General features: G+C 40.1%; 2 protein-coding genes across 13 annotated transcripts; one reads left to right on the top strand and one right to left on the bottom strand.

Moving 5' to 3' along the window:
• Positions 1-17,325: 17,325 nt before the first annotated feature.
• Sgce (sarcoglycan epsilon) lies at positions 17,326-89,841 on the bottom strand. 12 transcript variants are annotated; one of them, XM_076913058.1, is made up of 14 exons: positions 89,638-89,815; positions 77,179-77,253; positions 72,712-72,819; positions 62,328-62,450; positions 60,844-61,001; positions 54,534-54,606; positions 50,091-50,289; positions 36,615-36,777; positions 33,767-33,978; positions 32,800-32,826; positions 31,905-32,093; positions 20,649-20,692; positions 19,752-19,822; positions 17,326-17,617 (listed from the first exon to the last, which is right to left on the bottom strand). In XM_076913058.1, exons 1-13 carry the CDS (start codon positions 89,744-89,746, stop codon positions 19,788-19,790), a joined length of 1,515 nt encoding a protein of 504 aa, XP_076769173.1. In that variant the 5' UTR covers positions 89,747-89,815; the 3' UTR covers positions 17,326-17,617; positions 19,752-19,787. The 12 variants fall into 12 exon arrangements, with proteins under 12 accessions (XP_076769173.1, XP_034375288.1, XP_076769172.1 ...); XM_034519397.2 differs by having other exon boundaries at positions 19,752-19,786; XM_076913057.1 differs by lacking the exon at positions 32,800-32,826 and having other exon boundaries at positions 19,752-19,786; positions 89,638-89,816.
• A 251-nt stretch (positions 89,842-90,092) lies between these two features.
• Peg10 (paternally expressed 10) lies at positions 90,093-101,263 on the top strand. The gene is given in 3 exon segments (XM_034519749.2): positions 90,093-90,237; positions 96,915-98,808; positions 98,811-101,263. Coding segments are annotated over 2 exon segments (4,104 nt in total). The 5' UTR covers positions 90,093-90,237; positions 96,915-97,007; the 3' UTR covers positions 101,114-101,263.
• Positions 101,264-101,946: the final 683 nt, after the last annotated feature.

Here is a 101,946-nt window from a genome sequence, read left to right as displayed (position 1 = left end):
AATGAAGATACCACAAAACGACACTTTGGGGCACTGGAGGATGGCTAAACTAATATCCGACATTACCCCAAATATAAGAATTGTTTGTAACTTACCATCACAGCCAGTGGAAAGGATTAGTCTATCTTCCACTCACACTTACCTCGATGGTAGTTCTTGTCACCTGGGCAAAGGATCCAATTGAGGGGAACCCAGAATCCAAGTAAGTTCTACTCTTACTACTCACAGGACAAGCACTGAGTGGATCTGTGAAGCTGGTAAACTCACACTAGCCAGAACCTTATTTATCTAATCCCTAGGAGGCCCTCCTCCTCCTCCACAGCTATAGCCATATAGCTTGGATCTCTAGGTATCAATGTCAAATATTCTTCAAATACCTCGTTATTTCCTCTTTCACTGAAACAATGGCATGAGTGTTTAACGTCCATAGAACTGTATGGGGAAAAGACTGAAGATATTTTTACAGTCGGTGGGCTCCTGCTCTGAACAATTCCAGGTCTGGAAATTTAACAAGACATTATGACATTCCACTAAACTAATGTGCTTAATCTCTGTTCCTTCAATTCTGGTTTCTTATTCTAAACGCTAACTTAACTGGCATGGTAGTTTCTAGTCTGTTCTTTCATCTAGAAACATTGTATCTTCTCCCGTTCCTTCTCACCAACACCCATAACTGTCCTTAAGACTTTGATGATTACAGTACCTTCTGGAACTTCTGGGACATCATCTGGTATCTATTTTGAAGGCCAATAAGCATCCTTGTTAATCCCTGGACTAGCTCTTTCTATGACCCTAACTTACATTTCAGGGTCTCAGATATTCTTTATGGGTCCTGACTTAGTGTCACAGACCTACCTTGACTGAGTACTTAAAGATCTCTAGAGCTAGCATTCAAGTCACTAAGTCCTGAAATTACTGCTCTACTATGTTACTTTTGCATCATGGGATATGAGGTCCTCTCGGAAAGTTCCTAAATTGTCACTGCAGCTTTAAAGCCCAGTCTATGGCTATTAACTGCCCTGAATTTCTCCACATCATCTACAGAACTCTCTTCACTGTCCTTATTCTTCTTGAAACTTTCAAACGTCCCAATTACCACACTTCTAAGGGCTCTTTTCTCCTCTAGGACATTTGATCAAATCAACCTCAGTGAAAGCTTTGGTAATTATATCATCATCTTATGCTAAGTAGCCATGATCCATGTTCTACTTAATAATGGCTCTTCATTGCCAATTGAGCAGAGAGTACTCTGGCCTCTTAAAGCAACTCTGATTTTACCATCTATATTCTCAGACTGCTCCGGCCGCCAACTCTGCACCCAGAAAGCAGAAAGAATTAGATGTCCAAGAGATTGCTATGGGAAATACTTGTGAAGGAGAAGGGAGAAATGACATAGCAGGGGTCAATGGAGGAAGCCCCTATGCAGGTCTGACACTTACAAACAGAACAGTGTGTGTGCCAGGATCCTTAAGAAGACATGTCACAGTAGTGTCAAGAAATCATGGTAAGGGTGCTGGGGACCCTAGAACTAAGACTGTCCATCAGAAATGCCAAGTACTGAACAACAGCTAGGGGGTAGGTTAATGCCCTTGTTGTGTCTGGTCATGCCTGAGATGAGTAGCCGCAGCCAGTCAGAACTTCTAATAACACCAGGGCTGATCCCAAGGCTTAAAGTGGGGGGGTCATCCTCACAGCGCATTTACACTCAGCATCTCTGAGCAGTGCACTTCCATGTCAATCACAATAATCTACCTTGGCCCAGTACTGGAAGATCTCTGGAGCAAATATACAAGTCACTAAATCCCAAAAACAAAATAAAATAAAATAAAAATGATAAGGGATAGTCTATAAGTTAATAATAATGATAAACAAGAGCTTACAATTAAATTCTCATGCCCCATCCAGAAACCAAAAGAAAAACCAGGATAGCCATATATGTGTGAGAATTAATAATACAGGGAGCACAGTATTTTAATAAGCAAAGAATGGAGGGAGACAAATATAATTTAATTTTAATCTCCGATGCAGAAAGAATGGCTTAGCCGAACAAACAAAAGAAAATAAAATTCACACAATCATAATATTCACAAAAGGAAACTGTTTCTCTTAGTCAAAAAAAAAAAAAATGCTCCAAACAAAATTAAAAAGCAAATTAAAAAAATAATAAAAAAGTGCTTACTTTTAATATCCTTACATAAGGATTTTTAATTTTTTTTAAACAAGGCATTCTCTAACTTGTGGCTGCTGCTTGCTAGTTTGTACTGCACCACACAACAGTTCATTTCAGCACGCTGGTTTCCGTTTCATAACTAGCTAGCTCGGAGGCTACAGTGAAGCAACTCTGATCAAAGCTAGTCATTCTACAAATTGTCTACTGATACTTCATGTTTATTTCGGTGATTTTTTTTCTTTGGAAATGTGATACTGAGGGCTCTCCATTACACCCTCTGTGTTATATGGGACCCTACAATGTAGATATGAATGTACGGGGCCCCATCTGTCCATGACTGAGAGCAAATTTTAGAGCTTTCCTGTAGAAACTGTCTACCAGCCCTTAGTGCTTCCTGAAGCTCATCACGGTGTGTTAGTAAGATGGCCGTTCTGGTGAGGATTTTTAGCATGCAGACAAAAGCTTTCTGCCACCCTGTGTCCCCTTCCAGTTCATGCCTACATCTGCAAAGTCAGTAAACCAAACAAGAAAGCCGTATGGCTGAAACTGGCCAGAGGAGAGGTTTGCACTTTCACCTGTATTCTGACCACTTCCTTTTGAGCCATATTACTTGTCTTAATTTACTTTTTTCTGTCACTCAATAATGTCATGATTTATTTTTCTCTTCTATGTTGTAACCATCTAGTTTTTAATTCTTTTCTACTGCTTTGAGTCTTCCATACATTGCTACGACCAGGCCCCAGGGCTGCCTTTCTCCCTTTCTTCACAGTTCTAATGGTATCCGAGCAGGGCTGTGAAGAAGAGCGGACATTTTAGAAGGACAGAAACTTAAATTGCAATGATCCCACCATGAAGTGAGTGCATGCTTCATTTATGGGAAGAATCTAGCCTTAAAAATATCAGTGGAGAGATCAGTCTGTCACTCGGTGAGATCACAAAGAAGGTTCCAGAGGACTGGCATTCCTCCTGGAGTCTCCAGGGTTCTGGTTATCTTTAAATGCCAGAGGAGACAGAAAGTCTGCAGAGATGGGAATGCATGCGGGAGCCAGCACCTGCCACTAACCCTGTCTTCCAAGAACAAGATACTTTGTTGTGTAATTACCAGCACCTGCCACTGACTTCTTCCAAGGACAAAATATTTTGTTACATATTTATTTTTATATGGGAATAGACTTTGATAGTTCAAAATGTAAAAAGTACTAAGGAGAAGTAGCACAAAGTATCAAATTTTCGAGGTCTGCCCAGTTCTTGTGGTTTCTACCCTTCAACTCCAGGTAGCCCGTCTCTTAACCGTGTTCTCGAAAATTTGTTTTGTAGACAGCAAAGAAAATCCCTATTTGTTCCTTTCTAACATAAAACATATCAGAGTTTTGAGCTTTTTCTCGCCTAAAAATATTCCTTAGTGTCTTTCTCTGTCAAGGTGCTACCTTTCCATATAAAAGAGAGAGAAAGTGACCAAGAAAGAGAGAGAGAACATGTGTGAGTGTGTGTACATATGAGAGTGCGTGTGAGAGCAAGTACATATGAATGTGCGTGTGCGTGTGTGTCTGTGTGTCTGTGTGTCTGTGTGTCTGTGTGTCTGTGTGTTTGAAAGGATAACTTTCAGGTGCTATTTGCCTTGGTTTTTCGAGAAGGGATCTCTCCAAGCCTGGAACTTTGCCTCTTAGGTTAGACCTGCTGGCCAGTCATCTAGAGATCGGCCTGTCTGTCCCTATTCATGTGTCACTATGCAACTGTGTTGGTTCTCGGGCCTGAGCTCAAGTCTTCACAATTGAGAAGCAGATACTTCATTATCACTCGGGGAAGCCCCTGGCCCTCTGTATCGTTTTGGTTAAGCATTGCATAGTGTAGATGAAAGTCATTGGCATGAGTAGCATGTCACCATAATCTTTACTTATTGATACTGTTAACTCCGTCTAAATAATACTAAAAATGCTACAGCACAAATATCTTTGCTTGTATGTCATTTCCACTAGTAAGAGTGCCTGTGTGAGAGGCATTATCAGATGCGGGATTACTGAGCCGTACGGAATGTGTGCACTTTGAATTTTATTCAGGGAGACTGCCGTCCTTGGGGACCTTAGGAATGTACACCTCCAATAGCGATGCCTCATTGGTCTCTCCCAACACTGTAGCCCTCTCTCAACACTCTGCAGTATCACTGCATACTCTGTCTCAAAAGGCATTCATGTTTCTCTCCATGTGCACAATTTGGTGTGATTGCTTGCCCTCTCGCTTAGTCTATGAGGCTGCTTTAATAAAAAGGCTAACAGCAGAGTGGCCAAGAAGCAAGAAATTCATTCTTCTCACATTTGAAGTCTTAGATCGAGACATTGACAGACCCTGTCTACAAGGCCCTCATGCCAGTTTCAGAGACAGCAGTCTTCTTTCCGTATCCCCATGTGGTGGAGGGGGTAAGGCATGTACATTTCTGAAGCCTCTCTTGTAACACTGCTGAAACCATGCATGAGGGATTCATCTGCACGCCCTCATTACTCCACCAAGTCCCCACCTTCTTATGCCATGCTTGGCCATGTACATTTCAGTATATAACTATGTGTGGGTTGTATAGGCATCTAGACTTCAGTACATGCTTATCCATTGTTTTCTTCTCCTTCTTAGGAACTGTTAATAATTCTTTATATAATTGAGAGATTAGCTCACTGCCAATGATGTAAAATATAAATACTTTTTCTCAGTCTGCCTTTTGTTTATTGTTTTGTTCTATGAGAAAAGATTTTTTTTTCAAAGAATAGGTTGTGTCAATCTGCCATCTTATGACTTTTGCATTTGAATACTTTTTGAATAAATAGGATTCCTCATTCTTCTTTAACAAAGGAAGGTAGTAAAGGAAAGCTGGCAGTGGTTTAGACCTGAGTAGTGCATGCTAGAATCCAATTTGGTTTTGTTTCAGATGACCACTCTGTTGCCAGAACTAATTTTTAAGTAGTCCATCCTTTCTATAAGTGACTTCCTGTTAATTAAAACATGTACCCAGACCACTAGGTATATATGAAACAATATTTTCATATTGTATCACCAACACTTATGCAGCAATTTCCCACAGTGTTAATTGTAGAGAATTCCAGTTTATCTCACAATATATTATAAAAATGTATTGATTACTGGTGAAAGAATCCTTCTCTATTTTCCTTTTATTTTTATATGAGAAGCCTATTAACATTTTTTAAAGATTTATTTTGTTGCCGGCCAGTGGTGGCGCACGCCTTTAATCCCAGCACCTGGGAGGCAGAGGCAGGTGGATTTCTGAGTTCGAGGCCAGCCTGGTCTATAGAGTGAGTTCCAGGACAGCCAGGGCTATACAGAGAAACCCTATCTCAAAAAAAAAAAAAAAAAAAAAAAAAAAAAAAAAAAAGATTTATTTTGTTTATATGAGTACATTATAGCTGTCTTCAGACACACCTGCAGAGAGCATCTGATCCCATTACAGATGGTTGTGAGCCACCATGTGGTTTTTGGGAATTGAACTGAGGACCTCTGGAAGAGCAGTCAGTGCTCTTAACCTGGGTCAGCTCTCCAGCCTACATACGAACAACTTTCATGCTTATTGTTTCCAGTTAAATTCAAAGTTAGCTTGTTTGCTTCCAAAATTATCCTAGTCATATATATGCAAATACATGTAAATCAAAGCAGCTTTACTGACCATAGGATACATGGTATCCTTTGGTTCTTAAGTTCAGAGATGATAGACTTTTTTTTTTTTTTTTTACTTACGCATGTCTTTTTGTAATAATCATAGTGGCATTATGAAATTTCCACTTACTTCCCCAGACCAATTCATTACTAGATGTTTTAGTTGCCGCTGTTTGGTTATTGTTTAGACTTGGTTTTGGCTGCCATTTTAAGTGAGAACGTTTCCCTTGTATATTGTAGCTAGTAATTTTATATATGTAGTGTTCTCTTTATATTAAATCTCTTCCATTGTACTAGACAGTTTTTCTAAAAAGTGACTTTTTATTTTACTCTTTAGTAATTGTTTATTTGACTCTCTTGGGTGCTTATATTTTTCCTCATCATATTGATAGTTCAGCCTACTCCTGCTTTTATTTTATGCTTCTGATGACTCTGCATTATCAGATTTTCATGTTACTTTTGTTGTCTTGTTGGGGGCTCATGTGTAAAGCTCCTTGAGTTAGAACATCTCCGCTCTTCCTTCTCACAGTGTGGATCCTGCCAAGCAAACATCCATCTGGCTTCCGCTTCAGAGTACTGGGTTACATTTGTTGAAATGAGAGTTGAGATTGTTGCGACTTTCCAGGGACAACAGAGATGACCATTTCATTTTAAACTATTGGTTAATTAATATATCAAACAAAGGGGAGATAGGACCTGTAGAGGTCGTATCCAGTGGATAGGCCCCCAGTTGAGTGATGAGGCCACACACCCACCTGAAAAATATTAATCCAGAATTCCTCCTGTCAAAAGGAAACGCGGAGACAAAGAGTGGAGCAGCAACTGAAGGAAAGGCCATCCGGAGACTGCCCCACCTACGGATCCATCCCATCTGCAGACACCAAACCCAGATACTATTGGTGATGCCAAGAAGTGCTGGCTGACAGGAGCCCAGTACAGCTGTCCCCTGAGAGGATCTGCCAGAGCGGGACCAATGCAGATGAGAATGTACACAGCAAACCATTGGACTGAGCAGAGGGACCTCAATGGGGAAATTAGGGCAAGGATTGTAGGAACTAAAGGGGTTTGCAATTTCATAGGAAGAACAACAAATCAACCAACCAGACTCCCCAAAGCTCCCACGGACTAAATCACCAACCAAAGAATACACAGGGGTATCCATGGCTCCAGCTGAATATGTGGCAGAGGATTGCCTTATCTGGCATCACTGGGAGGGGAGCCCCTTAGTCCTGTGGAGGCTTGACCCGGAATAGGGGAACTCTAGGCCGCTGAGGCAGGAGTGGGTGGGCGAGTGGGGGAGCACCCTTACAGAGGCAGGGGTGAGAGAGTAGGGGATAGGGGGCTTGTGGAGGGGAAACTGGGAAGGGAAAAAAACATTTATTTATTTATTTATTTATTTATTTATTTATGGTTTTTCGAGACAAGGTTTCTCTGGGAAAAAAAACATTTGAAGGGTAAATAAAATAACCAACAAAAAGTGGAAAAAATATAAATTAAAAAATATATATCGAACCATAGGATTTACAGCACTGAACTGGATCTGTACCTTTTGTCCAGATTTCTGGTTTTTTCTATCTCCGTCGGAGAGAGGTCTGTTCAGCTTACTCATCTTGCTGGTGACGTGATTGGGCCCTCCTGCAGCTGCTGACGACCCGGAGCAGCTCTTTGTACAGAGTGCACGTCCCTTATCAGATGAAGGGGCAGCAGACATTTTCCCCGTTCTTCAGAATTTCTGTTCACTTCCTTGATGGTGGTTTTTGATATGTGAACCTTAACAGAGTCAATGTCTTCCATATTTATGAACTTATGGTTTTTAAGTTGATGCTTTGAGACCGTTTGAATTATTATTTTAATATAATTGTATTAGTGGATATGAGACTGGAGTCACAAAGTCATTTTCACTCAGCTGTTCCATGTCCTTTGGCCGGATTCATCCCTGACTCTTTCCTTGCTTCCTTCTTCCCTCCCAGTATCCCCCCCCCAGACTCATCCAGCTTCATGTCCTAAATGCATATATGACTTAAAGTATATGTATAAAATCTAGAATCTACCATAAGAACATGTAGTATTTCTCTTCTTGTTCTGCTTAATATGATGATCTCCATCTACCTCCATGTTTTTGCCAGTGTCATAATTTTATTCTTTATGACTAAGAAGAAAACTCCTTCACGTGCTCGGATCACATTTTCTTGATTCATTCATCGGTGATTTTTTTTTTTTTTCAAATGTGGTACAAAGCATGATCCCATTCTTTCTTCTCACTCCTCTTTTTCAATTCAGATTAATGCCGTACCCTCACAGATGATAGACAAGCACTCTACCATAGAACTAAATTCCCAGCTCTCCTACTTTTTTTTTTTTAATTAAGTCTTGCTTAATTAGCCAGATGTCCTCTCCGTGCCTTAGACGTCCAGGTGCCTAGCACAGCATCTGTGATTGCACCACTGTAGCCTCTAACCACATTTGTTTGCATGTGGCTAGCTTATCTTCTCAACATCAGTTGATAGGGGCTTTCTTTCACCACCAAATGACTTCGGGACTCTTTCAAAAAAACAGATGATAAGAGAGTGAGGGCCTGGTGCAGAGGGAAAGGAGAGATAATGTGTTTGTTTGTTGAGGGGTTTGGTCAAGGTACACTATACAAACTTAGCAAGTATCATAATGAAGCCCATTGTTATTTTATATACAAAATATACAGGACTAAGAAAATCAGTTGCTTACCTACAGTGCATTTAAATATGAGTTTTGAACTTTACATATATCTGGATCATTTTAAAACATCAACCTTCCAGAACTAGGGACACACTACAGCTTAGTTGGTATATTGTGTGCCTAGCACACACAAAGCCCCCAGTTCAATTCCAAGCACCACATAAACCAGGCGTGGTGGCACACAATTGTGATCCTAACACTGGGGAAAGAAGACAGGGGATCAGAAGATGAAGGTCATGTCACGTTTGGCTACCTAGCAAGCTTAAGACCCGCCCGTGGTACAGAAGATTGCTTTTAAAAAGCAAATCAAACTGCTAAGTTCTGTTCTTGGCTGTCATTCTTTAACCCAGTTACCCCGAGCGTCATTTCTGGTAAAGCAGATGTCACTTCTGCCGTTTGCTAGTTTTTCAGACCCCTGTTTCCTCATTCTTGCCTTTTGTGTTTTTTTTTTTTTTTTCAGTGAACAGTTTAAGTTACTTCCTTTTTTGTACATTCTACACACACACCACGCACACATGCACAGACTGCACAGAGACACAAACACACACACAACACATGCAACATAGACACACAAACACACATATACAACACACACACACACACAGACTCACAAAAACCACACACATGCAGACACTCCTCCCTCCTTTCTGTGTGCTTTTCTCTGTGCTGTGGGTTGAACCCAGGGCTTCCCAGGTGTCTCGGAGCAATCTCCCAGCAGCACCCAGGCCTCTAAATTCACAATGATACCAACTGACAAATGTCCCTGCTTTTTTTTTGTCTTATTGATGTCATTGCTTAAATTTTTATACACTATGAACACATAGGACATACTCTGAGGTGTGTCTGTGAGGGAACAGACCAGAGAGTTTTAACAGAGGAGGTAACACCCATCTTGAATGTGGTTCACTTCAGGCCTAGACGAACTGATTGGGGAACCAGCAGTTACCTCTTTTCCTGACTGTGGCTGGAAAAGACTAGCCACCTTGTACCCCTGTCACCAACACCTCCCCACCATGATAAACCTTATCCTCAAACCACGAGCCAGAATTACCTGCCTTCTCTAAAGGGCTTTTGTCAGATATTTTCTCAGCGCAATGAGTAAGGTCACTGATACAGTTCTCAATAGTATGGATTAGTAATTTATCTTTTAACTCATTTATCTTTAAATCTTTGACTACAAATCAAAACTACAAAGCACTGGATTTCATATTTACCCATCACAAAAGAAGTGGCTTTTCTATTAACCTAGGTACTCACCCTCGTTGAAGACAATGCATCTCGGGGATTCAGGTTCCAGTTGTCTATCTCTTGGCAGTCAGGTCTAATGATATTTAAAATCCCTCAGCTTTATTTTTCTGGGAATTTCTTAATTTCTCTGTGTTGTCTAATGAATAGTTTTCTTAGACACAGACCTTTGAATAGGCAGCTTTTTTTTTTTTTCCTTCAAGGATAGTTATGAAGAAAGTGAGAGGGAAGGCTTCCATTTCTTGGATCTGAGGTGACAACTCAAAAGTGGACAGATTATTTGGCTACTTTTATGTTGGCCTGCCTGTATGTTCTTGGTTCTTGGTGCTTGCTTTCTAACAGAAACGTCTTCGCTACAAACCTTTTCCCTCTCTGTGCATTTGGTGTAGGGTATGAGAGAAGGTAGAATATTCAAAGATTTAGATATCTCTTGAAAAGGAGACAACCAAGGGGACCCATCTGAACTTAGTGTAGAATATGAGATTTTGTAGTTGAAGATTGTTTGCTATGTTTGTGAAAGAATTTGGGGGCCTTTAACAGGACCTTTGTGTATTTTCAAGAACTAAATATATGAGATCAATGCACTGACCAGTAAAGTGACTGACTATATCAATAGCATCATTAAATAGCATCCCTATAAATATAGGAATGTCCTATAAATATAGTCTGTCCTATAGTTTCATATGCTTTGGCCACTCTAATTTAGGCCTAAGCTAATTAACTTACTTGGCCAGATATTAGCAAATGTGTCACAAGGAGTGACTTGAGACATATCCACATTGAGCATTTTAGTAACTCCCATCTCTGCCATACCATGAGACCACATACTACCAGCCTAATCCAGACAAGAAAGAAATTAGGCATAGCCAGGATTTATGATGAGTCTGTTCTACATGTGCCAATGCATTTAGTGGTCATACAAACGAGGAAGAAGAGGAAGCCCAGCTGATATCAGAAGCATCTTCTAATAAAAGTGATGACTCACAGAGACCTTCAAAAAGTTACTTAAATCAACTAAGATTCAGAACGGCTTTTTTCACATCCCCAATGATAGCAGCAGATAACTGTGTACCCATGAAGAAAGAAGCTACGTCCCCTGCTTCGTTTTCAATTTTAAGTATTCAGAATTGCTCACAAAGTAGACTTGAGAAGCTTGTGAGTCATTCTGATGTAATGAGTGGACAATGATTGATTTTATTTCTCACTAGGAAAGCTCTTAAGGGTCTAATCCATGACTCTCATCTATCAAGATGAAGCACTAGTGTGAATTGTTATGTCTCGGTAGGTGTTGCATGCACAATAAGCAGACCCTTCTCTCTTATCAGTCTGTAAGTTCTTGGTCTCAGCATTCAAATATCTGAACACAAAAAAGAAGGCGTAGGTGTCAGTGAACATAGCGGGAGATTATCAGAGGTCAGCTGGGTTATTACTCATGTTTATTTTTCCAATGTGTTTATTGCTCTGGAGATCTGCTTAAGACAGGCTGTGTTACACATTCACCTGGAGAAGACCCCCGGACTTCCCTATCTATATCCATGGTAGAACCTTTGAACACTGTTTGACCTAGGCAACCTGATGGCTAGCTAATATTTGACCATCTGCAGCTCATGAGGTTTGTTTCAGAAGACAGACCAAAAAGAAAAATATTTGACAGGTGGCCTTAAAAATTCCCAAGATAGCACATTTACCCTGTTCTTTCTGACAAGAAATAAAAATGCTCAAAAAAAAAATAAAATCTTGCATTTATCCTTTATGTCTTCACCAACACAGTAAAAGAACCAAAAACATACTCACAAGCTAAGGCCATGGTTTTGGAAGTTCTTTTGAGTCCTCTGTTCCCTAATTCATATGATATAATTCATCAGAAAATTCTAGTAGTTCTATGTTCAAACTATTTTTCAATGACAAGCATGTCTGTTCCTTCAGCATCCTCAGCACAATAACAATTGATCCTCTGCCTCTGCACTCACTAACTTCTTGTCCTTTCACCCAGCCTTTCATTTTTGGTCACGATGTTCTTTTTACTACTTTTTAAAAATAACTTGGCATATGCATGTGGGCCACAGCGTGCATGAGGGATGTCAGAGGGCAACTTTTCAGTAAATGGTTCTCTCCTTCTACTCTGTGCAGTGCCAGAAACTACATTCAGGTCTTCAGGCTCAAGAGCAGGCGCCTTCACTTGCTGAGCCATGTTGCTGGGCCCCAGCAGGGTTATTTTTTAAGAAGTTAACACATTATCTGTTTAGTCATCAAAACCAGGATTTAGTATTGATTGAATTCTATTATCTGATAGGTAGGCCTTATTTTTAGTTTATAAATTGTCCCAATAAAGTACTTCTGATTCCGAATTCAGTTGGAGATCACAATCCTAACGATCATGTCTCCATTGTCTTCAGTAATCTGGAATTCCTGTCTTGGCAGCTATGAACTCAGAAGTTGAGGAGGGCAAGACTGGTTTTCATGTAGCATGCCTCTAAGTTTAATATTATCATATTCCCTCTAGCTTAGTCTCAGGCAGGCATTTTGTCATACAAACCACAGTACCTTCACTGTACAGAAGCCTGTAAAACACCTATTTTTAACCCACTGCTCAACGTCAGCATGAATTATAGTAGACATGATACATTTGCTTCTTGATGGGGCATGTTGAAAATGGTGGTACACATTCATAATAGCCAAAAGAAGAAAGCAAGCCACATAGTTACACTTAAAAAGAAGAAGAAAAAGAAAGGAAAAGGAAGAAAGACTGACTCAGAACCAGTATCAACAATGGATATAATTTTTACCAACCCATCTCTGTGTTATTTACAGTATAAAATGGTATTATTTGAGGGTTCAGAAATGGGTTAATTTTCTCCAGTGATTAAAGAATTAAAAGGCAGAAAAATTTTTAATGTCCAGCAGAGCATAAGTTTATTCAGAGAGGAAACAAAAATCAAGTTTAAAAGACAGGCCCTAGGGCAGGGAAGCTGTAAATCTCCGAAGCTGCTGGAGGAGGCCAGAGAGGAGTAGGAAACAGGTCTTGCTGTTTGAGGGAAGGGAACATGGCGGTCAGCCACATGGGGGACAAAGAGCCACACAGTGGCTTTAGAGGAAGGTTACACACCCGTCTCCCCACCGCCAAATACTTAGGTTCTGGCCATCATCAGAAAAAAATAGACCACATAGGAGAAGAAAGAGGCCAAGCCAGGGCTCTGGAAAGTGGACAGACCCAGCCAAACCACATGAAAGAGGCTCAGGACTGTGCTAGGGGTGGAAACTCAGGCTAGAAAACGTATATTACCTCATCAAACTTTAAGTATTTAAATTGAAAACATCTTATATTTTTAAAATTCTTCAAATTTAAAAGAATTTAAAATGATCCCTGTAATGATTAAAAGGACCTTTATCCCACCCTATTTCCTCAACATGACTTAAGGACAGTCAGCTTTTCTATGGGGTGATGCTCAGGTGACTGTGACAGACGGGCCCTACCTACTGTGTCAGCTTTTTAGTGTTTGGATGGCTTGGAATGTTAAGTCTCTCCCCCACCCTGAACAGAGATTTCATCCTCTTGACAAGAAACAGTTGGTTTTCCTTTAACTGGCCTTTCCTGGCAGTTGTTCCCTTTTGGAAAACATTCACCAGGCACGTGCATCCTATTCTCTTGGAAAAGTAGAGTGCCACTCTTTGGACAACACCTGGGAATGGTCACACAGAGAACAGGGTGTCCCTAGGCTCCCACTGCGTCAATGACCTCCTTGGCCATCAGGCCCCATTCTCAGCTCAACTCTTCATCTCTGCTCTGAACTCTACATTCAAATACCCACTTGCCTGCTGTTCTTGGTTTTCCAAAAAGACCCTTAGGTCCACAATGCATAAGACAGAATGTACATAGCCCTGCTTACTGCACTGTGCCGTTTGTCAGAACTGCTCCATTCTGGTTCCATACCGCATTTTGCAAACTACGAGTGTACCAGCGCTGCTGCTCTTTATTTCCTAAGTAGCTCTTGAGTCCCCCACCACTCTCGGACATAGCTGAAGCTATTATTTCTCCAATTGTATGTCTAATAGACCTAAATGTTCTATTCACGCCCACTCTGCCCACTGCTCCCCATACTATTGTTAGATTACTTGGATAGGGATGCAAAATATGACATCAACACCTTTTAAAACCCTTCAGGCTTTATTTTTCTGCCCTTAACTTCATGCAAAAACTCAATCCTAGAGACCTGATTGGTCTCCCCCACACCTCACCGCCATCCCTTACTTGTTCTTCATCACTAGCAACACTGGAGTCTCTGACGGAGCCCAATGCCCACTGGAATGTCTTCTGCTACACAAGCACAGATTAGATACAGTCATCTGCATACTTCGGGCCCCTTTTACCTCTCTTCATCATGAGGTTCTGAAAGCCTTTTCATGTCACCATGAACTTCATGGAAGCCGGTCCTTCCTTGCAGAGCAGATGAGGAACTCCTGAGACAAGCGTGTTCCATAGAACCAATGACTTTCCCACAGACGGGTCACCATGACTGCACTTTGGCCTTTATGTGTATGGCAATTCAATTAGCACCTGCCTTTCCTACTAGACTGTACAGCAGCACGAGTAGTGTTGGGTCACCACTGTATTTCTAGATCATTGACTGACTCCAATTAACTTAGTGGCCATTAAAGAATAATAACAAGCAAATGGTAAGCATGTTCTAGAGAAGTATTCACATGCATACCCATCTTAGGACTTTTTTTTTTTTAAAATGTCATCCATCCTCTCCACTGGGATGGTCAAACATGCAAAGTGTTAGTTTAAGTAATGGGGTGGGCATCCCTGGGGTCACAGGGCTTCTCCTTGCTTTAGCTGTACTTGAAGGTGCTGGCTTAAATAGTTTCTAATTTTCTAAGTATTCTCTTAGCTCCAAAGTGAGCCTTAATACATTTGCCCAGATTTCTTCATTATCATCAGGGCAGACTTAAGGATGTGAAATGTGTGTGTGTGTGTATTTTATATTATTTTTTAAATTTTTATTTAATCACTTTACATCTGGATTACTGCCCCCCTCCCAGTCATTCCCCCCTCAATCCCTCCTCACCCCCCCCCCGTCTCCTATGAGTGGGTGGGGGCCTCTTGGGTTTCCCCCATCTTGGCAAGATGTGAAGCTTTTAATGAGCATTCTAACAGCTGTTTTGAAGCTTCTAGTTGTCTTAGTACATGTGGTTCCTCTAACCACTGTTAATAATCCCTTGTGGTTCACTGTCAAATCCCATGGCCAGTGTCCATAAAGAGGTGATCAGAAACAAAATCAGAGATTTGGTGGGAGCCAGTGTTAGGAGAGTCAGTGTGTTCAAGGGTCATACCCCTTTGGTCAATTTTAAAGAACTGTAGACATGGGATCTGTGGAATGATGGATGGCAAATCTCACAACCACAGGGACATCACTGAACCAAAAGCCTTCCTCAAAAGGAATTCATCTCTTATATGATGACTATACTTGGGAGGAAAGAGGATACATACTGTTTTTGGATATCTGGGCTTTAAATCCAAGTTTAATTAAATCTCCATCAATGTAGAACACCAGTTTTAAGTCAAGGCTTTATTGTAACCAACTAAAAAAGTATTTTAAGTTCATTTTTGGGGACTCCAAACCCATCATTCAGTCATTTTCTCAGAACGAGGATGCCTAGAGATCTTCAATTTATGGAAGAATACTCAAAACAAGGGTCATTAGGGTATTAGCAACCAAAGGGAAACTTCTGGACTTTACCTCTCAGAGTTTTACATCAAAGGGAAGATTGCTTTTGTAGGTGGATTTTTAGAGATTAAGGTTGTCAACAATATGTAAGGCTCTGGACAATGGTCAGTGCAAAGGTCAATGTTACCTCCAGCTGCATTTTCCAAACCCCTCCATAATTCTTTACAAATGACAAATTTTACTATCTCCTGTTCCACAGTTCTTAGTTAATTATACCTTATCCTATTCTTGCTCACTTAGTGAGCAAAACACTTGGATCTCACCAATAGGACTAGCAGTTTAAGCCTGTCTCTATACCACAACCCAACCTCCAGAGTCTGAACAGTCATTCTCTCCGTAGGACTCGAGCCCAACATAATATATTTAAAATTGCCAGCTGGTCACTCTCGAGGAACAGCGAGTGTCACTGCTCTGGTTGTCTTAGAAGAAAAAGAGATCTATCTTTAAGAAATAAAGTACCTTAGTATACTACTGCATGCCTGCTATCCTAGACCTTGACAGGCTGAGGTAGGAGGATTGTGAGATCCAGGCCAGCTACACAGGAAGATGTTGTATCCAATTTAAAGAAAAAGAACCAGGAACCAGCACACACTTATACAGAAAGTCCTAGGAAATCCTGATGAGAACAGGGAGGTGTTTCAATGGCATGATGGGGCATTTCCTCTACATGGAAGATAATGTGTTATGTACAATAAAGAGAAGACTACTTTGGATTTTGAAATATCATTTATATATTTCTTTTGTGTGACATCTGACTAACTACCAGGTTAGAGCAGAAAGTTGCCCAGAATAGAGAAACAAAATGTTTTCCAACTTGTCAATCCATAGGTAAAGCTGTAAGCTTCTGTGACTACAGCCATATTGGTCCTTGACCCCTAGCTTCTCGGTTTAGCACCCTAAAAAGATAGACCTCAAAATCTCAGAGGACTGTAATTGACTTATGTCACATGATACATGGCTTCAGGGGAACAAAATACTATGAATTGGTTGGATCAAACTTTCATTCCAGGTTAATCCCTGGAAACAAGGAAGATTCAATGTGGGATATGTGTCATTTAGAAGTGTTTGCGCCAATGAGCAGGCATATTTTTTTTTAAAGGCAGTTAAATCTGGTCATCAGACTGAACACTACATGTCGATTAAACAGCTAACCTTAAAAGCTATAGCAACTGCCTTAATACCTAAAAATGCAGGATCTGGAAGTGAATGGTCCAAAGTAACAAGGAATTATTTGGAAAATATTACATGAGCTTACCTCATCTTTATCTGACTTAGCTCACTTGATAATGTTAATTTTCTAAAGGTCTTCTGTAAGAACGCCTTCTTTAAAAGGGCCACTAGCAGGTATCCATGATGGCCCAACAGTGTTGGAGTCATGAGGCAGAAGGAACATTGGATGAGGAAGACACCAAGTCTGGAACATGAATTTCCCCATGGTGGACACTGCAGAACTCATCTACAGCCCTGTTAGTAAATGTTCTCTCTGTGTGGAACAGACCCTGGCTTGCAAACATCCAATTATAAAGCCAAGTATACACCCTGGGCTGCCCTACATAAACTGGGTATGTTCTATTCTCCATCAAAAACCCACTATGCTCACTCTAAAGCACTCTATAAAATACAATGAAACAAGAGGCTCTACAGTCTGCAGGAGTTAAAGCATTATTTAAATGGGTTGCTCACTTGGAACACAATTCATAAGAAGCACTTAATAAAAAATCCTGTTGAATGACCCCGCTCCTAGTGACCATTTAATAGATTTCTACCACATAGGAGGCAACTGAATACATTTCTGAAGAAACTTTTACCACACACTAGGGTTCATTAATATTTATTTTAAAGTTTACTTTTTATTGTAACAAATATAAAGTCATTGATGTCTTATAAATTTTCAAAAATGCTTGAAGTACAAAAAAAAAATCCATTAGTAAATGAGAGATACAGTGTAGCATTTGGCGTGTACTTAACACAGTGGACATGCACAATGGATGTCAGGAAAGCTCATGCGTTGCTGGAAGTGAAAGGGAGGGAGACATGACTGCTTTGCTGCTGATGATTATAAACTCATGGCTTCGGTCAGTTTTCTTTCTTCAGGGATACCATTTACCTATAACCGGGATGACAATGTGAGCGTGAGTTAGGCAGGATATGGCACGTTTACACTTATTACAAGACAGCCTCTCTTTTCAAAATGTGCACAATGTTTATATTATATTATTACTAAATTTTCTGGTTAACATACAAAATGGTGGATGGCGTCATGTCTCCACACATGTGTATCTTGGACCTTGCTCATATTTGTACTTTATCACCTTTATTTTAATTCTCCTTTCCCTCAGTTTGGTCCTCTTCATACCACCCAACCCCTGCCTTGACCCAAACAGACTCACTTCTGCTTTATGTTGTATATAGGACACATACATATATGTATCATATCATATGTATCATATACCATATGTATCATAAAGGACACACACACATATGTTATACACACATGAAATCTAGATTGCAAGGAGAACTTTTCTATCATCTTAAGTTAAAAATAATTATGCTGCATTATTTTTCTGTTTGGTTTTAAAAAGAAGAAAGGAAGGAAGAGATTAATTCTAAATTAGTACTTTTCCTGAACCAGGCTGTAATGTTTTATTTTCTCAAAAAGCCTGAAAACTTCTCTCACAATAAACAAGCAGAACGAGGTTGGCTGCGGGATATGTAACTGTACCTTTCAACGGAGGCTTCAAAACTGACACATGGGTTGGAAGGACAGAGAGAATGAGAGAACCTGAAAGAGCACCAAGCCTTGGACCTAGTCCAGAAGGGAGTGCCATTGTCCGCCCTTAACTGCTCTGTTATCCCACTCAGTGCTCAGGCCCAGCAACGCAGCATCACCAGCAAGTTCAGTTGCTAAACTTTTGATGGGAATTTAAAAGACAACCGCTAACTGCATGAAACAGGCTGCAAATCAACTTTCACCCAATAAAGTCCATATAGGCAGCTACGAATAAAATGATTTTTTTCCCCTGAAAGATGAACTGTGGGTCCCCATCGCCCTTATAAAGAAAAAGCCCATCACTGCTGTTTCACAATAATCATGCACAGATCAGCCCCTTCACACTGAGCTGAGAGGAACAGGGAGACAAGCAGGGCAGCTCAGAGGTACTCTCGAAAATACCCAGTGGGCCCCAGATCTAGGCAACAGAATAAACTGGAAGCCTGGAAAAACATCGTAATGTAAACGAATAGAAGGAGAATAAAGGCTATAACTGTCCCTTAGTTCCCTCCCCAGGAGGCCTTACAACCACTTAGTTTTGAATGTTTGTGAGGCAGAAAGAACAATCTCTCATAGTTAACACAGAAGGCTATCTATGGGAGGTCTCTCTCCCTTTAGCACTCAGACCCCTGAGAGGCTTACTGAGAAAACAGTAACAGCAAAACAGCCGATAGGAGATAGCACCCTCTGGCACAGAACATGAGTCGACGTGCAGAAAATATAAGAAATCAAGAAAGTAGTAGATCAATCCTAACCAGAAAGATGAAATCTTTCAACTGAAATGCTTGCACCCCAAAAATCTTTTTAGAAAAATACCGGAAAAAATGAGGTCAAGAGGTCAAAAGACCTCCAAGGGAAAGCCCTTTAAATCAGGTGTACTCAGCTCTGTGTGTTCCTTCCATCAGGGAAAGCTGCCCCGTATTGAGCACAGCATCCCAACATAACAAACCAGTACCATCATTTACTGATAACTCCCAAAGAGCACCCAGTCAAGATGTCTATTCTCCTAGTAGGCAAACAGTTAAAAATCTAGATTTTTCACAAGTCTCAAAAACTATTTACAATTTTCCTAGAAATTCTGTGACTTCGACTCATTGCATGTCTCAAGCGAGCAAGAGTCAGAAAGCTGACATCTCAGGAGAGACAGGCCTCCGCGGTTAGAGAGAAAGGTGCTATAATATTTTTGTTACAGTTCTGTCCCTTTAACTTTTTTCTCTCTAAAAAGACAGGCATGGAATTAGAGATAAGAATTTGAAAGTTTTCCTCTCTCAGTGACAGGATATTTATAACTAAGTTTGTTTCTTCATCAGTCTCCTGGATGTTTACAGAAGCACACCACCCATCAATATATTGAATGGTCTAGTTGAATCACATTAGCATTTAATTAAACGAAGCAATCAAAACCCTAGGAACAATTCTGATAAACATCATCTTATAATTAAAATCTGATGAAAAACTTTATTATACTTGCCTCAAATCTTTGAAAAGTTGTCAAACGAAAATCTCCTTAAATTCCCGAAAGCAGTAACAGAGGAGATAATTCTGAATGAAAACATCAATACATTTCTACATGTGGCTGGCATTTTTTGGAGACTCACTTAATGGCTTTTCCCACCACAAAGCCACTATTCATACTTAGAATTCCACACTCAACTTACATTTTTAGAACTTCTCTTGCTTTCCAAAAGAAGAACAAAGGCATTACTGGTTGCCTGGCAATTAGAACTAGGAACCAACCACTAATTAGTAGACAATCGTGAATAAGTTAAGAATGAATGAAATAATTGGCTGTGGAAAAGTTTTAGGGACACTTGAAAGAAATGAACTTAAAGAAAGCAAGTCTTGGGGTAACAGAACAGCCCGGGGAGATTTGTCCACCATCTTGTCTTCGCTGATCATATTCTAATGGCCTTTTAAAGCAGCTTTAAAACCAGGCCAACCATTTCTCATTGATCGCCCTGAAGGCTCAGCGATTAGTCACAATGGTTGCCCTTTGTGAGAGTCAGTTTCAACCTGCTCACTTACTGAGACAAATCCCGGATCCATCCAAGCTAAAAATCTTTTATACCAAAGGGAATAATAGGGAGTTCCTTTGTAGAAAGGGAGTTGAATTCAGTCGTTCTTAATTAGACAAGACCTCCACGGATGCTGCTGCTTGAAGATCATTTACCCTTTGTTTGTCGTTCTGATGCCAATTTATGCAATAGTCTGAGCCATTATTCCTAGCTTCTCAGTCTAATTAAGGAACGATACAACTGTTTTGCCTTCCATGATGAAGACAAAGGTGTCATCAATTAGAGAGTGCTATGATAATCTTTTACTATATTAGCTTCATCCATAAACATTGAATTAGCATCTTAGTACTCACCTGTAGTCTGCTGTTGAGGAATCTGAGTCTGGTGTGGCAAGTTCCTAGAAATGATTAACATTATTGAGTAAAAATGTGTTTGCACACTGGTAAACAGAGACCACGACACGACACATTAAGATGGAAAGGGCCCGGAGAGGTACCACTCAGACAATGGGCTCAACTTCTGCTCTCCTCTCTGGAGTTCATACATGAGGAAATGGAAGACAAATAGTAATCTCTGATCATGTCCACTCTCACTGCAAGCCAGAACCAAACTCCCTCATGACTCTTAAGACATAAGTCTTATTAGTTTTTTTATTTTCTTATACGTGGAAATAGCCTTAGAGTTTGAGAATCACACAGCTAATAACAGTGGATAAAGATATAAACACAGTGATGCCAGCAATTAAATTATTGAGTACAATTTCAAACTAGGTCTAGATCATAAAACAGGTTTGTATCTATGCATACACATATGTGTCTACGTGTGTACACTCATCATCATGCCATATCATCATCACTGGCACGCTGTAACAGCTTTGAAGGCATATCACCACCTTTATTCAGTAAACATGCTATCTTCATGCCAAGAAAGGCCATTTCCCTTCCTGGACTAGTAATAATTTCGAGTCCCCCTTGATCTTTCTCTTTCTGTTCCCAAAGTCAATCACTGGGATCTTGGAACATTTCTCAGCTGTCATTAAATCTGTTCCCTTCCTCCACACCTTCATGGCTCCCTTGGAGCCTCTGACAGGTCTGACGTATTTCTTCATCTACATTCTTCATCCCTTGCATCCCACTATGTTCACTGCTGACAGATGACCTCCCAAGACACGGATCTGTAACACACATCTCAATATTTCTTTATATCTGTCAGCAAATTCAATTTCTGGCTTCTTTAGTATGTCTTAAGCAGTTAGAAAACTATCTGTACTCTGACACACACAGAGACACACAGAGACACACAGAGACACACACACACACAGACACACGAGAGAGGAGAGAGAGAGAGGGAGGGAGGGAGGGAGGGAGGGGGAGGGAAGAAGAGGGAGGGAGGGAGAGAGAAGGAGAGAGAAGGAGAGAGAAGGAGAGAGACGGAGAGAGAAGGAGAGAGAGAGAGAGAGAGAGAGAGAGAGAGAGAGAGAGAGAGAGAGAGAGAGATCTGCCCCTTATTTGAAACAAAACCTGTTGGGGTGGGGGGCAGAACGTGATGAGCTTGCAGTTGTCTTTTCTACAGGTGATACACATTACTTACAAAAAATGTGTCTGTGTGTGTATTTGTGGCCCTGTGTGCCATCGCATGGGTGTGGTCAGAAGTCAACCTGCAGATGCCAGTTTCTCCTTCCACCATGTGGGTCATAAGGACTGAACAAAGGTTATTTATGCTTGGCAGACGGTACTTTTAGCTACTAAATCATCTCATTGGCCCTTTAAAAAAAAAAAAAAAAAAACATAGAATAGGCCGGGCGGTGGTGGCGCACGCTGGTGGTGGCGCACGCCTTTAATCCCAACACTTGGGAGGCAGAGGCAGGCGGATTTCTGAGTTCGAGGCCAGCCTGGTCTACAGAGTGAGTTCCAGGACAGCCAGGACTACACAGAGAAACCTTGTCTCAAAAAACCAAAAAAAAAAAAAAAAAAAAAACCAAAAAAACAAAAACAAAAAAACAAAAAACCCAAAAAAACCCAAAACCATAGAATAGATACATATTACTCTTAGGAGTGAGTAAAAGATTTCATATGAATGTATTGAATGTTGACATATTTTAATTTAAAAAAAAAAGCACCTTAGGAACCATGTCTTTGGGGTCTGGGGAGATGGCTCAATGGATTAGTCACTTGCTGGACAAATATGATATCAGAATTCAGATTCCCAGGACCCACATAAATGCCAGGTAGGTGTGGTCTGTCCATAACTCCAGCTCTAGGGAGACAGAGACAAGGGGCTCCCCCTGGATAGCTAGAGGTAATTAGTTTAGGGGCCAGTTCCTTCTGGTTTTGACTGAAACTCTGCCTCCCTGAACAAGGTAGAGAGTTTCCAAGAAAATTCCTCATATTACCCTTGAGTCTGCCACATACACACATGCATTCTTCATGTACCCACATAAGGGTCATGCACTTACATATGGGAACATGCATGTTCATGTACCACACACAGATATGGTGCAGAAAATAAAAATAAACAGGACTGCTTCTACACGTTTTTCACTCTCTAAGCACCTCCAAATTAGGTGATAATTAGGCCATTTAGTATGCATTCAGACGTGCCGACTGCCATTATATTTTTCTGCATATGGTATTTTGTTGCTCCAAATTGCTTTATTAGTAAGAGCCATCCTAGTTTGATAATGACTCTAAAAAACATGAAATAATTTTTGAATAAATATATGCAGAAATGAGATACTTATAAAGACACAGGTAACAGGCATATGTTTATTAACGTGTAGATGTGTAAATTCTATATCAAATTTTTATATTGTTATTAGTTTATGAAAACATACAGTTTAGATTGTAGGCAGAATAAAGCCCAGAGTCAACCTTTTTAATGCAGTAAGGAGTGTCCACATGCTTTGTTTCTCTAGTACTGCAATTCCTTAGCTGAAATCATACAGAAAACTCTGATGTACCAAAAATGAGCAAAGGAGCTGGGAATCTTGTCTCCTCTGATTTCTTTGCCTCACCTGAAGTCCTCAAACATGTCTAGGACCCCTCCAAGACACAGAGTTTGAAAACCCCTCACTTAAATCACTCCCAGAAGGCAAAATTCTTATGTCCAAATACCGGGGCTGGGGCGATGGCTCAGTGAGTCAAGTATTTGTCATGGAAGTATGCAGACCAGAGTTCAGATCTGCTGAACCTACGTAATATGCTGGCTGGGTATGTCAGTTATTACTCAGGGCTTGGAGACAGGGGCTGGAGACTAAGAATGTGTGAAGAAAATTGGCCTACCTCACACTAAGCACCAGGTTCCAAGGAACACCCTGCCTCAACCTAAGATAGAGAGCAATCAAAAAAGATGTTTCATGCCAGGCGTGCATCTGAACACACATATTCATATGCACTCTCCCCCCACACAAACACACACAGGTATGCACACACCATACACAATAAAGAAAAGAAAAATTACATAATGATAGAAGTAGAAAATAGCACCTGCTATCTGAATACTGTTTAAAGCCTCCAGTGGTTTTGCTTGTTTGTTTGTTTGTTTGTTTGTTTTGAACAGGTTCTTGCTTACTACGTAGATCAGGCTAGCCCCCAACTCATAGAGATCTACCTGCCTCAGCTGAGTGCTGGGATTAAAGAATTATGCCTAGCCTAAACTCATAATCTCTTCTAAATGCCTTCAAGTGATTAAACAAACATAAGTCCCACTTAAAATATTGTTAAGGAAATAACAAAATCCATTCTCACCCAGGTTAAGGAAATTATTTAATAATTTACGTTACATCCTGTTTTACTACTAGGTTTTAGCTTATGTGGCTTAGGGGATGCTTCTTTTGGTTGGTTTGTTTGTTTCAAAGTTTACAGACTGTTGGTTTTCTTCATGAAGGTAAAATAATTGATTTAGAAGCCATAAAGAAACCAGCTGTGCATTTAACAATGGAAAAGCCCAAGACCTTTATTACACAAGTCCAAATGCAATTAAATGTGGCCCGGGGAGGAGGGTGGGAAGGAGCCTCCTTTCAGCTCCTCAGGCGTAACTGACAGAGTTCCAGTCCCGCACTGAAACCTACTCTAACACTTTCCCTACATTATGTCACACACACTTCCTCCTTCTCCATTAGCTCCAGGCACACAGAAACCTAAATACCAAATACTTCACCCAACACACGTCAACAAAATTTGCAAGGAAAAGAGGGGAAAAGTCAGAATTGAAGTGTTCTGTTCTGGTACAGGAAGTGCTTAGTTTAAAAAACACCAATTTTTCAAAAGCTGTACCTAAACTCAAAAATCAATGTTTGGATAAGGCCTTTGGAACCCCCCACCCTTGCTGGGCCCCACAGCACATTCTTCAATAAAATATTCTTTAAAAATCAGTGGTCAAAGTCAATCCATGCCTGTCATTTCCTGGAACTCTTCTTTGGCTACATTGTCAAAGTCACAATGGTCTTGGATGGGTGATGAGCAGTTGTTGGTTGAAGAACAGATACACTTACAAGACATCTGGACAATGAGAAAGCCATTTGTACACTTGAGTTATTCTGGGGATTTTAAAATGACCCACACTGCATCTGGCTAAGTCTAAATGATGTTGATGCTCCCTTAAGTCTGCAAATGAAACATTAGATGAGTTCTATTAAAAGGGCTCACACGTTCAAATAGGTTAAATGACAACAAAAAGTTGAGCTACTTGTGAGTACATATCTGTGTGAACAAGTGGGAAAGCTTAAGTAGGGGGATTGTGGGTTCGAGGCCAGTCTGGGATATTCAGCAATTTCCAGTCCACCTGGTCTATATGAGGTCGTGTGTACCACCTACAGTAGAGGTTCCCCTAAGAGTCCTGTTGCTGGCATACTGGATCCTATGCCTCCAACACACAATCCTGAGGATGTGATGAGGAGGGAGCAGTGGAGGACATGGGAGCCTGTCCAATGTTTGAAGAAAACGGGCCACTAAAAGCAACTGAGCAGGAGAGTGGGGCTGATTTCAAACAGGGGACCTATAATCCTTCAAAGAAAGGCCCTTTGTGAAGTCATAAGACTCTTTAGAGTAATTAAGTTATTAATGGACTTGTGGAAAGGTTATAATACGTAAACTGCTGCATCATATAGAAAGCCAAGAGAAACTGTAATTCTCTGAATTATTGGCATAAATTATTTCCCAATTTTATGGCTATTCATTACCTACACCTAAATAGAAACTTGTACAAATTAGTCGTTGCACAAGCGTCATTCTTTAAGAAAGCCAATTAGTAAATAAGTGATTTGGAGGAGTACACAATTACTTGTTATTTGTACAACTGTTTCAAGGTGACTTACGTTGTTGGCTCCCCTGTAGAGTAAGTCTATGAGTAAGGTGGAGGATTATCAACCGATTATTTTGCTACCTGCTTGAAGACTTAGAAAACAAAATGATTTGCATAAAGATAGCGAATCTAGGCAGAGCTGGGAGAGGGGGTTCAGAGAATCAGGATATTGGAAGAGGAGAGTAAGGGGGTGGTCCTACAGAGCCTGGCAACAGTGGGAAGGACTTAAAGGTGAAAAGGATCATTTTAAGTAAAATCAACACTATATTCTATATGATACGTAAAGGAGAAAGAAGAATTCCCCATCTGATTCTTTTATTTTCTTTAGTTTTCCCCATTTGCTTGTGTAAGGTCAGGACCAAATCCATCAGAGCTTTAACCTGATGCAGTAGAGACCTCCAGAGCCCAAATCCACCAAGGAACAGCTAGCCCATCACTCTTCGTCTATATTTACAAAACTAAAATGAAATAAAGTCCATGGCTCTGCAGTATCCTTGGCAGCTGGCAGTCCTTGTCAACAGGAACACCATCGTCTTGACCTACTGAAACCGTCATTTTCAACCAACAGTTACTTTCATTAAAACTTCTTTTTTTTAATATGTAGAATTTTACCTTGAACTTGGGTTTCATAATTACTGAAGAGAAGACACATGAAAAATAGTCAAATAAAAGCTAAAATTAGTTTACTAGCATTAATTATAGACTTAATTCCAATTTTAGTTGTTGATTTACAAAAAGATTTAGGCAAGGCCTACCTCCTGTTTGAGGGGCACTCAATTAATTATCCTGGATTAGACGGTAGGTTTAGTACGGTGAATATGGACAAGTTTTGCATGGCCAGTTAAAAATATTACAGGAAAATGTCTGAGGCATCTTTCCATGTTGTACATTACATAAAGGTCCTCCAGGAAGTTGCTTTCACCTAGGAAAACTCAGTGGCTCTGGAGCTTGTTACAAAAAGGAATAAGGAAGTACATCATCGCCGGGCGGTGGTGGCGCACGCCTTTAATCCCAGCACTTGGGAGGCAGAGGCAGGCGGATCCCTGAGTTCGAGGCCAGCCTGGTCTACAGAGTGAGTTCCAGGACAGCCAAGGCTATACAGAGAAACCCTGTCTCAAAAAACCAAAAAAAAAAAAAACCAAAAAAAAAAAAAAAAAACCAAAAAAAAAAAAAAAAAAGGAAGCACATCATCCCCCTGAAAAGTAATATAGCCCCTAAATACTTTAAAAGACATCGGTGTGGCCGGGCGGTGGTGGCCCACGCCTTTAATCCCAGCACTTGGGAAGCAGAGGCAGGCGGATTTCTGAGTTCAAGGCCAGCCTGGTCTACAGAGTGAGTTCCAGGACAGCCAGGACTACACAGAGAAACCCTGTCTCGAAGAAAAAAAAAAAAAAAAAAAAAGACATCGGTGTGTTTCTAGAAAATTCAGTATTGGGGATCCTCCAGTCAATACTTACTTCTCAAGGCATAAGACTATATATTGACTACATTTCCTAAGAAATTTGTATCCCTTTATTCATTTTAGTTTTTCAAGGTTCAACATTTTTCTCTCTTATTTGGCCACTGTTTTCAAGGCAGCACCAATGACTCACTTCCCTCATGGCTTTTCTTTCAAGCAGCTGAAGAATTTAATGAAATGTCCACATGACTAGCTACAGACTCACAAACAGCCCAAACTGTACAGATAACGTCCACCTGGCCTCCCACTTCGGGATCCCACCCAAGCCCCTTGGGGGACTGGAAAAAACAACTGCCTTTTAAAACACCAGGTGGGAGAAGGCAGGTGCCATCAGAACCGGCTGCACCTAGTCAGAAAGGCCTGGGGGGCTTTGCAATTCTCAGTCCTGAGACCTGCACTTTCACCTACCTCCAAAGCCCTGATTGAGGGCTGATCTCTGCATTGCAAAACCCCCACTGAGAGCCTGGGCTCCCCGTGGTTTGGAGATGACATTAGATTGTCTTTCAATTCAAGGACATAAAGTTCTGTGACTTCGAACTTAACTTTGTATAAAGAGTATACCTTCTAGAGTTTTGACTAAGCCTCTAGTTAAAAGCATCACCCCAATTTCCATGAGTCTTTAGGTCAAGGCGATTTATATTTAAAGATTACTTCAAAATGTGATTTCCAAAACTAAAATGTGTTAAAGAAGCCGCTGATGGGCGTGGGAAGAGTAACAATGAAATGAATTCAGTATGTATTCAGTGAGAGACACAAACAAGCAGGAAGGAAGTTGTGACCGGCCTAGGTAACAAAAGGCTAGGGACCACTCCCTGGACACTCGGCTATTCTTCACACTATCGAGGCAATCAATCAGACTCTGCTCAGTCTAAGAAACAGCCCAGAGCAGAGGAGGCCAAGGAAACATGGTGACCTTAGTACAGTGCCCTTAATAAAATGTTGGAAGAGAAAGGGGACCTGACAGGGAAACTCGTATCTACAAAATGTCCACGGTCTGGATAACAGCAAAGCACCATCATAAAGAACCTCACCATGGCCACATGTGAAGATGGTTCCTTGAGGTTTTAAGGAGAGAAACTGACTGACAGGAACTGCAGACTCTCCATTATCTTTGCACGTCTGTCCTTGCACCTCCAAGGTCATTCTAAGCAAAGATCAAATTTAATTGCTCTTCTATCTTTTCACCAGGTGACAGTATCGCCCTGTGTTTGTATTGTCTCTGCTGTTTGAATAGTAAAAGGAGCTATGTTCTACCTGCTCCCCCTTTCTGAGCATGTGACATGCCTCCCAGGCCTATCTGTGCTTCCCTTCCTGTTTTAATGTCCCATGCCTGAAACCTGGCTCAAAGGTCATATCTTTAAGGTCGATGGCCACACACTATCTATCCAAAGTAGCTATCAGAAAAGGTGACTACTCTAATCTCACGATGAAATCATAAATCTTTGTCTATTGTTGGTGTCTTATATTTATCACATACAAATGATCATGCTTATTCTCTATTTTTTTTAACTAGTTTATGGTGTTAGTCTGGAGCCCAGTGAAGTATTGTGCTGAGAGAGAGAGAGAGAGAGCGAGAGCGAGAGCGAGAGCGAGAGAGAGAGAGAGAGAGAGAGAGAGCAAGTGAGAGAGAGAGAAAGAGAGAGAGAGAGAGAGAGAGAGAGAGAGAGAGAGAGAGAGAGAGAGGAAATTTCTATGTCGAGATAACTGTGGCAGCCCCCTTAGTTACATATAGCAACTGTAAGCTTTCTATACTTCTCAAGTGGAGTGACTTGGTTAAAAGACCAAATATTTTTTTTTATTCAGCCTTGAAGGAAAGCTTTGATTGGCCCTGTCTTACTTAGAAGTTCATGTGTTTGGGCACATTGCTTTGGCTGAATATTTCTGTTATCAAATCTGAGGAAGAAATAAGAAATTCTGTAGCTGATCTAACTCTTTATGAAAGATGATTTAGTACACTTCTGTGTGAGGCTGAAACACTAGCCCTATCTCAAAGGCCTAACGAGGAAACACAAAGCAGTATTATCCAAGCGTACACCTGCCACAGGACCATAAGCTTGCTCAAATAAATTTCATTTTCACCTTGAAAATCTTGTTCCATCCAAATGACCAAAATATTTATGTGTCTGCTTGATACTAAAATAAAACTTAAAAAAAAACAATTGTTTTCAGTTAAAGTGTAAAAGTTGAAATTCTGTAATAAATAATGTGTTGATGAATCTGACACAATAAATTCCCTATTATCTGGCATAGTTAGAAAATAAGGTTAATCACATATTCTGGCTTATAGGGAGTTACCATAGAGACCATGCACATATTATCTATTTCTAAGAATAAAAGAAAGATAATATACACTCAACACCGAAACGACACCGAATGTAATTTAATTTTCCTCTGATGAGTCAGGCACACTTGATGATCCCACGGTGCCTCAGAACAATCACTGTGAACATCATCAATTATCTATGGACTCTATTTATTCAGAAGTGTTAGTTAATGGAGCTTTTCCATTAGCAGAAATAGGAATAATAGAAAGGTTTTTTACAGACTTCAAAACACATATATGTTGAAATTGTTGCAAGTTCAATGTAATAACCTATTGTATTTGCAAAGAGCTTATCTGCATAATGGTGGTCTTGATGGTCTCTGGAAAGGCCTGAGGAAGGTAGATACATAAACTAGACAGAAAATTTAGTTTTGTTTATATATCAGTGTAAAATCCTGGACCCAAGAAAATCAATATTTTTAAGGAGATAATTTTATTCTCAACATACATGACTAGAGAGGATGTCTTTTAAAGTGGCTGCAGCCTTTCAAGTCTCGTTTAGACTTTACTAACTTAGCCTCAATGCACTACACACATCCAAGATCCTCAACTCATCATAGTATCTACCACTGCATCCTAAAGTTCTAACACATCACGATGTCAGCAACAGAAACATTTCCAGACCTGTGGTCTCTGAAAAAATTAGCCATTCTCACCCTTATGCACGGATTCCAGACGAATCTCGTGACTTAGCTCAGAGGATAAAGACACTTGCCACAGAGGCTAATGACCTAAATTAGATTCCTAGGACCCACATGGCAGAACGAGAGAAACAACTTCTATAGTTTGTCCCTGACCACTTCGTAACCACTATAGCATGCAACCCTCCCAGGATAATAAATGCACAAAAATTGAAACAAACAAAATCTGATTTCCAAGTACACTTACTAACTTTAAGTTTTGAAGAGTATGAACACTTCTTTGGCTAGCTACACAACGTAGGAAACAGTACTTAAGAATCAAGTATGATTCTAAAATTTGGGTATGATCTTAAAAATGAATAGATGGATAAGCCGCATATTATTATAATATTCTTAAAACTACTGATGTTTCTTGGCAGTGCCTAATTCTAGTAAATGGGGTCTTAGATTAACCTATAACAATGGGCCACTAACCTTTATAAAGAAAATATATGTGTACATATGTTCTCTATGGTAAAATTAAATATTGTAAAACTTGCATTTGTACATGACTAGTATAATACGTATTTCCAAAACCCTGAATCCAAATTCATGCAAAGTATCAGCACCATTGAAGGACACATACACAGCCTTGACCTACATCATCTACCCCAAGTAGATGATGTAAGAAATGTAAGAAAACATTCACAGGTATGTTTTATTTTCAAAAGTGTTTTGAGTAAATGCATGGAGGCTGACTGTTTACACTGTTCTACGTAATTATTGCTTAATCTTATTTAACATATATTTTACATAATGATAAATAAGCACTCTGAACAGAAAAAATATGTTCAGCATGGTTGTCAGATAAAGGTATGTGTGTGTGTGTGTGTGTGTGTGTGTGTGTGTGTGTGTGTGTGTGTACCTGAAGGAATAAGGGACAGAAGAACAGAGATTTTTTTTTCCTGCATATCCATTCCATTTACTTTAAAATTAGGAAGAAGCAGAAAAATACAGTTGTGACTTCTGTTCTTAGTTTAACTCAATTTAGCCCATTTTAATAATACAAGATAAAGAAGAAAGAGAAAAAAAGAGCTATATTCTAAAGGAATGACAGTTTTGCTTACCACTTCATATATCAAAAATCTAGTTTCTAAGCATATACAATCCCTCATCATCTTTTCTCATACCTATTCAAGAAAGTCCCCTTCCTGGCTTCCTGACCATTGTCCCTAAGGCACAAAAAATTGACTACAATTAAATGTATGTTCATTTGGACATGGTGGCACATGACTGTGTTTCCAGCACTTGGAGGCTGAAGTAGAACCAGAAGCTGAAGGCCAGCCTGGGCTACATGAAACCCTGCCTTAAAAGAACAAAACCAAACAAAAATAATTGTAGTATGTTTCGAGCCCAAACAGGACTGCTTATTTTACATATAAACTGATCCTAGAGAGAGAAAGAAACGGGAACTTAAAAATCATTTATACAGAAGAAACAAAAGTTGTTTAGCTTATATAGGTCTGTGGTAGATTAAAAAAAAAAAAAAAAGTTAACTAAACCAAGCCCATCATCTCTTAAAAGCAATGAAATTGTCATATTTTAGCCTCTGCCTGTCTTTTCAGAATGATTCATCTTAGGACCAACATTTGGGTTGTTATCAGTGTCAACCTCTCACATATTGATGCTGATGTACTAAAGGAGAAAAAAAAAAAAAAAAAAAAAAAAAAACCAAAACCTTGAACTGATTCTATTACATTTCTGTCAAGCCAAGTGATGATATTTTGATACGGTGTTCTCCAATAACGAACAAACAAAACCAGTAACAGCTCAATGCTATGGTTAGGACAGATACTGGTAAAATCTCCATGCATGCTGACAATGGTGCTTCAACATGGATACTCACTGCTGTGTCTGCATCAACGGCATGTTGGTGCTGTCATAGTTGTCCGTGTGCATGGGAGGTATGATCTCCCCAGTCACAGGGTGGAACACGGGGAGTGTAGACAGGGGCCATGCAATCTCTCTGTTTTTGGACATGTCTCGAAGCTCCTTGGTAGATTTCTGAATAGAGCTGTGATGGACAAGTTGGATACTACATAAAGAAGAAATAAAACAACATGTATTTAAAATGATATACTAACCCTAATAAGTCACCTATTTGAAAAGGTCACTTTTTTTTTTCTTTAAAGATAAGACATTATTGCTTTATGGGGGTGTGTTCTATAATCTAGTCCAGAAAAAACATACATCTCATGTACCTTTATGTAAATCTCAAGCTAAAAACTCAGCTAGGAAGCACTATGTTAATATTAAAGTCTGTGTCATAAACCAATTACCTATTTATTTTCTGCGATTAAGAGAAAACTAAGATAGCTTTTTATAATTATTGCTTCTGGTGGGGACATTTATAAATACTCATGGAAGTTTGATTTTATGGTAGGTTATTACTGCAGATTCAGGAAAACATGTATGAAAGGCCTTGCCATCTGTCCTCTGGTTTATAGTAATGCAGATTGGGAGAGCACATACTATATATAAATGGCATGTTAATATTCTGAATCTGAAATGGTTTAGGTTTACTGTTTACCTAGATTGCCTTAGGTTTTGAGCCCTTTTTATTTTTTAGCATCTACCCAGCCTAAACATCTCTATTTAGAAAGCAGCTTTCGAGTTTGTGAAGTCAACTGTGAGCGATGGTGAAAGAAACAAGAGCATGAGACACATGTGCGCGGAACATGATGGGTAACCGAGAAGCGACACACAATGAGAAAGAAAATAACAGGAAAGAAGACACTTACTCTGGGGTTTGCATGTTTCTCTTTTCCCTAGAAACAAAACAAAATTTATGAATTAAATAATAGCATTGATATTCAGCACATTAAGACTCTATGCTCATGGGACCCTGTGGGATGTGGCAATGCTGACATTGGGACTCAAAGGCAACCAGGCAGCATTTGCCACCAGGGTTATATATTATTTGGATGAGGACACATATAGTAATGGAATACTGATGAGAAACACACAGAAAAATGGAAAAAAATGGAGATTAAGAATCAAGCTCTTGATTGAAATAAACTCTATGACATAATGAAATCAGGCTACATGAAGAATGGAGAATTTGTTACTTGCTGCTTTATGAGTTTTTTTTGAGCCTTTGCTTTGTTACTCTGACTTACAAGTAACCTCGGGAGATTATCTTAATTGACATAGATGTCCTGAAAGTACTAACTATTCATGAAGGGAAGACTCATTACTCAAATGATATCTTATTTTCATTAATTTACTCCTGGGTTTTTTTTTTTTTTTTAATATATTTTAAACATTTAGATTGTGTCACCCTGTTTGACAGCAGAATGACTTCAAGAAGAATTCTGACCCTGTTTTCATCACACTGACTAAGACAATTTATTTATTTAAATGCAATTACCATGTCAATAGACTCCTGTCTCTGCTCACACATGATGGCTTGCATAACCATGGTGTCTAGCCTCAATTATTCTTGGGACTGTTTTTCCATCATGAATTTATATCTAGCCTTAATCATTTCTGAATAAAGTAATTTTGGCCCCTAATTTGGTTTGCTAGACTCACAACTACTTTAATTCATTTTTAAAGGAATAAAGTATTGGTGTTTGATCTGAACAAAGTTTCAACTCATTTACAGGGTGTTTTATGAACTGGATGCAACTTTGTTTTTAATGGACGCGTCTATATCATTTTCTTAGCGGGCTTGCCAATTCTTTATTAGCGTTTGAAAGTACTCACACTCCTTCCCGTCGGCAGCACATGATATAAGCGAGTATTAGGAAAAGCACTAGTGCTACCGCTGAGGGCACGGCCAGGGTAACGAGGAAATCCGTGTAATAGTCTCGGCTTTTCAAAGAATCCGAAGGGGGCTTGTACTCCCCGCCATCCGGCAAAATGCCCTCGCCACGAACCACTTCCTGATAGGTGGACACTTGCTTTGTTTTATCAACCTGATATAAAAGGAGACAGTTGTACATCAAATTAATTGCTACCAACATTAGGACATTCTAAGATTTAGATATACCAAAACAGTCTTTGACAAATTACTTTCAAAAGCCGATTAGTTTTCCAATTACTTTATCATTCTGACTTGTTATTCTTTATTGGAGCTAGAGGCAAGTATGAATAAAAGTAGTAAATACTTTCTCTTGGCCTATGTTTCCTATCCTTCTTGCTTGCATAAGCACACACATACCCAAATGTATTCAAGATATGTATGTGTGTGTGTGTGTGTGTGTGTGTGTGTGTGTGCGCGCGCATGCGTGTGTGAGTTTACTTGCTAGTTGCAAAGCAGAAGTTGTTGATATCGGTATGTAAATTTCTTGTGAGCAGCATCTAGTGCAAAATGTTTAACAAACTGGCTGGTAAGCTAGTGTACAGGGATGGTTTGTAAGGTTAGTGGAATAGAAAAAGGGGAAATACAAAAAAGAAAAGACAATGTCCGACTCCATCTTTCTTCAAAGTGGCTGACGTTAATTTTAGGAAAAGGAGCAGAACACAGACCCACCCAATGGTGTAAGTGTACTACATTTTATTGTATTTTATGCACACTGTGTTTCCCTCACTCACCCTATATTTACCCATTGGCCTTCATTGTGCTACATTTAATTCTACTGAGGTTTTTTATTGAATGGCACCAAAAAGGTAGACATGTGAAATTTGTTTCATTTGATGATTTAAAAAAAAAATACTGAGGATTATTTTTGGCCTTATTCAACATTCTCTGCTGGAAAACTCCCCTTGCCCACTCTGCCATGCTAGCCACGCCTTACCCAGAGAAAAATCAGCCCTCTGCCTCCTTCGGAAGAATAGATAAATAACTTCCTACAGTTTTTTTTCTTCTTCTTTTTCTTTGTAGAATTAAGAAACTGGTTGTCTAACATAACCTTATGCTTTTTAAAATTTAAGTCCTGGTTGTTTTCACTTAAAAATATTTATTATGCTTGTTGTATGACTGCTATTTATCTTTTTTATTTTATTTTATTTTATTTTTAGGTAGAATGTAGCCTTGGAGGGCCTAGAAGTCCCTAGGTTGAACAGGCAGGCCTCAGGCTTTTAGAGTATGGGGGTTACAGGCGTGCACCACCACATCTAGCCCCAGACCAATGACTCTTATTTAAGCCTCCTTAAATATTAAAAAAAAAAAAAAAGAAAAAAAAACTATTTAAGAAATAGCCTTGTGAAATGATGTGGCATCTAAATAAATACTATACCTATAAAGCTAAAATGAAAATTCTCAAGGTTTTCAGTTCTAAAAGCCTTGCCATCTAAACTTTCAAACCCCAAACAAGTTTTAACTTTCAGAAGTTAGTGTGGCTAAACATAAATTCACATAACGGCAGGCACAGCCATGAGCAGAATGTTGCTGGCAAGCCCTGATGTCTCCTGGTTGCTGAGAGGAATGTGTGGCAATCATGATCGTAATTGCTCTCTCACAGCCTTAGCGACTAACACCATGACTGAAATATTGAGCTCTATAACATTACTATTTACTAGAGATTGGACATAAACCATATGTATATAATATAATATATATATATATATATATATATATATATATATATATATATATATTGATTTAAGAAGGCAGAGAAAGGGTATAATTTTCCTTAGGTGCAGGAGAAAAAGCATAGAGGACAAAAAGCTACAGGGCGTGCTAAGCATGGCAATGCTAGTTATGTGTTCTCCTGGCCACCACTAGGCCTGGAAAGCTGCCTGCAGTCGCCTCTCTAAGACATGAAGTGACAGTTTTTTTGTGTGTGTCAGTAACTTTGCTCAAACGTCAGTTTTAAACTTAGATCTAAATCATTTGCTATCAATCATAGAAAGTTGACAGAAGTTAAATCTAAAGGTCATTAAACCATTAAAGTCCATAAAAGCATTAAAGAATCCCAATAAAATCAAAACGCTGTGTAGAAAGACAAAGAAGGCATACACTAAAGAAAAACAGAAATATTATACGTCTCTTATAGGTATGTGTGTGTGTGAAACCACTTGCATTTTTTTTTTAGCATTCAAAATCAAGGCATGTTTGCCTGTTTGCAAAAGAATGAATGAAACAATTTTAAGGTGGTTTAAAAGAAACTTATAGAGTTGATAGATGTATTTTTAAGGCTTTAGGTAAAATATTCTCCCTTAGAGTAGTCCCATGTCTGCTGAGCTCTGTCATTTGAGTTTGCAGGGCACTGGGTCACAGCAGAACACAGCTCTATCTATACTGTCATTGTGCTACGTTCTTTCCCTCCAAAAGTGAGCTGGGGGCAGCACACTTAAGGAGACCTTCTGCACACACTACACTGGCTCCCTAATGTCTGCTGCATTAACACATCCTGGATGTCCAAAAGCTTCATCTGGACCACCCGCCAAGCTAATCCAGCCTCAGCAACTAATCAATGGTGGAGTACAGAGGTGGCAGAGACTCTTCCTTAAATGGATGTACCTTCATCTAATTTGCTAAATCCTTCAAATCAAAGTCCACACAGTTGACAAAGAAAACCTAGGACACATCATTACTAATTAAATTTGCAAAAGCAAAGTAAAAAAAAAAAAAAAAAAAAAAAAAAAAAAAAAAAAAAAAAAAACTCACCAGTGAAATCTTGCACCAGTCGATGTAAAACTGAGTTCGGAACTTTTTATCGCATGTGATCACAGGCTCCATTTCTTGACTGCATCTTAACTGATTCTGCGGATTTTCAACTTCTCGTAAACAAGAAGAAAATGCAACATCGGCACCAACCATGACATAAACACTGCAAATATATGAAACTCTCAAGTTATCCTTTAGGAAAATTGAAAACACTAGAAAAAGAAAAAAAACAAAACAAACAAAAAAAAAAAAAAAAACAAAAAAAACAAAAAAAACAACAATTTACCCCTGAAAGCAAGATTTATCCTTTTGAATTGAGGGATTAACTAGAATCATCTCTGAGATAGGAGACTAGGCTTTCAAAGCAGTGATTCATGTAGGGGCCTTCTGTTGTCCACTCTTGTATTCATCCAATATTTACTGAATACTTAGGTATACCAGGCACTCTTTCTATTCTATGTGAAGGTCTGGAAGTTATATTTCATGCTTTCATTGAATTCAAACTAGCTACATGCTATATGCCTGATCATTATATTTGGTAGACTACTTACATTAAGATTCTCTTTCAGATAAATCTGTTAAGAAAATAACCTTAACCTTAAAATAATAGTTGTAAGTAATGGCTCTTCATTTGATTTTTCTCATACTGCAGTTATTACATTACACCCTCTAGGAGCCAAGCTCTCTGTTGACTTCATTATTCCACTGGACATCTCTGTCAGGGTTCCGAGCTCACAGACCCCTTTGTGTTTGGTTTCATTTCAGCTCTCTTCTCTTCAGCTAAGAAGTTAATATAAGAGAAAATTATTGTTTGTTCACCAAGAATGAAGCAAAACATGTTTTCTTCAAGAGTACCCTGAGCACTGTGGGGAAAGAATTCTCCTGAGTTGAGAAACCAGATTTCACAATTGAACAGACCACAGTGGCAGCTGCCACTGAGGCAGTCTCAGGGAATCTCGATAAGATAGGCATCTCATCACCTTTCCAGAGAGAAGGAAAAAACAAAAAAAAGTTTCTAAATTACCATAATTTCTGTCCTTAAAAGATAAGGATTAGCTGTTTATCAAGTGTGGCCAGCCTACCAAGGATCCAGCTGTCTTTGAGAAATACTTCAGATGCCAATCCAGAGACTCACAAACGTTTAAGAAAAACAAAAGGCCGAAAAAGAAAAATTTCCAGTAAATGAAACAACTTTGGAGGAAGCTCAATAAAAGTTTGCAAATAGACTCAAAGCTACAACATAAAGCTAGTGTGTCCTGAAGTTAGACACAGAAGTCAATGAAATAGAGCCAAAAATCTAGAAGTCAACTCTAATATTTGTTAAGTGGATTACTGTCACAAAAGAGTCTAAAGGAAGATAAATAATATTTGCAATCAATAATCTTAGAACAATTAGTTATCCACATGAAAATGTAAAAAAAAAAAAAAAATTAAGTCCCACCACTACCATCTCAGGCCATAAATACAAAATCAGCATCAAAACTGATCAAAGATAGAATCTAGTTTGTACCTAGCTAACACAGTAGAATATCAGCAATCACCACCATAGCCTAATGAAGCAAATCAAACAACAAACTGAGTAAACTGTAAAAAGAACAATTTCAGCCCTCAAGACAAGTCTTAGAACAAATTAATGCCCCGGGAGTTAGGCAGACCAACGATGGAAAACGGAGAAGCAAAACCTCCTGAAAGAGATGTTTAAAAGCCACAGTCTCTGAGGGGACCCTTAAGATTCTGGAACAGAAAGCCTTAGCTACAGTTATGGTATTGTTGGAGGGTCAATATGGACAAGACCAAAAGTCACAAACTCTGGAGCAGTCTGGTTACTCAGGACCCTGAACTTAGTTCTCACTGGCAGACCTGGCTCAGCTTCTTTGGGAAAAAGCTTCTTTGGTGTTCTTGTTGTTGGCAGGAAAAGAGGGAAATAAACAATTCTGGTTTTAAAAGGGCCTACCTGCAGGAGAAACTAAGCAGGGGCTCAATGCTGGGATTAATGTAAGAGTCCAGCAGACCTGGGAGAGAGACAATGAAGTCCCTTAACTTAATTGTCAGCTGCTAATTACAACTGTCAATTGCCAACTGTCAATTACAGAGAAGCCAAGACTTCTCAGCCCCAAGGCACAGGCTCACTTAAAACTGAGATCTATACCCAGAGCTGGAGAAACTCCCCCAGTCCCACATTTAAACTGCTCAGCAGTTCCTTTTCCTCGGTGTCAGTCCAATAGAAAATAAATAAGTAAATAAATAAATAAACAAACAAAGGCAAACATCATAGCATGAAAAACACAGAACAGTCTCTGAACGAGACCCAGCAACACTTGTCCACATAACCGGAGTTCCAAAAACAATCTTTTATTTATTGGTTATTTTATTTATTTACACTTCAATGTAATTTACTTCAATTTATTTACATTGAAGTGTAAATAAATAAAATAACCAATAAATAAATAAATAAATAAATAAATAAAACCAATAAATGAATAAAATAACCCTTCCCAGTTTCCCCTCCACAAGCCCCCTATCACCTCCTCCCCCTCCCTCTATGAGGGTGCTCCCCCACCCACCCACCAACTCCTGCCTCAGTGGCCTAGCGTTCCCCTATTCTGGGTCATCGAGCCTCCACAGGACCAAGTGATGCTAGATAAGGCCACCCAAAAACAAGTCTTAAAGAACAATTTTAGAATATTTTTTTAGATAAATAAAAAGAATGGTGTAAGGTTTCAAAAGTTTAGGGAAACAGCCAAGGCAGTTCTTTGAGGAAAATTTATAGTGCTGATTTCATACATTAGAAAAAAGAAAGATTTAGAATCAATCACACAAACTTCCACTTCAGGAAGCAAACAAAACAAGGCAGCAACTTAACTCCAAAGTATATAAATAAAAAGCAACAATAAAAAATCAGGGGAAAAAAAGGGTTGGAAACAAGACAGAAGGGGAAAATGAAAGAAATGAAAAGATGATTCTTTGAATTTCTGATAAGACAAGTGGTCGTGGGGTTTACAAGTCCATAGTACAAGAAATAAATAATATGAATTATAAGAGATTTCATGGAGGAAATACCACAATCATCTCCATACCCCAAATTTGATTGTACAGATGAAATTAAACAATTACAAAGGAGACTCATCTCCCATACTAGTAAAACAAAGAGATAACCTGTGTAGACCTACAATCCAGAACGATAACTGGCCAGTAGTCAGCCCTCAGCAGAAAACAGCAGAATCACACACCGAGCTTCCTCACACATTTAATAAAATAAAGCTAGTTTGCTTCAATGGCATTCAGAATACAGAAGCCAAGAAAGCATTTTCTAGATGCTGCCTGCAATCTAACACTTCCCAGGCTGAGGCAGGGGAACCAGAACTGCACTCATTAGGTTGTGAGTTTTAGAGTGTATTAGAAATTCAAACAAAATGAAAAACAAACAACAAACTAAGAATCAGCAAATTGAATTAAAAAATGTTTAAAGAAAATTATAAAAGGTGACTATGTACAATCTATCCTAATTATGAAAAGAAATCTTAAAATAGCTATCACATTAGTGAATTACACAAGGAACGACACTATTCATTAAGAGCTATCATTTGACAAGATCAAACATTCACAAGCAATAAAATCACTCATAAATTAAAAGTGGAGGGAATATCCTAATCTCACTCTGAACCTTCTTTTAGAATCAAAATAGCTACTGTAAAACAGTAAAAAACAAAACCCAAAATAACCTCGGAAGTTTCCCATTTCAGCACTGTAGTGGAAAGTCCTGGTTAAGGAAGTCAGAGAGTAAAACGAATTTCTTTGCATGCTGAGATGAAAGAAATAAAAATATCTTTGTTCAAGAAGGATAAGATCCAAAATAGTGGACAAAACGCCTCTCAGAACCAATGATGCCTTATAGTAAGTTTACAGAATACAAAGGTTAATACACTAAAGACTGACATCAGACATAACAAAAATAAACTAAATAAAAAGTTTCAAAAATACATTCAAACCATATATGAGAAAAACAAAACCCAATGGAAGAAATAAGAAAACAAAACTAAAGGGGAGAAATGTCTTTATCAAGAAGACTCAGTGTTGTGAAAATGATGACTTTTTCCAAATTCATCCATAATCTCAATGAAATGCCAATCAAAGCCTGGCGATCTGTTCTGTGGGTCTTGACAAATGGTTCTTAAGCTCGGGAGAGAGACAAGAGACTCCGAATATCAAAGGCCATACTGAAACCGAAGCAAAGACAGAGAACTCAAACTATCCTACTTGCAACAAAGCTGTAGTAATGAAAGCAGTGTAAGAGCAGGTAGAGCCAGCCCTACATAAGCACCCTTAACTGATGCAACACAAGGACAAATAGACTAATGTAAATTAATCTTTTCAACAGATGGTGCCAGAACAAATGAGTTTTTAAAAAAAATCTAAAACTGAGCCATATGTACTTGTATTCCTCACAAGGGTGACCTTAGAAGGAGTGACAAAGCGAAGTACAAATCGCATGAAAGTAACACAGAGAAATATGAAATGATTCTCTGAAACAAAGCATTAAGGGAGTAGTTCATGAAATAAAAGGAATTGGTTTGGGGTTTTTTTTTTTTGTTGTTTTGTTTTTGTTTTTGTTTTTTAAAGAGGAGGAATTTAAATTTTCTCTCATACTAAACAAATTGTCAAGAAAAGTTTCCAGAGCCTGGGTGAAAATATTTGCAAACCCCCTACATCATAAAAAGCTGTTATCAAACATAAACCAATAATAAAACAAAACTGATTTAAAAGTGTCCCAGGGCTGGGGGAGATAGCTCATGGTGGACTGTTTGCCTGGCATGCCCAAGTGCTGGGTTCCATCTCTAACACCTCATAAACCTGGCTTGGCAACCAACATCTGTAAGCCCTGTATCCGGGAAGTGGGAACAATAGAATCAGGACTCCAAAGCCATTCCCAGCTAGTGAGTTCAAGCCCAGTTGGAGACTGTCTCAAAATAAGGAAGGAAGGATGGGTGGAAAGAAGGGAACAAAAAAACAAAAAATAATTATTTTAAAGACATACTTTTTTTTTAAAGGAGAAAAACCTTAACAGAGAACTGACCAAGATACAGAGAGCAAATAAAGATGAAAAGATGTCCTGCATCACATATTACTAGGGAAAAATTGACTAAAGCAGCAATGGGAGGTCATAATGAGTAAACACTGAAATATAAGCATCAGCCAGAACTCACATGACCAGCTGGAGTAACAAACTATGGTACAACCAATTTAAAAACAGTTTGAGGTTTCCTTACAGCATTAGGCATATTTTACCCTATGGCCCAGCTCCACATAAAACTTGCACATATGTGAAGAAAGAATACAGACTCTCTACAATTGCTAAGCACAATCTGTATGTCTTTCAGTGGGTGATAACCGTGACACATCCAGAAAATGAAATATTACTCATCACACGCATCGAAAGGAAGGGGCTATCAAGCAAAAGAAACCGACGTGCATGTTACTAAATGAAAGAATACAGAAAAGGTACAGGCGGTATTATTCCAACTGCATGAGTCGTAGGACAGGCAGAGAAAGCACACTCTGAGAGGGAAAAGAAATGGCTGCTGGGGCAGAGGCAAAGGAAAGATGGAGAGACAGAATGCAGATGATTTTCAGGACAGCGAGACTACTCTGTCTGATACACTATAATGCACACATTCCATGTGTATTTGTCCAAACCTATAACCCTCATGTAAACTATGGACTGTGACTGATGATGTCCTGTCCACTCTGGCAAAAGATAATGATAATCCGGGAACCGTAAATGTGTGGGAACAGGGGCATACACAGCATCTTTCTCTTTAATGTTATCAGGGAGTTAAAATTCCTCTAAAATCAGTTTATTTAAAAATGCATACTGTGACTTAAAGGCACCGAGTTCAAACTGTGAACTCTGAGAAGGAAAATAGGCATAAATCCTTGTGGCCTTGGGTTAGCGCATGGTTTCTTTAGCTTTGACATCAAAAGCTCCAGCAGTAACAGGAAGAAAAAAAAAACCAATTAGATAAGCTGAGCTTTATCAAAATTAAAACATTTCATGCTTCAAAGAGCAACAGCAAGAAAGCAAAGATAAGTTACAAAGGGGTTATTTACAAATCACGTATCTGCTAAGTGACTTGCATCTAGAATATGTAAAGGACTCTCACATCGTAAAAAGACAAACCAGCCAGGTTTAGAGAATGGTCAAGGATCTGCACAGATCTATCGCAGCAAAAAAAAAAAAAAAAAAAAAAAGCTGCAAAAGAATGTTTCGGTTGCATTGCAAGCAAAAAAGAGTATAGAAAGAGCCTCAGCACCCTTGGTCACTGGTGAGAGAGAAGTCAAATCCACAAGGAGATGCCACTTAATGATGGATGACGGGAATCAGAAAGGAAGCAGAAAGCTGGAGCTGGGGAGAATGTAGAAGAATCAAATCCCTCCTCAGCTACTGCTGGGAAGGCAGCTTAACAGTTCCTCAAGGGGTGACATACAGGGTCACCAGATGACTTGGAAATTCTATTCCCATGGCTATGCCTAGGAGAAATGAAAATAGATCTCTATGTAAAATGTATAGCTGATGTTCACAGAAGTAGTGTTTCTCATAGTAAAAAAGTGAAGATAACCCAAAGGCTTGTCAACAGACGAATAAACAAAAGACTATGGCCACAGAACACTGTATCATTCACGAATCTACTAAGACAAAATGAAGTATTCTTTCCTACAATGTAGATGCAACTTGAAACCATTATGTTAAATGGTGAAAAAGCCAGTTACAAGACGGACATACTGTACCGTTTCGTTTATGTGGAACTCCGGAAGAAAGATAAAGGTGAAAAAGCAGCCAAGCGAGCCAGAGTTTGCCAAGAAGTTAGGTCGCTGGTAGTAAGTGGCTACTGATGTGTACAGGGTCGGGGTGCAGAGCTAAGATGAGGAAATGATCATTCGTTCTGAAGGGGTGAAATGGGTCTTATAGGAATTCTACCTTAGTAATAGATGTTACTTGCTTAGTTTTTTGAGACAGGATTGCATTCTTACAATCTGGACTGGCTATAAACTCACTGTGTGGCTCAAATTCACAGCGATCCTCAAGCCCCAACCACCCAAATGTCAAGATCAAGGATGGAAACCACTGGTGTTCAGTGCCGCTGCTATATTTTAAGGCAAAAGAAGCAAAACCGTAATGTGAAAATTCAAAACTGTGTCAATGTAAGCATGACATCCTGGCCACATCTGAAATGACAACTGTTCCAGAACTCACTGCCCTCGCTCCCTCTTTGTTTTTTGACATTAGGTCTTAAGTTTCATGTCAGGGGCGATTTAAACAGCAACAGCTACATACCTTAGGGAAAATAAAGAGTAAGTAAAGCAGGAAGCTAAAGATCAAAGGAAAAAGTTCAGAACAGAAGAAGATGTAAGAAATCACGGGGAAAGTTAAGAGCTCCATATGTATTCTGTTTTTAAAAGTCACCGCTTTTCAGTGTCACAAACCAATTTCCATCTCCTTACTAACTGCCTGCCCAACACCATACATTTTTTTCTTGATAACTGCAAAATATTTTCATAAACAGAGGCAAATGAATGTGTTTCTCACGACTGCTAAGAGCCTTCTTGCTCAAACATGACAGTGATTTGCATTTATAATTAGTAAGTTTTTAGAATAATTCAGCTAAAGTTAATATAAATAAGCATAAGAAGTTTCGGTACTTTGAAATGTGTTTTTCTCTTAAATTATAAAAGCAATATAGGAAACTTGGAGTATAAAAACAGAATTCATTTATATTACCAAGATAACCATTTTCATTTTCCAATGCACCTTGCAGAATATTTTTCAAATGCATATGTTTTAACGTAATTGCAATCATCTCTAAAATTTAATTTTGTATGCCGCTTCTCCACTTAATGCGTCATAAGCATTTTCTACATTGTACTCTTTGTAATTATGGTTTTATGGCAATATAATTTTTTAAGTGCACATGATTTATTCAGCAATTATTTCAGTGTTGGACATGCAGTTGCTTCTAATTTTTTGATGTTATAAATAAAATCGTAAAGCCTATCTCTGTGCATATTCCTTACTGTTGCTGTCTAAAAAGGGCTGCCTAGAAGTGGAAACATTTTTATGGCCGTTACCACCGTGCCAAGTTACTTTCATCCCTATGAGGACGAGCCATAAACTCCTCAAGCTTGATATGTTCCAAGCTGAGCTCATCTTCACCCCACCCCACCTCCACCTGTTGTGCCTTCTACCTCCTTCTCCTAGTGATTGGCAACCCCAGATGCTCAAGCCTTGAACTCTGGCGCCATCATATTTGCCTCTCCTCCTCCTCTCACAGCTCAATCCATCATCAGTTGCTGACAGTTGCCCTGAAATAACTTGCAAACACAAGTGTCACTCGGTCCCATCTCACGGCCACCACTTGAGTTTGAGTCACCAACACCCGACCCCATGAAGGGTACAAGGCAATAGTCTTGTAATTGTTCTTAAACCTAGTCTCTGCCACTGTCCCCTGGAAGCCTACTTGCTGAATAAGTAAATGAGCAGATGGACCCATGAACAGCATTCACCAGTTAAAAGCACAGACCACAAATGTCATGCTGAAGAGCAGAAGAAGACAGTGGCCCTGCCTCAAAGGTCAACAGGTGTGTCTGTTGCTTCTTTTGTAGCGTAAGCAACTCTGGACACATTGGCTCTTCCTAGTATATAATTTTGTATGAGAGCATAGCTAATAATATCAACTCAATGTTGTATATAAAAAGTCTACGTCTCTCATGATACTTTCTTTTTAGATATCTTGTGAACGTACAATTAAAATGAAATTCTTATCAAGCAAAATGAAGACAGTTGTTATCTTGAACCAAACATCATGTTTTCAAATGTGCCTAAAAAGTTAAGACAGGTACATATTATCAACACCAAAGCTCTGGATAAGTGGTTCTCAGTGTTCCGAATGCTATGACCCTTTAATACAGTTCCTCGTGTTGTGGGGACCCCCAACCATAAGATTATTTCATTGCTTCTTCATAACTGTAATTTTGCTACCATTATGTAACATAAATATTTGAGATGCAGGATATCTGATGTGTGACCTCCAAAGGGGTCGCAACCTACAGGTTGAGAACCACTGCTCTACAGGCCTATAAAGTGTAGTGCTTCAACATGCCAGGAGCTCCTGGACACTGAAGACAACTCTTTGTGTCCAATTTTTTTCTTTAAGATAGGATATATTTGTTGAAGGCATCCAAATATTTAATGTAAGGAATCGGCAAACAGGAAAACAACTGTATTCAACACTGTTCTTCACAGCAACAGCAAGACAGTGATTACAATGAATATATGTTCTCTCCAACCGTCCTACTCGTGGGATGCATTTGACTCTTGATCTTATGCCCAGAAGAGATGCAAACCAACTTAAGCATATATCCTGCATGCTACATGTCTCCAAGGAATATGAGATCCTGGGAGATGCAGCAGCATCTCCTGTCTTGTTCCGTACCCCACTTCTTCCCTCTGTAAACAACTGTAATTAATTTAAAAATAAGATGTAAAATTAAAGATTTGTAAACCATTTATATGATGTATAACCAAATAACTAAGAAAAGCCCAGAAATTTAAAAAAAAAAAAAACACACAATGGGATTAATAATTCCATTTAACTCAGAGCTTTGAGTTTGCATTGAATTTCCTCATATCAATTAAACATAGAAAAAGACAAAAAACGTCAACAGTAAAAATCTATAACTTTCTTACTACTGAAAGGAGAAGTGTGGTTAGGTCTTAGACCCTGACAACAGGCTAGCTGTGAATCCTGTGAGAACTGTACAGAGTAAAGGAAGACCGAGGGAAGGAACAGCCATGCTGTACGGATCTCAGATGGCCCAGGATCCGCATATGGTGCTCCTGAACCACCTGAAGTCTGCACAGCTCTCTCTACTTCTACCTCTGCCTCGCTGCACTCCACACTACATGTGATAAGCCTAACACAGAAACTTTCCGTCAACCATTCTCTCCAGCGATCCCTTTGTTTCAGGACAATGCCCACGAAAACTTCCAGAGACTATGTATGGTTCAGCTCTTGGCAGTTTCTAGCGTAACTATCACAATGCTAGGGAAGCAGAGACACATGAAATCCTGGGTCTGCACGTCTGCACGCACACACGCATGGAGAAGGGAAAAGATGAGGGCAATTTCAGAGCTGAGCATCTTGGCCCAGCATCATGACTTTGCATCACCACCGTATGTAGCCGCACCGACTTATATCCTCTTCCTCAACTGCTCACCAAGGCTTCTGATATAGGCAGACCTCAGCCAGTTAGATAGAGTATTTTATGAAATGTCCAGAGGATAAATGAGGACAGCTTTTCTGCCACTGATTGAGGCTAGATCTGCACGCTTTGGTCACCAGAGGAAATAGGTTTGACAATCTCCTATAAAAAGCGAGCATCGTCTTTAATCCTCACACCCCATCATTCCCTTCATAGTCACCATTTACACCACATCACTCAGCCGCGGTTGGCAGTTACAATATGAAACTAGCATGAAATATGACCCTGCTCCTCTTTCCACCAGCTTTATCCCAGGCTAAATGTATCTAGGAGTCCTTAGCCCTTGGCTCTATGTCAGGAGCAGAAGCAGCACTGAGCCCATCCACAGTTTGCCTTGGGGTTACAAGTCTGGCAAGTGAAAATTAATCTTTTCAGAGGGCTCAGCCTTCCTTTGCAGAAGCTTACTCACTTTGAAGTAAATCTTTATAATTGTTTTCTGTTTGATTTAGAAGAAGTTTGAAAGCTGTCAGCAAGTTCTGTAGAGATGCGAGAATGCTCATCACGAAGGAGGAGCTGGGATGCTGCAGAGTGGCACTAATGGCACTTTGAGCTGTAGATGGGCATAAAGAGTCTTCTCTACTCTAAGCCACCTGTTGGCTATGTCACTACACATACCAAGCACAGAAAAATAGTATGTCATGAGTAGATTATGGCTGCCATGAGCAAAAAATAATAATATTTTCATAAAGATCTTTATTTTTCCTTTAAATCTTGAGGCACGATTTATGTTAAGTATTAGAAAAACACATTCATTAATTTCTTAATTACTATTACCGAAGCAGACACATTATTTTTTTTTTAAATAAGATTACGGAAAAGCAATATCTGAAATTTCTTGGCTAAATCAGTCCTTCTCTGTTTATATTTTCTATATTTCACTTTTGAGTATATTTAGAGCTCATAATTTTTTTAAATGTGAAAGCAAAAAGTATATTAAGTGAATTACATATACATACTATATATCATTTAAAAAGTATTAAGTGCATTGCGCATGCACAATATACATCATTTAAGAGAGTATTAAGTGAATTAAATATATACACCATACATCATTAAAAAAGAAAGAAAGCCATAGCACTGAGAAAAATGTGGGATTTACTTGTAATAAGGCAATGTGGGTAAAGAGATTTGGTTATCACAACTTCATATAACAAGTAAAGAAAATATACAAAACCATTCCTAGGGACACACTTTCCTTCTTCAATTATAACTCAAGTAGGACCTTATTAACCTGAGGCTTGCAAGGAGATACTGGTGGAACAGAGCTGACATTAGGTACAATTTATAGAAACACTATTTTAAAAAAACTTCTCCTATGCATACTTCGCAAAGGTTAAGGCTTAACATTAAATTAAAGCTCAGGGAAAGCGTCTCGAGTTGGGCAGGGATCTGAGACAAGAGTCTAAATAAATGCCATGGGGAGGGCTCTCTCAAATAGCTGACAGGGTAGACTGTCCTCAAGCAGGTGCTGCAGACAGCTAGCTAATGACTGAACTCTCAACAAGGACTTGGAGGGCCAAGATTCTGTTCTTAATTTAGAGTCACATGCTCAGGCCCAGCTCAAATACTCAGCATCCTTAGAGGGTAGCCAAGGCCAAAAAACTAGCTATCATGTACATTTTAAATGATACTTTACCAGTAATTCTCAGGCTGGGCATAGTTGAAAGGTTCTGCTTAGGGTTGGTCTTTGGGTTAGGGAGTTGCTTAATAGAACTTAGTTGAGCTCACATCTTAACATGAGGGCATGCTCTACTGGAGAAGGGACGAGCCCAGAAAAAGACACTGTTGCTCCCAAATGCTCTCTGGTCATTGTTTTAACGGTCATCTTGGAATGTGTTACGGGAACTGTTGAAAGGGGGTGTATATTGGGAGAGTGTTTTCAGGGGACCCTCCTGCTCACCCTGTTCCACGGTTATGCTTTTTAATTTACTCAGGGAGAAAAAGCTCCACATTGTAACTCCACGGTGAAAATTTCAGCTCTAGAGTTAGGTTTCATATAGAGAGCCAACCAGCACTTAGACAAGAGATAAGCCCACCACTTTCCTCAAAGCTCTCCCTACGTGTGCTTGGCTGACTTCAAAATCCATTGCTATACCATTCAAGATAAAACTTAATTCTGAAATGTTAAGTTGAACGTCACAGGCCACTGCCTTCCCCCACCCCTCCTTCGCCTACTCTCTCAGACTTTCATTTCTGTGTATTTGGGATCTTTTCTGATATTTCCAAACAAACTCTCCATTAAGCTGCCCTAAAATCTGATTCTTACGAATCCAGTTAGCCTGGCTAATTCTAGATATCACCTGTAAAGAAGTGTTAGCAGGATTATGGGAGAAGGGAGAGTTAGGAGGGGGTGGTATGTTGAGCAAACGGTGATTTATTCCACAGACTGCACGTTCACAGGATTGAGTGAGAAGCAATTCTCCATCAACCTACAGATAAGAAATTAGAGATGGAAGTTTGGTGCGATACTGATACCAGTGCTTTCAATTCGCCCAACAGGAGTGTTTGTGCTTACACAGGTCACACTCTGGCTGGGCTTGAGGGTGGACATATCCATTTCAAATGCACTGTCTCCTTTAACCACTTTCGGGAGCCTGAAAGAGAATGTCAGCTCTAATGGTTCAGAAAAGGAAGTTGAGGCAGAGAGGGGTTCCACCTTTGTGCAATGTCACCCAGCTTGTGAGTGACAAGGCCAAGCTTTTGGCTCCCGTGTCACAGGCATGGGTTTCAAATGCACTTCGGCCATCAGCCACGGACACATGGTGGAAAGAATGTGAAAGGCGAAGAAATAGTTTCCTAGAATAAAGCGCTGGCAGGCAGTGAGTCCTCCAGCTGATAACTGGGCATCAATTTCCTTTGAAATGCATGGCCCTAAATAATCAGCTTGTCTCCGAAGGTACAAAAGGCTTAGTGCTGTAATTTATGGTGTCGGTTCTGATCTACAATTAGATTCACAGGACCCTGGTACTGTGATTGAAGGAACCATTGATACTATCTCTTTGTCAATATGGAAAATTGCTTATAAGTTCATATCTCCATAATATCTATTTCTTATTAAAAAGAAAAATGCAATAGGCTATCTTCCATCTCTAATAAGTTTGATAAAGTCAACATACTTAAAAATCCACATTTAAGGCAATGAGATAAAGGTTGTCTTACCCCTCCTTCATGTCATTAATAGGAAGCGGCACCCTGCCACCCCTGTCTAGGGCAGACGTGATGTTTATAGCGTTGAGGCGTTCCGGCTGCCACACATTTTTTACAGCCCCAAGAAAGTCTCCAAGAACCTCACTGGCCAACATTTCTTCCACATTCATATTCTTGATGAAGAATTCTGCTTGATATGGCAACGGGAATTCTAGTGTTGATGGAAAGAGATACGCACATCTTTAATGAAGCAGTCTCTCTGAGATCTGTTGAGTGCTTTCACGGTCCCAGCAAGACAGAACAATACAGAACAACCAGATCTCCAGCCACATGGCTCCAGGTGCTTGGATTAAACAAACCGTGACCCAAGATCATCCTTAAAAAATTATGTCTGAGTGGGTTGCAGAGGTGCACCCGCTACTAATCCTAGTACTTAGGAAACAGAGGCAGAAAGAGCTCTATGAATTGGAAGCCAGCCTGGACTACATAATGAATTCCAGGAGCGATGGAAGTACATAGTGTGATCTATCTCTCTCTCTCTCTCTCTCTCTCTCTCTCTCTCTCTCTCTTTATTTTTTCTCTCTCTCTATATATGTATACACATATATGTATATATAGAGAGAAATATATATATACACATGCATATATATACACATGCATATATATATACACACACACATATATATATATATATATATATTCATATACTCAATAGGTACATGATCCCCTAAAAAACATGTCACCTATACCTACATTGCACAGGTATAATACGTAAGGTTGAGATAGTCCACATACGGGAGGATGTATACAGGCCATATGTAAAAACAAAGCCATTTCATCTAGGGGATTTGTGAGTTTTCAGATTTGAGTAGCCAAAGGGATTTAGGAGTCAATTCCTGGTGGATTTTCTTCCAACAAAATTCACTAAAATTTTCCTTAAAATTTTTTAAAATGTATTATTTTAAATAAACCTAATATAAAATTCAGTTTCTTGGGTATTAATCTTGAGTTACTAACAATTTTTGTTATGATTGTTCTTTTAAAATTAAAATGTTTTCTTCTTATACAATATTATTTCTGCAATAATGAGTTAATTTAGTGTCTATCTATGAAACAGAACAAATGAAGAAATTCATGTAGATTTTAACAGCAGGAAAGTCACCAGGGTCTTGTATTTCCCCTTATATTTTCAGTGGAAAATTATCTTTAGAGACAGTCAGAAACACATAGTAATTTGAATTTATTTCATTGAATTTTTCTCTAGGAAATCATGTCTATAACATGCCTATCAGACTACAAACATATGGCAAAAACCTATAAAATATTAAAATGTTATTTTAACATGAAAAGGTTGGTTATATCAATACTTCTGAGTTCTAAACAGACTTCATGTCTCTAATACTATGTCCATCCTCTAACTTATTTCAGCAAAACTCATGAATTTGTAAATTAATCTACTCTTAATAAGTGGAAGATAAAAATACATAAGCACCTGACATCTTGATGACCTCCCTTCTTTGATATTAATGGACACTAGATACCAGAGATTCAGTGAGGGAGCCAGATCTGGCTGCAGGGTTTTCTGAGGAGCCCAGTAGCAGGTGGTGACCACTGCTGAAGACACAGCTCTGTAAGGCCCTATTCAGAGAACCCCTTTCCTCCTCTCCAGCAGGCACGGATTTGGCTCAAGATTTTGTAAATTTATTTGATGCACAGCCCATCTGTAGGCTTCTAAAATACGGTCTCTTCATTCTCGTTCTTGCGGATAAATTTACAGTTTATACAAACGCATTTCCTTTCTACATACTATAGTACCTTAATGATCTGACACCTTTCCCACGCCTAGAAATAGTCACACAACTGAATCATGAAGAGCAAGACTTTCTCAGTGGTAAATGAAAAAATACTTACAAATCATAGAAAATATAGTTTTGGATATGTGACATGTATGTAATTATTTTTTTCCCTAAATGCTTTTACAATCGTTTCCATAAGAACACAGTACGCCTCCACCCCACCCAACCCATCTTATAGTCACTGCTGCCACTGAATACAATCATTCTGTGGTTCTCCAGTCAGCCACACTTTAGTGATTCCCTTTCTGCAATCTACTACAAGGCCTGTGGTTGCAACCGTATCCCTCTGGGACTCTAGGCTACGCGGCTTGCCTGCTATCTACTGGGCCAAGAACTATTGCCAGGTCTCTCCAGAATGAGTCACAGGAGCTTTCTAACTCTGGGGAAATCCCATGCTTGCTATATTTGGAACTCAAAGAGGCCAAGAGAACAGTAGGCCAACGGATTGGTGGCAGGCCTCTGAGGTGCTAAACCCAATTTAGGGATCACTTTCTGTACTCTCCTTGAGCACCATGCTATGTGAGGCTAGATGACTAATTTCCCATTAGGTCACTCAGAGTAGGAGAGAGCTGGCCTGGCCGAAGAGCTGGGCCGAGCATGAGTCCTCTGATTTACAACTTTGTTGTTCCTTTTTCTAAACCTTATCCGGGACCAATAGCACGAGTGAAGGCCATGTTCAAAGACGCTCATTCTCAAACGCATATGAATCTTGTCTAGACTGACAAGGACAGATGCATGACCTTTTTAGTTTTGTGGTTTTCATACTGTTTGGGGTCACTTAACCCTAGGTAGAAAAGAAGTAGAGCAGATCTGCCTAAAGGTCAAATAACTCTTCTCCTGCCCCCTCACGGACACAGCTTTGAACTCCTTTGTGCAGGTAACCAATCCCTAGTGCTTGTGGCCCTGCAGTTGTGTGGTACTCTTACATAGGAACTACATGAATAGGGATCTCTGTGTGACAGTAACACCTAGAATAGGTTCTGAACACTCACTTTCTACAGTCTCTGCTAGAGAGAGAAAAGTCCAACTGTAGACCAGGATCTCCTCCAGCCTGTCATAGCTGACAAAGACTTGCTCTCTTGAACCTATAACTATGAAGCTCAAGAGCCCAAAGCCACCACATTTTAAATATGTGACTCCAACCATGAACTCACAAATGGGGAGGAAAGGACCAATGACTCTGCTCACTTAGAGTTCTCAACTCTACAGGAACATCTTAAACCAGATAGAGCTATTCAATCCTAATTAAGTCAAGAACCAGTCTCCCTAAGCTATGGGTACCTAAAAAAGCACGTGGGGGGAGGCCCATAGAACCAGCCTAAGATATAAAGAGCACTTTACATTTTGACATGGTGTAGTTGTCTACAGTCGGTACTGTTAAAACACCTAGGAAAAGACCCTAGGAAAAGGAGGTTCAAGACTTCAAGCAGTCTCTTACCGCTACATATTGTCAAATTTCTACACATTGTCAAATGCTTTCTTTTATACAGTTGAAGGGCAACATTTAACCTAGATATACTGAGTTATGAGTTTCAAAATATTAGGTTCTAGCAAAATGCTTTTTTTTTTTTTTTTTTTTTTTTTTTTTTTTTTGCCTGTTTGTTTTCTACCAATAAACAGAAGCAGCAGGTCCTGATGAGAAGAATACACTCTTATTTCCTCTTTTTCAGGGGAAAAGATCTGTAACCATCCCCTTCCTGCCAAGGTCTTCACTGGCAAAAGTATAGAAAAAATTATTATCCCATGCTTTTTTAATGGTAGCTAAAATATTTTTTCTTTCTTAACATTTAAGCCTCAATAACTGGATCTCTATGAATTTGAGGCCAGCCTGGTCTACAAGAGTGAGTTCCAGAACAGCCAGAGAAATTCTGTCTTAAAAAAAAACATCAATAAAACAAAACAAAAAACAATTTAAGCCCTAAGTTTTGGATAGGGGGTAGTAATATTTTCTTCCTTCTCCCTCTCTAGTCCCTCTCCGACCCTCAAGTTGGTAGCCTCGCTAACATTTCATCTTCTATGACAAAATGGGGTAAAAATATTTGAGAATATAATTTTTAAGACTATTTCCTGCGTCCCTGACCTTCAAAATTCTCAAGAAATCATTTAGAGTGAGCATGTTCTTCTAAATTGTTGGTGGACTCTGACATTTACTGACCAAATAAACAAACTTAGCTAATTAGCAAATTGTGTATCTCAAATCCCCAATCATAATTGATCTTCACATGAAGCTAAACTACTACTTACAGCTACTGTAAAGTTAAATATAAACCTATCTAATAACTACCCTGCATTCTTAGACTTAACTCTCAGGCTTTAGACCAGGCTTAGGAGAAGCTCTCTTAGTATGACTTCACCCACTGATGCAGCAAGGCTTAAAGAAGTCAGCAGGGCATCTGGTGAAGAATACCCTGGTTTTCACCATGGCACACCACTTTTATAGAAAGCTCCAAGGGCGTTGATGTCTTTTCCAAAAAAAAAAAAAAAAAAAAAAAAAAAAAAAAAAAAAAAGTTTGTGGTACTTTACCAGCCATGATTCTACTGTATGTTTATAAGCACAATGAAACCCTTCTTACTTATAAGACCTATTTTCCATACTTACCTTCTGCTGACATTATATTAATTATCAGATTATGCCTTGCAGTCTCAAAGGTACGTCTATTGTAGGCAGTTATCTATTACAAAAGGAAAGGTATGTTTAGAGCGTGAAATGTTTAGTAAAATGCAACTCATTAAAGACAAAATAAAAATACATTATTGTCCTTTCTGTTTTTCTTACTTGTTGATACATCGAGAAAATTTCCTCTCCTGAGTAATAGGAACCCAAGACTTTTAGCAATATAATAGGAAAATAATTAATGAACCAGGTCTATTCAACATGCCAAAACAAAAGGTTAAATAAAGAAAAACTCTTTTGTAGAAAGCTGTTAGACACAGGGGGCAATGTAGACATGTCACCAGAAGATGGACAAAGTGACTTATTGGTGGTAGACGAAGATTAAAAACAACAACAATAACAACAACAAAACCTGAAACATGTCATGGTTGTCCTGGTAAATTTAAGAATCATCACCAAAAGTGTGCTTCAATCCAAGCAAACCTATCTTGTATTTAGTGCTAAACTGCACAACAACCAGTCAAAAGGTGTAAGCAGCCCCTTCATTATGTAAATAAATACATCTCGGGATAAGTAAAGCAGCAAGGATCATAGTCTATTAAATTCAGGGCACATGCTTGGAACCACCAATCGGTATTTTCATACGATCAGATGTTAGTACACATTTGCAAGGTCAGGGGCTTATATCCAAGTCAACTGAAAACGAGCTACCAGACACAGACTGAGCAAAGGCCACGGCCTTGGAACTCAAGGAAGGCATGATTAACTTTGGAACAGGCATTAAATGGTGCAGACCAATCTATAGTACCTCAACAAAACCAATCGACTGTGTCAGAGGCTTAAGAGTCTCAGCATTAGGTTTCCGGCGTGACCACAGCTGTAGGTGACATCAAACAGAAGAGTAGAAGAAACCTGGCTCCATCTACTATGAGACCCCCCCCCCCCCCCGGTGCACTGAACAAGCACCAAAGACACTGACATAGCAATAGGACCATCTAGAGAAGCGGTTTACAATCATCTGAAATACTAAGAGTTACAAGAATTAGATTCAGAATGAGGAGGAGGAATAATTTCAAACCTTTGGCAATAGTTATTCTGAACAGCACACCAACCCATTAAGGGAGTTTCTCTCTCTCAAACTTGTCAAAATTTCATGAGATTTGCAACCTCCTTCCTTGTAGACACACATGATCAGTGAGGTTCATATTAAAGAGTAACCCTAAGGTTAGCTACCAAACATAAGTAGGAGTTATTTTCTAAGAAAGCAAAGGGGAAAAAAAGTTGTACTTGGGAATTTTTATGATTAAAGTTCAGCCTGCTCCTATTAACATACATAATTATTTTATGCTAATTAATTAATTTGCCTTACTCCCCCAAATAATCATAACCATATTTTCAGTGGAGAAAGTGATGACTACTCTACTCCAATGTGTTGTTATGGTGAGGTTCTGATTCATAAAAGATAATAGGTATTTTAAATTAATAATGATATTTTTGGCTAATCTTCCCTGGTTGTCACTAATTTCATTACTGTACGTTTTGTAAACGCTAGCAAGTTGGCTTTTGAATGTGTCTGTCAGTCTGTCTGTCTGTCTGTCTGTCTCTCTGTTTTATTTTGTTTTTGTTTTTTGTTTTTTTAGCACAGCATACTGGGGAAGTGAAGGATATTTCATATTAAGAGGGAGAATTTTATTATCTGAATGTATGTCTAATGCTTAATTTTGACAGCTATATCAGAATGTAGCATGCCTTAAAGTACTGTAATCACCTCAATCAAATTTTACCTACTGCAAACTCTGAAGGGCTTCGGAGCATGAGAGAGGATGCTTTCTTTTGATCCTTCTGTTTCTAAAATAATGCCTAATCAGTTTCAGGTGTTTAAAACCTAAATATTTCATCTATATAGTTACTGAGTAGATTAATTCATAAATTTCTATAATTAAATATAGCTTAAGACATATAAAATTTGACCAAATTAATAGAGGAATAAATTAAAACACTATGCTTATTACACTATATAGATATATTTGTAGTCTATTAAAGGTTATGTTAAATTTATGTCGGTACTTTTTTTTAGCATACCATTTGACCAGATGCTAATACTTCCTCTGTCTGTGGTGACTTACAAGAACGTCTTTTTTTTTTTTTTTTTTGGTTTCTCTGTGTAGTCCTGGCTGTCCTGGAACTCACTCTGTAGACCAGGCTGGCCTTGAACTCAGAAATCCGCCTGCCTCTGCCTCCCAAGTGCTGGGATTAAAGGTGTGTGCCACCCGGCACAAGAACGTCTTAATTGTCACTGAAGTCAACTGGACATACTTGCCTGCTTGCAAGTCTTAACTTCAGGCTGCTTCCAGTCATTGAAATTGTGAAATTGGTGTTTAAAATCTCATTGACTTAAAGTACTTTTATTACATATACATGTAGACTTAAAATACATTGCTTAGTTTGGTTGCTCTAGAACATTATGAAACTGGTTATTTACATGCCACCCACATATAGTGTCCTGGCTCATCCTTCTATCTCCCAATACACCATTTTGTTGAAAACATTTACCCATGTTGCTGGGAAAACCAGAGTTTATTTTTGCTCTCAATATTAACCACATAAACACAATATACAATATATTCACCTGGTTCCTGCTGACAGCCTTTTGAGTCTGTTGTTTTATGGACTTCCAGTGTTCTGCTTTGTGAACAGTGTATACAGAGTGTGACCTTCCATGCCTTCAGGTGAGTTTTTGCAAGCTGCTAGTTTGAGTATTTCCCTAGAAGGGGGTCTGCTTAGTGATAGGGCACACTTGGGATTCATAATTTGGTACTGATCCCCACAGTGGTTATGTTAACCCCCATATTCACCTGCAATATATTTCACTGATGGTAAAATTCTCATTATGGTCTGATTGGGAATGTTCCTCATCACTGGTAAGAACAGACATCTTTCTTAGAATTATGGGTCTTTGTGTATCTTTTTCACTGAGACATCTTTTTCTTATTGAACTGAGGGTTTCTTTTCTATTTCAGATACCCTATCGTCAGGCACATGCAACAAAAATATTTTCTCCAATCTTACAGCCTGTCTCTTAAAGAATCTCTTTTGATGAACAGATTACAACAAATATTGTGGTGAAAATTAGATATTTTTCTCTCAAATAAAAATATTTGGGTGATACTTAAGAAATCTATTCTAGCCCCCAGGTCAACAAGAGAGTTTTCTATATTTTAATATGATAATTTAACATTTTGTTTTACACATTTCATCCCTAACCTACCTAGATGTATGCTTGGAGTTTGGTTTGAAGGAGGTAAAAAGGATCACATTTAAGTAGCTAAGAATTTTTCTGAGCACCAGTTGAAAAACAGACATTCCTTTCCCAATGACCCGTGGCATCAACTCCTCGATTACCTATCACTGCTCTTTGTGTGGTCTTTGTTGCTGGCCTTGCTACCCATTCCTTCAGCCCATTGGTCCATTCCTGCATCACTGAAGCTCTGATACTGACCATGGGTGTATGGAGATCTGGATGCCCATGTAAGAAAAGACTTCTCCTTTGTTCTTCTTCATTTAGGCTTAGCTATTTCTAGCATATAACCCTCCCCATCCAGGTTAGAAACAGTCACGTTCTATTTAAAAAATCCATTGGAAACTATGTTGGCACTGCACAGAATCCGTAGATTAGGGGGATATTATAGCGTTATGATACCATCTTCTTATTATTATTGAAATTACCATCTATTTATGCAAATTTACATACTTTGTGTTATATTTATTCCTGGTACCTTGTAATTTTTGTCTCTTTTAAAAATACATGCTCCTCTGAAACAGCTATTTTCTCAGTACTTTTTATTCATGTACAGAAATGTAGCCACGTTTATATTTATCCTACAGCTGACTGCTAGCCTTTACAATATTGTAATAGTCCATAGGCTTTCTACTATTGAGTTTTCAATTTCTTTCTTTCAGCCCATCAGGGATTTGGTTCCACGTACCTTCCCTTTACCAGCTATGACTTTCAATATATCCTATAATAAAACATAGAGGATGCCATTCTTGTTTTATTCCTGAATTTAAGTGACATTGTTCTAATGTTCCCCACTGAAAACGATGTTTGCTATTCTTTTGGGGAAAGCCTATCGGGTTAAGGGAGATCACTTCAATTCCTTGTTTTAAAAGAGCTCAACAGAGACACTGGAGGGATGACTCAGCAGTTAAGAGAACTTCCTGCTTTTGCAGAGGAATTGCGTTTGGTTTCCAGAACCAGATCAACAGTAACATACTTTTGTCTTTTAAGTGTAACTTTAAAAAAAAAAAAAAGTATTGCTTTAATTTAAATTACCACTTATTGCTACTGTCATGGTTTTGAACTTCTAATGCCTTTTAGATTTGCTGTTAGATACTAGAAAACATTGTTCTATTAGAACATCACAATGGCTTTAGAATACAAGCTAACTCTATCATCACTGCTAACCCAGCTCTCAGGGATTTACCTCCTAGCTCAGATAACACTTATCATTCGTCAGCTGGAATATACCCTAACTTTTAACAACATGTGTAGCTCTCTGAGATCATATCTTTTTCCAACTCCCTGATTTGTTTGGATGTGTGTGTGTGTATGTGTGTGTGTGTGTGTGTGGTGTATTTGGTATGTGTGTGTCTGTGTCGGTGTGTATATGTATATCTGTGTGTCTCTGTATATGTACCTGTGTGTGTATGTGTATATTTGTGTAGGGGTGTGTGTGTATTTGGTATGTGTGTATCTGTGTATGTGTCTGTATGTGTATGTATATCTGTGTGTCTCTGTGTATCTGTCTGTGTGTGTATGTATATCTGTGTGTGTCTATGTGGTGTGTGTGTGGTATGTGTGTATGTATGTGTTTGTAATATGTATGTATATCTGTGTGTGTGGTGTGTGATGTATATGTATGTATGTGGGTAGATGGTGTGTGTACGTGTGGTGTTTGTGTCTGTGTGTGTGTATGTGTCTATGTGTGTATGCATATGTGTGTGTGTGGGTGGTGTATATTTGGTGTGTGTGGGTGAGTGGAATGTGTGTGTGCATGGTGTGTGTATGTGTGTGGTGTATGTATTTGGTGTGTGTGGCATGTGTGTGTTCATGGCGTATGTATGTATGTGGCATGTGTGTATCTGTGTGTGTATGTATATCTGTGTGTGTCTGTATATGGGGTGTGTGTGTATGTGGTAAGTCTGTGTATGTGTCTGTATGTAAGTGTATCTATGTGTCTGTGTGTGGTGTGTGTGTGTTTGTGTGTGTCTATGTGTATGTGTGTCTGTGTATGTGGGGTGTGTGCGTATGTGGTATGTCTGTGTATGTGTCTGTGTGTGTGTATGTGTGTGTGTGGTATATCTGTATGTATGCCCATGTGTGTATGTGGTGTGTGTATGTATGCCTGTGTGTGTGGTGAGTGTCTCTATGTATTCTGTGTGTGTCAGTGTTTTGTTTGCTTGATTATTTTGCTTTGTTTTCAGTGCTGAGGATGAACTTGCATGTGTTTGCATCTTCTCTACCACTAAGCTAGAGCCCCAAACCCTATTTCTAAAATCTTTAAGTGCTGCTTCCTCCTCCAGGTAGGCTTCCCCGATTGTGAGAACTTGTCTCCTCGGCAGCTTCTGATTACAACAGTTACTATAGCATTGGGAAAGCGTGTCTTTCTCAAATCTTCAGCGCCAAGGCCATAAAACATGGCTGAATGTACTCATTGTTCATCTTTCCAGCCCTAGTCTCCTTCTACAGTGTTCGGTAATTAAGATTTCTAGGGAATGACTTTATTTCAAAAAGCATAAAATTTGAATTAAAAAAAAAATGTAGAGTTGACTTGGCAAAGTGAGTAAATGCACTTACTGCCAAATCTGAAGACATGATCCTCAGGATGTATAAAGTAGAAGGAGAGACTCCTGAAAGTTGTCCTTTGACCTCCACAAATGCCCCATGGCATATGTACACCCACACCCATGTACACAGACATAAATAACTGAAATCATTTTTTAATGTATAGAACAAATAAATGTTTTACATTTTTATTTACTTTACTAAGTAGAATTCATATGAATCTATTTCTTTTCAGTGTCATTTAATTTTTTACTAATTTAGTTTATCATTGTTAATATAGAAGTTGAAAAAGCAAATTTCAAAGAAAAGAATATCATATTCCTAAATATTAATGAGTACATTTCTATGTTTTTTAAAAGGTCCTTTAAAAATCACTGCCATATAACTTTAATTTCAACATTTAAAATAAATGCTACAAAACCATAGTATCACTTATTCAAAATAACGTACCTCAATAATAGTTGGCTTCCCCACATTCTCAGCTGTTGGTGCCCCGTACAGAACCCCGTCGCTGTACGGTGTTCTTTGGATGTAGCGAAGCCATCCAGGTCTATCTGGGTAGCCCATTAGATTTGTGTTAAATGTTATGGGGTCATTACTAACCTCACCTAGATAAGGAACACAGAATTAAGACATAAAACAGTTACTTCTACATATACTTCTTTGGTGGTTTCCAATCAAAATGATCTATTGAAGAAAAGGTTTTTTTTGTTTGTTTGTTTGTTTTTGACATTTGTAGCAGACTAAATACACAAATGAAAACAAAATTAGCTGGAAATTTGACTTAGAAATCCACATAATGGAAAAAAATCTTTTTGGTCGCTGAAATTGTCTAGAGATTTAATAAATATTGTAGACTCAAACAAATTTCTTGGAAATATTTTGAGACCACATCACAACAGTTTCACCAGGGAGACAACTATAACTCACAAATATCTCCCAAAACTCATTCACCTGTTAATGAGAAAAATTTCCTTCATAGATCTCCAAATAACATCACTTGAATATTAAGGAGTAGTCAAATAATTATAAGGGTATCATAATATGTCATAAGCACATGCCTGTTTTACACGTAACAATTGTTGTCCAAAAAGCTTAGCCATTTAGTTTTATAAAAATAGCAAATCTCTTTAAAAAATACTTTTAAAATAATTGATGAAAAGACCCTTTTTATTATTAAAAACAGGTCTACCTTCATTTTATTAATGTTGTCAGAGAAGCTGCTGTTCTTCAGGTAGTACACAAAAGAACATTTATATGAATCCTAATATTAAACATCTATTCTTCCAAGATTTAATTTTCAGAAGTCTTTTTTGTTACTTCAGAATTCTAACTTAATATTTTCCCTTACTTTTCTTTCTATATCTTCATTAATGTGACAGTGCTTTGTGGTAATTCAAAATAGCACATTTAAATCAATAGTGAATTAAATATGTTTTAGTAATTGTTACTACTTTGAAGAAAAATTAGTCATTGCATTATAAAGTTTTATCAAATTGTCTCATATAGCAAAAGCTTTTTAAAACAGTTACTTAATCCTTTACTTCACTCTCTTACACAACCAACGTATACCTTTGTAAAAAAAAAAAAGCAATATGCTATGTAAGAAATAGTATAGAAAGTCATAATTGGGTAAATCTATAATTATTTTTCTATGATTAGAGCTACGTCATTTGCCAGGCAGAAATGTTAACAGCCAAATACCAAAACTCCAAAAACATGCACTTGAAAATGCAAAAAAAAAAAAAATTTTTATTCTTTTATAAGTAAATTTCTACTCTTAAAATGAGAAAGATCCCACAACAACATTTTTTTTTTCATGTATCCAGATCATTTTAAACGGTGTTAATCATATTTGACTTCCTATCATCCAGGTCTGCACATCGCACAAAAAAGAGATATTGAACCCTTCTCCCCTCCAGCAGAGAACCTACCAGGCTTTGGATAAGGTGGAAATTCACCCTTAAAATACTCTCTCTCCAACACATGGACAAAGAGGACACCTGCTGATGGGTATACATTCCGGTCAGAGTGCACCTTGGAGAAAAGAGTGTACACTGGAAGCAAAGGGGGAAGAGAAAAGACTGATGAGAATGAGAACTGCCCTCGACAACTGAGCGCAGACTACAAGAGACGAAGCTCGCCATGCAGAAATTACTGGGAAAACTGCATTAACACACCAGGAACCGTTAGTGCATGCATATTTGTTTTAGGACAGAGCATGAGAAAACTCTTCCGGCTTGTCTTTAGAAACCGTTAAGATACTACACAAATAAAATGACATACAGTACATTTAGTATTTTTAATTGCCTTTAAGCATAAAGATGTAAATATCACTTTGACAATTTGTTTTTGTTCAAAAAGATCACCAACGATATACCTGGAATAAGAACGGACAGATTTCATAATTATTGCGCCTTTTTTCCCTTCCCCTTTTTAAAAAGCAAATACATACAGTACTTTAAAAATAATAAGTACTACAGCTTTCCAAATAGAGGCGAGTCACACTGTATAACTGTCATCTGGAAATTTGCAGTAACTCATTTATACTTAGGAAGATGTGCTACTTTCTCTATACATTAGCAAAACCTTTCCTAGAAACTATAACTTTATTTCATGTCTCTCAATTTTGGCATCCAATAATTAAAATGGTGTAATCTACCCCACTCTGCTACGTCCTAAACGAGCAGTGACAACTACGCAATACAGTTCTCTACGCAGCAACACAGTTCCGCACGAATCACTTCTTTAGGCAAAATGGGACCAATTTCGTGATTTCCTGTGACTTCGGGCATAAGACGCGTAAGTGCACAAAAATGGCCAAATTGGTTTGATTAGTTTCTACCTCTTGTTTTTCCTCTGACATCATCATTTCCCCCAACACATTACTGTCATAACCCTTTGCCACCTCTGCAATATCTTCTGGGATTCTAGCTTCACGATTGGCCAGTAGATGTAATTTTAGACTGATAAAGCATATCAACCCACTCCTTTCCTTTAGTCACTGATGGATTTGTAAATGTGGTAATTAACCTTAAGAACCCGAAGACTACTCACACCAAGCTTACAAACTTGCTAAAAGCCCCAGGTAGCCAAATCACTTACAGTAAAGTTTTTAGTATTAAAAATAAAAAAGCAAACCGAACAAAAAAACTCCCACAAAATATTTGTCCCTGTGAGAAAACTTGTCTCTATGGTCTGTGGATAGCTGGCTCCCCAACCAAAGAAAATGAACTAATAAATACATTTGTGTTACAGTCTTATGTATTCATAGCTTGACTACTAAAATCACAATTTCAAAGTATGTAGACTAGCCAGCCAAATTTTATCACTCAGGAGACTGGTAGGAAGATAACGTTGAGTTTTAGACAAGCCTGCATTATAGAGCAAGATCCAGTCTCAAAACAAACAAAATAACCACAACAAAAATACCTTACAACCAGATAGATAGATAGATAGATAGATAGATAGATAGATAGATAGATAGATAATAGAAGCTGCAGGATAGTTTAACAAGGTTTGCAGAGAGAGACTGATGTGTTCCTCACTGAAAATATGTAAAATCTTCCCTTGGCATTTCTTATTGCCAGCTTTCACTCCAGGACTATTTGCTCGCGTTGGGGAATGATGGTCACATGCCAAATAATAATCACTGAATTGGAGAAAAATTGTCAGGATGAAAAGGGTGATAATCTGATATTTTTTTTGCCCTAGTTCAATATTACAATGTGTCCAAAATATCAGATGATTTCAGAAATATGACGACCCTTTAAAGAGGCCAGATCCCTGCCTCCCACAAGGTTATCATCCAGTTTGAGAGACCAACATCTTCTGAACTAGGTATTACCCCAGAGTTTTAGTTGTTCTGGCAATAATTTGAAGGATGGACTGGCTTTGAAAAGAGCCAGAAAAAAATTAATAGAATTAATGTTTTTCTTAATAGATGTTTACAATCCAGAGACGGGCACTTGGGCATGCAGGCATTCAGCAATGAAAACATGCACGATTCTATCCTGGGGTAATGTGGAGACCCTTTACAGGAATGAAGTAAGCCAACACTGCAGCGTCCTCGGGCTCATGTCAGAGGAAAACAGCTGAGAAGGAAAGAATCAAATTGCGGAGAGTTTCAAACTCCTGCTGAGAAGTTATTTTTCTTTATATTAAAGGTGTTAAAATTTCAGCTTGCAGCTTCATATCCAAAGTGCAGGAATACTTAGAAAATAATGTAAGTGAAACTCTTCTGAACTTATCTGATTTATTAATCTTCCTAGAGACAAAAAAAAAAAAAAAAACAACCCACTGTGCAGTGTAATACTGAGCTTTATTTTTCTTGTCATTTTTTTTTAATACCTTGAGGAGTGTTGAGCATATTTAAATAGGTTTATTTATGCCTGTGGAATGAATGAATACATTCTAGCACAAAGACAGTGCAGAGACAGACACGGGTCTCACGCGAGGGAGCTACATATATATGACACTTAATTTAAGGTATTCTGTAGATTACTATCCTCCATTTCCTTCATAAAATAATAGCCTCTTTTAGTGTTCGCTACAGCAAAGTGATATGTGTCAGCTTGCAAAGCAAAAAAAAAAAAAAATGTTTCTCACGTTAAATAACACTGTGAAATAATTCTATTTTCTATATAGCCCTCATAAAGCCTAACATGAACCCATTAAAGGGTACCTATCATTTCATATCATCCCACCATGACTGGTCTAGAACACCTCAGATTCTCCCAGAACAAAACAAACAAACAAACAAAAAAACATTTCTTCAACGTACAGAGTTAATCCACAATCCACTGTCGCCCTCTCGGGCTTTAAGATGACACGCACATTGTTTTTATTCACGTGTACTCAACTGCCGTTCTGCAATCTGCGGAACTGCATCCTTGCTGGTCAGTTACCTTGGCAACTCCACAGTAAAGCCTGCTTCACTTTAAGTATATATGCTATTCACTCGAGAAAAACATGATACAGATGTATGACACATTCATCATCCAGAAATGGAAAATGACTAAGCCTCTATGTTTTGTTTGTGAAAATAATACTTCCTGTCGATGTGGTAGGTTTAAATTATGGGCGCCCACACAACATTTTTAGAGAAGAGCCCTTTTCCTGTCCCTTTGTTATTTGCAAAACAAATAGCTCCTCAAGAGGGGCTATTTGGGCAGTATTTACACCTATGCTTCTTTTCAGAAGCAAAATGGCATAGAGAATTTGAAGTCCTGGGTTGTTGTTCTTCTAAACATGAGCTATGCCAATAATTCCCATAAGGCCTGCACAAGCTAACCAAAAAGACTACTACCTGAAGCTAACACACGCTGCATTCACAGGTGCCTAGGTGCAACTCACAAACTGTGAACTTGATACACATGATTTTTCTTAATAACGAGCCTAGAAAATAACATGTAAGCACCCTAAGAAGCCACAGCACTAAGGCCTGACCATCTTCACAATGTACATGTGGACAGCACTGTACTAATCAAGCCGAGGTCACAGAGGTTGGCCTCTCCCTGTCTTGAATGGTTCCATAATCTTACAGAGCTACAAGTCTATTACCTCAGCAAACATGCCACTGGATACAAACGAAACTTAGAGCCAGTGTGTAGCTAAATCCCTTTGAATCGAGCAACATTAGTGGGCAAAACAATCAGAGCAAGAGTTTGAAGCATGGTGCACCAAAACCAGCACCTTCAAGTAGGAAGGGCGGTTATGGTGGTACAGATTAAAACTTCTGAAATTACCCTCCCATAAGCAATAGGATTTATCTGAAATAAACAAACAAACACAAAAATCTTTTGTCTGAATCAAGAAGAGCCAAAAGGAAAATAGTATTGGGAAATAATGATTTCAATATTTTTCCCCCTCCCTAAGCTCCTATGTCTCTCTTTGCCATACGGCCATGATCTTATTCACAGAAGTATTCATTGCATGTTTTAGTCACAGGGTATATAGAAAGGTCAGGGTATTTCAACAGCTCTATATTATGTGACAGTAGCGAGCCAAGAATCAAATAATAGATCTTGACAGCAATAGCAATAAAGTGGGACCTCACGCTCGCTAAATTGTGCCTGTCTTCCTTTGCTAAGAATCTGTTAGCAATGTTTTCTGGGCGTGAAGGCAGAGATAAGCTTCTGCATCGGTGTGCACTCTACTCAGGTTTACATTGAAAACAGAAGCAAACACTGATATACTTCACAAACACTGAAGTTTGCAAAGTACTGCGTTGCTGAAGAACCTCTAACAGAGCCTCACGATTGCTGTGTAGATTGTCACTGAAATGTAAACAGACACACATGCCACCCCATCTTTACAGAGGGGCCAGAGAACACTTACCGGACCTTTTTCTGCGTCATTAAGAGCAAGGACACAGCCATAAAGATAAAACAGACACTGAGTGTCAGGCCGGAAAGTTCCAGCTACGTTTAATCTTAAACCTGTCTCCTTTTGCAATCTTTGAAAAGAATGTCATGAATTATTGTCAATAAGCGTGTCCAACCAGCCCTCAAAAGGTACCAATTATGTGCCTGTCTCTTTTATAGCCTCTTCATTAACAAACTGATGACTTTAAAAGATCCATTTATAAGGTCATTTTCTCCTTTTTGAGGTTTAGGAAGATTGGGTAAAACCTCAGTTTACCATAAACCCACTGAATGGAGCATGCAGAAGTCTGATGTTCCTATGGCAGCAGCAGTTGGTCCTCTTTCATAATGCTGCAAGCTCATCATTTCGCACATCAGTTACCACACGCGGCTCTATTATACAGGGGGCCGTATGGACTGTTTGGCTGCCTGTCATTTACAAATCACACGAGTGGGTCCCAGTAGGCTAATGCATTTTAAGGTTGTGTGTTTTATAGATTTTTGTTTTCTCCCCCCGGTAGACAAGTTGTCAGCTGTCATTTCTCATTGCTATCAGTATGTTTTCTATAGCGGCTTCTCTCGCCTTTTACGTTTGCAATTATTAACCCGCTTCAGGTTTAAAAGCCAGACTAGCAAATAAGGTAGGGCTGCATGATAAATTAAGAGGAGATACGTGCTGTTTCCGTGTGTACCGTGCTCTGCCAGATGTGAAAAAAGCAGAAGACAGCATCTGAAGCATTAGCTGCCCAAGGACCCCTTTGTGATGCATTTCCTGGTTTCCACTTGAAGCCGTACACCCATGAATAGACTCTTAATATCCTCGGGATAGGGTCATTACTTGAGGTAAAAGCAGTATAAACTCTATGCAATGTAATAGAGTCGGAAACAAATAAGTGTACAAATGAAAATCTGAATTCAATCCAGATGCTATGTATACATGAGTTTTTGAATAAAAATGAACATACGGTTTTATGTGAAATAACTTCATGTTTGCTGTGTGGGAAACAGACTGCATAATTTAAACACAGATTTATGGATTAAGTATTACTCTTAGCAGGAGTAACCTAACTAACTTTAAAAAATACCAAGATACTATAATGAATAGCTTTCGTATGACAAACTGAAAGCTTGTTTTTAAAAAGCATCTCAGGTTTATCAATGTTCAATTTTAAGATGTGAAGCTACTCATTCATTGTGATTCAAAGTATCACAAAGGTACTTTGTAGACAAACTATTAAACAAGACTCTGATATGCTAGTTAGCTAGATAGGTGCACAGCACTATCTTAATGAAAAGTACTACCTAGGAGAAATTAAATAAAAATTATGGGGACGATTTGTCAAAGATGTCAAAGATGCTCTTGCTACAGAGAACGCTGACCAGCCACCTGTCTTAATACAACTTTAAAAAGCAAACTTTGACCTAAGAAACTAGGTATGAATATCCTGAGAATCAAACATTTTAAGTGCTAATGGGGGGAATGAGACTTCCTCTTTTTTTTTCCCTTCATATTACAGCCTGAGTAGGCTTAACAATCTCTCTGAGACCCGGAGTCCCTGCGTGAACAGCACGGCAAGTTGCCGATAACCAATGTATTGGAACAGACTGAGAGACGAATCCCTCTGGCTCTCTGAATCAAGATAACTCATCTCGGGATTTCTAGAGCTTAATAAATTTATGAATTCCTTCCTAATTCATTTGTAACAAGTTATTACAGCATTCAAATTGAAATTTGATTATTAAACCAGATAATTACTGTAGGAAAAATATTTTTAAAAATCTTAATACACAACCAGGTACACAACTTGTTTTCATTTTTTTTTCTCCTCTCATTTAGATTTACGGGAGATTTGATCGATCCAGCCTTATAAATGTTGGCTTTCAATTGAAAGTGTTTCTCCACTGTCAGCCGTTCACCTCAGGGTATCAAAGGCAGGCCGGCCATTCATTTAGAGGTAGGCAGCTATTGTTTTACGTGCAGTCACAGCAAGAAAAGCCCATGCCTAAGCTGCAGGATTCATCCTAAGAACAGCATTAAGGTTACCTCCTTGCTAAGAATACAGGCACTTCTGCTCGGGCGAAGCAGAAATCAAAGCTTGGATCTTTTTCTACAAAAAAGGCAGAAAATTTTCCTCATGAAAAATTTCCCTCCTAACTTAAGTCACTTATTCATTTTTCTAAATTGGAATTATTTTGGTTATTATCTAATCAAATACGTTTCCCCCTTTGTTATGTTTATGTGTCTACGTGTCTTAAATATCGATAGAAAAGGGCTGCAAACTATTGTTAATGGGTGATCAATAGAATACAGGACTCAGAACACCAAAAAGTTGAAAAGGGTTTTAAATGTCATGCTAGGCATGCAAATATTTTTATTAAAAGACAGATCAAAGCACTGGTTCTGACTGAGACATGCCCTTAGCATCCTACTCAAGCCAGGACTGACATGCATTTGCTTTCCTGGAGAAATTAGGCTTCCATTTTACTGTATAGATAACAAAATTTATCCCAGAGGGACTAAATGATTATTTTACGAGCATAGATCCAGGACTGACAGAGTAGCCACAGAACTTATCAGTTTGACGATACAAAACACAAGTTAACACATTTAGTCATTGATCATTCGGCTACAGGAAGAGGCTGTAAGCAGTTGCATGACTCCTCACCTTTCTTAATAATTTCTCTGTGATTCATAAAGAATCAGAACTTGATCAGATAATCTAAGCTCCTAATTTCAGAGGGCTATCTTAATTATACCACAGAACTAGAAAAGACAAGGTTATAAGCACAAACTCTCAAACTCAAGGAGGAAGAAGCCTCCTTAGTGGTTAGAAGAGGAGGCATCTCAGCCTCATAGATAAAACTTAGGAGGAGAGCCTCACCTCTTTTATCCATGGTCCTTGAGAAATTTTGAGATTTTCTCCTGACTTTACCACCCATCAGAGGCAAAGGGATATTTTTCAGGCAAAGGAATATTTTTCAGCCTAAGGGCACTTCCTGATGCTCTACAATCATGGAAGCAAAGAGATCATCGAGAACCACGCTTCTATCTTCAGATCTCCCCTACACACTCCCGTCTCTGATTTATTTTTATTTTGTATGTATATGTGAGTACTTTAGTGGCATATGTGCTCTGGAACTGGAATTAAGAGCTGCTTGTGAGCCACTTACTGGGGCTGCTGAGAACCAGGCCAGTGCTCCAAAAAAGCAGTAAGTGCTCCTAACCACTGCACCATCCTTCCATTCCTAGCACTCATTGGATGATCAATAATGGAGCTGCCTTTAAGATTGAAGCTCACACTATCTAATGTACATATTATTGTATTACCATGAATATTCTGTTAAACTTTAACATTTAAGTTGGAAATTAGGAAATCTAAGTACAATCAATTTGACTTTTTGTCTTAATTTCTTTAGGAAAAAAAACTACATTGTCAATCAGTAAACCTATGGCTGACAAATTTTAGAATATGGTTGTTCTAAGTGGGGGGCATGTACAAAAGGGATAACAAGAGGGAGTAAATACAAGAATATAATCAAACTTCATTACATGAATATTCAAAAGTGTCAAGTGAAGAAAACGTACTTTCTAGAATTAACACGTGATTAAAACAACAAGGAAGTTGATTTTAAGTCTATAAATAGGAAAATATACTTATTTTCAAATAAATTAGCCTATGGACATACAATGTAGCTATAATTTCTTTACTCTCATCCCAAGATAAAAGAAGAGAATCCATATTTGGAGTGCTTTTTATTACTTTTATAACCACTGGATATATATCAAAGAATAATGTGAAATACATTGGCATAAGGCAAATACTCTGAATATATTTAGAGAAATACTATTCTATTTTTAATTAATAATCAAAATAGCTTAACAGTTGCATCAAAAATAACCATTAAGTAAATTTTACTACGTAAATGCTTTTCTAACAGTTTTGCTTCCTTGAAACTGCCGAGAGGTGGATGTGACATCTAGCGCTTTAAATGTCATGGCCACAGAAGCTACTAGCACTTGTACGTGTTAAAGTGAGGACCAATTGTCTTCATATGGTTAGTGAAACTTACATCTTTCTCTTCAAGTTATTCCGATCGCTAGGACTTAAATAGGACAAGGAAAAAAAAAAAGCAAACTTGGAAGGATTCAGAATAAGGGCATTACAATCCAAACGGTTTAAATAGATAAATTTGAGAGGGGTTTTTACTTCTATTTCAAGAGATGGTATGTGTCAAGGTACACACTAAACATTAGTTTGAGGTTCAATCAGAAGCATGGCATTCAAAAAAGCAAAAGATGGTTACCTCTTGGAGATCCTGGTGGAGTCTGTCTGTCTGTCTGTCTGTCTGTCTGTCTGTGGATACACTTGATTACAAACAGCTCCAGCTTAGTAACTCAGCTGGATCTATGAGCTAGCTAGGCAACATTCTTTTGCTAAATCAAACAGGGACCAGACGGGTATGCTAGGAAAGGCAGAAGCACTAAGGATCACAGTTTAAAAACAAGAGGGAGCATAAAGAAGAAAAGGATGGGTATAATTTAATACAAAATGCTGGGGAGCCTAGAGGAAAAGTCTTTGGGCAGCCCATGGATGCATGTGGAGCCAGAGATGGCTCCATTCCTTTGGACAGGATAGAGTACAGGGTCAGGTGCTGACCAGAACACGAAGGATACACACATCAGGCCCATAACTAGAAAGAAACAGGAAGGGTGGCTGTGCCAAACAAACCAACAAAACCACAAGGGTCACAAGACTGATTCTTTTGAAGGACCTGTGGGAGAGCTAAGGAGAGCTAGAGAGAGCTAAGAGAGAATGTGGGAGGAGGAACCACGAGCAGTTCGAGAATGAGTACTCTGGTGTTCCGTAAAACAAATGCCTGGCCTCTTCATGGGAAGTTACTATTATAAAATTGGTATCTTTACACAGGTATCAGCAATGAAATGCCTAAGTACACAGATGTTTGTTTCAAAGCCAGAAGTGATGCTAGGTAACGTTGCCCTGCTGCAAAACAGATGTGGACGATGAAGATCACAGCTGCTGAGTTATCTGGTACCAGTTATAAAAATGTTAGTGACCTAACATGAAGGAAAGACATTCCTTACTCTGAAGTTTTTAATCTTACAGTAAGAACATTTTACGATACAAAATTGCTCTTTTCAAAAATATTTTAACACTGGCATTACTATGCAAAAATGTTGGTGACCCCAAAGTTACAGAAACCAGGCTACTGTTTGATTAATCTTCATAACCACTTATAGCTAATACTTGAAATAGGAGAAAGATCTTAAAACTGAATAAACAAACAAAAAATAAGCAAAAGTTTACAATGGTAACTGATATTCTGAGAGAAGCTAATCCTAAGGCAGACTTTTCCCCCTAAATAAACACACTGTTTCAGAGGTCATGTAATGTTGTTAATGGACACATTTATAGATGAAAAATATGTAGACAGATGAACCCATCATTCAAGGGTGAAGCCATCTTTCTAATAGAAAACAAGAACCAAGTAATTATTTAATAGCAAAACATCAATTTGGTTTACGATCAAATCACTCAAAACTAGACAAAATATGTATGGCCATTTTTTTCTAAGTTTACAAAGACTGTTTTAAAATGGTATCATTAATTGTACTTCTTTGTGTTTTTTAATGTTTTAAATAAGTTGGTATAATAAGCACACTTGAACAGTTCTATAAGTGTCATGATAGAGACTGGATAAGGGGCATAGGTTAAAAACGAGAGTGATTTTTAGTTTATAAAAAAACCAGAAATAATGGACTAACAACACAAGAGGATCAGAAGTTTTTTTTAGAAGATTAGAAAAACAAAATTTTATTTTTTCAGACTGACTTATTAAACACTCACTGACACGGGACTAAAACGTAACAGAAGAACACCGGAAGCAAGCACTGACAGCCAAATGGAGATGTACATATATGGCCTAAACTCACCATCTTTCTTCCCAGCAGCCATTTTTCTGCTGATAATAAAACTGTTGGCTTGTTTGGTCTTCCAGTTAACTGTTCCATTTATGCCATCGGCACAGCTTAATAAAAAAGCTTTTCAGAATAAAACAAATGCACAAAGACATGAAATTAATGTCAAATTAAAAATTACTATCACAGATACTGTTAACTTGGCTCAGACTACATCTTCCCAGACTAGCAGCTGAATTACAACTTGCAAATGCGTATTACATGCCAGTATGGGGAATCTATAGGAGTAACAAACAACCAAGACATAGGTCCTGCCCCATAAGGGGCTTACAGTCTGTGAAGATTGAATATTAGCTTCTATACAGAAATGTTGGTTATGAAATGACGCTAACGATGTCCAAAGAATGGTCAAAATCACGAGGGCCACAGCACAGCTGGAGGGGAGACAATTATCTCTCGCTGGGGAATTTTCCATGACATCAACTCAGGGTTGAGTTTGGAAATATTAAAGTGGCAGTGGTGAGCAGGTTTAGATAGGGTCCAGAGATATACAGGAAGACTGGAGGGGAGACAATTATCTCTCGCTAGGAATCTTGCATTACCTCAACTCAGAGTTGGGTCTGGAAACTTGAAAGTGGTGGTGGACAAACAGGAGGATTAGGTGCGGTCCAGAGACGCACGTAGTCTATGGAAACCGCCAGCTCAAAGGTAACGAGGAGACACAGAGGCGCCAGGTGCAAGACACAAAGGAGATAGTACTGCATACATCTCAAACCTCAGAGTGCATAGATAAAGGAGAGCCAAAGATGGCTTTGAAGGTTTGATCTAGAATGCTACTGGCCAGAGATAGATTAGTAAGCCCAGAAGAGAGGTTAACTTCAGGAGAGAGGGGAGACTCAAGTTTGGGATATCTGAAATTTGGGGTCCCGAATAGACACCCAGGTGAACCCACCTAAGAAGGCAGGGTTACAGGTCTGGCTCATAAACAAATATAAAGGGGCTTCAGGTACAGATGTGAAGTCATCTCTCTTACAGAACTCACGCCAGAAGCCAAAGTTCTAGTGCAGCTCTCTGACGACAGTGTGCCCCCAGGGAACTCATTTGAGACCCTGAAATATGCGGTGGCCTGGAGCTTGTGCACCATCTGCTCATTCTGTTTCTCATCATCCAAACTGCTCATCTCTCTACCCTTACCCTTCATATCTCATGAATTACCCTCCATTTTTCTAACACTGGTTCTCTACTCTACTCTCCCTTCTCACCGGCTCAGAGCGGTCCCACTCTGGGTTCAGCAGAGCCGCAAATCCCCTAGTGCTTACCCCATACACCTGTCCTTTCCTCTAAGCCCGACATACAGTAAGAAAGAACACACAAGGGGTTGGAGACATGACACAATGCTTAAGAGCACATGTTGTTCTTTAAAAAGACACTGGTTTGGTTCTCAGCACCCAACTCATATAGATCATGACCTATAAGGTCAGGGATTCTGATGCCTTCTGGTCTCCTCAGGTAGCTGCATAGAAATGGTGTACACACATAAACCCAAGAGTTCATGAATACACATTTAAAAAGAGAAATAAGAAAGGAATATCAATCAGCAAAGATAGCAAATGTAGAATTGTTAATATACATACTTACATAACAAAATCAGAGAAAGCCCCCACAAAGAAAAGACAGGGACAGTCACAGGTTGGACAACCGAGTCAGAAACGCGACATACTCCAATGAAGGGAGATGTCGAGGAAAAGAGCATGATTCCCAGCTACAAAATGAGCAGAGGATGAGAGCATGATCAAAAGTAGCTTTCAAAAGTAGAAATTTTACGTTAGACTCCTTGAAAATGGAGTTCTAGGAGACTGGGGAAGAGAAGAAACCAAACTGCAAAGGTCAAGATGCAGAAGCTTCCAGCGACAATGTGAGGAAAGCCACCAGGACGAGGAAGCAAAGAGAGCGAAGGATGGGCGGCAGGGTAAGGAAAGGGTGGGTCCTGCTGGAGAGGGAAACCAGGGTTCTAACCATAGGCTCTAGGAGAGATATGAGGAGAGAGCAAGAGAACAGAGATGAGAGAGAGAGAGGGAGGGAGGGAGGGAGGGAGGGAGGGAGGGGGAGAGAGAGAGAGAGAGAGAGAGAGAGAGAGAGAGAGAGAGAGAGAGAGAGAAACATACGGAGCAGAAATAGACATTATAAATAAAGGAAATAAGTCCTGAATGAGAAAGGAAGGAAAACAGAAGCATCCTGTAGAGTCTTACAACACTGGTGTTAAAAGCCTAGTCTCCATGAAGTTGGAGATTGTGTATGGATTTTCTTTTCACATTAACTCCTCAGCAAAATATTTAACAAACTAAATTATGAGAAATACCAAGTTCCCTGTATTAAAAAAAAAAAAAAAAAAAAAGGCGATTCAAACTCCAGGTTCACCAGGTAGCATCGGTGGTTCAGTGGTAGAATTCTCAAACTCTAGGTTCTAGCTGGGTGTGGTGGCTCATGCCTTTGATCCCTCTGTGTGCTGGTGAAGGCAGCTGAATAAGAAGATCAAAGACAGCCTCCCTGTTTCAAAAGAAACAAACAAGCAAACAAAACCCACAGAAACCTAGGTCATTAAAAACAAACAAACAAAGTCTTATGGGACGTATAAGTGAAGGACTCTAGCCAACCAGCTTTACCTACTAAATGGCCAGTCCTACGAGTGACTTTCCTAATAAGTGGTTGAGTTAAAATTATGAATTTCTAAAACTAGATGAAACACATAGTAGGCATTCCCAATAACTTAACTTTTAAACAAAATCCAAAAATGTTAACAATGCCTTATGGCCCAGCAGTCTCCCCTCCAGAAGCCTCTTCATTATTAATTCAAAAGACAACATGGCTGCTTATGCACCTAGACAACCCCTTCAGAATAAATGCCCCACGTACGCCAAAAGGTTTATAACAAATAGACACAGAACACATATCCATGACTCTACAAAAGAAAGTCCAGGTTGGTGGGCTACACTACTTCAACGTGTGGTTCTCATAAATAATTATGAAGTCTCAAAGACTGCCAAACACCATCAAATATGAGAGAGTAGAAGAATTTCTTTGTATGGACCGAAACAGGAGGGACCCGGCACTGAAAACCCCTGCCTTCTTACTTCCAACTAATCTCTTGGAACAATCAGGACATCTGAGTCATCCCTGGGCCGTGGAGAAACCCACCCTACAGACTCACTCGGGAAGCAGATAACAAAAGCTGCTTTACTTTCCAGCACAGAAACTTTAGATTTTACTGGCAGACTCCAGTAAAGAGTTTTCAAGTATTGTTTCACCCAATCCTTACAAACCCAGGTGAATCTATCAATGTGTTTGAAGATTACAGAGGCTTAATCTTAAGGTCCAAGGTAGTAAATCCAGCAGGCAGACACCCTGGAGCTTCTCTGCTGACTGGGTGGTGAGTCATCGGAGAGGAAACCTGGCTTGAGAGACCAGATAGCTCTGGGTTGACCCCTTCCTCCATTCTACTGAAGCAGACTTCAGACTGTACTGCACAGAAGAGTCCCTGTCGAGAGTTTATACAAAACCACATGGATGGACTTTACAAGTGGTTCAACCGATGTATGTGCATACCTTTAAATCTGTGAGATTGTGTACACACACACACACACACACACACACACACTTTTTCAGAAGGTGACCAATCTGGCATAAGCGTCACAGTCATTTTGTGCTCTTGGCTGGTAAACTAATACATCATCTCTATACTTCCCGGGTCCTCTACAGAGAAAGCCTGAATGTCTTTCATAGCATTTAAAAAAGTCTAATTAGTGTCCCAATTGTCAAGGATTACGGCGTGATAGAACAGCTGCCAGACACCTCAGAGGTGCTTCTGCATCTTACAGGCCTTGGTGCTTCAAGCATATTTTTCTTTCTTTCTTTTCTTCTTCTTTTTTTTTTTTAACGTAAGAGGAAACACAGCCTTTCTTTTAAAGTGTGTGTGTGTGTGTGTGTGTGTGTGTGTGTGATATGTGCATGGGACTAGGCATGCTATCTTACCCATACAGAGAGGTCAAAGGACAAGTTAATGTAGCCAGTCCTTGCCTTCCACCCTCATATAGGCTCCAGGGACGTGACTCAGGTCTTCAGACTCGTGGGAAAGCACCTTTACCACAGAGCTGCTTCACCGATCCATACACATTCATTTTAATCAAGTTCATATTAATTCATATAATATCTGACTGACCTCAGAAAACTGATGAATCTAAATAGTACCGTGGCTCTGCTCACCAGGCCATGTCATCAAAGGTAAGACAGAGTGCCTCAGCAAATGTTGTCACTTGGACATTCAAGTCCTACACACACCTTAAAGAGAGATCTCACGAATGTGGAAATAATTAATTGTTTTATGTTTGACATCATGGAAGCTCTTAACTAATTTCTAGTGTTAAAATTCACTATAAACCTCACATTGACAAAAAAAAAAAAAGTAAATAAATAAAGATTACTCACTGCTGGGGATTGGGGGGAATCTAACGTTTGGCAGCTTTATTTTCATTACAAGAAAGACCGGTGAATTATTTTTTCCTGTGAGAAAAAAAAATTTTCTTTTAAAGAACTATCATTCAGTTTAACAAATACCTTTCCTGTACACCACTTTTCAAGATTAAATCTAATGTGTAAAATAATGTCAACCTCTATAGACAGGTTATTGGACAAACTCCAGAGGTAACACATTGTCTTCAGAAATCGTTAAAGAAAGCGGTTCCCGATCATTTGTCACAATTACATCTACAAGGCTGCTTTCCTCTAACGGGAGAACACAAAGGCCGAGAGCACCATGAATCCTGCAGTTATGCCGTGTACAGTCAGAAACTGTTCGAGTAATTTGCTGGACCCTCCGTGTCCATAACACAGCCAACTCTTCACTGCTTCCCCTCCAAGAGAGTCAAAGCCGGATGAATCTGAAGGTGGCTGGCATGTCCTCAAGCTCCCTAGAAACCGTACTAGACTTAAAAGTTTGTCTTAAGATTTTTCTGAATCATTTGGAGCCTTGTAGCAACATAACGAGTTTTCATTTGGTCTGGGACAAGCAGTCTCTGAAGAGAGAATATTGCTCCTTCCTGGGTAATTTGCAGACTAGGGGAGGAGGGGGTTGCTGTTTAATAAAAGCAGTTGAAGAGCTATGAATAGTGACTGATTGCTGATGAGCTAATCAGAATGACAAGGAACAGAAATAATAAATAATAACTTGCTCAGACATCACTGTCCAAGTAAACAGCAGGCTATGCCAAATGAAATTTAATCTGATTAGCACGCTCACCTTACAAGTGAACTATCAAGCCTTATCACGGTTCTCTCTGATCCCTGCTTCAGTCATCTCTTTACATATTATTCTGCTCTACGGCTTCGCTGAAGTTGTCTGTATAGCTCACATCTTCCACGGCTCTTTAAGACCTTTTTCTTTTTTCTTTTTAAAATTTAATTATTAGCATCGTGTGTGTGTGTGTGTGTGTGTGTGTGTGTGTGTGTGTATGTGTGTGTGTCTGTGTGAGTGTGTGTGTCTGTGAGTATGTGTGTGTGCGTGTCTGTGTGTGTGCATGTCTGTGTGTGTCTGTGTGGTTGTGTGTGTGTGTCTGTGTGAGTGTGTATCTCTATATGTGTGTCTGTGTGCGTGTCTGTGTGTGTGCGTGTCTGTGTGTGTCTGTGTGTGGCTGTGTGGCTGTGTGTGTGTGTCTGTGTGGGTGTGCATGTCTCTGTGTGTGTCTATGTGAGTATGTGTGTGTGCGTGTCTGTGTGTGTCTATGTGGTTGTGTGTGTGAGTGTGTGTCTCTATATGTGTGTCTGTGTGCGTGTCTGTGTGTGGCTGTGTGGCTGTGTGTGTGTGTCTGTGTGGGTGTGCATGTCTCTGTGTGTGTGTCTATGTGAGTATGTATGTGTCTGTGTGATTGTCTGTGTGTGTGTGCATATCTGTGTGAGTGTCTGTGTGTGTGTGTGTGTCTGTGTGTGTCTGTGTACATCTGTATGTGTCTGTGTGAGTGTGTCTGTGTGTGTACAGGCATGTGTGTGCCTGATATCTGTGGGTGCATGCACACGCCATGGTGTATGTTTGGAGATCAACAGAAAGTCTTGTGGAGTCAGTTCTCTCTCCTCACCTGGACGTAGGTTCCAGCTTTCATAATCTGACAACAACTTTACCCACTGAGCCATCCATCAGGCCCTCTTCCCTTTCCTTATGCCATTTTCCTCACTACTTATAAAACTGCTTCTTAAGCTGGTTTTTTTTTTTTCCTCTCCTTTGGTACAAAAGACATTATTAGCACCTATGTTTTCAGTGCGGTGCTCGGAAGATCCTGAACTGTTAATATGTTTACACATATTAACAGATTTGATCCTTCCACAAACGATGTGACACAGGTAGCTCGATTTCACAAGAAGGACGAGACGTCTTAGGACACGGTGTCACTTGCCACCAGTCACATGCTTCCTAAGTAGCAGGATTGGATTTTGAACCCACTTCGTGGCTAACTGCAAAGTCACCGCTCCCTACTCATCCACCCTAACTCCAAACGGTTTTTAAAAGAATGCGATGTGTACACGGCGAGGCCTCCTCTCAGACACCCTGATTATATGTAGCATATTAACTACAATATTTTTTTTGCTTCTGGGGGAAAAAATACATTGCCGGATCCCTGCATCAGAAATAGCAACAAGTAATGCTTCAGTTCTGTGAGAGACATGAAGCTGCTGTACATTTGCATCAAAATAAACACTCGACACGAAACAATTCATTGAAAGTCAACACTCCGTCAGACTCTAGGGGTGGAAAGCTCTTCTGAGAATGTCTCCCAAGGCTCTAACAGGTGCCGGAGAGTGTGCTCCTGGGGGAAGTGCTTGCTCTGGCAGGACTTTTAAACTTTAAAGACAAAAAAAAAAAAAAAAAAAAAAAAAAAAAAAAAAAAAAAATCCCAGCAGAATATGAGCAGCTATTTAATGTAATTTAAATTTATTTGAATTTTTATCATTTTTAAGCAAAGCAGATTATAAGAGAAATAAAATAAATAAATAGGAAATAAAACGGGTCTAAAGAAAGGCAGTGCTTAGTGGGAGAATCTCTGACGGGAGGCTAGCCGAACTCAAACTCTAGTTTATTCCATTGGTTATTAAGTGTTTCTGTGCCTCAGCTTCTTCCTCTGCTAGGGGTAGAAGCAGAGCAGAACTCACGTCACAGAGGCACAGTGAGTACTGATTGGGAGAGTGCACTCAAAACCTTTACGATGAAAGTTAGCATAAAATAATAATCCACATGTGATAGACCTAGTGTTCATCTTCAGCTAATGTGGAGAAACATTTGGGCTTCTTTAAAGGGTTTCTGTTTTTTCTTTCACCTTCAGTTTTAAAAAAATCACTACAGCTTCCATTATATGGTTAGTGTTCTCATTTTTTTTTTCTACAACCATGATGGACGAAATAAAATCACATTTCTATGGCAGGCTACAGAACATTCTGGAATTCTGGAGACATCTGAAAAACACACTTAAAACCTAGTGCCTCCAGCCCCGTGAAACCCCACCCTATTGCTGCCCCGGGCTAAGAAGGTATCCGGGCAGCTCCTCCAGCCTGACTGTTAGTCAGGGAATTCTGGCGACTTGCTGGCGACTGAAAGTCGCCTTTTACCTCTTTGAAGAGACCAGATGCAATGTGAATTCCATTTGGATTCATCTTCCCTGAGATCTCAAGAACTCTTAGGTATTTATCCCCGAGGAAAGAATGCAACCAAAGGGGACAGTTTGCCGGTGTGCACACGGCTCCATTTTGCACTAAGCACAGTTTCAAGACGAGGTGAAAATTAAATTGTGATTTTTGAAGGAGTAAGAGAGACCAGAGGTTTCTCTTTTCTCTGGCTAAGGTTTCTTGTTTGCTCACATAACTTAGGAGAAGGGTTGTTCTTTTGCTACACAGTTCTGTCTCCTGTGGGTGAAATTGTGGGTGAAGAGGGGACCATGGAGATCTCTAATAAAAGGCACGGACAGTGGCTTAAACATCATTACTGTCTAATGTCCTCATCTGAAAGAGGGAGGATTGTTTTACAATGAAGACGGTGGGTGAAAAGCAGACCACAAAACATCGTGCTCTAAGCGAAATCCAGAGTGCTAGTGCGATCTAGTGGAAAGGGAACAAAAAGCAGAGGGTCCGTGTGAGCCACTGTGGTAGGGGCGTGCAGCAGCAGGAAAGATTCCTTTTTGAATTCAGAAATTCAATAACGCTATATACCCTTTCCAATTAGGACGTGTCTAAAGGCGTCTCCTGCCACATGTTTGCATTAAACTGTCATTAATTGTCAATGTTATAGGAGCCGTGCTTTCCAACCAGAATCCATCCTAACACTCTAATCAGGAAGCTGTATTTTATAAATGCAACTTCTCACACCCCCCACTGTCACCTTATCAAGGCCACTTACTGGCTACAGCTTGGACTTTTAATTGTCTTGGCATCTTTTCATATTTTACTCATGTGGAACATAAAATTGTACACAGGCATAAATAGACCACGCTCTACCACAGACGTGATTCTCTCCATTCTTTTTCATTTAAAAGCACACTTGTACCTGCTTACGGGTTAAAACTGCGCCGATTTCCGTCCTGTGGCTCAGTCATAATTTATTTACCATCACTGTGAATTCAACTGGGCCACACTCAAACTGGAGAGCTTGCCTTTCCTATCTGACCCCATTCCGGCGTTACAAAGACCATCAGGCAGAGGACAGAAATGTAGTAAACATAACCTCCTGGCTAACAGCCTCAAATTCAATCCCATACCCTATGTCAAATTTCACTCCTCAAAAATGCTCCTTCAGTTTTCTTTTTCCCCATCTCTTCCACATTAGCCTACAAGGTCACTGTCTCCAACCTGGATTTAAACTGCCTCCAGTAGCAAACCATTCAGACCTTTTCTTCACACGGCAGTTAGAGTACTCTTTTTGAAATGCAAATCTGGTCTTGTTCTGCTTAACCCCCCTCTGAGAGTTCCCATTGGTGTTAGTACAAAGATGAACCTCTTTAAGGTGGTCTACTAGGTCGGGGAAGATTGGCTCCTTGACCCCGCTGGCAGCGTCCTTCCTGGTCTCTTTCTTCTCTCAGCACTTATTATTCAGCTTACTCTGGCTGCCCCAGAACCTCCGCTGACCCTCAGGGTCACAAGCACCTTTCCGGATTCACCTCCCTAACATTCATTCCCCTTCCCTCTTGGGTGCTTCCTTGGGAAAAACTTCCCCCTTTCTTCAAGTCTAGACAAATCCCCTACCAGTATTTGCTGCATTTAGCTTGGTTCCAGAAAGTACAATCTTATGTGCAATTATTTGATTAATCTTCACACCGCATAATCCTGAAAAGAAAAAAAAGCTTGATTCATCTTTGTCAACTCAATAGGGTTAAAAAGTGGCATAGCTCAGACCACCTAGTACCCAGCATCTGTTAATAGTGTCTCAAAAACACCTAATACACCCCTAAAAGTATAAAATAATTCTCCATTCTTCAAGTTACTAAGTATTTTTTCCTTTCTGGTTTTCTATTATTATTATTATCAATATCACAATAAACATCCATGTCTGTATCTTTGGACACTTCTACCAGTTTACACGGAGACTAAACATTCAGAAGGAAAACTGCTAGACCAAAAAAAAAAGTATAATTCAAATTCTGATAAGATATCTAGCAGCCTACTGTGGCGCTGGTCTTTGATTAGAATCAACTCTGTAACTACTGAAAATAAAAGATGTCAGAGGTCCTACATTGATTAACTGTTGCATGGGAGAGAAAAGCCGGTATCGTTTTACCGCCTAGTGAGAAACACCGATTTGTTAAAGAGAGAAAACAAAAATCCTTAGAGCTCGTGTTTCCTTTGCTTTTGCATTGGGAGGTAAAACAGAAGCTTTATTTCTTTGCACACTGCTGGAAAAAAAAAAAAAAAAAAAAAACAGGGAAGTGAAACACCCCCATATAACTGCTCTTGGAAAATTAACTGTGATCTCTTTCAAATTCAGAGTGAACCCCAATCTCCATAATAATCAAAGTGGTGACCAGATGAATGAGTAAAAAGGCAAAGAATGGACAGGAATTTACGCCAAAGCTGCCTATCTCCCAAACAGTTTTGAAACCAGCCGTTCCATTTATCTGAAAAGAAAGTCTGTCCTTCCTTGTCACAACAGATGCTGGGTGATTCCCGTGGTACAGGCTGCCAAAGATCTATTCTAAATGTCTGATTAGCCTAAGGTAATTAGATAGAAAGTGAACCATGTTAAAGATGATTTTTAAATAATGAAGTACATTTAACCACTGACATATATGTTACATTAAAATTCCTAAGTTAAGATTTAAAAGACAAAAACAAAACAACAACAAAAATCTGACCGGAATGACCTAAGAAGAAAATGGTACATTGATATTTCTGAGAGCGTAACAGTAGTCACGCCAGCAACAAATGTTCATTCAGAAGAAACATAGTCATTTCCCAAGATAACTAGGTTTTAAAGCTTAAACATTGGGATTATTACTTTGTGGTTTAGGGACATGGGCGAACCCTGCACTCAAGGAATTGCAAGTAGCCGCCTGCGGATCGGATCAGGTGAGCTTTGACAAGCCAGAACCTCACTTTTGAGAGTTTCTCTCCCGGAAATAGGAGCTGAGCCAAAGAATGTCTGTGGCATCCCCAGCAACTGGGAAGAGAGCCACCGCAAGCGGCTGTGTGTATTATTACAACCTCACAGAAGTGCATGGCACTGTTACAAAACGAATAAAAACAGTGAGTAAGAGAGAGAAGAAAGTTATTTAACAGTAAAAATCCACTTCGTGCAGTCAGAATGACAGTGGCTCTCCTGCTGACTTCTAACCACTGGAATGGAGAAGAAAGTTCCAGGTCCGAGGCAGGAATTAAAACAGTATGAGAGAGTGAGTTAGCAAGGACAACAGAATTGCCTCCCTTTTCTTCACATCTCTGACAGAGCCCCTCTATAATTTGCAAGGTTCCCAATTATTTGATACAAATTCTATGAAGTCAGAAAGGCTGCTCAGAAAAAGAGGTCCTGGATTCATTCTGAACAAACACATCTCCGAAGTTAGATGTGGTTATCAAGATAAACAATCAATGGGCAGGTGCACAGATAAGGGAGAAAACAAATCCCCCAGGACTTGTTTGCCATAGTGAGAATGTGCACCCGAGCCAGGCAGAAACCAGGCTCATCCTAACGAGCAACTCAAAGTGCACAGGCTGGAAGCTACATTTGTTGGACAAGGTTTTAGGGGTTACTGAAAAGACAAAACCCCTCAAAAGTGATAGATACCACAGGGGGGAAGAGGGGTTACTGCACAGAGATCTGTCTCACATTCCTCTGAGGAAGAAGAAGGCAAACACCAAGCTATAATGGGGACCAGTGGCTAGCATCTTGCCTGCCAGGTAACCCTAGAGTCTCCAGCATTCACTCCCACTCGGCAGGAGAAATCTGCTCTGGACCAAGCAAGACACCCTGTTAGCAGGAGAAAGACTGTGGCTGCGGGAAGATAGTTAAGACTAGGGTGCTTGTCAGGGAGAAAATGTTCTTGCATTTTCTCAGATCTTTCAAGTTTGCAATGCAGAGGAGAGAAATATAAACTTGAAATTCATAGGACCACTCTTTTTAGAAAGCTTTACCAAAGGAGGAAAAAAAAATGGCATGTTTTGTATATTGGTTACACTAATATGTTCCAATGGTCTTCAAATCCCTCACTGCAAAAGAGGTGAATGTTTCTGGTCGTGTAGAAGAGTAGCTGAAGTTGGTTTTCCTGTTGGCCTGCATTGTTAGCAAGGTCTCGGGCTGAGTCTGTCTCTGCTTTTGCCCACTCATGCTGGTTCTGCATTCTGAAGCAAGCAAAAGGGAGTTTACTTCAAACTAAACATCTCCAGACCCTTTGAGAATCCCCACTGTGATAAGGGTCGCCAGATCCTCACCAACCCCTCACCAACCCACAGATGCTTCTGCAAGTTGTCTAATCTGTTAACTATTCTCTCTAAACTGACGGCCAGAAATGAACATAGTACTACAGAAGGGGTTGATCAGAGCAAAGCCCATCAATTTTTATGATGGACGGACATTACAATTAACATCACAGTCTAACTTGCATTCTTATTTTTATAAGCTACATCATGCCATAGCTTCTTCCTTATCTTCCTAAAGAACGAGAAACCACACAAAAGCCACTCCACTTTTCTTCATATCGGTGAATTATAGTGCACGGATTGCTATATTTTGTGCTTGTACCTAAACACTAAACTCAAATTGTATCTCTTTTCCAGTCACTCATGAATTGTAAAGCAAGCCTTCTAAATCTTTGTCAAAAATCATGCATGCCAACGTTAACCAAGAAGCGATCCAGGGTAAAGACCTGTGACCCTACCCAGGGTTCTCCCATCTTCAAATCCAGTATAACCTATACACACCTAGCCAGCGCTGGTCCCAGCCAGTCTCCGGCTCATACAACAATCCTGCTAATTAATCTGCAGACCCTCTCGAACATCGACCTATAGCCCGCAAACTGCTTCCCTGAAAGCAAGAATCACTTATCTTTCAAAATAAGGTGTAAAAGGACCCACACAGCTTAGAAATGCAAGTCTACAGAAACAGACATACATACACACAGAGCAAAGCACAGGAAGGCAAGAACAGCAGTGAAAATGTCTGTTGGCAGGCTGTGAGACTGTTTGGGGTTTGCTGTGATTATTGTTTAATTCATTGTTACTACAGTTACATGTGTTTTAAAAAATCTTAACAATGAAAATCATGTAGAGAGAATTTGGCTTGGAAGCAGTCCATGGGAGATGGCTTTAGACCATTGAGAATGTCTTTCCAACAAGAAAACGCTAAGCAGAAAAACAGTCTCTGATAGGACTTGTTGATCACTGGAAGCAACAGCCTTGCTTTCTTTCCATCAATGTTGCCTTCTTTCTCTTCCCCCTCTCCACATTCCTTTTTGTTTTTAACAATACATTGCTATTTAGACTTAGTAAACTGATAATATAGGAAAGAGTAGATCAGAAAACGGGATATGGCGGTTTAGGAAAAAAAAATCTGGATGATGTGCTCGCGTGTGTGTGTGTGTGTGTGTGTGTGTGTGTGTGTGTGTGCTGTCCATCTCTCTATCTGTCTGCCTTCCTCTGTTAGATGGGTTAGGAACATATGGAAAACACAGGATAGAGACTAAAACAGAGCGAAGTGCAAAGGTTCCTTTCCAGTCCAAGTACGGAGCAGACAAACCCAACCTGTGTCATCTGATTAACTGGGGTCCTTTTTCACACTGAGACCAGGAAATAAAATAAATAATAAACAGGATATATATTTAGATGCTTAGAATAGAGACTATTGAAAGGTAAACTTGAAAAAAATCAGGTAGGATAGACTGCATGTACAAGCAGGAAAAATAGAAAAGAAACAGGAGTGTAGACTAACTGTGGAGGGGAAAAAAACATGTGTAAGCACTGCGCTTATCAGATCCACAAACAATCTGAGTATCTCACTTGAAACATTTTCAACAAGCCAGCATAGCATGTCTTCAATGCTTTAGCCTTTTCTTTAAGGGTGATTTTCATCCATGGGAAAACTAGTGTTTGACGCTGGACACATGCTCTCTGTCTCACTCAGGTTATCTCTAGCCCGTTTTTATGGTGTGTTCATTGCTGTCTGTAAAGTCTGTGAGACAAGTGAAAATTCCACCTGGCTTAGAGATATAATTTACTCCCCAGAAATGAAGTTATGCTATATGTACACAGGGTAAACCAATAGCTGCTAGATTTATGGCAAGCTGTATAATAATAGATTAAAAACAAACAATTCAACCTTAGTTACTCTTTGAAAAGTCAAATTTTTATCTTGTTTAGAAATCATTTAGTCCCACTATCCCAGAGGCTAAGCCAACTACAGGCAGGAAATCAGCACATTCACATCCATATCAAATTCTCATTAAGAAGGATAACATGTCCAAATAGGTATTATTTGCCTTGTGAAAACTCGACCTTTACTTTGAAATATAAATCGTCTCACTCCTTTAGAATTTATCCTAAATATAAGAGATAAATCAACAGCTTCCTTCATAGATGCCCGGCAAATTGCCATAAAGGTAGGTAAAATGTACAGAGTAAACACAATGTGCGGTGTCAAAATCCCCCTGCGTGTTAACGCCGAGTTCCCTCATCCCCACTGAAAACTAAAAATGGTGGTAAAGAGAGATGATAGCTCCTGAGCAAACTCTTAAAAATATAGATAAAATCTCTAAATACAAAGAACAGCTAGTTACCTAGTGAAGTAAATAACGCTAAGTGCGCTTCACACTGACCCTTGTGAAAGCCGGCCGGCACAAAATAATCCACTCGGGGGAAAAAAATCTAAAATTTACCTGGATAGTAAATACCATGAGTGTTTAAGATATATCAGTATTTAGGACATATTGGTATTTAACATTAATTAAACCCTAGAGTATTTATTAATTCTGTCTATTCATTTAAATATTGTTTGTTTTTTCAGCTAGCAAGAAAGTTTTACCTAAACAGCTGGTATTGCCTTTTCCCAAGAAAAATTGTAATTTGAGACAAAGTAAAAAAAAAAAAAAAAAAGAATATGTCAAGCATAAAAAAACCCTCAAGGATATTGATTAAAATTATAGCTGCATGTCATAATCCTGAGGCTGGGAGCCACGGCTCAGCTTGTTGGTTTGAAATTGTTGTTAGGTGTTATTGCTGTTTATATACATCAATAAGGAAATATTAATTTAATGTTGCTTAATTTTTAAAAAAAATTGTAAAATTAGTATTATTTGATGCTCAAAATCTACTACTTGGAAAGAAAATAGGGGAAGAAATTAATTTGATCCAATATTTAATTTTGAGAAAAAAAATATACACAACCCTATGGAAAAAAATATTTTTTAGATACCTCTGTAAGCATAGAGGGAGGTCTGAAAAGGCAAACCATAGTGTGCGGCACCACAGCAAGCCAAGGATGTCACAGGTGATCTTGGTTGCCTTAGTAAGGCAACCCTCTGGAATTTAAACCAGGAGAGAATTACTACTATAAAAATACCAACAAAGCCATTTCTACTTTTTAAGCCATAAATAAATAAGTAAATATGGTTAAAATTTTGAAATGGAAAAGTCAAATTATTTCAAACCCTGAAAGATGGGTGATTTTTAAAACTTGAATTTTTCTTATATTTTACCCATGTTTGCTCTAAGTCTCACGTTTAAAAAAAAAACAACGCTATCAGTGAACAGCTAGGTGAATTAACTTTGTGGGGAGAAGAAACTGCTCCTAAGCATATGACAGTCCCGCAGTCACCGGAACAGGGACTGTTAAGTAAACATTGTTTTAAAATCCTGGAATCAGTCTGTCTTGCAGAAAAAGATAAACATTTTTAAATTAAAAAAAAAAGATTATGTTCGCCCAATTTCCTAGATAAATGTTCTTTGCTCTTGGAAATCTACACTTACTTATTTCTGGAGGTCAGCACTTAATTTCTAATAAGTAGATTCCCAGAAATGAATGAGTTTCTGCTTAATGCTAAAAACTTCATGCTTTGTACAGCGCAAGGTCCCTTCTACCTTGTCGTGCACAATGGGTCAAAGTCTTGTTTGTTGTTGTTGTTTTTAAGGAAAAAAAACTGCAGGATGTTGCTGAAATAAGCTCAGTTTTAGTCTTGAAAAACAAATATGTTTCATCTGTGGTTCATAAATCCAACTCAGTTGTAGACAATTTGATTTTCCTTTTAACCTAACTTTTTTGACAAAGATTAGCAACAGATTGTTAATTTTCTCAGCACCTAAGACTCTGAGCAGCTTAGGTGGGAATCCGCATTAAGGTTTTATTTCACATCCTTTCCGTCAGTATTTGAATACTGACTTGTTCCTTTGCAAATTTCCCTAACGTTAAAAAATTTTTTTTTACAGGTTTATATGTATCAAGCCAAACAAATGCTTGGAGCTGAGTCTCGGTGACCTGTTTCAAAGGTTTGAATCTACAGTTACTGCGCCCCAAAACATTCATTCACCCACAAGATTTAAAAACCCAAAACGGCGCGGGTGGGGGGGGGAAAGCTGAGGTCTCTGTGTAAACCTTGTAATCACCTCACAAAGTCCGTAGCTGAAAGCTTCCAAAGCCCGCCAAGAACATTGGAAGCACCCACAGCTGTTTTCAATTGTTCCTGCTTTCCCTTCGTAACGTATTTAGTAGGGCAATGGGTGCTGTTTGCAGCATCTCTGCCCCCAGCCATGGTTGACCCTGACCTGCACACGCCGTTTGGCTCCCAGAATTTCATGATCCTGCTTCCGTGTTCGGTAAAACCTAAAAAAAAAATCAGGTTCGCGCCACCAGGAAATAATGCTTTTAAAAAAAAGCAGGGGTGGGGGAGAGATTCGGTCTTTTAAATGTTACATTTTGGTGGTCTTTCTTTCAACCCGATTCCAGAAAATGAGAAAAGATGTACATCTTTGTGTAAGAGAGAAAGCAGCTGGCCAGCCATGTCCTTTGGCTCATATCTAGGCCAGGGAGTCTCAATTGTGGGGTAAAGCCCCGCACCCCTACCCCCACCCCGAGGGGCAATGACCCCCAAGTCTGTTTCAGGGATCAGAAGATGTCCACCATCAGGCTGGGGGAACGAGAAGGGGTGCCCTCCTTAATGGAAACTGGAGTTAAATTCTTGCCCTGCTGGACAGGGAGGGGCCGTGGGGGTGCAGAGAGAAAGAAGGCCAGGGGTCAAGCCTGGGGAGGGACCCATTTGCCCTAGGAGGTGGGCTGCAGGGTGTCCTGAAAGAAGGGTGCTGTGGGGGGGCATTGGGCATAGAGCGGGACTAGCACCCTTTAGGCACGCCCTGGTACCCCGGAACCCGAGTGGGGGAGGGTGAGGCAGCGGCCTGTGGGCCCCTGAACCTCCTTGTCGCGCGCAGGCCACTAACCTGTCAGTAAGAATGTGCCAGTGGTCGCGGGGCTCATCTTGAGTGTCCCCCGACCCTTTCCCGTCCAAGCACAAGGGTCTCCCAGCTCCCACCACCAGAATAATAGCATTCTTGGCCTGCCTAAGCCGACCGTCCTCGATCCTCCCCTCCCCTCCCTTTCTTTTTTTCCTCCCAGCTTGGCCGGTTCAGCATCGTGCACCCCCCCTTCCTGAGCCCATGCTGCCCCTAGCGGCGGGCCAAAGCGGTGCATGCCGCGCCCCCACCCCATCCCCCCAGGCGCCCGCCCACGCACCCCCCCCTCCGCCCCCGCTGCTCGCGGAGCACGCTGGGATTTGGCGCCCCCCTCCTAGAATCTCTCTATATAAGGCAAGCAGTCCGGGCTCCCGGTACACGCGTTTCCAACTTGAGTTGGTGTGTGTCGAAGAATCCTGACCAACTACGACCTGGGGAGAGCAGCCAACCGAGCCGGTCCACCGAGCCTCGCCGAGGTCTGCTGCGCGGGCTGCGGTCCGGAGCTTTCTCCGGACCGCGGTCACCCAGTGGACTCGGCCGTCGCAGGACCCCTCATCCTTCGTGTCATCGCAGAGGAATCTTCGTGTGGTGAGTATGCGGTTAGGATTTTTTTTTTTTTTACTCCCCCCGAAAACCGATCACACGCAATCCCCGTTTTTTTTTCAGGAGCTGCGGGAGATAAAGTAGCGCCCCCAGAATATCTCCTCGCAAATTTTGTCACGCCTTCATTGGCCGGATGCTGAGACGAGAGCGTGGAAAGCGAAGTCTTCACGGCTTCAGATCCGCGACTTCGGTTTCCACGACTCGCGTCCAGAATTGGTCAGTAGACGCATGAGCTGCGGACAGCGATGAGCTGCAGACGCACATGAGCTACCGACCGAATTACGATGAGCTCCTCAAAAGCGCAGCAAAGAGACCTGCGTTGCTACTCATAAATGCCGCGCTACAAGCGCTTTAGTTGCGCGGCAGACGGCCGCTTCTTGCACTGTGATGAACTAACGGGCGCTTCATGCGCTACGAAATACTAATAGGCGCTTCACGCACTACCAAATACTAATAGGCGCTTCTCGCGCTACGAACTGATGATGGGCGCTTCATGCGCTTCGATCATCTAATAGGCGCTTAATGCGCTGCGATGTACTAATGGGCGCTTCATGCGCTTCGCTGTACTAATGAGCGCTTAATGCGCTTCGCTGTACTAATGGGCGCTCCATGCGCTTCGCTGTACTAATGGGCGCTTCATTGCGCTTCAGTGTACAAACGAACAGGCGAACAGGCGAACCTGTGAACCGGGCAAACCGAACTGGCGCTTCATGCGCCACAAACCAGCTCGAACTATAGAGATACACAAACGGATTCGTGCTTCACGCACTCAGTTCGGAGCTGCAGGAGAGTCACCAAATGCAAAAGCGCAACAAGAGTGAATTTAGAAATGCGCTACAAACTGCGACACAGGCATTAAGACCTGCAGATTCTTGAGCTACACAGAAAGTAGCGTTGGAAAGACGAGAGAGAACGTATAACTCTCTCCTTAGCGAGGGGACAACACAGGTTCGCCTTTCGCATCAAAAGTGGCTTGCGTTTTCCTGTCGGACGGCTATCTGCATGATGATGGTGGTGGTGGTGGTGGTGTTGGTGGTAGACAAAATGGAGCCCTGGGAGGCCCAAATTGGTGTTTAACATTCTGCCCACGTAACTCCTGCTTACGGCAGTCGAGTGGAGGGGTGCTGGATTTTGGAGATGGCAGAACGGGCTGCCTTGTCTAGTGGTGATTGATTGAGGTGACGGTGCAGTGGATTTGGGGGCACAAATTGGTGTCCAGCAACAGTTTGTGGAAGCTGTCCGGCTTGCTGGGTGGGTACGAAGCCGAGATGGGAGGTGGGAGGTGGAAGATGGGAGGTGGGAGGTGGGAGATGGGAGGTGGGAGGAGGGGGTTTGCTCTTGCTGCGCAGAAGGAATTTGGTGGTTGGGAGCTGGTGGGAGGGGTCTGGGGAGGTAGGGGGGCGGGGGGAGGCATGCAGTCATTCTGCAGCCCTGTAGCAGCCAGTCTCAGATCTGCCCCGCCCATCCTAGCCTTGCCTCATCTGCAGAGAGGCCGCGCGCGCCTCGCTTGCGCGCCTCGCTTGCGCGCCTCGCCTGCGCGCCTCGCCTGTCGCGCGCCTTTCCAGAACATGCTTCCACAGGCCCAACCTCCCAAGTGCTGACGCCTTAGAGCCAGCCTACCTAGTCCCCGCCCCCAAGGCCCGCCTCCTCTGAGGTGGCCTGCCTAGCCCCCGCCCCCAAGGCCCGCCTCCTCTGAGGTGGCCTGCCTAGCCCCCGCCCCCAAGGCCCGCCTCCTCTGAGGCCGGCCCAAGCCCCGCCTCTCTTACTGTTCAGCTCCTCCCAGAGCTCCTCCTAGGAGAAGGCCCAGAGCCCCGCCTTCCCAGAGCCTGCCTGCGCCTGCGCAGTGTGGGCTGCAGCCCCTCCCTTCAGGTTTGCCTCCAGTGCGCAAGTGCGCCTCTGCCTTGTCTGAGCCTGGCTGCACAGCCCCGCCTCCCTGCGGTTTCTCTGTTGCGCGGTTTTACTTTTTGTCCACAGGTGTCTAGTAAATATAAGAATAATAAGAATAATTAACAACAATAATAATAAGTATGCCTGACATGCATAAGCACTTTTAATAAGTGCATTGCATTATTAAATAAAAAGATCCCACAATTAAAACTCCTGTTAGTGGGATATGGGAACTTATAAGAAGGCCTAGGTGATGCCTTGAAGCAATGAAGGCAATTATTTATTTTAAATTAAAAATTAAATTTAAAAATATTTTTATATTTAATTATTTGATCAAGACACCATTGGACTTCCTGGAATTAAACGCTTTGTTAATACAAAGCCAGAGGTGACTAGCACTGTGTTTCTTAGGAGTTTTCAAGGGCATTGGTGTTATGGCTTGGCTTCTGAGAGAGATGTTTGTTAGCATAGAAAAGGTTTGTTTTTGTTGTTGTTGTTGTTGTTGCTGTTGTTTTTTAAAAATTCTAGGTGATTAGCCTTGGCTGACCTGCCTACATATATCATAAAGTGTGCTTGGCACATAGTAAGGATTCATTAAATGTGTGTTAAATGGCCAGAGTAAATTAATTATTTATTGTCTTGCTGCTGGTCTTCAGGCTTTTTTGAAATTTTGTTCCTTTTTCTTAAGGTGCTTTGCTGTCCTGAGTTGAGTGGCTGCCCTTTTTGAAGGGCATTTAAAAGTTTCTCTTTAAAAAATATGGTTTTGAACTCCAATAATGTAAGCTGTAATTATAAATGTGAATCAACTAAATTATATTCCAAATAATTAGCTTTTTTCATAAAAAGTTAATTATTTGTTATTCCAAGTAATTAGCTTTTTTCATAAAAAGCTAATTATTTGTTATTCCAAGTAATTAGCTTTTTTCATAAAAAGCTAATTATTTGGTGTCCCAAGTAATTAGCTTTTTTCATAAAAAGCTAATTTAAATTTGGGGCAAGTGGGTTATTAATTCTACATATTGACATTTAAAACTTATGTGATATAACAGGGTGGTTACATTGCAAGACATACATTGTTTCAACTGGCCTAATTAAACATCTGTGTAATTTACAGAGAAGCCAAATTGAAATGTTTCTAAATTAATGAAGAAATTAAAAAAAAAAAAAAACTGGTTCCATATATTATGTACTATGAGCCAGAATTTTGTTAAAGGGAGAAATAGGGGCTTTTGCTCCCCAAGCTCCTCCCTTCCTAATGCCCCTCCCTAGTGTACAACTATCTGTGGGACATATAGGGTTATAATTACAGCTTGAAATGCATGCTTTGCTTTGGGAGTTTTATCTGCATATTAAAATGAGATTCAAAGCATTGAAAAATATATGCAAATTGCATTTCACAGATAATCCATGTAATACTAAGAAAGGGAGATTTAAAATTTTAAATTAACTAAAAGTTGCTTAATGGTGTTTCATTTCCTATGAGACATTTATATATGATTTTATTTACTATTATTGCTCTTCGTGTTTGGGGGAATTAAAAAAGAACTTTGAAGAAGTCATTGCAAAGAGTTAATAATTAATCAGATGTATTTATGTATTTCTAGATTGACTAAAACTTAATTATCTGAAGATGATCCTGAAGATGGTCCTGAAGCAGCTGGCTTATACAGTGTGAACTTTCAGGAATGGGAGCACTGAGCACCTCCTCCCCCTAACACCCCTCCCCCCCAGTCCAGCCCTTTAAGAGGGAATTGGAAAAGTCACAATTTTTAAGTCAAATTAAAATGAAGTCACAATGTTCCTTGCCTGTCATGCCTCACAGTAAACATTGTCATTATTTGTTTATGGTAACTGTTGACCAGTTTGCCCAGTTACTGCTGAAACCACTCAGCCTTGGAGTAGAGTCCCCCCTCCCCCCCAGGGGTGAGCATGAGGCAGAGGAGTGGTGAAGGTCACATGGTGACCTCACAAGCTAAATGGCACTTAATTTGTTTAACCAGCATTAAACAAATATTATTATTTGTTTAATTTAAATAATAATATTATTATTTAATATTATTTGTAAAATAATATTATTAAATATTATTAAAAACCAAAAGCACACTCCCTTGAATATCTTGGTGGGAGGGGCACACCCCAAGTTATGTGAGCATAGCTCCTCCCCGTTGCCTTACACTTTAAATTATCTTCCTGAGATATTGTTTGCTGGTTTCCTAATTCAGTTTCTGACGCATAGTTAGTTATCTTTTATAAGTGTTAATGTCCACCAGACCTGGCTTCAATTAAGCCCACCCCAGTAGGGCGTAGACATTCCTGACCTGAGTCAGGCTGTACCAGGCCATGCTGAGACCATCTTAAGGAAAGTTTTAATTTCTATTTTGAAGTTGTTGGGTTTTTTTCCTAGATGATAGAAGTCACAATTTAGTCACTTGTGTGTTCTGCTTTTTGGAAAGGCTATAGGAACAACATAGGACAAAAGGAAAATGTCTGTAGGTGGTTATGACAGGGGAGGGGCCTAAAAGGTGGGGGTGCGGTGCTTGTTGAGAAAGGGGGGGCAGGGGGTGGGGGGTGGGGGTGGGGGGCACACACAAAGATGACGAACAGGTGTCATGTGGGATGTCAGTTTTCCTCTATTTTTTAAAATATTTGACAGGCTAAAATATTAGCTAACTTTTCTAATTAACAAATTTTTATCTTTTTAGTTTTATAGAATTTAATTAGTGCCCATTTTGCCTTAGAGAAAAAAACTTATTTTTAAACTTATGTTTGTTCAAAAGTTTTAAACTTTGTTTTTCAACTTTTATTGAGCTTCTTTAATTAAAGGTTTGTAACTATTAAAAGGTTTTAAAGTTTCAAAAGCAACTTTTAAAAGTTTCTAAAGTTTTAAGCTTTAAACTTAAAAGTTGTAAGTTCAAACTTAAAGTTTTTAAACTTCAATAAACTTTGTTAAATTCTTTTAAAAAGTTTGCTAGACTGTCCAATTACAAAGTTTTTATACTTTCTAAAGTTTGAAGCTTTAAACTTAAAAGTTTGTAAGTTCAAACTTTTTAAAACTTTTTTTTAAAACTTCAATAAACTTTGTTAAACTTTTTAAAAAGTTTGCTAGACTGACCAAATACAAAGTTTTTTTAAAGTTTATAAAGTTTGAAGCTTTAAACTTAAAAGTTGCTTGTAAGGTCAAACCTTTTTTTTTTTTTAACTTCAATAAACTTTTTAAAACTTTTTGTTCTTTACTACAATTATTTAAATTTTCCCAATTTGAGAGCCTCACAGATACATAAGTATTAATCACTCTAATTGCATTTAACCCTATTTCTCAGGAAGTGCATAGGCAGACACTGCTATGATTTCACTATAATCATAATGAAAACATTTAAACTACTCTTCTCTCACATACAGAGTTACTCTCCTTAGAATTCATGTTCATTTTACCTTAATTTTACAAGCCTTTGGATGGAGCCCTATTGAAAATGTTCAATTAAAAACTAAAGGCTACATTCTGGTGAACTTTAGTGCAAATGAAGTTCTGTATTTCTTTGACTGATAAAGTAAAATTTTTAAGTATCTTTAGATTCAGGATGCCCAAGTTGCAATAGTTATAGCCCCTCCACACTTATACAGAAAGTAGCCTTTTGTTACATAATTAATAGCCTTATTAGTCAGTTAACAGGTGTAATTCAGTGATTAATATCTATGTTGTCTTTTTTAGAGTTCTTTTTTTATTAAATTTTATTTGTTTACATTCCAAATATTTCCCCCTTCCCTGTCCCCCCAGAGTTCTTCACTCCCTCCCCCCTCCCTTTTGCCTCTGAGAAGGTACTCCCCCACCCTCCTATTCCCCACCCCCTACCCTTCCACCCTTCCACCCCCTACCCTCCCACCCCTTACCTATGTCATTTCATTAAAACATGTTGAATTTGGATTGGGTTATCAGGTATCTTTTAAAAAAGATGTCCTAGTGTATAGCCCATTTCTTCCTAGGCAGCATCAATTAATATTTGTTTAATGATTGCCTAATAAAGTAAACTGACATCCCCATGAGGTGTTCAATTCTTTCCTGTCATTGAGAATTCTCCCGAGGAACTTAATTTGTGGTCATAAAATCAATTAGATAATCTTGTGGTTTTTGTGATAGTGGTTGTCATTTGACTTAATAATTTGGTCTTGATTGTTTAGGGTGCTTCTCTGTTGTGACATTTGGCCAACTACTTTGATTTTTCAGAGCTTATGAGTACAGGCATTGTGGTTTTTAATACCTCCCTCCAGGGTGTGTGTGTGTGTGTGTGGTTTCTTAATGATTAGGAATGTTATTTTCTCCTAACATTCTTATTGGTAAAAGGTATGATGTTGGAATAATTTTGCATAATTTAGAAGTTAATTTTGCATAATTTGTTTCCTCTTTATCTGCCTTGGGAGTTTCTTGCTGTGTGACCTCCATATCCAAACAAACAAACAAAACCCAAACTTACTTGTTTGCTATTGTCGCCTTTCCTTTATAGTTTGTATAGGTGTGTGTACTGCTGATGAAGGGCATATATTGTTAATTATAAAAAGCAGGTTACTTCTTAGAAGAGACATTTAGGATATCTGGACATCAAGAAGTAGTATGTTTTTCATTGTTTTGTGAATGATTACCTCATCCTCTTGAGGGTGTGTATTTTGTTGAATTATTATCAACTGATAATTATCAGGGGATATTTGAACACCTGAATCCCTGCTTATAGCAACTGCTTTGAATGTACATGTTGAATGTATGCTTTTATTGTCATTTACAGGAACAGGCAGCTTAACCACGAGGGTCCCAGGATCCCAGGCTCCCTCCCCAGGGGAGTGAAGCCACACCTGGGAGGGCCCCTCCCACCGACACCATGGCTGCTGTGGGTGGTTCCTCCAACTGCCCACCCCCTCCTCCTCCTCCTCCTCCTCCTCCCAACAACAACAACAACAACAACAAGCCGGAGAGCCCCTCCTTGCCTGACACCAGTGAACGAAGACATGATGCGGTCCAGGAGGTCCCTGACCTGTTTGAAGCCTCCTTGCCCGACACCAGTGAAGACACACATGATGATGAAGAGGCCCCTGACCTGTCTGAAGCCTCCTTGCCTGACACCAGTGAAGACACACAAGATGATGAAGAGGCCCCTGACCTGTCTGAAGCCTCCTTTCCTGACACCAGTGAAGACACACATGATGATGAAGAGGCCCCTGACCTGTCTGAAGCCTCCTTGCCTGACACCAGTGAAGACACACATGATGATGAAGAGACCCCTGACCTGTCTGAAGCCTCCTTGCCTGACACCAGTGAAGACAGACAGGATGATGATGAAGAGGCCCCTGACCTCTCTGAAGCCTCCTTGCCTGACACCAGTGAAGACAGACAGGATGATGAAGAGGCCCCTGACATGTCTGAAGCCTCCTTGCCTGACACCAGTGAAGACAGACAGGATGATGAAGAGGCCCCTGACCTGTCTGAAGCCTCCTTGCCTGACACCAGTGAAGACAGACAGGATGATGAAGAGGCCCCTGACCTGTCTGAAGCCTCCTTGCCTGACACCAGTGAAGGCAGACATGATGATGAACAGGCCCCTGACCTGTTTGAAGCCTCCTTTCCTGACACCAATGAAGGCAGACATGATGAAGAGGAGGTCCCTGACCTGTTTGAAGCCTCCTTTCCTGACACCAATGAAGGCAGACATGATGAAGAGGAGGTCCCTGACCTGTTTGAAGAACAGATGCACAGGCAGTTTGAGAATATGAACCTGCTGGACCAAGTAGAGTTACTGGCACAGAGCTACAGTTTCTTGGATCATCTAGACGATTTTGATGATGATGATGATGATGATTTCGACGATATTGACATTGAACCTGAACAGCTTCAGATTACTGGGGACAGTGATGATGACCTTGAGCTTCAGGGTGCTGCAGCTGCCCCTGACCAAATCTTTTTCACCGATGATGACTGCCTTGATGACCTTCCTGAGAAGTTTGATGGCAATTCTGACATGCTGGGTCCTTTCATGTACCAGTGCCAGCTCTTCATGGAAAGGAGCAACAGAGATTTCTCAGTTGACCGTGTCCGTGTATGCTTCGTGACAAGCATGTTGATCGGCCGTGCCGCCCGCTGGGCTACTGCCAAGTTGCAAAGATGCACTTACCTGATGCACAACTACACTGCCTTTATGATGGAGCTGAAGCATGTCTTTGAAGACCCTCAGAGACGTGAAGCTGCCAAACGCAAGATCAGACGTCTGCGCCAGGGCCCAGGACCTGTAGTGGACTACTCCAATGCATTCCAGATGATTGCCCAGGACCTGGACTGGACTGAACCTTCTCTGATGGATCAGTTCCAGGAAGGCCTCAACCCAGAAATTCGGGCAGAGCTGTCTCGCCAGGAAGCCCCCGATAGCCTGGCTGCTCTGATCACTGCATGTATTCACATCGAGAGAAGACTAGCCCGTAATGCTGCTGCTACTAACAAGCCTGACTCACCGAGGGCCTTGGTGATGCCTCCAACCAACCAGTCTGATCCCACTGAGCCCGTGGGAGGTGCCCGCATGCGCCTGACCAAGGAAGAAAAGGAAAGACGCCGCAAAATGAACTTATGTCTGTACTGCGGTAACGGAGGCCATTTCGCCGACACCTGTCCAGCGAAAGCCTCCAAAAATTCGCCGCCGGGAAACTCCCCGGCCCCGCTGTAGGGGGACCTTCAGCGACAGGGCCAGAAAGAATAAGGTCCCCACCCTCCCAGGCTTTGACTCCGCACCTACAAGTGATGCTCCAGATCCATGTCCCAGGCAGACACACCCTGTACGTCCGGGCTATGATTGACTCTGGTGCATCTGGCAACTTCATCGATCAAGACTTCGTTATTCAAAATGCAATTCCTCTAAGAATTAAAGAATGGCCAATCATGGTGGAAGCTATTGATGGACATCCAATTGCCTCGGGTCCAATCATTTTGGAAACCCACCACCTGATAGTTGACTTGGGAGACCACCGTGAGATACTGTCCTTTGACGTGACTCAGTCTCCATTCTTTCCCATTGTCCTGGGAATTCGTTGGCTGAGCACACATGACCCTCACATTACCTGGAGCACTCGCTCCATTGTCTTCAACTCTGATTACTGCCGATTTCGCTGCCGGATGTTTTCGCAGATACCTTCTGCTTTACTGTTTCCAGTACCACATCCGCAATTGCGTCAGCACATACTTCAGCAGATGCAGCAGCATATGCATCCACATTTGCAACAGCATTTGCAGCAGCATATGCATCAGAATTTACATCAGCATCTGCATCAGTTTCTACATCAGGATCCTCGTCTGTATCTGCATGCGGATCTACATCACCATCAGCATCCGAATATGCAGCAGCAGCATCCAAATATCCAGCAGCAGCAGCCAGACATGCAGCAGCAGCCAGACATGCAGCAGCAGCAGCATCCGGGTATGCAGCATCATCAGCACCCGGATATGCAGCAACAGCAGCATCCAGACATGCAGCAGCAACAGCAGCAGCAGAATCTGGATATGCAGCACCAGCTGCAGCAGTATCTGTATCAGTATTTGTATCACCATCTATATCCGGTTATGCACCACTATCTGCATCCGGATCTGCATCACCACCTGCATGAGTATCTGCATCAGTATCTGCATCAGTATTTGCATCAGTTTCTGCATCACCATCTGCATCCAGAGCTGCATCAGTATTTGTATCAGTATCTGCAACAGTATATGCATCCGGATCCACATCAGCCTCCGGATCCTCATCAGCCTCCAGATCCTCATCAGCCTCCGGATCCACCTCAGCCTCCGGATCCACATCAGCCTCCGGATCCACCTCAGCCTCCGGATTCACATCACCATCAGCATCCGGATCCACATCACCGTCAGCATCCGGATTCGCACCACCGTCAGCATCCGGATTCGCACCACCGTCAGCATCCGGATCCTCACCACCGTCAGCATCCGGATCCTCACCACCGTCAGCATCCGGATCCTCACCACCGTCAGCATCCGGATCCTCACCACCGTCAGCATCCGGATCCGCACCACCGTCAGCATCCGGATCCACACCACCATCAGCATCCGGATCCCCATCAGGATTCACATCAGGATCCTCATCAGGATCCTCATCCGAATCCCCATATGGATCCACACCTGCATGCACAGTTGCATCCACAGTTGCATCCGCAGCTGCATCCACAGCTGTATCCGCAGCTGCATCCACAGCTGTATCCGCAGCTGCATCCACAGCTGCATCCGCAGCTGTATCCGCAGCTGTATCAGCAGCTGCATCCACAGCTGCATCCACATGCACCATTCTTCTACCACATGGCTGGATTCAGAGTTTTCCACCCTTTAAGGTATTACTATGTCCAGAATGTGTATACACCTGTGGATGAGCATGTCTATCCGGGTCACCGGCTGGTTGACCCTAACATTGAAATGATTCCTGGAGCGCACAGCATTCCCAGTGGGCACTTGTACTCACTGTCTGAATCTGAAATGGCTGCCCTGCGAAATTTTGTGGACAGGAATGTGAAAGATGGGCTCATGACTCCCACCGTCGCACCCAATGGAGCCCAAGTCCTGCAAGTGAAAAGAGGGTGGAAACTCCAAGTCACTTACAATTGCCGAGCTCCACAGAGTGGTACCATCCAAAATCAGTACTTTCGCCTGTCTCTTCCAAATATGGGAGACCCTGCACACCTGGCAACCTATGCTGAACTTGTCCAGGTTCCTGGCTACTACCCACTTCCTGCCTATGTGGTCTATACAGGTCATCATATGATGACTGCGTGGTACCCAGTAGGACGAGATGTACATGGAAGAATAATCCTTATGCCTGTTATAATCACCTGGGGTCACCGCCAGCCTCCGGTGCCCCAGTATCCTCCTCCGCAGCCACCACCGCCGCCGCCACCACCTCCACCACCACCACCTCCACCAGCATCATCCTACAGTGCTGCGTAGATACCTGTCATGTCCTTCATAGTCTCTGCCCTCAACTTGATCCTGTGCAGCTTCTCAATCAATGACTGTGCTACTGGATCTTCAGGCTGCCTGAGGCACAGAGACACACAGGGCAGCTTCCATCTTGACTGCCAATTTGTAAGTTGACAAGCCTGGGTTTTACTTGTTAAAACCTCTCACCATCTCAATCACAGGCTGCCAAATGTCTTTACAAAGAAGCTGATACAAACACAGGCCATGCAGATTCCTTACAGAGGGAGAGAAGAAGGAGAGGAGGACGTGACCTGCCCGTATCCTGGGCACCTTCTGAAGGAAGCCAGACTTTTAGGTGCAGTATGGAAAGGCTTCCGTGATTCTCTTGCTGCACCCTATGAAACTTCACCATCTTCAGACTCCATTTCATGATTCCGTTAATTTTCAAGGAGCAGCAACTTGAAACACCTCAGCTTGAACAGGAAGTGCTCTCTCAGACTGACTGTGACTGTACTTTAGAGCACTGGGCATCGTTTTGAAGATATGGACTTCTAAGAATGGAATCTCTTGCTGCTACCTTGAATCATTTGTCTAACCTCTGTTTGATTCTCTACCACTACCATTAACCCTGCTGCAGGATTTGTCACCGGTCTGCCTGACTGCTGGGACTCCATTTTGCTGCTATGCAAGGAGATGAAAGAGGCAGGCCTAAAGGAGCACGTGTTTCAACACAGTCTCCAATTGCCTAACGCAGTTTGAGCAGCAGGACATAACATGTTTTTTTTTAATCTGTCATGAATCTTACTGGTGAAGTTTCCTTTTTCATCAGCATTATCTTTCTTATAGTTGAATGTTTTAAG

This window comes from Arvicanthis niloticus, chromosome 15 (genome assembly GCF_011762505.2).
Source record: "Arvicanthis niloticus isolate mArvNil1 chromosome 15, mArvNil1.pat.X, whole genome shotgun sequence".
NCBI lineage: Eukaryota > Metazoa > Chordata > Mammalia > Rodentia > Muridae > Arvicanthis > Arvicanthis niloticus.
Note: the sequence above shows the minus strand (reverse complement) of the source record. Positions and strands in the feature narration are given on the sequence as shown.

Bases quoted from the DNA above. Each gene is read 5' to 3' on its own strand.
- Sgce (XM_034519397.2), bottom strand. From the start codon at position 89,746: ATGCTATTATTCTGGTGGTGGGAGCTGGGAGACCCTTGTGCTTGGACG. The intron at 61,002-62,327 runs GTAGGTTCTCTG...TTCCTTATCTAG, and splicing joins TCCACCTTATCCAAAGCCTG to GTGAGGTTAGTAATGACCCC. The intron at 20,693-31,904 runs GTGAGTATCCAT...AATCATTTCTAG, and splicing joins CCGTTGATGCAGACACAGCA to GAACTTGCCACACCAGACTC.